Consider the following 137,935-nt stretch of genomic DNA (forward strand, 5'->3'; position numbering starts at 1 on the left):
CTCTGCTCTTCCTCTTTAAGCTCTGGAAAGGACTGCTTTTTTTCCCCCACATATCCATCAGTAATCCAGGTATAGTACGACAAGGTGCTGGGAGAATTCCATAATAGACGTGAAGCCCCAAGAAAAGGAAGCAAGCACATCACATGGGAGCAGTTATTGAAACTGCTACTCTCTCTCCCTTGAAAAACAAAGAATAGGTACAACACTGAAATGTGGAGATGACATATGCACCCCCTTGTCAAGACTTCTTTAGAGTGGCTTTCTAACCGTAGCCAGACCTCGTCTGTGATGACCTAGCAGGGTTCACATAGCAAACCGGACAGTTCTGCCTCTGTAGATAGGTGGCTGATAACGCACATTAAATATGGAGAGTTACTAGTCTAAAAGCCATGGCACTGTACTCTTTTGATAATCTTATCTGCTTGCTTATAAACATCAAGTCCCATCTTTTCACTTTGGTTAGCTTCACCAAACTACAGGATGGGAGGAGAAACCCACAGTTCAGATCAATGGGTGGGAGAGGACCCCTCCCTCACATTGGCCAAATAAGCTCTCTGTAAAAACACTGGATGAGTCAGCAACTACTCAGCGTGTGTGAATGCTTGGTTCTGAAGGTCCCAGGAAAGTACAAAGGCTCGTTCATTGACTTCAGGGTGTTATGGAGAGGGAATCTGGTAAATGCATGAAATTAGAAGTCTGCATCTTCAAACTGTGATTCGAGTTCAGTGGGAGAAGAGACTACTGTTTTCTGGTTAAACTGGGATTCTATCTTGACTTTATTTTATATGTATTTCTCCAATTGCTGCCTCCTACTCTAAGCTAGGGACGGAACTCCTGGCCTCATTTTAGGCAAGCCCTCTACCCTAGAGCAATTTGACATTCGATTTGAGCTTCCAGATTCAAGTGCTACATCCAAACTCTACACAGTTACCCATTAACTACCGACAGTGTGTGATATCGAGCACAAGTGGGAATTTCTGGACGGGGCAAGGACAGTCTGGGGGAGAAGTATACACATCTGGCTCAGACTCTGCGTCACCAGCTCTAGGGTCCTTAGCTTCTTCCCTTGAACTTCAGTTCCCTCATCTCTTTCCTAGAGTCTCTTTAGGTTTGTGGTGAGATTTGAGATGTGTCTTGTAGATGGTGGAAATGGTAATATAGTTGCCTTGTTTTATTGTTAGCTTCAGGAAAAAAAAAAAAAATCCCTGAACTGTCATCTCATTCTCCGAAGTCATAATTAAAGAATCACTTTGTCAGGTGCCCATGCCTTCCTGGAAAATGGATTTCTTCTTTGTGTTCTCACGGTGTTTAGTTTCATGTGTCTGCTTCACCATCAAGTCTAGGAGCTTCTCTGGTGGAGGGACTGTTAATTATTAATCTTCATATCTGTTATCAACACCTAGCCTAGGACCTTCTATTAAATACTAATATTTCAAATTTCAGTTTATATCGATTCCTTCAGTATAACTCATACAATAGGCTCTGAAATCTGAATAGTAAATAATTTATACTTAATAATGAATATGTATAAAAGTGCCACAATGAAACCCAATATTTGTGTATGCTAACTTAAATAATACATTTCAAAACTCTTAATCTCACTTTAAAAGTTATACTAAAATTATGTATTATATACAGGTATGGACATAACACCTGCTTTTTTCAATGCTAGAATTACTCTTTAGGGTGAACCTGCTATTTTGTTTTGTCTTGCTTTTAATGTCTGTTGATCCTGCCTAGTAATAATGAAAGTAAAGTTTAAGTTCTCAAAGCCGCCAGGAGGGAGGGTTTTACTCTGAATCCTCTACCGCTCAATGCATCTGCTACCCAGACCTTTTTTGGTGAGTTGTGGGAAGGAACTGAACGAACAGAAAACACCCTGGTTTTAAGTTTCAGCTGTTACCATTGTTGCAACAATTAGCACTTAGTGAACTCCTGGCTGCATGAGAAAGCTTGAGCTGCGGCTTTGAAATCCATGAATTTACACCATCAAAACCACTAAAATAGAAAACCTTCGCCTGGAAATGGCCCCTGCTCAGGCAGTTCCCTGAGCAATGTGGTGACGGCAGCTGAACGTGCACCAGACAAATGACCTAATATTAATGACCTACAATAAGAGACTTTAAATTTCCAGGGCAGGTGAGCGCTGAGCTGGTAAAAGTGCTGCTAAGCCTGGCAACCTGAGTTGGTTCCCTGGAGCCCAGAGTGGAAGTAGAACCACCCCAAGGCGCGCGTGGAAAATGCTTCTTGATCAAATTCTAAAATCAATCTTGTGGCGGCATTCCTGCTGAGCTGTACCTGGCCTGGCTCCAGAGAGCAGCATCCAGCCCTGATCCGGCCTTTGTTTAGCAGACCCCTTTTGTTACCATGTTGCCCTCTGTGAATCTTGTCTCCAAATCTCCCAAGGATACAAAGGTCTATGCAAAATTTGGTTCAGGCTCATGCCTTTAATCCCAACACTCGGGAGGCAGAGGCAGGCAGATCTCTGTGAGTTCCAGGCCAGCCTGGTCTACAGAGCGAGATCCAGGAAAGGCACAAAGCTACACAGAGAAACCCTGTCTCGAAAAAACAAACAAACAAAGAAAGAAGAATGAATCTAGCCTTTCATGGCTGCAGGGGGGTCCAGCCTGGAAGAACTGAAGCACTTTCCCTTCACCTCGGCCATTTTCATTTCTCTCCATTACAGTTTAGCCAGTTAATTTCCATATGCTCAAAACAACCTGATAGGAGCTCCTAACAATACAATGCCAAGTGCACATTCCTCGATTTCTCAGGTACCACAGTTTTCTGGGTTTCTTGAACCAAGTTTTGTTTTGTTTTGTTTTGTTTTCCCAAACAGGGTTTTTCTGTGTAGCTTTGCGCCTTTCCTGGAACTCACTCTGTAGATCAGGCTGGCCTCGAACTCACAGAGATCTACCTGCCTCTGCCTCCTGAATGCTGGGATTAAAGGCGTACATCACCACTGCCTGGCCAGGGGAGTGTCTTCTGTGATTTATAACAAGCCCCTTTCAACTGAACATGGCCTTCTGTTGGAGAGGTGGGTTTCAGAAGGCCACATCCATGGAGACTGGCTTCCAGGTGGGGCCAAGCCTATGGTTTACTAGGTGGGACTTTCAGTTCCACCCATCAGTAGCGCCAGGAAGTTCATCATTTAAGCCTCCATAATGAAGCCTCTACGGGTCTGGAAAGGTTGTATCGGTTATTTTTCTTATTATTGTACTGTATACCTGACAAAAAGCTACTTAAGGATGGAAAGGCTCTGTTTTAGAGAATACTGTCCATCATGGAAGGGAAGGTATGGTGGTGAGGGTGGCCTTCAGCTGTAGCAGAGAATGTGTGGCAGCTGGTGACAATGCATCATAATTTGGCCATCAGAGCAAGGATGCAGAGCACAGCTCTGATGGGCAGAACCTCACAGAACTTCACAGGACTGAGGCTCCTGTTCTCGGAATCTTCCAGACCCTGCCTTGCTACCTGCTCTCCTTGCTTTCCTTATACTTCTGGCGGCCTCTGGTCTCACTTTCTTAGAGCTACAGATGGAATGGCTATTGCATTAAGAAAACTTCCCCCTGATGACACTCCTCTGGGTGAACCAGAAGGGATGTTGTTAAAAATATACAGTGGATCTGATTCAGCTTCAAAAGCCTTTGATGTTTCAAGTGTGACCGTGAATTCAGGATTCTCAAGAACAGAATGGTGCCTTTCCAACGCACCTTGTGACAAGTCTGAAAGCGTCAGAGTAGCTTGTGACATTACCAATTTGCATAACTGTTCTGGAGAGAATGATTCTAACAACCACAAGAGTCTAGGAAAAATGCAAATAAATAAATGGTATCAGGAGTTAATGGGAACAGTCTAGGAACAGGGAATGAAGTAGAATCATAGGAATCCAAAGTGCCCTCCTTTCTAACAGCTGTGCCAACACTGTAGACAGTTGAGAGGAGGGAGACATGAGAACAAGAGAGCAGCCATGCCAGCTCTTGAGAGCAAGCTCTTTAGTTATGTAGTCTACAGGGTGATAGGAAAAACCCGGTATATTCCATAGGGGACAGAGTAGTTAAGAATGAAGAATGAACTGATTCAGCTTTGGCTGATGCGTTATGTATGAAAACTTAGATTTGACTAGAGGTAAACATTAACCAGTAGAGGCAAAACTCTTTGACTTTGCATGATGGTGTTCTACCTGTAGATGTGCCTAGTTAGAATACGTCCTTTGTTGCTTGCTACACTGCTTATGCTTCTAATATTAAAGCTGTGAATCAAATAGACAATGATTACTGATGGGTGAACTGGGGGACAAAAGGGGAATGAGACAAAAGAACAAACTGGCTATTATTGTAACCATTATTAGAAACCTAAGGAAACAAATCTGATTGTAAAACTGTTCATGCAAACCATTGAAAATGTATAAATAAAAATGGCTCAAGCCATCTAGGTCCACTTGTTTGAAACAGGTGATCCTAGTATCTTCATTGTGCCAACTCCACACATCTGTCCCAGGTCCCTGGGCCCGTTAGGAGCAAGGCTCCCAACAGTGTAGCCCTGAGATCTCAGCTACATGGAAAATGGACATAGAAAGATTACAAGATCGAGGCTGGCCTGGGTTGCAGAGGGAGTGCTAGGTGAGACCAGGCAACCGAAACCCTACTCACAATAGGAAGTAAGAGGATGAAAAGATGGCCCAGAGGTTAAGATGCTTCTCCTGCAGGACCTGAGTTCAATTCCCAGCACCAACATGGTAGCTCACAACCATCTGTAACTCCAGTTCCAGGTATCAGATGCCCTCTTATGGCCTCTGTGTGCCTCAGGTACGCAAGTGATGTACAGACAGCGTTGTGGAATATTTGATCATACTGTCTGAAAGGCACCTTCTGATTGGTTTAATAAAGAGCTGAATGTCCAATAGCAAGAGAGGATGGGCAGGATTTCCGGAGAGAGACAGGAACTCTGGGAGGAGGACAGGTAACAACAAGTCATGTGGCAGAATATAAGCGGACATTGACCACAGCAGAGACACAGCCCATGGTCTCATGTAGGAGACTGGAGACATCTCTGTGTCTTAAGCCCTTGTCACAGTTCTCCAGCTTGTGACATGCTCCACAGGACAGTCAGCTGACACCTCGATCTGGTTCTATTTTACACAGACTTACTCTTTCTATAACAAAGCTGTGATCAGCTGCTTTGAAGGAAATGTTCTGACTGGAAAAATGAGCAGAGAGTTTAGAATGCACAGTACTGCCCCAGGAACAGTTATAAAGTGGCTGCAGTGATGCCCATGGCCACAGGCGGCCAGCCACTATCTGTTGAGGACCTGATCTATGCTAGGCCTTTTAACAAGGTTATAACCATCTCCACTCTAGACAGGGATGCTGAGGCATAGGTAGGAATGCCACCTGCCTGGGATCACGCCGCTACCGAGGGGCAGAACCAGGAGTGCGGGCACACCAGCCAGCTCTAAAGCTCGCTGTCTTATATCTCCTTTTCTTCTTTCTAACATCAGAGTTTTAAGCACTGTCTGAACAGTGACCACCATTCCAGAATGTTAAGAGGAAAGCAGCACCCACCATCAGTCATGCTGCTTAAGAAGATGTTGTATACCTTTTAGTGTTCAACTTAAGATTTGGTATGGTTTTTAGACAAGGTGTTGCAGCCGGACTTGCTACATTCTGTTACTTGTTACAGATAGCCTGCATTCATCTGAGGGAAGAAGCCTCAGCTGAGGAATTGCCTGGTTCAGACTGGACTGTGGTCATGCTTTTTGGGGACTGTTTTCACTATTAATTGATGCAGGATGACACAGTCCACTGTAGGCAGCACCATCCCTAGGAAGGTGATCTTGGGCTCCATAAGAAAGTTTGCTAAACATAATCAAGCCAGTGAGCTAGAGAATGAGTGAGCAATCTTCCTCCGTGGCTCCTGCTTCTGGGTTCCTGCCCTGACTTCCCTCAATGATCCACAATCAAACTGCCACAAGTTTGAATGTAATTTGCTCCCATAAAGCTCATAGGGAGTGGCACTATTAGGAGGTGTGGCCTTGTTGGAGGAAGTGTGTCAATGTGGGGGTGGGCTCTGAGGTCTCTTTTGCTCAAGCTGCACTCAATGTGACACTCAGGTCATTTCCTGTTGCCTGTGGAACAAAATGTAGAATTCTCAGCTCCTTCTCCAACACCATGTCTGCCTGTACACCACCATGCTTCCTGTCAGGATGATAATGAATCTCTGAAACTGTAATGCTTTCCTTTATAAGAGTTGCTGTGGTCTTGGTGTCCCTTTGCAGCAATAGAAACCCTAACTAAGACAATGATGGACTGTGGTCTGGAGATATAAGCCAAATAAACCCTTTTCTCACCTAAACTGACAATTTTGTCAGTGTTTAACCAGAGCAACAGAGAGCATACTAGAGCACAGGGTCTCATGTAATCCAGGCTAACCTCGAATTTACTATGTAGCCAAGGAATATCTTGAACTTCTGACCCTTCCCCCTCCACCTCTCCAGAGCTGGGATTACAGACAGGCCTGTATCAGCATATCTGGTTTATGCAGTACCAAGGACAGAACCCAGGACTTTGCACATGCTACTCAAGTATTCTACCAACTTTGTCTGTATTCCAAACCTCCCAACGTTTAAGATACATCCAAACAAACCTTGAATAACCACAAATAAACATACAAAGATTGTATGATGCCTAATTTGCATTGTCAACTCATTGGCTTAAGGAACATGTAGGAGATTAATAAAGAAGATGAATAAACCAGGTCTCTGAGCATGTCTGTGAAGGTGTTTTCAGAGATGATTGGACATGAGCACTCTGGCATAAGGAATAGTTCTCTCCCTTGATGGATATGTAAATGATGGCATTATTGGGAGGTGGTGAGTAGAAAGTGTAGCCTTGTTGGAGGAAGTATGTCACTGGGGGTACGCTCTGGGAGCTGTGTCTTGCCTGACCTATTCATTTATGGCCCATTCTCTTGCTTCCTGGCTGCCATCAAGTGGACTGCTTTGCTCTACCATACCCCTCACCATGATGGATTGATGCTTTTGAAACTTCAAGAGAAAAAACTCCTTTAATTTTTTCTCACAACTGTGTTAGTCCCAGTGATGAAAACATCTGACCAACACAGAAAACTAGTGCCAGAGAAGTGAGTTCCCTGCTAAGAGTGAGCCTGTTCAGTCTTTTTATTTATTATTTATTTTTATTTTTATTTTTGTTTGCGTGTTCTGTCTGCATGTGTGCCTGCAGGCCAGAAGAGGGCACCAGATCTCATTACAGATGGTTGTGAGCCACCATGTGGTTGCTGGGAATTGAACTCAGGACCTCTGAAGAGCAGTCGGTGCTCTTAACCTCTGAGCCATCTCTCCAGCCCCCCTGTTTATAGTCTTTAGGGGTTTGGTTGTGAGAGGAATTTGGGGAAATGGGCGAGAGATGACCTCAGAATGCTGTAGGCAGATCTTACTGGGTGCTTAGAAGACCACAAGGTGACAGATTGGAGAGCCTTTTCCTCTTAGCCTGGTGGCTCAACCTATAATCCCAGCTCCTTGGGAAGCTGAGATGGAAAGATCACAAGTTCAAAATCTACATGTGTGTTCTAGTCAGGTATCTACTGCTGCAGGGGAACACCATGACCAATAAGCAACCTGGAGAGGAAAGGGTTTATTCAGCTTACACTTCCACATCTTAGTCCATCACTGGAGAAAGTCAGGACAGAACTCACACAGGGCAGGAACCTGGAGGCTGGAGCTGATGCGGAGGCCATGGAGGGATGCTGCTTACTGGCTTGCTCCCCATGGCTTAATCAACTTGCTTTCTTATAGCACCCAGGGTTACCAGCCCAGGGGTGGCACCACCCACTGTGAGCTGGGCCCTCTGTGGGGCATTTACCCCCCAACCCCACATCTCCCCAGAGTTTTCTTGAGTGCGAGCAGCAGGAAATATTAGATAGAAGAATTTATAGTGCGGAGATAAACAGATAGAAAATAAAGGATAGCCCCGAGAGGGCCTGGAACCTTTTCCAACAGGCCCTGACTGTCTCTGCACCAGGGTATTTATAGAGATGCCAAGGGGCGAAGCAAAAGACCTCCTCCCCCAGCACAGCCAAGTGCAGACCATCTCAGACACCTGAACTCAGGCCCGTGGCCCTAATCATCCTCTATGTGGACCTGCTGGGTAAAGCCCGAAAACAGGCTCCCACAGCCCTCCCCATTGATGACTAATTAAGAAGGTGCTTTACAGCTGGATCTTACAGAGGCCTCTTCTCAACTGAGGTTTCTTCTTTCAGATGACTAGCTTGTGCCAAGTTGACATAAAACTACCAGGACAGTGGGGTCTAGAGTGGTTCAAGGGCAGCCTGGGCATCTTAGTGAGACCATGTCTCAAATTGCAAAGTAAGAAGAGGGCTGGGGATATACTAGGACTTGCCTTAGGCTTAATCTTTAAAGTTAAAAAGAAAACAAAAAACAGGGCAAAGACTATTCTCTCGAGGTTCCACTGAGAATAAGGATTCTCTTGGGAAGTGGACTAGAGGCTATTTTCTGGCAAAGAATTTGGTTACATTTCGTCTGTGTGTCACGTCCTGAAACTCTGAATGAATCTGAGTTTAAAGTTGATGGACTAATTCATTAGGCAGAGGAAATTTCTTTTTTCCTTTGAGAAAGGGTTTTGTGTATCCCAGGCTGGCCTTGAACTCACTAAGTGGCTGAGGAGGACCTTGAACTTCTGATCTTCCTACTAATACCTCTCAAGTGCTGGGATTACAAGCAAGAGCCACCACACCTGATTTATGTTATACTTCGGACCAAACCCAGGACTTCATACCTGCAGGCAAGCACTCTGTTAACTGAGCTATGTCCCCTGGCCCGGAAGAAGATATTTGAAGGCAGCAAGCATTCAGCCTTTGGAATTCTTATTGCTGGTGTCTTTTATAATCAGAGCAATGGGCAGAAAGGGATTATAAAAAACGTACCGTCTGGCTAGATAAGGCCTTGTTTTAAATGTGGGCAGGAGGATGTACATGAGGGTAGAGAGTTCAGTGCTGGTACAGAGACCCACGCACTTGCAGTAGGACAGTGGGAAAGGTGTTCTGAGGCTTTTCAGAGAAGATCAAGTAGGTGCTGTCTTGGTAGAGCCATAGACTGGGGGCTTTAGGACTGATTGGACTCAACCCATTTCAGGATCCATGTCATAAAATTGTGCATTCAAAGCCGGGTGGTGGTGGCTCACACCTTTAATCCCAGCACTCTGAGGCAGATCTCTGTGAGTTCAAGGCCAGCCTGGTCTACAGAGCAAGATCCAGGACAGCCAGGGCTACACAGGGAAACCCTGTCTTGAAAAAACAAAAACAAACAAAAGAAGTTGTGTATTTATTTGAAAATCCTTGCTTTGAGAGGAGGGTGCCTTTGAAGCCCACTGCTGCCATAAGCCTGTATAACAAAGTGTTTTCCAGGCCTGAGGCGTCCAGGCTCTCAGAGGCTGCTGTGGTCTGAGGAGTAGGACAGCTGCTGTCTAAGCTGACTGCAGACCTGGTGTTGGCCATAAGATGCACATTTCTAAAGGCATGCAGGATGTAGGAGTCACAGGTCATGGAGGAGTCCACCAAACTTTTAGAGGAAGTCCTGAGAGAGTAGTCGCTATGTAGGAGGGTTGGTTTCCTGTGTGAAGTCTCTGAAAGGGTAAGGTGTGAAGCTGTGAGGGTGAACTCTAAGGTGAAATGTCACATCTGAGAGCCGAGTGCCACCACCTTGACAGCAAACCCTGAGGGTGTCTGGTCTCTGCTGCACAGCTTTGGTAGAGCCTGGTGAATACTTAAGTCCTCCAGAAGAGAACCAGAACATCCTCTCTGTCACCTGGGAAGGGCCTGGAGGGCATGAGAAGCTGTTGTGAATGTGTCTGTTGACCTTTTTTGGACACTGAGCAATTGAGAGTATTGATATTCCCTGCTCGTAAGCATTTGGATTCACCTCCATTTTAACTGGTATGGTGTTTTTACAACTTATGGATGGTAAGTGAATTCCCAGGCTCTATGAGCTTTGGCAAATGTCAACTTCCCACTGTGTTAGTTGCTCTCAGCATTGTGGCAGAATACCCCCCCCCCCCCCAAAAAAAAACCCATTTAAAAAGGACACTTGTTTTGCTCCTGGTCTGAGGGGATTTAAGTCCATCATCTCATGGGGAACTGTGATGACATATTCTATCAATTCCAACCACAACTAATGCAATGAAACACTCTGACAAAAGCCATTTAAAAGAGCAGTGATTTATTTTGACCTGTAGTTCTGGGGGATCCAGTCCGTCATGGTAGGGAAGACATGACAGCGGACAGGGAGGGCATTGGTGGCAGGGTAAGGGAGCTGGCTTGTCATATTATCTCCACACGCAAAGCAGAGAGTGAACACGAAGTAAAGTGGGACTGTAAATCTTGTATGTCTGTCTCCAGGGACTTACTTCTATCAAGGTTCTACCGGGCAAAGGTTCCACAGTTTTCCCAAACAGCGCCACCAGCTGGTGACGAAGTGTTCAAACACATGAGCCTCTGGGGGACATTTCATATTGAAACAACAACAACAACAACAAGCTGAATCACTGCAACTTTCGTGTTTCTCAAGCCCGCCTCTTCCATTTCCACACCTGTTCCCCTTGTCTAGATTTCATCCCTGTATGCCTGCCCCTTATCCATGTACCCCTCTCTGCTTCCTCCAGCCTACCCTCCATGTGATGGCCTGACTTACATTCCAAAATACTATTTCAGAGTGTATAATCCAAAGGGTTGGTCTGTAGTAGCTGCTCAAAAAAATTAATAAGAGTTGAAATTCCCAGTGGTTTTTACATTTTCACAGCGAAGTATGGTATTACAAAGATAATATTGAGTATTTTCTTTAGTTGCTAAGACATTTGGGCTTTTCTGATAAGGGTATTTTTGTTAACTCTCAGATTCTTCAGGGCAGCACATGATCAAAACAAAGACCAACCAGGGATCGAAGTGTTAGAACTCTGGACCAAACTGACCTGAGGTACAAACTCACTAACTAGGCAAGGGATCAGGCTAAGATTTTTAATGTGGCCAATGATTTAATCCATGACCTTTAAGAAAAATCCCAATGAAAAACTTTTTATTGAGGGTCAGTGAAGATCTCTGGCTGATGAACACAGGTTCTGCGGTGCTAGGGATGAGACAAATTAGAATGAATGATCCACCTTTCCTGAGGTACAGGTGCTGATATGGATTCACAACATTTCCCCACAGTAGGGCATGGTTGTGCATGCCCAGCGGAACCTAGTCACTTCTGCCTAGTCATTTCCAGGTCAAAATGTCTCACGTGACCAGGACCCCGTGGCTTTGTGTGGTTGCGTAAAGCACACAGCACAACCATGTGATCTATGTGCATGTGTGGAATAGCCACATGGGCCTGTGCGCCGCAGGCGTGGCCCAGCCTTTATAAGCCGGCGCCATGATTCCCGGCTCCATCTTTATTCTCATGTCTTTCCACAGGCCTGTGCACATCTGTCTCTCTCCCTTATCATTTTTTTTTTTTTTTTTTTTTGGTTTTTTGAGACAGGGGTTTTCTGTAGCTTTGGAGCCTGTCCTAGATCTCACTCTGTAGACCAGGCTGGCCTCGAACTCACAGAGATCCACTTGCCTCTGCCTCCTGAGTGCTGGGATTACAGGCATGCGCCACCACCACCAGGCTTCTCTCCCTTATCTTAATAAAACTCTTGTTAGTGGATTCTGTGGTATTTTATGACGTTTCCTCGCAGGGTAAGAGCGCCTCAATGACCAACAGGCACTATAGTAAGTTAAAACACCAGTCAACACTATTTAATCATTAGTGGCTATTTTATACAATCTCTTATGTTTATTTTCCCCTGTAAATTTGCTAAGACGTTGGGGACGGGAGCTGGGACTCACTAATTTGTCCCTATTAGACTCCTCTTCATCGCCCAGGATGCCTTGAGGAAAGGACTGTCAGCTCAGCAGTCAGCTTGACTCCTGCTCTAGGTGCTTCACACAGTCTGCAGATGTTTGGAGGAAGTTACATGGCAGCAGCAGCAGCTGTCTGCTGCGGTAGCACAGCTACAGTTCCTAAAGCGCAGCCCCAGCACCTTCCAGACATATCCTGGCGCCACTTTACCTAGTCCAGAGGGGGAACACCTCACTGCTCGCGTAGCAGAGGAACTGCTGTAACTAGTGGGAAAGAGACAATGGCTGTGACCAGTGCAAAGACCAACCTTCCCTTGCATGTAGGTCTGCTGTGACTGGATGCTAGACAAGCAGGCTGCCAGGAAACAGTGTTGTCTTAGCATCCGCCACAGAAAGGCTTCTTCTGAGCGGTCTTTCCTTGTCTGTCTCTATTGCTCCCAGAGTCGGGTGGGCTGGTCCCAAGAAGAAGGAAGTAGCAGTGACAGTGGTGGTGGTGGAAGCCATGACAAGTGAGGATCGGTGGCGGCAACACCAGCATGGTGGCGACATGGCAATCCTGGGGGCCACAGCCACGAGGCAGAAGCAGCTGTGGCAGGAGGGGCAGCAGCGACAAACGCTGGCAGCCACGACAGCGTTTGCAGGAAGCAGGGGCAGATAAAAAGCTCCAGAAAGGGGACATAGAAGAATCCAGAGGAATGGCAGACGCAGAGAGAAAACAGAAGAGAGCGGAAGTAGAGCCAGGGATAAAGAAAAATAGAAGCAGAATGGGAAAACTGCAAGCAAGCCCTCCCTGGTCACTAGCAAAGCTCCAGAGAGCTGCCAGCCCATCGGGCCAAGGTACCCAGAGCCTGGCCTGAGCTGAAGCCTTACACTGGGCACTGACTAGCTGGAGGAGCCTCACTTCCTGCGGCTGCACAGCCTGAGGGGCTGAGGGTCCTGGAAGCCCAGGCCAGCACAGGCACACTGACGCCAGTGGGAACTTCCTGCTGCTGTTTGCCTCTGGCAGCCACAGCTGCTCACTGGGTCAGACCCTGAGGGTAAAGATGAGCGGAAGGACTCCAGCCAGCCAGCTGGTGACAGGGGGGCTTTAGTGAGTCAGTTCCCCTGCTGCTCTGCCTGCAGAGACTTGATTGACAGGTTCTGCAAATAACTACCAGCTAACAGACTGACAACTAGTATTCTCTGTGTCTTGTTTTCCACTCCAACTCTGTTCTGACACCAACTACCCAGAGTTGGCACCCACTTGTTGGTGGTTGTTGTTTTTTCGGAGGGAGGGGGACCCACCACCCAGCTCCCAAATAAATCACTCATGGAGGCTTATTCTTAATTATGATTGCCTGGCCTTTGCTTGGCTTGTTTCTTGCCAGCTTTCCTTAACTTTAATTTATCCCATCTACCTTTTTCCTCTGGGCTTTTCCCTTCTCTAACTTCTGTAAATCTTACTCTTACTCCGTGGCTGGCTGTGTAGCTGGGTGGCTGGCCTCTGATGTCCTCCTCCTTCTCTGGCTACTTCTTTCTCAGATTTCTCCCTCTATGTATTCTCTCTGCCTGCCAGCCCCGCCTATCCTTTCTCCTGCCTCACTGCTGGTAGTTCAGACCTTTATTAGACCATCAGGTGTTTTATACAGGCACAGAGTTTTACACAGCTTCACAGAGTTAAACAAATGCAACATGAACAAAAGTAACACACCTGAAAATTTTCTACTACACCCACTCTTGGTTAGGTTCTGTGCATATCTTCTCATCACTAGGGGGCTTTGCTCCCTGAGACCACTGGGGTGCTGAGTGGAGCTCACTGTCCTCTTGCCTTATATGTCTGTTTGGCTCTTATTGAAGTGTGTCCTTTCGTAAAGCTGTGGATTCAGTGAATCACCCCAGTGGGCCGAAGTGGGGCCACCCCAGTGGGTGGCCTAGAGACCTCAAGAGACTTCCTATGGTTTGCCTGAGAGGAGAGGGCAATCTAATGGAGATGTTCTCTCTTCATCCCCATAGGTGTTTGTGCCAACTCTGGGCAGCTAAGTGTCTGAGGCAAGCTGGAAACAGAACAGAGGCAATCAACCCTAAGCCGCAATTACTGGAATCCAAAGAAAGAGAGTGCCCTGGACCATGACGCTGTGCAGCACAGCCGTGGTTATACAATGATGACACCTGACTACCCAAGGCCTCCCTAGGACCACAGAGTGATGCTGCTGTTGCCCTAACATGACTTCCATGGCCTCTTTTAGTGTGGTCTCCTGTGAAGAAATCCTGCCCGGAAGTCATTTACAGACAGGAAGAATCAAAATGTTTTGACTAGGCCAGAGTACAGCATTTCAGATGCTCTGTAATCTATGTTCTTATTTCCATAGAGTCACTTCCACGGTTTATTTTGGCAAAAGGCCACAGGGGTGTCCTCTGCCACTCTGTTTCTCTGAGTATTCTCTCTAGGCCAGGCAAGCAAAGCAGCTGGTGACTTCCATGTAAGCAGGCACACTGTGGAGATTTGGAATTGCAGGCTCTGTTTGCATCCTTGATAGCTATTGTGAGAAAAAAAAAATTATGTTGCCAGCATTGGTGACCATAAGGGGTGTGTGTGTGTGTGTGTGTGTGTGTGTGTGTGTGTGGTGTGTATATGTAGGAGTGTGTGTGTGGTGTGTGTATGTGTGTAGGTGTGTGTGTGTGGTATGCATGTATGTGTCTGTGTGGAGGTGTATGTGTGTATGGTGTGTATGTTGGAGTGTATGTGATGTGGGTGTGGTGTGCATATATGTATGTTGTGTGTGTGTATGGTGTACATGTAGGAGTCTGTATGTGTGGGGTGTGTATGTGGTGTGCATGTGTGTGTGTGAGTGTTGTGTATATAGGGGTGTGTGTGTAGTTGTGCATGTATGTATCTGTGTGGAGGTGTGTGTATGTGTGGTGTGTGTGTGTGTGTGTGTGTGTGTGTGTGTGTTGTTCATTTCTTACTCACTAGACTGTTTCTCATTGGGTACCAACACACTCATACACACACACACACACACACACACACACACACACACACACACGAGAGAGAGAGAGAGAAGAGAGAGAGAGAGAGAGACAGAGACAGAGACAGAGAGACAGAGACAGAGAGAGAGAGAGAGCCATTTAATTGTATTGGCATTACTCTCTTTCTCTGCTTTTAAATTGTGTAGAAATGAAATCCAGTCCTATCTTACCACATGATGAACTCTCCCACCATGAACTCCCCCGATAGACTCTTTTCCCAAGAGGACAGGCGGCGCCCTCTTGAATCTTGAGCCCACGTAGACCCTCTTCCCTTAAGTTGCTTCTCTCAGGCATTTGGTCACAACAGCAAGAAAACCAATCACACAGTCAACTAAAGCCAGCCCTGAAACAGTCTCCAGTGCCACAGATTTCCACTGTCACCTCAACACTGACATCTCCAGCACCCTCTCCTCCCCACACCGCTATCTCTTTAGGCCAATTGGTGCTAGTCCTGGGGGAGGTGTTAGCAGCCTCAGCAGCATCCTAGAAGCAGCGTGGGTACAGTGACCCAGGCCACACTTCGCGGGGTTCGATTAGATGGTCTCCCCACCCCCAAATTAGGTCTGTCTAGTTGTAGGCAGCCAAACAAGACACAGAAAGAATCCTCAGGGGCATGTCCCCTCTGACCCTCCGGCTGGCTGGCGCCAGGGCTCAAGCCTACCGAAGAACCTGATGAGGCTGTGTTCTGCCTCAAAATGTGTCTTCTAGTTTTCAGGCAGGAGCCCTGAACTAGCACAGCTGGCCAGGGTCTGAAGTGGCGGGCCTGGAATACAGTACTCAGTGTCCTGCTCAGGGGAGTTCGCTGACCTCTGACATCTCACCCGGCCACCAGCAGGATGACATCTCACTCGGGTTGAAATGTTGAGCAGCTGTGGACTGGGACCTGCTTGCTGACAGAGTGAAGGCATTAACCAGAGACCACATTTTCCCGAGGGTTCGTGGCAGTTGTTTTCCCATGAAAACAAGCAGAAATCTGTTGCAGTCATCTGGCGTTTTTAGTTTCCCGCTTTGTATGGGAACCTAGAGAGATAGACATATGGTACTTTCATTATCCCAAAAAATTACAGCTGAGAACCAACGCGGAAGCCGGCATGAGATTGAACGCTCGCTCGGGTAGAAGCCTTTGGATCACGGTCCCTGGGGCCCTGATCTCAGGAGCTGTCAGCCACACTGCTGGCCTTGCTGTTTCCACCCCAGCTTAGGACCTCTGTGGAAGGACTTCCATCTGGATCTTGGTAGGGGCCTCCCTGTGGCACATCAGCCTGCCACCTCTTGTCACATCGCAACTGTCCCTTCCTGTACCAGCTGGAGAGTGGAGTGACCAGGATAAAGGAGTCTTCAGGTCCATGTTCTCATCCATGGGCATCTGACATACATGTACATGGTGCACAGACACACAGGCAGGAAAAATCCACACACATAAACTCAAATCCAAGATAAATCCAAGTGGATGAAATGAAATGTTTTCACATGTGAAGTAGAGGAGGCAATCCCCTCCCGGTTACCCTAAGACCAGGGGTGACCGACCGCCCGTGTAGTGTGTCGGTGTGATATGTAGACAGCCGAAAGAGATGCAACTGTCCTGGAATAAAGTCATTCTATGGAGACACTTGTGCCCTGCCTCCAGCTAACAGACCATTGCAACAGTGGACCCAAGAAACTGGAATTTCCCTTGCAATCTCCTGCTGGGCAAGGAGAAGCCTGGAGCACTGGTGTCAGCCAGGAGGGGAACCATGGGAAGGAATTTTATACATTTCCGTCAACTTGTCAGACCACGGTGCAAGAGGGACTGTGCATAAGACAGCCCTCAGTCACTGATGAGTGGGACCACATCTGGACTAGGACTGTTAAGCTATGCACACTACTTGCCCTCCGTTTCAGCCAGTTATCAGGACCTCAGAGACAGAGCTGTGATGTTACCAAGCCCCCTGTTCCTCTTCCCAGTGTTGCCGCAATGAATACATCTCTCTCTTCCCAGTTTGCTAGGACTGCCAGGCTCCTGGCTTTGACCCTGTTGAAGTCAGTAACAATGTGCTTGCCTATGAGGGAGGGGCGTTATCTAACAGACAGCCTCAGTGCGGGAAGGCCTGTCTTCCAGCAAAGCCAGTCTGCTCATACAGACTATCTGTATAGCTTTCATTGCCTCTAGGGGTGTGGCAGGGTCCTATCTGGAACCGTGTTACGTATCCTATAATGAATCCAGGTGGACCAGACACTTAAAAATGCCCATCCCTGAAAGGACAAAGGAAGAAGTTGAAATTAGGGTCATAGTTTTAGATTTCACAGTTACTTTGGAAAAAGGGAAGAATAATTGCTGTGGCTTGCACTGAGGAGGAAAAAGTCTAGAGTTTGCAGCCGGCGTTGGGGAGGATGAGGAAGGAAGGAAGATCCACCAGGAGAAGGCCACAGAAGTTTGTCTGAGCCCTTCGCTTTAGCAAATCATTTTCAGAGTCACAGCACTACCCATCAGACAACGAAACTCATCAAGTACAACCCTTACTTACAAAACTGTTGCCTTTGTCTTCAAGAAAACAAGAACAGTCAGAGCTGAGGCAGGAGAGAAGGGAGCAGAGGGAGGCAGCTCAGTTTTTGACTTCTTAACACACAGCTGTGCCTGCCTGTCAAGAGGTCTGTTCTTTAAAGGGCTTCTCAAGTGCTACACATGTAAAGATCAAGGAAAGTTATGGTACTGCACATACAATATAAAAAGCAAGCTATGTGTGGTTAATCCCAGCACTCAGGAGGCAGAGGCAGGTGGATCGCTGTGAGTCTGAAGCCAGCCTGGTCTACAGAGTGAGTTCAAAGCCAGCCAAGGCTATATAGTGAGGCCTTGTCTTAAAAAAATTATATTACGTATACATCTAAATGCTTTATTATTATTATTATTATTATTATTATTATTATTATTATTACAGATAGAAAATGGGTACTCTTGACTAATGGCATAGAGAAGACCATGTATGTACTTATATTAGTTTGGAGGACCTTTTGGAATTCCAGTGGCAGAGGCTGGGAAGGCCGAAGATGAGTTACTTAGTAGAAACTATCTCAGTGGTACAGGGCTGCCCAGGCAGGCCCTGGCTCACAGAGACCTGGTGAATCTTCCTAAACTGTTACAGTGGTACAGGGCAGCCCAGGCCCTGGCTCACAGAGACCTGGTGGCTTACTTTACTTTCTTGCATTAATAATCTTTATATTCTCAGTAGCTACATAAGCAATGGGATGTGACTAGAATGGAGTGACATTATGTGTGTTTCTAAGGTTCTGAAGATTTAAGTAGTTGGTTTAGGTGAGGGACAGTTTCCAGCAGCACTGCACAAGAGAACTGTAATGGGAGCCAGGTTGACTCCAAGTTTTCTAGTATCTGCATTCTAATGGGTAAAAATAAATGAATGAAATTAATTTTACCAATATATGATGTAGCCCAATGAAGTAAAAGTATAGAAATGGAGGAGGAGTGGATTGGGGGGAGTGGGGCGAGGGACTTGGCAAGAGAGGAGGGAGAGGAAACTGGTCAGGATGTAAAATAAATAAACAAAAACATCCAGCGTTGCCTCATCAATTAAGTCTCAGCTGATTGACTGTTAAAAGGTGAGGTCTAATCAGAGGGAGTGGGCCACTGGACGGGGCCTTTGAGGGGCGCATTTGTCCCTGGACCTTCCTTCTGATTCTCTGTGTCTAGAGTATCAAGGAAAGGAAAGTGAACTGGTAAGAACATGGGGCTCCAGGTGTGAGGAAGAACTTTAAGTATGCTCTCTTAATCCCTCGGCTGCCTGGGAAGGTAGTTCTCGTTCTCGCCCATTTGGAAAACTTTATCTTCTGAAGTTCAAATGTAGTACTTTCCCTTTCTTCCCTTCTACTTCCATGGACCCATCTCTTATTATGAAACACTTGTGGTGGTGTTTTAACTGTTGCCGTGTGCGTGTGTGTGTGTGTGTGTGTGTGTGTGTGTGTGTGTGTGTGCGCGCGTGCGCGCGCGCATCCTGCTCGGTCTTTATGTTACTTGTGTGCATATGTTTTCAAGGCTGACCACTTGGTGTTGGGTAACTCACTGGGGGCTCTTCAGTGGTCTTCCTCTGAGAAAGCTGACCTGCCACATGCTTTTGTGGCTTGCTCAGGGTGACACAGCTGGACAGCTGAGGAGGGAGGATTGGACTTTAGGCCTGGCTGGTGACAAGATCTCAAGAGAGTGCCTCCCACTGTAAGGAAAGGGAGACGTGACCACGCAGGCCGAGAGAGTGGAGTCCTGGTTGAACGCTTTTGGAAGGGAGATGAGTCAGGAGAACCAGCATTTGCAGCCTCAAGTCCAGTTCCTGGAAACCCTGCAGACACACTGGATTTTGACTAGCATGCATTTAGATGGCCACGGAGGCTGCATGGGAGACGAACACACAGTGATGACAGAGTTCTTCTGGGAAGAGGTTGCTCAGTAGGTCCTCAGTCCATCGGTGTGCTGTCTGTCTTCTCTGAGTGGGTAGGAATCAGTCATAATCAGTTGAGCTCCACACAACAATTACTGTAAATGGGAATTCTGGGATAGAAAAAAAAAAAGATGTATTTTTCAGTGACAGTTGTGACTCCATATTCTCAGTTATGGTTTCCTAACAAGAGCTGTGGCCAGGTGGCTTAAAGAACAGACATTTGCTTCCGACCAGTCCAGAGGCTGGGAAGGGCAAGCTTGAGGGCCAGCAGACTCAGTTCCTCCCGTCCGGTGGACAGCTGGCTCCTCTTTGTCTCTTCACTGGACAGAAAGAGAGGGCTGCTAGTCACTGTTTATCAGGGTACTGATTTCCAGCCATGGACTCCTCCTTATGACTCCTCCAAGCTTAACTAACCCCTCTCCAAAGCCCTGCCTTCCTAGTACCTTCACATGTGAGTTAGAATTTCCACATAGGAATTTCCAGGGACACAAACACCTGGTTCTTAACACAGAGGGTAGCCGATAAGACATTCATTGAGTTTAGCATTGGCCAAGGCGATTCCCAGGAACCATCATCCTTGAGCCTCATGATGTTTCCGGAGAGATACTTATTTCCTTGTTTTCCAGCTGAATTGAGAAGCATGTGACTCTCCTAGCATCCTGCACTAAGCGGCAGCAGTGGATGCACACCCCAGGCTTCTGATCGCCAACCTTGTGTTCTTACACCTACACCAGGGACCCGGCCTCCTGCCTCTCATATTAACAGCAGAAACACTAAAAGATGAACAGTGAGAACTTAGTGTTGGTCTTCTAGAGAATACTCTCTTAGGGAAGATACCAGTATTTTCTATGTTTTACAAATCCAAGAATTATCAAGGTTAAATAACTATATGATTGCCCAGATGGTACATGATATACTAAACATTTGACTAGTGTTTGGCTGAATATGGAGCTTATGTTCTCATTAAACCATTCACCTAAAGTGGCCTTTGAGGATGCTCTCTGGAAAACGATATGCAAGATGAAAAGATCCTGTTTGACATTTATCAGGATTTTAGTTAAAAAAAAAAAAAAAGTTTCTTGCTCTTTGCAAGCATTAGTGTCCTACACAACACTGGACTGAAAGTCCTATTTTTCAGGCCCCGCAGATGGAGGACAGATGTTTCTTTATGCTTGGAAAGGTCCACTCTATGTAGCTGACTCAGAAGAGATCATATCTTGTTCTGAATGTTGCAGAGAAATGGCATCAGGCAGATCATTCCAAACAAAAGCCAAATCAAAGGAGTTAGCGTGCAGATTGAATTTTTTAAAAAGCCCAAGACTACAGGATGTTATTCAGTGGCATGGCTAGCAACTCTGCATTTCAGAGTTCATCCTGGACCTAAACGTTTTCAGGTGTTTTCTATCCTGAGTTCTAACTTGAAATCAGAGAGCATCACACATGTGTCTGATTGACAGCTGTCCTGCAAGGCTGGTATTTGGTGACATTTAGAACTGCATGGATCATGAGAACATAGCCACCACTTAAGTAGACTATTCAGATGAATAGAAGCTCACAGTGAGCTCAGAAGAATTACACTGGACTGTGCGGGTGTATTTGAAACACTCACTGGGGAAGAATAATCAGTCCTGTAAGACCATCTCAAAGCTTTTAGAGGCAGGATAGCAACCAATGAAAAGATTCTTCAGGGAAAATACACAAATTCATTGTTATGTGTGTGTGTGTTCACATATGTTACATGATCTATATGTGTGAGCATGCTTGCCACAGCTTGCATGTGGAGTTGATTCTCTCCTTCCACCTTTACATGGGTTTCAGGGATCAAACATATCAGGCTTGCAATTCTCAGGGGGCTAGTGCCTTACCCTCTGAACTATCTCCTCAGTTCAGCTGATTCCCAACTCAGGAAATCCATTTGTATGCTACAGATAATCACAGCATTGCAGGGGCAACACACAGACTCAGGGCTATGTGGTTCAAGCCGCCTGATTTCATAGAAGCAGAAACTGAGGCCCAGGGAGAGTTGGTGACTTACTCTAGTCAAACTTCACACAGATGGATGAACACGTCCTGAATATGAAAAGGGCCTTGTTTAAAGCGGTGCTTGTAGATTCTGTTGGGGGTTTTGTACAGGACTTATGGACATAAATCCAGGCCCTATCTGTGTTCTACACCAGATTCTTGTACTTACGCGCCACAATTCCTCAGAGCTGTGCTGTGCAGTTCCGTGAGGACAGGACCTAGTGTCCTCATTGTCCCTGGCTGTACACTCACTACCTAAAGCAGCTCTGGAGTGGTGGCAGGGACTCAGTCTTTGTAGAAGGGGTGTTTATATCTCCAAAAAGAGGAACCAGGCAGACACAAAGTAACAAGAATAATTGGTAGAAACAGGACTCTAACTCAGCGCAGAGACAGTGTCCTCCAGGCTGCCTAGCTGAGTTTCTTTCCAGGTCGCTGTGATAGAGTTACCCTGACAGACACAACTCAAGGAGGTAGGGGGCTTACCTTGGCTCACACTGTGAGGTGCTATTCATCAGGCAACAGACGCTTGAAGCTGCTGGTCCACAATCATGAAGAAGAAAGCAATGGACACTTGTGTTCGGCACATTTTTCTCTTCTTCTACAGCCAAGGATCTCAGCCCATGGAGTAGCGTCACCTACAGCGAGTGCACCTTCCCACACCTATTACACTAATGAAGAGTATTCCTCATGGGAATGCCCAGACACCCATCTCCCAGGTGGTTCTAGAACTCATTAAGCTGACAATGATTTTAACCATCGCTGGACCACAGGCCCTACTGAAGACAGAGGTCTTAGCTTTCTCTAGGTGCAGTGAGGTTTAGGCCTAGGACTCAAGCAGTCCTGGCATGGACACCAGAGCACAGAGGACATGCACAGTGCCCACTACAGGAAGCCCTCTGCATAGCAGAAAGCCTGGTGGTGCCAGCTTACCTTAGCAGCCAGTCAGGGGAGGGTGTGCACTCCACCCAGGCAGAAGCCAGTCCTTTGCGGTGTTCCCAGCTCACAGTTGCCTTGGCATGTGGTGGCCATCTTGATACTTATGCCCAGAGAGCTTCAGAACAAAACCCCAAGAACTTCAAGCTGCCAGGATCTGCTTCTGGGAGGACTCTGGGCTGGATGCCAGGCATCCACCTTCCATGTTAAAGCCAGCGGAGGCAAAGCAACTCTAAGGTTTCTTGTACTTGCACAAGCTCAGGGCTTCCTGAGAAGGGACACTTGAGTATCAATTGCGGCTGGCCCTGCTTCTATCCATTTTAAATAGCTTCTCTTACCATGTGCCCGGCTCTCTGATGGGACTACCCCACAGAACAGCCTTTTAAGATGATTCTACACTCCCTCACTTGAGACGCTTTGGGTTCTTCAGTGAAAAGTTTTGCTCATGTGTCATGAAAGTGAATCATTTCAAAGGCTGAAAAAAGAAACAAGTGACACGCGAGTTCTTAAGAAAATTACTCAGAAGGGGAACACTCCTCCACTGCTGGTGGGAGTGCAAACTTGTACAGCCACTCTGGAAATCAGTACAGTGGTTTATCAGAAAATCAGGAATCAACCTACCTCAAGACCCAGCAATACTACTATTGGGCATATACCCAAAAGATGCTCCATCATTTCACAAGAACACTTGCTCAACATAGCAGCATTATTTGTAATAGCCAGAACCTGGAAACAACCTAGGTGCCCCTCAACTGAAGAATGGATAAAGAAAATGTGGCATGTTTACATAATGGAGTATTACTCAGCGGTAAAAGACAATGACACATTGAAATTCTAGGCAAATGGATGGAACCAGAAGGAATCATCTTGAGTGAGGTAACAGAGTATGTACTCACTCATAAGTAAATATTAAACATAAACTGAAGGATAACCAGGCTACAATCCATAACCCCAGAGAAATTAGGTAAAAAGGAGGACCCTAAGAGGGACACGCATGGAAGGCCCCAGGAAGACAAAATAGTTAAGATCTCTTAGGTAAACTGGGGGGTGGGGTAGAAGAGAAGAGATAGGGAATGGGAACAAGAGGGACTGAGATGGCTGAGTGGAGGGAGGGACGGAGTGGGAGAGCAATGAACAAGATATCTTGGTAAAGGGAACCATTGGGGGTTAAGGAGAAACCTGGTGCTAGGGAAATCCCCAGGAATCCACAAGGATGACACCAAATAAGACTCTGAGCAATAATGGAGAGGGTGCCTGAACTTAGCTTCCTCTATAATCAGATTATACCCTAATTGATCATAGAACCTATATCCAGTAACGGACGGAAGCAGATGCAGTGATCCACAGCCAGGCACTGGGCTGAGCTCCTAGACTCCAGTGGAAGAGAAGGAGGAGGGATCAGAGAAGCAAGTGAGGTCAAGATCATGATGGGGAGACCACAGACACAGCTGACCCAAGCTGATGGGAGCTTATGAACTCTGGCCTCTCAGCTGTGGAACATGCATGGGACCAAACTAAACCCTCTGAATTTGGGGGTGACAGTTATGTGTCCAGATCTGTTTGGGGAGCTCCTAGCAGTGGACCAGGACTTATGCCAGGTTTATGAAATGGCTTTTTGGAACACATTCCCTTGGGTGGGACACCATGCTCAGTCTTGACACAGAGGGGAGGGACTTGGCCCTGCCTCAACTTAGTATTCCAGACTTTGTTGACTCCCCAAGGGAGGCCTTACCCTCTCTGAGGAGTGGATGGGGGGTGGTGGAATGGGAGGAGTGGGAGGGATAGGAGAAGGGGCAGGAGGGGGAACCGGGATTGGTATGTAAAATGAAAAAAAAAAAGCTTTAAAAATAAAGAAAAAAATTACTCAGTTCTATTCCTCATCAACATGTCCCCACTCATTTCGTGATGATCAAAAGGTGAGAGTCAGCAGACAGCTTAAGCAACAGTGGACCCACCTGCTTCCACGTCTCAGAGGTCAGCAGAACCCCGGGCATGCCTACAGGGCCACACCACCCTGGAAACGATGGGGTTGTGATTCCTCCATCGTCCTCAGCACGGTCAGACTCCCCCAGTCAGGGCTCCCTCCAAGAAGAATGTTGCTGTCTTCCAGGCCCGTCTAGTTGCCGGCTCACCAGAGCCTACCCTGTGTACCTGACACCCATACTCAAGCAGCCGTTCAGCTCATTGCCAGCTTTGCAAAAAGCCTAAACAACTCTCAGACACCGACTGTCACCAAAGAGGGAACAAAGAGAAAGGGCTGGTTTCTTTGTCTCTTGGAGGAAGACAGTTCGTAGGGTTGAGCCACAGTAAATCATCTTTTCATTAGCAGATCTTAGTGCAGGTGGGTTGGGGCCCAAGCACTGCAGTCCATCCTTGTGAGCGAGCCTTGGAGGCAGCTGAGCTACTTGATTTGTGTGGAGGTTCCCTGTGCCTCATGTCTCAGAGTGAGCAATTTGAAGAACTGAGGACAATCAAGAGAGCCAGGCATGCAAAGCAGTGGGTGGGAGAGCTCGGGCCCTGCCTTTCTCTGTGCTCAGCAGTGCAGTCAGGACCAGGGGCAGAGCTGGGGTCACAGCAGCAGGTCTGCTCGCTGGGAACACAGCTTCTTCTTCTTTTTTTTTTTTTTTAAACATTTTTAAAAAATTATTTATTTATTATGTACACAGAAGAGGTTGCCAGATCTCATTACAGATGGTTATGAGCCACCATGTGGGTGCTGGGAATTGAACTCAGGACCTCTTGAAGAACAGTCGGTGCTCTTAACCTCTTGAGCCATCTCTCCAGCCTGGAACACAGCTTCTTATCTGGAACAAGGAATGAATTCAATAAGGACGCTGCAGCTTGTCTCGTCCCTCCTCCTCATGCTCCGAGGAGCTAAGTCCACAGCAGAGGGGTAGTGTAGCAGAACTGTGTGAGGAATTCATTTTGCAAGTCTGAGATGCCTGCCAGCATTTTCCTATAATAAATCAGAGCTTGCAGGGACTAAATCTGTAACTTTGTCTCCAATAAAACCCAAACTTGGAGCTCCCTTAGCAACTGGAAGCAAGACCACAGTGGTAACAACTGTTCAACAGACAGGGGCCCTAGGCTACACTGCCCAGTGGGACTCACTGTCCCTCTTATGAGAATGGGTATGCACAAAGCTTTGGGTTAAACCACTGAAATAAAAGTTATGCATGCTTAAATATACGCAATTTAAAAATAGTCACTCGGATGACATATTTATCCTAAAACGTGTTTAAAACTGTGTGTGTATGCTGGCATGCGCTTGCATACTATGTCCCAGGATATTAATTTAGAGCTCTCAAATTAGAAAGGGCATATTAGTACTCAAAACCCCAATACTCCTTAGACATTCGACCTTGGCAGTGCTAGTGTAACAGGTAGAGATCTGGTGCAAGTTTTGGCCTCTAGCTCAAAACCCAGCTGTGTTATGGACTTTCTGTATAATCTTACAATCCAGTATGGCAGGCAAGTTGCCCGAACCTATTTTTCACCCACAAAATGCTGCCTACTTACACTTTAAACATCAATGACATGTATAAAGCCCACAGGATGCACTCTGGACATTTTTCAGTAATGGTTCCCATCAGAGGTCTCTTTGATAGCTGAGTTGCTTGTGTGAAATGGGAACAAGAACCTACAGTCAGCAATGCCCTGTGCACAGGAAGAGCTTCTCATCAAAGTGGGTTCCCAACGGGAAAGCTGCAGCTTGTTAGGGAGTATGGTGGACCCGCTAGGCAGCAAACGTGGCTGCTAATCTGGGCTCTTCCAAACAGGAGGCTCTGTGCTGCCCAGAGCCAGTGGAGCAGAGCAGGAGGCTGTGGACACAGGGGTAGGCATGACATTGCTCTCTCCATCAGCAGGTGCTGTGATCTCCATCCAGGGCTGTGACCTTTTCTCAGGAATCTCTCCATGGTGCTTTCTCACGGCAAGTTCTATCTGCAGGGCTAGATTAGAGGATAAGGAAGGAGGGCATGGCATGGAAGAGACCTCTGAGCTTTTCCTTCGCACGGGGCAGCTGCCCAGGAAAGGTTGTGAACAGGCCAGCTTGATTGACTCAGAGAATTGAGAGGCACTGCCGTCTTTCAAAGGGTCTGAGCACTCTATGCACTACTATGGCCATAGCAAGGCAGGGGCGTGAAGCCACTGCATTTTTGGGAGGGAAGGTAAGAACTCCTTTCGTACAGGTGGTGTTTGATCCCCCCTAGTGGTGCAAGTGAGTAACTCGAGGAGGAAAGCCTTCTGCTTTACTTAACACCCGGGAGGCATTTCAAGAGCAAAATCGCCTTTTAATTTGTTGCTTGCTAATTCCTGTTGAGAAGGAAGTAGTTGTGGCCAGGAACCAGGTACCGTGTGCCAGGCCAAGCTGAAATAGACATTAGTGCATTTGGACAGGTGCCTAGGGTTGCTAATCTGCAAGAGGGCTAAATGTCATTTGAATAATTGGGAATATGGGGCCAGTTAACTCCATCTTCTGCCTGATTGAAAAAAAAAAATGGAAAAAAATGTCTCTGATTCCATTCGACCTATTGAGGAAATCCTATTCTTTCAGTTTTAAAAATATGGCAAGAAACTACCTTCTAGGAAGAGAGAATGTTGAAAATATTAATTTTGCTGAGCATAAACCAAAGTGTCCTCTTGGGAGCACTATCTACTTAATATTCTTGGCGATGAGATTCAGTGATGGTAAGGACATGTAAGCTTGGGACATGAGCAGGATGAGGGTGGTGAGGGGGAGGGGAATGTGATCTGGGAAGGGACATGAAGTGGGTCAAGAAGGTGAAGCGCTTGCAGGGAAGGCCTGGCCACTGGCGGCCTACCCACGAGGCCTGGGAGATGCTAACTGGACTGTTGAGAACGGATGACGGGTTTCTTCCTCCTTAGACCTCTAAATCCCCACCAGTCTTTTGGTTTCTCTTGCAGAATCATATTTGAAAGGACAGTTGACATCAAAGCCCATGATTTATGAACAGAAAACCCGTTTCTCCATCTTTACCAAATCTGTTGGCTAGTCAAACCGTGTTTGTCTTTTTTTTTTCTTTTTTTAAATTGGGCATCAAGTTCTTAAGGAGCCGCAGGGGTCACACCTAGTGTGGTCCTGGTGCCTGGAGGCGCCGCAAGGAGCCGCCTTGGTGAATTTCATTTGAGATGGAGTCACCGAGTGAGGCCAAGGCAAGGCGAAACTAAGTCTGAGGCAGAAACTGGTTAAAAGACCACACCAGGAAAGAAATTAGATTCTAACACAGCTGCTCTCTAGCTTGGGCTGCTTTATAACCTTATAGGTGTTTTACCCATGAGGCCCTCACTCCAAGGGTGAGAAGCCTGGCTGAAATAACTGCAGATTGAAAAATCATAGGAGGGCGTAGAGAGGCTAAGTCTGAGATGCCACTTTAGTTGGCAGCTTCTAGAAGAGAAATTACCAGGGGGGTTTAGAACATGGCACAAGCTGGACAGAAGAGGCTTTTGAAGTGAAAAGTTAGTGAGGAACTGGGGCTGTCTCAGGAGATTTGGGGTTCACAGAAAACATGGAGTCTCTTTTCTCTGGTAGTTAAGGTCAGCACGAATCACACAGTCCCCCAATAAAGAACCTGGAGCCACCTTGACTATAGAGAGCTTCTGGGTTACAATCCTCTCAGCAGCAGGGGGAGGTAGAGAGTAAAAAATGCATGTGTAATTTGAGTATAAATACTTAGAAAATTTCAGTGTAGGCTTTACAGAATTTGTTCCAAGAGACGGAAAAGCTTATGTATCAAGTGTCAAGTTGGAAGCAACACATTGAGGATGGGGTTGAACTTTTAAAGACTACACATCAAAATGGCTGTTCTTCTGACCCTCCCCCCCTTTTGTTTGTTGTTTGTGGCTATTTGTAGGAGCCACAGAGTGGGAACAGAGTCCAGGGAAGGAAGCAAAAGCTGAACAGAGGCTACAGCTCCAGAGATGCAAATCCAGGCCCAGAGTAGCCCACACAGCCCCCCTTCCCCAGTCAAGCCCCTCACCACGTTCTTGAGGAGCCTCTTGACATGAAGCAGCCCCGGGGACTGCCAGGCTCCTCCGGGCTGCGGTCCCTGTTTCATCCAAGCACTTCCCAGAAGGCTGGCAAAGGCGAAGCCTGTGGCAACTGAGGCTGCAGCTGTAAAATGTGTTTCTCCTTCCTACACACTCAGGGCAGCCCATGGCCAGAGGCAGCAGGCCACCCCGGCTCCTTTCCTTCCTGGTTCAGGATTCACGTATTACCTCAGTGGTGAGTTCCATTGCCAGCTTCCTGTTGTCAGTGGCCTCAGGGAACAGAGTAAGAAAAGGTTGTGTGTGTGTGTGTGTGTGTGTGTGTGTGTGTGTGTGTGTGTTCGTGTGTGCGTATGTCTGCAGGTGCACTCACAGGACAGCTTGAGTGGGAAGGTCAGAGGACCTTAGGTATCAGTGTCCCCCCAGCTTCTGGGCAATCTCCTGCCGCCACCTCCCATTAACTGTTAAGAGCACAGGATTACAGATGCGGCTTTACTTGGATGCCGAACTGACACTCAGGTCCTGGCCCTTGGAGGGCCAGTGTTTACCTGCTCAGCCTTTTCCCAGCCCCATGATTCCAAACATCAGATTATCACACACGTATTTCGTCTAGTAACTCAGTTTTCTCTCCCTTCACTAAGCCTGCTGAGAGGTGTTCTACAGTTACTTAGATTTCATTTATCTGGTACACTGTTCAGCACTGGTGTTAACAGCACACGAAGGAACCAGTGCCAACAAGAAGGGTCGGGAGCAGAGCTGGGTTTTGGACATCTACACCTGAAACTTTCTGAGGAAAAGTGGGGATCAGCATGGTTTGAATAGTCATCCTAGATGGGCAAGGACCTTCCTGACTCCCATCTCCTGCATATGCCAGTGCAAATCCACGCCTCACTCCGAGGCTGGCTATGTGCGGCCATTGCTGCACACTCGGAAAACCCAAAGACTGAGATTTACCTGTCAATGTGAAAATCCATCATGCTATTAAATAACATGAGAAGTGTGAGAGATGGCAGTTGCTGCTGGTCGCTGAGCACCCACAGAAAGAACAAGGCAAAAACCAAACAAAACAAGACCGGCTAGTTTCCACTGATCCATTTTATTCACCATTTATTACAAAAATCTGATCTTTTTACACAAAAGATACTTTAAAAACAGCAAATTTTACCCAAATCTACAGAATGTAGGCATTTAAATCCAGGGGCCAAAAACACTGAACGCAATTTTACATTTGCTAGTAATTCATTCCAGAAGCAAAACCCAGATACACATTTCCAAAATATGGTATTTTAAGATAAAGTAACAAATGCTAGCCTTCATTGGAAGCCAAGAGAAGAGTGTCTCCACTCGAGTGGCCCATGATATGACTTAGAATGAAACTTAGAATTTTGTCTTACTGTACAATGTTGATATTAAGACTGACACACAGTAGATGAGCACAGCCATTCTAACGCTACACCCTTTTGTATTTTTAAAGTTGCACCATGTCTGTTAGAAATAGTGAACATGCAGAAGGCATTCATAATTGGTTTTTTTTTCCAGCTATGGTATATTTTGTGTTAAATTCAAAACTTAAGTATGTGATTAAGTTCAACTAGAGGCCATCTCAACTCAGTACTCTGGCTCATATAATCTGTGTTAATACTTCCATGTTGATGAAATTGTGCATATTTTTTTTTAAAAAGCTGAAGAGAGTATAGTTCATGAAGTCCATTGCAGAGGCTACACAGCAGACAGCGGTCACTGGATGTAGAAGCTGTGGGCAAAGAGACTGGAAGGGAGCCATTCTGTAGCTCCCCAGCTTCAGCACATCACACAGGTACAGATGAGAAACCACCACACCCAGGACATTCTACAGTATTGCTTCTTTACACTGTCTAAATATATGCATTTCTTCCAAGATGCAAAATGTCTTCCTTTCTCTCTCTCATTATTGTCTTTTATCTTCCAGAAAGTAATCAGACTAATGCAATATGTAGTCAATGAAAACAAAGTGCGCAGAAGCTGGATTCCTGGAGCAGCCATGAAGGCTGAGCACACGTCCCTGCAAATGCTATAGCACAAGGACACCGCTTCCATACGGCGTGGGTCAGACTCAGGGAGGTGGGTGAGGACAAAGACACCGGATGTGGATGGACCAGTGTGACATGAATATAAAGATGGACAGGTAATTTTACTGAAAATATAAGGAAATAATGTCAAGTCTATAGAGTAAGTGTTTGGCTGTTTTACCGAACCCATCAATATTAATGTAATATTTTAATTAAGCATGATATCTGAATTCTAAAACACGAGAACCATTTCACTATCAAGGGATAATGTTATATACATAAGCCACATTAGCATACTACAGCAGATAAATTAGAGCTTGCCTGATCACTGAGACCCCAAGCATTCCAGGTACCCTGAATCAACCTGTTTATTAGTAACAGAGAAATATGGTGATACACAGGAGATTAAAATGAAAATGCATCATCAATATGCTACAGAGATCCACCCTGATATAGACAAGGAAAAAAAAAACCCTCCACTTTTGTGGGAACACATGGCACCTTCTCAAACTAGTGTTTGATTTTAAATATCATGATAAAGGAAATCAAATACTTCATGATTAAAAGTAATGAATTAAAAAAGTTACTGTCCTTAGACTAACCTAAACAAAATTTGCAAATATGAGACACATATCTCTCTCTGTATTTGTGTGTGGATGCAAATAAAATGAACCCATACCATTGTAGCATAAGCCAAAATTTTGCTTTTGATTATTTATGTTTGGTTTTTGGAAAGTCTCATGATAATTAGGATGATTTCATTTTCTTCATTTAGGATTCTGTTAGGTACTAGGTGACTATTGACACAGGCCAGTGAAGCCAATGCTAACACAGACCTCCATCAGTTGGGCAGTAGTGTATTGTTCATTAGTGTTGGTTAGCTTGAAAAGCTACCTCAACATTGTTGCATAAGCATTAAATTCAAAAGACATCTCAGAACTGTGGTATCAAGAGCTATATGGTTCCCAGCAGCAAAAACAGCCTAGTGTGGGGAAAGTGGCTTACACCTCACAATTGATCATCCTTCCAGAGAATTGCTTTGAGGAGGTAGGAGAGTTATCCAATGATGCTTGCACTGGGGAACAAGGTATGGGGAAGTTCTCTTTTGTTAGGTCCTAGGGTTAGAAAATCTGAACTGTGTTTTCAATTTCTTTCCTATAAAAAGGGTGGGATTTTTTTTTTCCATAAGAAGTATGGTTGACAATATTGAAACCTCTCTCACATAAAGCATTTATTCAAAACTTCAGAAAATTCCAGCCAACTTTGGAGTTGGTCCACATGATGATTCTACTGGAAAACATTTATCATCAACTCACATTTTTAAAAAAGTAAAAATAAGAAAAACCTAGCTATACCAGGACCTGTCTGTGAGGTCCCAGAGAGAGCTGCCCTGGTCATCCCTGGTTCCCTGAGAACTTGGACGTTCTAATGAAGGCAAGCTCTGTTAATTTTCAGTCTATTTCTTGCCATTCACAGTGCGTTAGGCAGCTTTTTGGGCCTTCTATATATATCCTTTGTAACTAACTCTGTTCCAGTTTCTTCTGCTAATTCTTTTCTCTGAACGTCAGGCATATGTGGTAGCTAAGAAAAGAGGCATTTCTTATACTTAAGACTCACTTTCATCTTTCTAGAACAAATCAAGAGAAAAACTACACACCACAGTTCTGTGTTTAGAAGATTCTTGACCCATAGTGTTTTCCAGTTTTGTGTAGATGCAGTTAAAGGATTACTTGACAGTTAATGTCCAAAAAGAGGTGAGTTCATAAATGCCTAGATCCAATAGAGAAGAAAAAAAACTACAATGTTCATTTCCCCAGAGTGAGCCGGTCCATTTTATTTATTCAATGATATGCATGATAATAAAGAACCAAACACAAAGCTTTCTGTCAAAAGAAGCAAGATATATCCCAGGAGTTAAACGGCGTGAGATGGACGTCAGCTGAGTGGTGAATAGACAGCTTCCATCGAACCATACTGAGAGATCATGTAGATGGAGGTACGCCCTACATTTTTATCTAATGCTTACTAAGTATTTTCTAGTCAACTTTCCAAACTTTCCAATCTAGATCTTGTCCTCTCCCGTCCACCAGTTTGTAAGTAGTTGAGGATTGTACCTGTACGGTCGCACTAGCAGAGGTAGATGGTGCAGCTGTCCTCTCACACAGAAACCCTCAAAGACTTTGGGGGAAAAAAACAACAAAACACAAGGCTTTTGTCATCCAAAAGTAATTAGCTGCAGAGTACAAAACTTTTTGGAGCAGAATGCATACAAACATGAGAATCACAATCAGCCCAAACTGAGAACCAGTAAATTCTTGTAGAGATGCACATGTTCACTGTACCTTACAAAAAGTATTCTCACAGATGTAGAGTCTACGACCATACTGTAGAAAATATTGTATGTCTCATATAAAAACTCTTAACATATTTTAAAAAGGCTTTGATGCCAGACAAGAAGACAAATCTGAGAAAACATCAACATTTAGGATGCTCGGAGGACCACATGTCCTAGGAACCCTGGCTCCCGTTCTAGGCGAATGCCAAGAGTTAGCAATTCTCCCAGGGATGTGCACTGTTGTGCAGAGAGAACCAGATGAGGATTCCAGCAGGATGAGAGAGGAAGGAAGTGGGGAGGAAGCCGAGCCCAACACGGCCTGCTTAAAAAAAAAAAAAAAAAGGAAGACTATAAATCAAACCAATGGGGAGCACACATCAAGGACATTGGTGCTGATGAGTCTTTATGGGTTTGGTGACAAGAAAGTCAGGAAAACAAGAATGCACATAAGTAATGGGCTAAAAGAAGAGGAAAAACACACAGTCCTGGAGATAAGACTTGAAAGGTAAAGTTTCCATAACTGCACGTCTCTCAGGCCACCTCAATGTATACTTTCATTTATTTTTTTTTACAACATCTCAATAATTTAAAGATCAGTTATTTATTCACAAAACCGCAACGCTGACATCTTCCTCCTACTTGCTTTCATACTGGGTTATTTGGGAAGGATTCTGGTTATGGTGTGTCATATCCACCAGTCATTTTTCATCTCCGTAACTCAGGAAAGTTCATTCTCCTTTAAGCCCCGGGGCCTCACTTTAAAACTGCTTTGGCTGTGAGTCTGAGCCTCAGGTCAACATTTGTCTAAGCACGTCTGCAAGCGCTCTGTCACGGGAGGCGGGAGCGTGTTGAGCAAGCTGTCCTCGACAATCAGGCAGCTCCGCTTCAGGGACTGACACCCTTCCAGCTCGGGAGGCAGTGTCTCCAGGTAATTCCCTGCGAGTTCCAGGTAGGTGAGGTTTGACAACTCACCCACCAGAGGGGACAGATCTGTCAGGCTGTTTTTCCCCAGGAGCAGACACTGAAGCTTCTTGCATTGGAAGAGCCCATCTGGTAGAATCTCAATCTACAAGGAGAAAAGAAGCAAGTGAAACCGGTTTTGACTGGTTCCGATAGCACATGCATGTACTTCCAATCCAGTTACCTTTCTTCAGAAACATGCCTGCAGGTCCACAGGGAAAGATACCACATTAGTGGTAAATTTGAGGTGCAGACAAAAGAGAAAGGAGTAGCCAGTGAAGCCATGGCCACTGAACAGCTACACATTCTTGAGTTTGGGTGGACAACCAACGTGCTTCTGAATGCTCAACGTGATTCTCAAAGAGAAAGTACTTATACAGTCAGTGTTTCTAAGATTAAAGAAAATGAGCCTGTAAACCTGGCAGAATCATAGTTACTCAGTCCTGGATCAGAAATAAATTACTCTCCAGAGCCCTCATAAAGATCTTACGGTGCTAATCAGTGAGCAACGCCCCAGAGCCTCCTGAGAGCAGGCAAGGCTATTTCCTAAACTGCTTATCTTAAGAGAATGAACCTTAAAATTTTATAGTCAGTAGTTACAGAAACAGATGAAACAAAAAAGGGCTTGCTTATATCTACACATACACTTCCCATCTCCACAGACACACTTCCAAGTACCTGCCCTCTTCCTATGCCCTCACACCCATTAGAAGATTCACGTGACACTGTGAGGTAATTTTAAATATGGCAAATAACCCGCAGCTGGGCTAACTTGAGAGCAGCCGCAGCTGAATGCTCCCCTCCATGACGAACAGGGTGTTTGAGTGTGTAATGAAATGGATTCACCATGAGACCCCCAAGGAAGAAGCTGAGCGTGTACCATCCCTTCAACTCATGGCTCCATTGGGGGCCTCGGGAGGGAGAGGCATCTGTGGACTAGAAAGCCCACCTGTAATGGTTTGTGACACCATGAAACTGTTAGCTCCCTAGTTCAGGAAGTGGCTTTGTTGCGCCTGGATGAAGGGCACTAAAGGGCTGTAATGGCATCCTCTGATGGCCTAATGCAACCCCACTGAGCCAGCTCTGAGGGGCACAGGGCTCACTCCTCAAAAGGATTCTTTCCATATAAATTCAAAATCGCAAAATTGCATTAAAAATGCTCAACATTGATCACTTCTACACCAAAAAAAAGACATAAGCAAAGGAAAATTTGCATGCCTATTGCGTTTCCTCTCAGGCACAGATGTAAACCATTACCTACGTGGATTCAATATTGAAAAGGCAGGCAGAGCAGAAAGGCACACAGGGAGCCGCTCTGAAAGCCACCCTCTCTAGCTCAGAAGTTGGGTCCCACATAGACGTGCTCAGCTGGCACTTGGGAGACACTCTGGAAAGAGGGAAGGCAGGGCTCCCTGGCATTCAGTAAACATGTGCTGAATGGCTTCCAGGTGCTGGGAGAAGGTGCGGAGCGCCACACAAGGCTCTAAGATTTGTCTGGAGCGGGCTGCATGAAAACCCAGCCTCCAAGCTGTGGACATCTTAGGTGGGACAATTGTGGCTGCGGGGCTGCACTGTACCTTGTAATGTTTAGTAGCCTTCCTCCCCTCTACCCCTAGCTGCCAGGAACACTCTCATTCCCGGTTATACCAGCCTCAAATTATCTTCAGCCAGCGTCTCTTGAGGGGGCAAAATGACCTCCAGTGGAGTAGCCCTGTCCGGAGAATCGCACTGACTGGTACGATTGCACCAAGGATGCACGCGTCCCAGGTAGGTAGTCAGGAGAGCACCCCAGCCCCCACCACACCCGGGAGTTCCACAGTCCCCTTCCTCCAGCTCCACATGGCCACAAACTACGCAAGGAGACTTCTTCCCACAGTGCTCATCCTGAAGCAATGCCCTCACCACTCTCCCGTCCCTGCCACCGGATTCCCATCTTCTCCCACAGTTCTGACTTTGTGGGGTTGGTGACTTCTGAGGCCCTCAATGGAGACAGGGACTGCACGGGGAGGCGGACAGTCTCTCTGGGGCTGGGCCAATGCCAGGGGCTACCAGGTCCTCTGACTCTGCGCCACTTTGACTAGAGGTGGTGGCATCTATTCTTGTGAGCTGAGGGGTCATCTAAGGGGTTCTCTGTCCAGACCAGTGCTTAGCTGAGGTGCAGGGGTCCTACCTTAACTACTTAATCTAAATTTCCTAAGTTAGGAAGGGGAGCTTTTCCTTCAGTTAACTAACTGTATCCTGAACTAAGTTATTTACATTTAAAAAGTAGCTTACCTTCAAGTTCATAACACCAAACAAATTTGGCTTAGAACAGTACTCATTATAAAAATGATTCTGGGGCTGGGAGTGTAACTCGGGTTTTGGGGTGCTTGTCTAACATGTATGAAGCTCTGGGTATGATCTCTAGATGGGCATAAACTGGGTGTGTCGGAGTGTGCCTGTATCCTGGCATTGCAGAGGCAGGAAGGCTTCAAGTCATCCTTGGTGGTGTAAATTTAGAGCACATGAGATCCTATTTTCAAAACCAGTTCCATAAAATTATGTGTCATTCTCTGAACATGTCGCTTTAGACCGAATCATACACGATTTCTAGATTTTTACATTAGTTATTAAGGTGTGTTTCATCTTCCCACAAATTCCTAAGAAAAAGATACCTTGCTCAAACACATGGCAAATCCAACCTCCTCTTGGAGAAACAAGTGTGCATTCACACGTTAAAGGCACTGAGGAGTCTGGGGTGAAAACATGATTCAAAGAGAAACAATGGATGTTTTCTATGAGAAACCTATTACCCTCCTGTGCTAGGGGCTCTGGGGACTCTGCCATGGACACTTGTCCCCTGAGGACTGCCCTGACTTGGGGACTCTCTGTTCATGGCTTTGCAGGAAGCAGAACTCACCACTAGCAGATTCTCTGTCCCTAGGTCCCCTGTATCGAGAGAATGGGGCATTCAGGAAGAGAGAACCAGATGCTCACATGTGAGCTTGGAATTGAGCATGCCACAGGGAAAGGACAATGACAGGGAGCCTCTGCAGCAGGGAGCAGAGGCAGAACGGTGTCCGGCCCAGCATGCATGTGACAGTGCGTGAGCTGTGCCCCTCTGCGCTTGATCTCGGCTCTGGTCTCTTCCCTGGAGTCTGCTGACTTTCTTCTTGACTGTTCCCAGGTTTGGTTTTGCAGACTTAACTTTCCAGTGCCACTATGACAAGCTTGTTATCTTCTTAGTAAATGGTATCTTATTTATATTACAATACATATTTATGTAGCCATTATGAATGCTTAGAATTTTCATAAATATTTTAGTTTCCCCCTTAGAACCATGAGATCTTCAAGATTAGATGGTTCCTAGGTATCTGCATCTCCACATGAAACATGAATCCCCACCTTTCTTCAACAATGACCTCACCGGGTGGCTGATATAAGTCTGGACAGTTGCGGCCATACATCAGCTCCTTTTTCATGTCAAATGCACACTCAGTCTCCCAGGGACTGTGTAGCTAGACGAGAAATCTTATCCTGACTGTTCTATTCTCACACTTGTGGCTGTCACCAACAAGGTTTGTTTAAATACTTCAACACTCATACTGAAGAATATTCTCTCTGCCTCCCCCCAACTTTCCACTGTTAGGCCACACGGTTCTATCAGTGGCTAATTTCTTTTTTAAATATGTATTTTTAAAAGTATTTATTCTTTCATGATTTCTAGCACACACTCTGCTCTTTGAAGAAGGTCCCTCCCATTATCCTCTTTTATCTCCTCCCCCTCAGTCCAGGCATGGCGGCAAGCACCTTTACCAGCTGAGCCATCTTTTGTGACCCATTAATTAGGGCTGTCTGCATGCACACACATGACATGGCAGTGTGGTGGAGGCACAGGGGAGCCACCTTCCCGGGACTTCCACTGGCTACCTCCGTCTCCTTACTCTTCTCTGACTCTGCACTCTGGGGAGAGCATTCCTGACCCATTGACAGGTATCATGTTCACCCTGAGATCTGCAGCAACAGACCCCTGCTCAGGTTTCGGAGTCAAGGCACACAAGGATCCACCATTCTACTCTGGCCATGGCATGCATTTGGCCTAAGACTTTCTTACGCTGTCAAGTAACTTCCTTTACTCATGGGAGCACCTGTCCGACATCAAGAGTCTGACGTTCTCCGTCCCTTTCAGACACAGCCAACCAGTCAAGACACTTGTCATCACAGGTACTAATGGTCTTAATTTGCCTAATTATGTCCTGAAAAACATAACCAGACACCAGCTGTTTAAAACCTGTAACTTCTTTAATTTGAAAAAAAAAAATTGAAGTGTGGAGAGTCTATACCCAACTTATATGCCATCTGATTATAAAAGACAATACAATATTGATTCTTGTGGAGTATTTGTTTAACTAGGCCAAGATGTGTTATGTTTGTTTTACTTTGCCTTCTTAAGTATCTGATTGGTCTACTAAAAAGCTGAACGGCCAATAGCTAGGTAGTAGAGGGGTAGATGGGGCTGGCAAGCAGAGAGACTAGGTAGGAGGAAGAATCTAGGCTTGGAAGAGAGAAGGAAGGAGATAGAGAGGGAGACACCAGGGGCCAGCCAGCCAGCCATGGGGTAGGACATACAGAAGGAAAGAAAGGTAGAAAGCCCTGAGGCAAAATGTAGATGAAGAGAAACAGGTTAAAATAAGTTATAAGTGCTAGTGGGACAAACCTAAACTAAGGCTGAGCATTCATAACTAGTAACCCTCTGTGTCATGATTTGGGGGCTGGTGGTCCAAGAAAGCCTGCTACAAATTCTACCCCTAAAAAAAGCACCAATGGTCTTAAGGCTTCTCTAAGCTTACCTGCCAAAGGGTTTGACGTGTTCATACAAGTAAGGCATGGCCAGCTAAGTATTCGTGTGGCGACTTCACCGTATCACAAATAGAATCAGTGCTTTCCCAAACAATTATTCATACTTTTGACTCTAGCTATAACAATGGAGCAATGAAATCTAAACTAGTTTATCAACTCAACCTCACTGCCATTTTCTGCTGATCAGCAAGCAGGTTAGCATCAGCATCCAGAGACTTCAGAGATGCAAACCAGGGTGTCTTCCACCAGACCTACTCAACCAGAAGCTTTATATGTGTGTGTGTGTGTGTGTGTGTGTGTGTGTGTGTGTATCTGTGGATGCATCTCTGTGTGTATTTACTGGCATAGGGCTGTCCTGAAACGTGTATTTTAATAGGCTCTTCAGGTAATTCTCATGTATACTGCCAGTCCAAATTGGTCTATTGGAATTTTATTGGAATTTTAAAACCTCAGGCTGAGGGATTTCTCATTTACCATGGGCTGGGGCACACTTCTTTTATGTATGAATCTCAGCATTCTAAAAAAGCAACATGAGCTTCTTTCTCATCTCAGTTTTCTGGCATCTTTTTAATACCCATGCTGTCAAATCTAAGCGCAGAAGATATATATTTTGGGCTGTGTTGGAAGAAAGCAGCAGTGCCCACTCCTCACGTGGAGAGACCAGGATGCTCTTGCCTGGATTTCAGGGCTCCCTCTCACACGTCACCCTCATTCTTTGGCCCGTCAGACCAGCAAGATAGTTTCCCTTTGTCCTCCTACTTCACATTTTAACCTAGGAAATGACTCATTTCTTCCCCTTGTTTCTGTGAAGTTACATTTTCCTTAACTAATGTAAATTATGGTTCATTTTCAAGTATGGATGCTGGAAAGAGACTCCAAGAAGCCCTACTGTTGCATGATTGAGCCAGGCCTTTCATTCTGAATTGTCTCTTTAGAGACATGTGCAGATTGCAAGGTTTTTTTTTCTTACTGTATAACAAAAGGAATTTATGAATAATTCATAATTCCATCAGTTTAAAAAGGTTATTCTTGGTAAATTTTACCAAGCTTTCTAAGTGCTCAAGACCTTCCCAAACAAAAGTCAGCTCTACCATCACTAATTAATGAATTTAAATGCTTTAACTGTGATATTTGTGCAGGAAATGGGGAAAGAGAATCATGAGAAAATTTGTTGAACAACTATTATGGGTTAGGACCCGTACTGATGCCTCCACGATAATGTGTGAGATAAGAATCTGATAGTCAGGGCTTTGGTATTGGATCAGGATCACAGGGGATGAGGCTTAGCGTGCCCTGCCCCCACCAGTCCCCCACGTTCCACCCCGCAAGCTCAGCGTGAGCAAGCACAGGTTTACTCACGTTATTGTTGGTCACATCGAAGGACTGCAGATTGGTCAGGTACTGGATTTCCTCTGGAATGAAGGTCAGGTGGTTATAGCTCAGATCCAGGTAGTGTAGTTTGGTGCATAGAAAGAGTTGTAAGGGCAGGCTCTCAATGTTATTGTGACCCAGGAAGAGCTGTTCCAGGTTGGACAGCGCTCCGATCTGGGCGGGGATGTAAGCAATGTTGTTGTGCCAGAGCTTCAGGCAGGAAAGGCGCGGAAGGTGCTGGAAGCTGATGATCTCCTCCACGGTCTTTAGGTTATTCTCCTTGAGGTCCAGCTCCTGAAGGTTGTTCAGACTGAAAATGGAGTGGGGAATGCGCTCCAGGTCACAGCTGAGGAGCTCCAGGCTTTTCAGGTTGATCATCTTTTTCAAGTTGTTCAGCACAACCAGTTTGCTACCCTCATTGTCGAGGGACAGCTTCTGTAAGGAGGGCATCAGGTCCGTCACCACCTGGGGGATCCGGGACAGGCTGCTTCTCAAGTAGAGGGTCCTCAGGCTCTTCAAGTCCTGAAAGCCCTCCAGCTGCATGGTGCTCAGCTGCTCGGGGAGAACACAGCCTGACAGGTACAGTTCCTTGAGGTTCTTCAGGTGGAACACCCAGCGTGGGATCTTTCCCATTTCAGTAAATTTCAGGCGGAGGATTTTTAAGTTCTCCTCTAGGAAGGTCAGGGCAGGATGGTCGACCACCAGAGACGAATGGTATACGTGAAGCTCCCTGAGGTTAACAAGTTGAGAGACAGCGGCTGGCAGCTTGACCTCAGGGATGAGCTCCAGGCTCAGCACTTCCATCTCCGTTAACTCAAAGACGTTATCCGGAAGACCGCTGAGCATGAAGAGATGCAGCTCGACCTTGTCCTGGGAATTTTTCACAAGCTTGCTTTTCAGTTTCTCCACCGTCCACTCATTATTGAGGTTGATCTGTTTCAGTTTGTTCTCACTGACCTCTGACAGGAAGATGGAGAAGCGTTTGGAGTACAGGGGATCGTACTGGTCGGCCAGGTGGAGGATAAAGGCAAAATCATTCCTGACATCAGGGATATCACTGTAGTTGCTTTGCTCTCTGAGCGCCTCAAAGGAATACTGCTTCAAGGAACTCCTCAACATCCACCACAAGCTATAGGAGGAGGTGAGGCCATAAAGTATCACCAAAATGACATAAAATGAAGCCAGGACTTTAAAGATTTCTGCCAAGGAGTAGACACACTGGTAGCGCTTATAGCCCGTGAATGCCTGCATATCAATCAAACAGTCAATTTCAAGAGTGATGCAGCTTAAAAAATATGGAACGTAGGATACAATGAGGACAAACAAGATGACTTTGACTATTATCTGCTTCAGGTACACCCGATAAATGATGTCCCTTTGCTCCACATGCAGGCGGAACCTTTTCACTTTTTCAAAGATGGCTTTGGCCTGTTCACCTTCCTTCTTGTCCAGGACACTAGAACTGGGACTTTCTATGCCAGGTGACTCCAAGCCCGCCTGTGGGTAGGGCGATGACTGCTTGCTGGCATCATTGTCGGCAGGACCCCCGGGGTTTACGAGCAAGGTTTTGGATTTGCAGTGTTTCAGGGGCCTCACTGACTGTTCGGCCACTGTTTCCGACAGGGCGCGCGTAGTCCACGGAGAATCGAAGCACTTGTGAAGGATGGCCACAAAGTGCTCCAGCCGGGAGCTGGTGCTGGGGTAGTGAAGCCAGAAGTTGCTGCAGGCGGCAAAGATGAGCGTGTGCAGAAGCACCAAGTAGGGGAAAAACTTGGCAAACCAGTGGAGCTGCTTCTCGTAACAGACAGCGTCGATGTAGGAGTACTGCTGCCGGTGGAGGTCATTCTGGATCCGCAGCGGCGACGGGAGTAGCATGCCCGAGTTAGAGGACATGTTCTCGCTGGCTTTCAGCAGGTCCCAAGGCACAGCGCAGTGATTGCCAAACTCCACCTTGCATGGAAGACAGCACAGAACCCTGCTCTGGGTGAGCTGCAGGGCTCCGGCCAGCACAGCCACCAACAGCATGATGAGGGTGATGTAATACCAGAAGACGTCCCACCATGGCTTTAGTATTTGATAGGACGACTGGGCGTCTGCTAGGTATTTTAACTCTGTTAGTGTAATCATGACTCCCTTGTAGAGAACAGAAACTGGAGAGGGAAAGAAAAGAAACCCTGCTTGAAACCATTCCAATGTACCTTTCTGTTGGTTTGTGTTTGTGTTCTGAGATAGGGTCTAAGGTAGCCCAGGCTGGCCTCAAACTCACTATGTAGCTGAGGCTTTGCCTTAAGTGCCCACTCTTCCTGTTTCTCTCTTCCAATTGCTGGGATTACATGTATGCACCAGCACCCAGGGTGCATTTCATGCGAATGCCTGTACTCACTCGTTCTACCTACCTGGCAGAATTTTAGCAGAGAGGTCAAACTCAGGAAGGAGAACCAATCAATGGGCAGGTAAGGCTTCTAGTTTCATTTCCAACCTACACCACACTAAACTATAAAGTCTGGGGACCACTTGATGACACTCCTGTAAAGGGCCTTGGGGACAGCGTTGAAGCAGGTCTTCAGTTGCCTCCTGGATTTTAACTCCACTGCGGGCGGGCGGGGTTAATTATTGTTACACTACATGCTCTATCCTCTAAAACCCAAATAAGCTCCTTCCCAGACAGACCCCCGTCTGGAATGTTGTTTACCACCAAAGAGTTATTTCAACCACCACCAAGAGCCTTTCTGAGCAAGCGCTGCCTCACAGAAGTATCCCCCAGGCTTGGAGGACTCCCCCCAGTCCTCACAAAGCAAATGGCAACACGAATCTCCCCTTTTTCTCCAGGCCTCCACGGCTGTGTGCATACTTTAGAGCATTTAAACATGGAGAAACGGCAGTATTGGTTTAAAAAGGAACGGAGGAGAGGAGCCTCCGGACTTCATGTTTAAACTGACAGCCCAGGGCTACAGGGACACATGTCTCTTTGTTGGTTATTCTTACCCTCAAAACCAAGGTGTATAAAACGCAGACCCTTTAAAACAAATTATCAGTAATGTTTCCTAAGAACCCCCTTCCAATGTGTTCATGATATTGTGGGGCTTAAAACGAGAATTTTCTGTTTGGCTCACATAATCCTTTTGGGATTAGGAGGACAGGCAAGGTTATCTCGCCTTGACAAAAATTATGGTGGGCGGCAGTGAGGGTATAAGGTAGGAAGAAGAGTAAGGGCCTGATCCCTAAAGGGCCAAATTCTCAAAAACAAATCTAGTTAGCAAAACCCAGACTGCCTGTAAGATGGCAAAGCGTCACACACAGGGAGACGTTGAATCGTACAAAGTGTTTGTAGGACAGCAACTGTGGTAGTTTGAATGTCATTGGCCCCATGATCTCACAGGGAGGGCCACTACTAGGTGTGGCCTTGTTGGAGGAAGTGTGTCACTGTGGGGTGGGCTTTGAGGTTTCCTATGCTCAGGATACCACCCAGCATCTGTTGACTTCCTGTTGCCTGTAAAGTATAGGACTCTTAGCCCTTACTCCAGGACCACGTCTGCCTGCAGGCCACCTGAACTGTAAGCCAGCCCCAATTAAACGTTTTCCTTTATAAGAGTTGCTGAGGTCATGGTGTCTCCTCATAGCAATAAAAACCCTAACCAAGACAGCAACAAAAAAAATCACAGTAGCTGGCAGGGCAGACCTACCCCATGTCCAAGGGCTTCTTCTTGACTTCTTCCACCCGTTAACACACCCCCTGATCCCTTATTTTACCTCCTGGGACGCAGGTTCACTCTTTTTATTTAAATTCTCCCTTGGAATAGAATCTTAAATGTATCCAGTTTCCTCCAGAGATGCAGGGCTAGACTCTAAAATCCACCAGGTCTTTCCTCCTTTACTCTGTTAGTAGACATGATCCTTAACTCTTCTCATTCTGACTTACTCTCACTGCAGTTAACCACAATTTTGTGTCAAAGCAAAATAAGCTTGCCCTCCATCCCAATCTCAAGAATTACATGAGATTCACAGAATTGTTCTGGTTAAAAAAAAAAAAAATACCCAAAACACAATAGAAAAGGGTTCATAGAAAACATCACTGGATGAAATAACATTAAGAAAAAGAAAACTTCATGGATTTTAACCAAGTGTGCATACTTTCAGCCAACCGTGTGATAATGTTTATGCTCAATAGTGACCCAACCTTTGGCCAGATTAACAGTGATCCCAGATAACAAGGCAGCAGTTTTGTTCCTATTTAGTGAGATCGTGCTTGGGACTTAACACTCAGTTAAAGACAAAACAGGCAACAGCTTGATCAGGAGTGGCTACCTCAAACCCCCACGATGGAGGAACACAAGGCGGGCACAACAGCAGGGATGGAAAGGAACACTGTGTGCACGCTGGAACCTGATACCACCCAAGGCCACCATGGATCAGACTGCTCTGGTGACCAACAGAACACACTGACTGTGCAGTCATGGCAATGAAACACACAACATGGTACGGTGATGGCTAGGCCTGTGATTAGGTAATGGGGACGTTAACATTGCCTCCTGGGAGGCTAAGGAATATTACCAGGCCCCTAGTTGAGAGTTTATCTCCCACTGGAGCTGCACCCAGTGTTTGGGGGTGCTGGCACAAGGAATGGAAGGATGATGGGGGAGATGGAATTGGGGGAGAATGGAGAATTAGGGGGCTAGAGGAATGTTTTTATTATTTTATTTTATTTTATTTTTATAGTATTGCAGCTTTTGTGGTCTGTTGCCCCTCCTCCTGGCAGTAACCCCTATGAACTCACTGTTGAAGCAAGACTGGATGGAATTAGTTTCTTCGTTCTGTTGGTACCTCATCTGTGGTGAATAGACAGTTTCTGTCTCCTTTAAAAAGTGGCAAAATGTTCCTCATAAATGAAAGAATGTGTGGATTTGTTTCAGAGGCAGAACTAGCTGAGTAGAAGGTTGATAAAGACATATTTTAGGGAGAAAGGTCTCATGTAGCCCAGGCTGGCTTAAACATGATATGTAGCCAAGGCTGGCTTTGAATTTCTGGTAGAATTATTGGTATGTGCTACCATGTGAGGCCAGTCATCTGATTTTGTGTGTTGGTGGAACATCATTTAAGTGGATCTGTCCTAGCCGGGTCTTGATGGAGAAAATGACTGTCCACCAGGAATTTCTTGTAATGGAAAATATTCCTTTGTAATGGAAAATAAGAGTGAATCGTATCATCTCCAGAGATTTTTCCAGCCTGAGCTTATGAACTTACTCATTCCCTACAGTTCTTGAGAGTTATAGTCATTTAATATCTCAAGCTGATATTGGGAGGAAATAACAGCTCAAATAATGAAGAAAGTATTGACAGGGAGTAACAATTGCTCAACCAAGACTACAGGCCAGCATTGACCTAAACAACATTGTATGTATTTATACTTACTATCATGAAGAAATGAATCAAAGCCACCACACTTCAATCAGGAGGTCTACACCTTTTGAAGTTTCTTAGACACACCATCTCGGAGTTTGTTTTCATCCTATGAGGAAGCAGAAATACCTTGGAGATACTGTTTTCAGAGACCCTCTCCATCAACTGTTACAAAGATGTATTTTCATAGGTCAGTTCACTCCCGCCTAAGGCGCATCTTGGCAAAGCTCTGTTGGCAGGACCCTACCCACATGCCTCAGACTACACCCATTCCTGGACTTCCTTTTGATTATGGAGAAATTTCAGTGTGCTATATGCAAACATCCTCTATAACACTTTTCCCAAGCATCTTACATATGTCAATCTCTCTTGTCCCGCCTCCTATGCAATTCATCTTACTTAGACTTGTCAGGTGGCTTACTGACCCGTGAAGTTTCTATTCCAACTTAAAACCACCTATCTGCTCAAATAACAATTCAGTGTTCAAAAAAATCCGGCCTACTAAGTCCATCAGCTATGAGATAAAAAACATTACTGTTACACAAGACACACAGGTCCCCTCCCTGAAGTGCTGTCACTGGACACAGTCAGCCTTCGTGTCAATACTATTTTAGCCTGCGGTTGCTAAGAGCCGATCTCAGAATCTCCTTTAATGGCATATGGCAGTTAACTGCATAGACACGGACGACCTTGAACTCTAAGAAGATTTCCAAATGCTAACACTGCTTTTAGAATGCTAGGGATTGAGTACAGCATCTTTGGACAAGCTAAGCACACAGTCTAAAATTGAGCTACATCCACAACTTTTAATAATTTAATTTTATTTAATTTAAATAATTTAATATAGAAATGATTTTTAGTGTTCGAGGATCCTTTTTGAGAAGGTTGGGAAGATTTATATTTGCTCTGAAGGTATCAGCCTTTAACAAATGATTAAGTACTTAGGAACCAGCAAAAGATACAAACCTCAAACTATAGTCATACTTTCTTTTAGTAGTAATCTTGTGCTGGTATTACTGGGTATGTTTAGAATTTCCTTTGGGCTTATGAAGCCACATATGGCACCTGCTAAGCAGAAAGTCAGATTAAAGTTGCCACAGAAATCCGACTACTGGAATGTATCACTACATAACTACGTTTACATGCAGTGAGCAGGATAAAGGTGCCAGGGGAGTGTGCAGCAGCTTAGTGGTAGATCATGGATGCTTAGCATGTGTGAGGTTCTGGTTCAACCCCTAGCACTGGAAATTTAAAAAGATATCTGAAGCTGGGCATTGTGGCAGAAGCAGGTGGATCTCTGTGAGATGGAGGCCAACCTGTCTACACAGCAAGTTCCATGACAGCTAGACACACACACACACACACACACACACACACACACACACACACACACACGCACACAGGGGTGGGATGGGGAGGGAAAGATAGTCTATCTCAAAACAATAAGCAAAAACAAACAAAGTGATCTGATGTATGAAATGTATTTTCATAGTCTTCCATTACTTTGCAGAAAAGACTTCCTTGGGAAGTTCCACTATCCTAGGTAACTGTCATGTTCAGCATGTTTATCATCATGATATTTCGTAGACAACAGATTCTCTTAACTATTACAAATACATTTTCTACATCACAGAAGAGGTAGAAACCCACAACTGAAGGTAACTGTGTAAAATAATCTTAAGGAGAAACTATGAGCAGCGAACTGTCCAGGGGATTTCAGGAGCGAAGGTTTGGCTCTACTGATACCATTACAAGTTAACTGGAAACTTTTCCACTTGCCTTTTAAAACATGACCAGGCATGACTAAGCTGCTGCGCATGCATGCCAGGATATGGGAATATATGATATATGAATGTGGCCAACACACTTGTAGGTGATGCCATGCATGTCTCAATGTCTGAAGTTTGGACATTCGCTGGTAAGACTTTCCTCAATTCACCTCATCTCCCATAGCATCAGATTCCTTTGATGAAGTTCTTATTAATGAGATCAAATAAAAACATTACAACTAATATCTTAATTGGCTATCTGCATTCAAAGAACATTTTATTTATCTGAAACTGTTTCACACTTAAACAATCCAGTGAGATAAACACTACATCTTCATGTGTTATAAACATGGGAAAGAAAAATTGGCCCAAAGAACTCCCCTTGCTCAATGTAACAAAACTGTCAGGAAAAAACCATTACAACTGGAACTCTAACTATAAGCCTTGTCCACAGATCACATGACCTCAGTAGAGCTAATTCATTTTGCCATGTCTGTTTTCTCAAAAGCTAGAGAAAAGGCTTTTGAGCTCTTTGCCCAGCATCTGCATCAGAACTGAGTTCTATTGTAGTCCAGAAACAAGGGTTCAAGTGTCGTTTTTCTGTAACTTTTCTAGTTACACAGTCACATACCATCTAATACCCATTCATAGCTAATCCCACTAAATGTTTTCTACTGAACTGACTCCATCTTTAAGTCCTGCACCAGGGTTTACAGATATATAAGAAGTCTGAAGCCTTCCTGACCTAACGCCGGTTTTCCTAATTGACGCGCTTTAGAGTTAGAGCCATTATGCCAGTGAACGCTGTGCCCTAAACCTTTTCCAGACCACATATTAGCAAACAATGAGGAGAATTCAGTCCAAATGAGATCTCCAGTTCTAACACACAAATGCACTAAATCACTTCAAAGAAATAATGTGAAGAGTAATGGATTTTATGGTCCCAATCCCATTCCTTCAGCTTTTAAATCTCATTAAAAAGTCATCAAAGCTCTTCAAAGCATATGAATTCATCCGACAACCCCATCCCAATGTCTCCAAGACTGGAACAACAACACTCAAGTTAGACATCTAGATTTCCCAGCGGTCCTTCTTTTACTTTGAAATCATTTCCAAAATAACTAGTGAAAATAAACAAGCAATGATCAGATGGTATTCAGCCATTATGCACTGAGAACTTGATTCTGCTTCAAAGATCTGGGCTTCTGATCTCAGACACATAACTAAAGCAAGGGTTTCCTCCATAGAATTCTCCTACCATAGCATGCCAGGTCATCACAGGCCCAAAGCAGTGGGGCCACCGACCAGGAACATGACCCCGCATTTTGTTGATGATGATCCTAAGTATTTTGTCATAGTAGCAGAAAGTTAATGAACACATCAACTGAGGTAAAATTAATGACCACCCAGGAAGATCAGACAGACGTTCAGAAAGAAATGGATCAAATGAACTTAGATTTCAACTTTCTGACATTATAGGATCTTACAGTTTCAACACATTAAGATACGACACATATTTACATGAGAAACTGAACATGCAGAAATGCAAAATGCAGCAAAAACCCTTCAGATGTTTGTGTAGGGCACATTCACAGGGATAGAACCTGTGAGATGGCCTGAGCAGGCAGCAGGGCCAGAACCCAGGAGCATTTGGGAGGAAGGGTTCTGGCTAACTGTTCCCTACTCGGTACCCACAAAGGTTTATTCATCGAGATTTTATGGGTCTTTTCTGTCACAGTGTTGGCCAGCCCCAGACGTCCTCATACTGGTAAGGTAGCTGGTACTAACACGGGAACCTACACAGTTCTCTGTTCAAACAAACTACTTATCAAGGAAGTCTCAGGCTAGTCCAGGAGAAAGGCAGAGACAACAGGCTGTACTTTTCTATGCCCCAACAGTCTCCTGGTCATAAATGACTTACATGTTTCCTATGTGTAAAGCACACTACCCCTCCTGCAAAAGTTTCACCCCGCCATGAAACTGAGTTGAGACTTGAGACCAGGATGCTATGGGACTTCACCTCAGGGTGAGCGGATGGAGGGAGTACTGCCCTAACTTACTCGCAAGTTTCTATTGCGGGTCTTACACATGTGCCCTGACTTTTATTTTTACTGTGAAATCAAGAGCTTCTGACAGCGCTGCCCTGAATCCAGTGCTTGCATCTGAGGCCATTTCTGTTTTAAGCCCTTTTGTGAGGTGCCGAATCAAGGAATAAAAAACAAAAAAAAAAACCCACTTTATTTGGGATCCTAGACAGTTTTAGACAGGAAATATTTCCTCTAAATCCTGCTTGAAACCTGCACATTCCTTAATCCATTTCTCCGGCAACACTTGGATTACTGTGTCTAGAAAAGGAGACTCCAGTGTTCCTCTGAGTGTTCCGTGTAGGTGATGGTTTGCTGAACTTCTGTCCATACAAAACAAGGGCATAATTCTACTAAGTAACAGCTTCCTCTCTGGCCCTCGATCGCCATGAAGACTATTTTCACGAGCTCACAGGCCTTCTCCACCGGCTTCGCCCTGTGCTGGAGCCATACATTTCATTATGGTAGCACCGCACTTCAAGATACCACTTTCTCTTTTTTTGGTTTTCCAAGACAGGGTTTCTCTGTGTAGCTTTGGAGCTTTTCCTAGAACTCACTCTGTAGCCCAGGCTGGCCTCGAACTCACAGATATCTGCCTGCCTCTGCCTCCCTGAGTGCTGGGATTAAAGGCGTGGGCCACCACTGCCCAGCTTCAAGATACCACTTTCTGCCATTGTTACTTGGTCTGTCAGAAAACACACCAAATCTCAGTATCTAAAATAAACGTCATTATTTCCCATGATTCTGTCGAATGATGGCTATTCCATATGGTGTCTGCTGGGATGCTGGGATGCCTGCAAAGTCCAGCATGCCCCAGCCACAGGGCTGTACTTGGGCCATTGTTGAGACCCAGAGCCCAGCCTGGGCTTTTGGCTGAGGCCCTCCCAAGGTCCAACAGGTTCTTTAGGCTGACCATCAATGGAGTTGATTTCGGGAGGAAATCTCAGGCCACAGATTCAGAAGGTCTATGTCACTCTACCTCAGAGATCATGTCAGCACAAAAACCAGTAACAGAGTCTTAATCCACAGTGGAATGCCGTGACCACTCAGGGACGGAACAGAGCCTCAGAAAAGAATTCTTTGAGAGGAATCATTTTACTCTGGTGAATGCAGAACAGAATTGCTGCAGAGGTGTGGAGGGATGGTCAGATCAGGAAAGGCAGGGAAGAAAATATTCTGTGGGCACAGGGGTCAGAGTTTCTGTCAATAGAAAAAGCATATGGACATAGGTAATGGTCATTAGGTAATTCCCTGATGAGTTTGTTAAGCAATCATAAATAAGAATAAATAACCTAGATAAAAATTACTTTATTCACTGGAAGCCCCAGGAGAAAAGTACTGAACAAATAAAATTAAATTAAATATGAAAGACATAAGCTAAAATTACTGAATGAACTACAATCCTGAAATCCCAAAGAACCTGACTTGGTTTGTTTTTTGTTTCTTTGACAGCAAGGTCTCACTGTGTATCTCTGGCTGGCCTTGATCTCAGAGATCCACCTGCCTCTGCCTCCCAAGAATTGAGATTAAAGTGTTCCACTGCGTTCAGCTCTAAGTTGTTTTGAAGGCTAAGGAACGCTGCTTTACTCTATCTATGAGCCACGAAATACATCATATATTACCTTTAGACGATGGTCGGTCTTGGAAATACCACAAATTGGCAACGCTTTTAGTAAGGAAACTATGTCATCTACTTTGAGTCTAAAACAAACATTGGTTTGGCTTTGGAGTTTTTATTGAGACAGGCCTTGTTATGCAGCCCGGGTTAACCTGGGTCTCATGGTCCTTCTGCCTCAGTTTCCTGAATGCTGGCATGATAGTCATGTGTGATCACATGGACTCTAAAACACGTTTTAAATTACAGAAGCTGGAGCTATAGTACTGGAAGTGTAATTTACTGATGGGTGGGTAATTCTCACAGAGATGGTGTAAGAAGGCAATCTTGAATCCTTCATTATTTCTCATTATTTTTAAAAATACTTTACTGGCTAACTCCCCAAAACCCTAGAGTAAGGAAAATCATAATAAAGTGGGGCCACACCCAGGCTCTCCACAGTCTCTTATGAGTCACACACTCTCCTTTCAGGTTACCATGCAGAGAACAGAGGCCATCACATCAGTCAGGAACTTCTCACCCGTCTACACCCTTCACAGAGCAGTCACGTGGCCTACAGAAACCAGAGTCCACTCTTTACTGGATAAATAAGAAACAGTTCAGAGCAGTTAGGTAGCTTCTCCACAGACACAGGTAACAGAACCTGGGTTATGGCCTAGGGCTGAGTTGGAAAACATTGATAATAGTCTTCCTTAGAAACACGAAGCTGCAAATATACTCAAGAAAACATTTGTTATGATCCCGTTTAAAGTGCAAACAATGAGAGATTTTAGATCAGGGATAGACAAACTAATACACTTGGAAAATACTTAAAAGCCTGATGTCGTCACTCCTTTAAATCCTTTCTCTGGGTTTACATTTCTTTATTCAATTATAGAGAGCAGGCATGCCAGAATGAGGCAGAGCAAGAGCAGCCTTACCTCTGCTCCCCTGGGACCGCAACCCTGCTGTAGAGAGGACACGGAGAGTGGACAGCGGGACACCATCTTCTGCAGACTTTGTAGTGACCGAATGAGTGGGACATTGGGATAAACCTAGAAGGTTCTATGAGTGGCTCTTATGTAAACAACATGCACAAAGGGAATGCCTGGAACATTCCTGAACAGCAGCACCAGTCAAGGGAAGCTCAGAGTTTCGAGGCTCAGGCTCCAAATACTGATAACGCCTGTTAGGTACCAACGGATCTAAGTCTTGGGGAAATATAGGCATGCAAGACAGATGATGAGCCATGAAGGAATCTCGGTGGGAGAATGCTTGCCCAGCTTGTGTACGTGGCCCTGGGTGCAATCCTCAGTTGATAACGTCTCTGCTCTTAGGTATTTTACTGAGTAGGGAAAGAAGGACCAATAACCAAGCATACAGGCGCGGCAAGATCAAAAGCACTGCAAAGACTATGAACCTCAAGAAGCGCGGCTTGCTCGGAGGAGGAGCCTTAGAAGAGAGATGAAAGCAAAGTCACTCAGCCCCACCGAGAAGACCATCCCAGGCAGAGAGCGCCGTCAGGGTTGGGAGGGTCAGACAGCTAAAGCCAGGAGCCTGGGACGAGAGGAGAATGGCAGCAGGTCTGCAGCCAAGGCAAGCAGTCTGGATATGAAGCGACCGAGAAGTGATGGGGAGGCCTCCAAACGGCCGGGAGCAGCAGAGCATCGAAACCTGCTCTAAGCTTTTAACGACCCAGGCAGCTCAACAGGTCGGTGTGGAAGCACATGCCCACAACACGGATTTTTATCTTCGTGCAAAAAAAAAAAAAAAAAAAAAAAAAAAAAAAAAAAAAAAAAAAGAGTTTCCAAAATGGAATGATGACAATCTCACTGCCTTACCACCGAGCCTCTTGAACCCTGCCTGTGTTCAGAGATGGGTGACAAAGTGCTGTATTCGTGACTCTAGAGTCCTGCTGCTGAAGTCAGTGAGTGACTTCACCTCCCGTCATTAATGTCGAAAGCTCCGCCACAGAGCTAACTTAAGGCAAATCTTCCAGAATTATGAAAGAGGCGCACCAGAAGCAAACATGTGCCGGTCTTGCACTTCAGACTTGCTCACTCAAGACAGGTGCACTTATCTTATAGAATCATGGCAAATGGGCTGACTGAATTTAAACTTGGGAGCCAAGTATGCAGCTCACTTGGTACAGTGTCTACCCAGAATGCACAGGGCTAGGTTCAATTTCCAACAGGGCACAGAGGCATGGTGGTACATGGCTGAAATCCCAGCACTTGGAAGGTGGAGTCAGGAGAGTCAGAAGTTCAAGGTCTTTCTTGGCTACACAGTGAGTTTGGGATCAGCCTGCCTTACAAGAGGCTGTCTCAATCAATTAACCAATAAAACAACAAAAAGGATAACATGCCCAAATAAGACATGTATGCATGGAGTCTAAATCTGTTCACAGATCATTATATTCCTTCAATCTTTAGTGGTTAAAAAAAAAACTTACCAATTGAACATACACATTTCTGCTTACAAAAACCCACAAAGGGTAGGCAGATGACATTTTAATTAAAATAACACAGATTTAAATTTCTGCTTAACCAGTTTAAAAATATCAAAGTGACTTTACTCAAAACATCTGTAACTATGGCAAACTTTTCCTGTATTCTTTTTTGCCCCAAGCTACCGACTAAATCATAATAATCCTTGCCATGTGTTTACAACTGGAAATGTTCATCTTACCCTATGAATGCTGGTCAACCGGAAACTCTGCAATTAGTTTTGATCTGAGGAATTCCTGAAGAGAAATCATAAGCACATTGTTATATTTTATGGATCCTAGGACTACAAGACCATTTTCCACATACATGGTTCTCAAATTTTGTGAAAACACACAAAAAGCCAACTTTTAAAAAGCATGAGTCAGAGACGGCCTCTGACCTTCCTGCAAAAGGTCAGCTGACACTCGGGCCATCAAATCATGGTCTCCTTACGCAGAATTCACAAAGCACAAAATGTGGACACAGTTCATTTTCACAGAGAATGAAACATTATATCCAAGGCATATACCCTTGTTACATTTGTCTTTTATAAGTAAAAGTATCTTTGAGACAGTTTTCTCAGTTGGGTTTGCTATTTTGTTGTTCTGAGCCTGCAGGGTACAGAGATGCCACCATACAGCCCATGGCGTAATTTCCAGGTTCCCTTTTAGATGCTTATGGGCCTTTTCATGTTAAGTTTCCAGGAATCATGTCTGATAAAAAGCCCTTACAAACGTGTCATGGTTTTAAAAGCCATTCCCCATTTATTAGTAATAATGCCACAAACATCCCTGAACTAGGCTCATGACACTCCCTCCCCTTTGGGAATTGAACCTAGAACCTTGTGCCTGGTAAGCAAGCACTCTACCATGGAGCTACATCCTTTTCTTCAGCCCTGTTAGTGTGATTCTTCTGTACAGAATCCTCAAATGAGAGCATTGGCCCAAAACCAAACATTTAGTCTCTTATACGTAATGTCAATCGATGCGCCCTGCACCCCCTCACCCCCCAATGTTACACCAAGATTTTTTTCTGGTAGAAAGTATATCCTCAGTTGACTTCTGAACAGATTAGGAGTCATCAATGAAACTGTATAAAAAAAAACAAACCAAAAAGACAAACAAACACCTTAACTAATTCAACACTTGAAAAAGAATCTTGCTGTTGCTACCTGTGCCTGCTTTTAAAGGTAGGCTGTGCAACCCATCCTATTTAGTAACTACCGCGCCCCTTTCCTCTTCTCTATTCAGATTCTCCAAACCCAGAAATGTCTCTTTGTCTCCTGTCAGTGAAGGCTCTCATAATGACTATTTGTCATCTCGGGGTAAGGCCATCGTCGTCAACTAAAAGCAACAATGCAGCGTGGCTCAGTTTCTTTATCCAGGCTGAGCGAATCATTCAGACTAATTTTAGAAACTGTAGCCAAAGTTATCCTTTTTCTTCCTCCTCAGCAGAACACAAAAGTACTGAGCTGGGAGATTGAAATGTGAAAATCCTAAATGGCACTGCTGTTCAGAATAGAATAAATCATGCACTTCAGGCAGGATAAAACGGGACAAAGACAGTCACAGCAATTCTGACAGGCCAGCTGCTCGGAGAGGAGACCGACCGGCAGCTCTGCTCTCCAGCTCACTATGCTAATGAGTTACCAAACTAGCTTCACGGATACCCCTGGGGCAGAGGCAGCACACGTGTACGCACTTGAAAACTCAGCCCTGAGACAGACAGCCTAAGCATGGACTCTGGCAGCTAGAGAGGCCAGGCGGCTGAGACTCTTCCCTCCTGCCTTCTAAAAGCCCCGTTCAGAAATTCCTTCTAAGGGATGTAGAAGAAAATGACTAAAGATTAAGGATCAGTTTTCTGGTAGAGCAAGGGAAGCCCCAAGGCTATCCTGCCTGCCCAGGGGAGGAGTCCAGATGCTCTTGCTCTCTTCTGGTCAGTAGGGATGGCAGACTGACAGCACGCTCCTGCGCAGTAGAGCCAAGGGCAGCCACACAGTCCTGGAATCCAAACACAGCCTTTCACATGTTTGAACCTGTCTTGTAGTGACAGGTGCAAAAGAAAACTGTAAGACAAGATGGAGGGAAAATCAAGAACCTTTCTTTTGCCTTTTTTTGTAATGGTGGGGGTCGAACTCAAGGCTTGACCCAGGCTAGGCAGGTGTTCTATCACTGAGATACATTCCCAGCCCAGAGCTCAGAATCTCCATGGATCTGAAACACAATCCTATGACATCACTATGCACACTGCACTCCCGAAATGGCAGGAGCTGCCGCACAATACTCTATCTTGTGCAATCTCTATTTTAGGCACTGATTATGTAAAATCAGGCTCTCACACAACACTGAGTGGAAAAGTTCCGAAACTGGGCATGGTGATGCAGCCTTCAATCCCCTGCACTCAGGAAGCAGAGGCAGGCAAATCTCTGAGTTTGAGGCCAGCCTGGCCTACATTCCATTGCCTAACCTGCCTCGAGGTCCCATGACACCATCTCTGTGAGCTGCACTGCCCTCACTGGCCGAGTCCCTGGCTCTGTTTCTCTCACACTGCTTCATGGTACATGCTAAACTAATGTCTCAAGTCCCTGAGGACTAATGCAGTCTCTAGTTTATCCGGATCTCAGGAATCCATCCCAGAGGATTTTCATGGCTAGATGAAAGGGTGTCCAGAGAACCTGCAAGAAGATACGGACTATGGCTGTGACTTCTTTCTGGTCAGTTGAGATTCTGAGACCTGACAGAAGGGGGCGTTAAAGGGGCTTTTTCCTAGATTGTTCCCATCCAGCTCTTGGCTACTCCTCTTAAAATGCTGTGATGGGGTTGGAGTGAAGATTCAGTGGTTAAAAGCACCAATGGCTTTTCCAGAGAACCTGGGTTCAATTCCCAGCACACACCAAGATTCCTAACTGTAGGTCCAGTTCCAAGAAGATCTGATGCCCTCTTCTGGCCTCTGCTCACATGTGGTGTACAGACAAAAATGTAGGCCAAACACTCAGACATACAAAATAATAAAATACTTTTTTCTAAATGCGAAGAAATGGAGAAGAATGGTCTGAGGTGTCACTGAAGTTGGTCTACCCCAGTGATAAGTGCTCAGACAACCTCGTGGGGCCCCGTGTCTGGTCTGACTGCACAAGAGTATTTAGAGTCATTTCCGTGACTGCATGGCACCAGACCACAATGGATTTCATTACCCAGTTAGGGACCCAGAGTATGTAGACAGCTTGGCTCTCAGAAGGACACATGAGCAGAGACAGGCCACACATACAGTATGTCAGGAGAGAAAGGAAGGGGTAGGCCATGACAGAGCCGGGGGCATTTGCATCACCCAGAGCAGGCACAGAGAACAGAGGCAGAGTTGACCCTCCAGGAAGCATACTGGCCAAGTACCCACTAAATGTGACAGCTCACAAATCTGAGCACAGAGTGTCGTCAAACTCAGCGTGGCCAGTGCGTTATACTGACTGCATGTCATTCTGAATCAACGATGGGCTACTGGATAAGTGCCATGGCACTCCTAAACGACCTTAACATCTTACAAATTGGGATTTCATAATTATTCTTTTGCATGAGTTGGCCTTATAATACAAGAAGGAAAACGCTGAGTGCATGTTATTATCCAAGTCAGAATACTGTCTGTCATGCTAAGCTGTGCTTAATTCTTAGCCTGTCTTCTTCCTCCAAGACCATACATGGGGGGAGGGGGGACAGGAACTTTGCTTGTTATCTCAGGGCCTGCCAAACACTATTTGCTCCTAAACATTGTAATTTCACAACTCTATGAGCTAAGACAAAGCTGACAATGCTGCATGTCCTCAGGATAATTTTAGTCTCTTACAGCAAATCACTTCCTGTGTGATTACTGCGAGGAAGGCTGTGTCTGCTACAATATACTCTTGAAACAATACCAATCATCAGCTGTCATAAGTTGCAATAAGCCTAGCATTGAGTTTAAGGTAATAATGCAAAAGTTCAATGTTCACCTATGAATAAATGACTACAAAACATAAAAGTCACACACTTCTTTTTGGTTTTGAGACAGGGTCTCATATAGTCCACAATGGCCTCAACCTCAATACAAGGCTGATCTTGGACACCCAATGTCCCTGCCTCCACCTGTGAGGGTTAGGATTAAAGGTGTATATCATCTTACCTGATGCTGAGGTGGTGGTGCTAAGGACTCAGGGTGTCTTGGATGCTGCCGACTGGGCTATTATTTCCAGCCCACAAGATATTTATAATGAGCACCAATACCCGACTCCCCCAAATCAGTACTTATACCACACTTCATGCTTCTTACTTTTAGGAATCTGATATTGCACTGCTGTTAAACTACATCACAGATATCTGGTGATGTGCTTAATTGCCTCAGCCTTTGAGCTGTTAGAACTAAGAGTTCAGGGTGCAGGACAAGGTCTAACATATAACAGTCTCAACAATTACTAGCTGAGTGGAGAGGGCTGCCAGGGTTATCAAGGTAACCATTTAGTGTGTACTTGGTCAAGAATGACATCTCGATTCCATGGGTAATAAAGCTGAGTAAGTTAGTCACTTTTCTATGATAAAATACCATGGCAGAGGCAACTTAAGGAAGAATGAGTTTATTTGGGCTTACGGTTCTAGATGATATGGGTAAGACTCCACGGCAGCAGGGAAGTGCAGAAGCATCAGAGAAGGCAGAGTCAGACGCAAGAGCTCACATGCTTTAGGGCAAGCAGGAAGCAGAGTAGGCGAAGCCTTAGCTCTGAACACCAACCCCAGTGACAAACTTTCTCCAGCAAGGCTGCACCTCCTAAACTTCCTCTGATAGCACCACCTACTGGGGGCCAAGTGTCCAAATGCTTGAGACCAGAGAGGACATTTCTCATTCAAACAACCAGAGTAAAGGTCAGAGAAACTCAGAAACTTGTTTAGTCAAGTTCAAAAGCAAACTCAGAATTCACAGGGCCTCCGAGGACATCTACTGCATAACCTCTTCAAAAGTGCTGTATGAGAGTTCCACATAGAATGTGACCTCTCTGTCTTGCCTCTCTTCTCTCTTTCTCTGAAATCTACAACAAGCCTTTTCTCTTTCTTTCTTTTTTTCTTTTTTCTTTTTTTCTTTTCTTTTTTTTTTTTTAAAGAAAATCAAGAGATCCTTTACTACCCAGAGCTCCCTGGGAAGGGGAGATAGAAGAAATTTTGTAAGTGAACTGAGGGCAGGTAGGGATGGAAACATGAGCAATCAGGTTGGTGGGGCATGGAGGGAGAGAGTGCTGAGGAGGACTGCTGGGGAGGGGGAGCATTTCTGTTTGGGCAGAAACCTGGTGCAAGGGAAACACCCATGCATCTTTAAGGAGGGCCCTAGCTTCGATGCCAAGCAATAGTTAGTGGATAAGTAACCTGAACTGGATGTCTCCACATTGGTGCCTGGCCCAGCTGTCATCAAAGAAGTATCGTCTCACAACTGATGGAGACGGATACAGAGACCCACAGCCAAACTTAGACTTGGAGATTGGGAATCCCACAGAGGAGGAAAAAGGAGTGGAGGAGCCAGGAGTCAAGGACACCATGGGAAGGTTCACACAATCAACTAACCTGGCCTCATAGGTGTGCTTGATATATTGTGCACCCCAATAAACTTATCTGGGGGTCAGAGAACAGAACAGCCACTATATTAAGCATAGAGGTCAGGCAGTGGTAGCACACCCCTTTAATCCTAGCACTTGGGAGGCAGAGATCCAGCTGAGTTTTTTATTAATAAGACCATTTAAGATTCGTGTTACACACAGGAGCTCACAGAGACTGAACTGACAACCGGGGAGCCTGCATGGGACTGACCTAGGCCCTCTGCATACATGTGACAGCTGTGTAGCTTGGTCCTCCTGTGGGACTCCTAACAGTGAGAACAGGGGCTGTCTCTGACTCTTTTATTGGTCTTTGGGACCCTACTTCTCATACTGGGCTGCCTTACACATAACTCAAAATGCTAAATGGTCTTATTAATACAAAAAAAAAAAACAAAAAAACAAAAAAAACAAACTCAGAGCCAGATATTGGGGTGAAAGCTGAAAGATCAGAGAAACAGAACAAGCCACAGCTGACCTCACCTCAACAACTCCTCAGCCAATCCTGTTTCCACAAATCCTCAGACTGAAAGCTTCTGAGTCCTCACCTGAATGGATCTTGGCTGAACTGCTGCTAAAAGCCTAAAAGCTTAAAAGCCTCTAGTTCCTGGTCCTCATGCCTTATTACACCTTTCTCCCTCCTGCCATCACTTCCTGGGATTAAAGGCATGTGTCTTTCCCAAGCAAGACATGAGATCTCAAATGCTGGGATTAAAGTTGTCTGTCACCATGCCTGGCTCTGTTCCCCAGTGTGGCCTTGAACTCACAGAGATCTGGATGGATTTCTGCCTCCCGAGTGCTAGGATTAAAGGTGTGTGCTACCACTGCCTAACTTCTATGTTTATTATAGTGGCTGTTCTGTTCTCTGACCCCCAGATAAGTTTACTGGGGTATACAATATATTGGGGGACACAATATATCACCAATTTCCCCTTTTTGTCTAAAACAATAAAAGAAGTTTTATTAGTTTTTGTCTAAACTAATATAAGAAAAAAACTATATACAATAGGTACAATAAGTGTATACAATATATGCAGTCAAGAATTAGAGTAAAAATGTCCAGTCCATTAACATTTGACAAATTCAGACAAAAATTTCATTATTTATCCTATTTGGTGAGTCCAATACAAAATTTGTATACAATATACAAAATACCAATCCAATGTAAAATGTTTAAAACTAGTAGTTGCCTTTTAAAAGTAGATTCAATAATTTACCTTTTTAATCTTATCATATCTATGTCCTTTTTTTTTTTTTCTTTTCAGAGTAGACTCAATAATCTACCCTTTTATCCTATTATACACAGCCTCAACACATGGGGAGGTGCTTAGTCTTACTGCAACTTGTATTCTGTGCTTTACTGATACTCATGGGAGACCTGCCCTTTTCTGGATTGAGACAGAAGAGGCGGGGTTTGGGGGATGGGAGGGGGAATGGGGGAGAGGGACTGGGAGAGGAAGACAGGGAGAAAGGTCATGGCCAGGATGTAAAATAAATGGATGAATAAAAAAAAAATAAGATGGAGATGAGCATGGTATCACATGCCTCTAATCCCAGCATTAGGAAAGCAAAGACAGGTAGGTAGATCTCTGTGAGTTTAAGGCCAGCCAAGGTTACACAGTGAGACCATCTCTCCCTCCCTCTCTCTCTCTCTGTCTCTCCCTCCCTCTCCCCACCTTCTCTCATCACCCTTATGATGAGGAAAGAGCAGTGTCCCACCTGTCTACCCCTATGTTAGTACTGCTTGCTCATGTTATAAATGCTTGTCCATATATATTAGAGTGATTAAGGAGATACCTAGCACTGACTTCTGGTCTTCACACACATGCACACTTACATGCACCTGCACACAAATGCACACACATGAATATGTATATATACATGCACACAAAGTAGTGATGAGGATGAAATAAAGTAGTTTCATGTGATGACAAAACAATCATTGTATGGTATATAATATCATTCATAATTATTAAATATATAATAACTACCTTACATGAAAATTCAATAAACTAATTTCCATCAGAGATAAAACTTTAACATTTTTTTAAAATTTAAAATGTGCATAGACATGGACAATGATGTAGCTTGAAATATCACATGCTTAGTAAAACCCTGAGTTTTTACGGAAGAAAATGTCACAGATATTGCATTCAATAATTACAATAGTATGATTGGAGACATGCAACTGGCCTTACATTTACCAATACAGCATCAAACCGAGAAAAAGGCAATGTCCCTGTGGATGGAGAGGCAAGGCATTGCTAACCCTCTCCCTCCTTCAGGTTCTTCTCTCGTTTTTTTTCCTTCCAAAGAGATTCAGATACCAGAGTTCTTCCTCCCCTCCCCCACCAAGGCAGATCAGATACCAGAGTTCTTCCTGCTCACCCTCACCAAGGTGGATGATAGAAACTCAATCCCCCTGATGATCACCTTCTCTGCAGGGCTTCTGTGCCATGGCTGGGAGGAAGGGATGCTACATTTGAGACTGAGAACCACAGGTTTTACTGAGCTGCGCTCACTGTTACCAGAGGTGCACATGTTGATTTTATTCAGTCATAATTCTACCCAGCTGTCTGTCCTGACAGTTTTTATTGGGCCTCTGGTCTCATTCTGGAAGTTCTCACATATGTAAAACTGATTACATAGACCAGTTAACAATCACCCTTATGATGAGTAAGGATCAGTGTCCCACCTGTCTACTATGTTAGTACTGCTTGTTCAGAGACTTTCCCCAATTCCCATTCTCCAGGATGAGAAGTCCAGCATTGTCTTCAGTGGTTAACCTTTGTTAACATGGTAGGAAGGTAGGCAGGGCACCTCTCACCTCTGTAGGCTTGTCTTGCTTTAACCAAAGAGAGGGAAGGCAGGGAACTTAGTTCCCTTTGTCTTTAGCTCAACAATCCTTCATATGTCAGGGAAGCATTTTCTGGTGTCCACAAGCCAGAGGAATTGCCCCAGAAGGAAGCAAAGTGACATCATGTTTTTTATTGTTAACAAAAAAAAAAAGAGATATGCTTCACAAATGAAATATACATGGTTCATCCTGGCCCACGGTTCAGTATTTCCTCTAGCAAAAAAACAAAACCAAAAACAAAACAAGCAGGAGCTTCTTTGTCCATCCTGCCTGTCTATTAAGTAATTAAGACTGACATGATAGATTGCCAGAGCAAGGATGCATCCTGCTTACACAGCCTCATACGGAGAAACACCTACTTGCTACTCTAACAACGACAAGGCGGAAAAACCCACCTTTAACTGTCATTTAAATGGCAATATACACATGGCTTTGCTTCCTGGTATATCTAGTAAGATGTGGGTAAGATAACTTCATACCATGCATTTAGATACAGACTTTCTTCCTGAATGGCTTGATAAAGGAGCACTGCCTGCTGCAGAGAATTTGGGGCAGCTGGATGGGCGGTGGCAGAATGGTGAAGGTGACGTTCTCACATCTATTCTCATTGGCTGGATCTCTAGTAAGCTGAGAGTCTAATCTATAAAACAGTTTATTACTGTTTATACAACAGAGAGACGGCTCTTTACCTAATGGAACTGTATGAACAGTTAAGCAAGGCAACCATCACTCAAATGCTTAGCACGGGAACAGATACAGAGTAACATGCAGCGTAGTAATTTATTAACACAATAGTAGCTTTACAACAAACTAGTCTTTTAAAAGGTTGGCTTTGTGTATGGTCCTGCAAACAGATCTGCCTTGGCACTGGGGAGTCAGCTTTTCCAGCTAAGTCAGAGACTCCAAAGACAGACTTGCAATATGACCCCAGTCATCCAAAAAAATGTGAATTATAAATATACCTTTTCTCAACTATTTATTACATGGACCAGGGAAGACTAGATGTTATGAAGCAAAAACAAAAACAATAAACTGTGCTGTAATGTTTAGAGACTTAACTGGTCCAAGTCATTTGTCCATCTTAACAGCCAGAATTCTTGATACTGACAAGCCAGACTCAGCCAGTGTCACCCAGGCGAAGGGGTGTATTAAAAGTCTGTCATCAGCCGGGCGGTGGTGGCGCACGCCTTTAGTCCCAGCACTTGGGAGGCAGAGGCAGGCGGATCTCTGTGAGTTCGAGGCCAACCTGGGCTACCAAGTGAGTTCCAGGACAGGCGCAAAGCTACACAGAGAAACCCTGTCTCAAAAAAAAAAAAAAAAGTCTGTCATCAAGAAAAACAAAAAAAAAAAACAACCAGCAACACTATCATCAGGGTCTGCAGAGATGGTCGGTTGGTAAAAATGCATGGATGAGCACCCCTGAGTTCAGATTCCTAGCACACACCTATAATCCAGTGCCAGGCAGCAGAGAAAGGGGGCTGCTCAGGACTTGATGGCCAGCGAGGCTAGCTGATTGCTAACTAAGTTCTAAGTTCAATTATAACCACTTATCTCAAAAAATAAGAATCTGATGGAAGAAGACACCCGACACTGGCCTCCGACCGCCCACATGCACATATAAATGTACACATCTTCACACAAAGATATCTCATCACAATGGCATGCTCAACAATCACTGAAGTTTACACTTGCAAATAGCTAAAGGAAGTTTTACATTTTGTATGTTTTTACCAAAAAGAGTCATGCAGAATAAGAAAACCATTCTTATTGTAGCAAACACAAAAGGATTACATAAATCAAATATTATCAGCCTCAATGTTCCAAAAAACATCATAACAATACATGGAAATACTATGTTAAATCCATCAAACTTGCTTTATATATACACCATTCTATAATAAACACTGAATTTTCAATCATCACTTTAATTCATAACCTTAAGTTAGATGAATTTGCATGAGCAAGACAGGTGATTCCACAGTTTATCCAGAAGACACCTGAGACTTCTTCCTTTTTTTTCAGTATGTGGGTGTTTTGCTTACATGTATGCCTGTGCACCATGTGGGTGGTTAGTACCTGTGGAGGTCTAAAGAGAGCGTCAGATCCCCCAGAAGTGGAGTTACAGATGGTTGTGAGCCACCAGGTGGGTGCTTGGAATTGAACCTGGGTCCTGTGAAAGAGCAGCCAGTGCTCTTAACTGCTGAGCCATCTCTCCAGCCCTGCTTGGGATCCTGAATGGCCACGCCCATGTCAATACAAGGCTTCTAATGTGCCACACAGAGAGTCAGCGTCAGGGGACTGCAACAAGGTAACCAGACGATACCTCTTTAACTTTGCAGCTCAGACTTGACAAGCTGGTGGGATCTACTTCCTAGGCATGAGGTACTCTCTGATCACAGTGATTTTGGATCACTCAAAAAGAGCCTGAATAGGTCCTCTGGGCCACTCAGACCTTCTCATCAGTTAGGTTACGGCGGTCTCCACTTCGTCATGGCCTGGAATACGCACTGTGATACATCTTGGACCAAAGGTGTGACGGGTAGAACCAGAATATTTAAAGCCTGCTTTGTTTCCAGAGTCTACAAGAAGAACAAGGCTCCTTTCACAAGTTTTTTTTCCCCACTGGGTCACTGCTATACAGCCATTTCTGGGTAACACAGGAAGGTCACATACTCCTGCCTGAAACACATTTTGGAGCCACTAAAGGCAAAAGCAGACTGACCAATTTTTGGTTATAAATTTTCATTTTTTTTTTTTTTTTTTTCCCTGAGACAGGGTTTCTCTGTGTAGTTTTGGTGCCTTTGCTGGATCTTGCTTTGTAGACCAGGCTGGCCTCGAACTCACAGAGATCTGCCTGCCTCTGCCTCCCGAGTGCTGGAATTAAAGGCGTGTGCCGCCGCCACCACCGCCCGGCTAATTTTCATATTTTTAATCCCCAAGTTCTAGGGGCCAAGTACTGATTCTGTTGGTCTTCCTTCACACGCCTGCTTCTCCACTAGAGGCCAGTTTCCCGTTCGGAAGTGTGGAATGTGTGCACCAGAGCACACCCCAGGCCCGCCTCCACAGCCATCTGCACAGGCTCCACTCTGGTCCTCTGTCTTATCAGCTTTCTCTCCTGTCTCACTGGCCTCAGAGCTGATACCAAAGGTAAAACATCTCTGAAGTCGCTCCAGCGACAGATGTAAAAGGATCTCCTGGTGGCGAGCCAGCTCTGGCTGGTGACTGTAAGGAGAAGATGGCCTGGAACAATGGATGGAAGCAACGCAACTCAGGCCTCAGCTTTGCTTCCACAGTTTGGTTCCCAGGAAACAAAACAACAAATGTTGCCACTGTCTCCCTGTATCATTTAAGCCCTTCTACAGAGCCTGTGGGAGCCTTTGAAAAAGGCCCTGGGGGAGGGGCGGTGTGTGTGTGTGTGTGTGTGTGTGTGTGTGTGTGTGAAGATTCCAGGCAGAGGAGAAAAAAATTCCGTGTGGAAAAATAGGAGCCCAATAGGAGCCCAAGCAGAACGTTCTTTGTTAGATCTGCCTTGTAATGGCGGGTGGACAGCATCAATAGATGGAGAAGTGGGTGGGCTGCAGAGGCAAGAATGAACAACACCCAGCTGGCGGTCCAGCTTGCCACCTCCTGAATCCAGATGAGACCTTTCACGACACACACTGATTTCATCAGCTCGTCTTCTCCCAGGAAGGAGGTGGGAAGTGAAGCATTGGGCAAGAGCCGCAAGAGAGAAACAGGTAAGTCCCTTCTGAAAGCGCAGGCTGTTAGGTCACCTACCCATGCTTCGGATTCAATGTCCACTTTCCTCTGGAGGTTGAATCAGTCCTCATGTTTCCTATCTGGTGAGTGGGGCATCTAGTGGCCCAAACCTGTTGCCATTAATTCCTCTGCTGGCACACTGAAAATGTTTGGTGTACATTTAGGGTAAACATGACACACCCTTTCTCTGTCAACTGCAACAATCCAGCCCTAATCTATCTACACTGCCCTCCCAGTCAACATTCCCTTCCACAGATTCTGCTTCTGTCCATGCTTCTGACAGTGTTCCTGCTACTTAGGTGCATGGCTGTCTTGTCTGACCCCTTCTCAAGTTCAATAATTCTGTAATGTGGTTCCCAGAACTCAGGACAATCCAATTACTAGTATCACTTCCTTAAAGAGGATACAGCCCAGGAGCAGGCAAAGTACTGGGGCTGCGTGCGCGCGCGCGCGCGCGCGCGCGTGTGTGTGTGTGTGTGTGTGTGTGTGTGTGTGTGTGTGTGTGTGAGAGAGAGAGAGAGAGAAACTGGGTCCAAGACCAAACACATATTGATCACACATAGCTGCATAGGAAGCCTCCCTTTGAACAAGGGTTACTCTTGTTCAAAATGGCTGCCTCTCAAAGCAGTGCCAACAAGTTCTCTTGGAAGGTCAAAGTCACCTTCCAGGATCTGACGAGGCTGTCAGTTAAGTCCTCACGCTCTGAGTCAATGACTTACACAGTTCTATCACCACAAGATCTTGTAGCTCTTGGTCCCTTCCTTTCGTAGCCCCTATTATCCCATAAGTAGTCACTCCATGAAGGGATTTCCCCCCACTATTATAAGCTCTCAGGTCTGGTCAGTATATATTATGCTGATTAATGTATCCCAGGCTTACCATGCAGACGCAGCTATTGCATATTAATGCACAGATAAAAGGGTTCAAATTAGACCTCCTGCCCCTAACAGAAACCACAACTTATCTGTCCATCATGTCACCTTCAATTTACCAAATTCTACTCGACATGCAAAAGTCCCTTCCCATGGAGACTGAAGCCGTGCTGAACCTCCCATCAACAGGGAAGAGGGGGGTGGGCAGGCAGGTGCTCAGCAACATCAGAAAGACTCTGGGGCATGTGAGAACACATGGAAGCTTCTCCTAAATCCACGCAGGACTCGGAATCAGAAGGTCAAGCTGCAAAGCCAGTGACAGACAGCCTTCTGCACAGGCCTGCTTTCTGCTCCAGAACTCCTCAGGACCTCGAGGCTTCACCAGGGAAGAAGCCATGTTCTCTCTGGGGATTTTACCTTTGAAGGTTTTCCATGAGACAGATGTCACAATCTGCATTTGGAAGTTTAACACACGATTTTTAAATGAGGGTGGGGCTTTCTCATGGCAGAGAGGCACACTCAGCTAGACTCCCAGGGTCTGCTGGAGTTTCTCCTCTGTACATAGCAGGCGAATCTCTGCTAAGATGGCACTTTCTTAGCAGGCAAAGTGAAAAGGTGGAAAGACAGTGTGGAGAAAGTGAACGTTTTCTTCCCCCACCCCCCGTAAGAAATACTTTCCTATTTGTACTGACAGCACCATCCGCTTTTATTGTGGAGCATTAGCCATTCAGGAAATGCTGCCACAGAGTCAATGCTGGCTGAAAGACAGGCAGGTAGACATGAGAGTCCTATCTGCCATCAACTTGCGTCATGTCCCGGAAATGGCCACCAAGAGAAACTGAAAGAATGTCACATCTTGCATGGACTCCGACACTGTGTGAGAGTCTTGTCCCAGGTGATGAGGGGATGGGAGAGCCTAAGCTCAGACTTGGCCCTCAGAAGGAGTTTGTGCTTTGGTGAAAGAAGACATAAATATAAGAGAGTGCAGAAATCGGCACACAAGTGTCTTAAATCCCTCAAGGAAGGCATAATGATCACTGTAAGGTACACAGAGTTGCACAATTGGGGACGAAGGGATAAGGAACAGAGAAGCAGGGGACTCAATCAGGGCACACCATGAAGGACTGGGGGTACACCATGAAGGACTGGGGTACACCATGAAGGACTGGGGTACACCATGAAGGACTGGAGGCACACCATGAAGGACTGGAGGTACACCATGAAGGATTGGGGTACATCATGAAGGACTGGGGTACATCATGAAGGACTGGGGGCACACCATGAAGGACTGGGGTACACCATTAAGGACTGGGGTACATCATGAAGGACTGGGGTACACCATGAAGGACTGGGGTACACCATGAAGGACTGGAGGCACACCATGAAGGACTGGGAGTATATCATGAAGGACTGGGGTACACCATTAAGGACTGGGGTACATCATGAAGGACTGGGGTATACCATGAAGGACTGGGGTACACCATGAAGGACTGGGGGCACACCATGAAGGACTGGGGGTACATCATGAAGGACTGGGGTACACCATTAAGGACTGGGGTACATCATGAAGGACTGGGGTATACCATGAACCACCCAAGGTCAGAATAGAAACTCAAAGTGAGCTCAGGGGTTAACAGGTAGGGTGCACTGGAATTCTTCATACAGACACGATAAAGATAATGGAAAAAGAGATTAAGGTCAAATATTAAATAAAGTCTCAAATGTCAAGATAATAATTTTTCAGGATGAAATCTAAGGCCCAAGCCTAACAGATATCTGAGTAATTATTGTTTAGGGGAACAGAAATAACTTTGGGAATTAACAAAGATTTTCACAAGAAGAAAAGAATTTAGACTTGATCTTACACACAGTAAAATATCACTGAGCAATGGAATTGTGGGAAACTATCTCAGGGACACATTACATTTCAGGGATGTTAATCTGAAAACATCAGGTAAAAGCCTGACACTGAGAGCAGGAAGTCTAATTTCATATTAGAATATATATCTGAAAACCTCAAAAAGCAAAATCATAAACGGGCTTCACAATTAAAATTCCAAGTAGAGAAAATCATAGTGCTAAAAAAATAAAATAAAATAAAATAAAAATCAAATATCCAGACTAGCCTGGCATATGACGCCACTAGACGAGGAAGCAGGATTTTCCTGAAAGTCTTAACTTGGCGTTTTTTTCAAAGAGAAATGAATTTGGTAAGTGGTATTTTAGACTAGAAGATGCCTGAATACTTTAGTAGATTAAATATTTTACCATACAAATATCACTTTAGAACAAACAGCCAAAGATTTCGCGAAAGGCTTTAATGTGCATGAACGGTCATTTAAACACACACACAAAGGGAGCCAGATCTAGCATGGCCTGTTAACCGTACAATAAACAAGTCATCGCCTTAATATACAGGGCTGTTAGGCACTGGAAATTAGGCATCATGTCACTCACCCTACAATCAAATCTGCTGAAAATCAAATTACAATGACTCTAATTAAGGGCCAACATTTCATTTGTTTCACTAGTGCCTAATCAATAATCAAACAGTCCTGTGGAAGGGATGACTTCATCCCAAGGTAACCTAATTAATTTCATTGCCGACTAAGTTTTTCTTTCTTTTTTTTAAGTTTAAACAACGCTGGTTGGGGCCTGACTCTGTCAGTAAAGAACCCACCAGGCAAGCACAAAGACCTGAGTTTGACTCCTCTGTGAGTGGCCTGAAATCCCAGTGCTGGGAGGGTGGACACAGGACGGGGGGACACAGGAGGGAGCTTGGCCAGTCAGTGTGGTTCTAGGTTCAGTAAGGGAGCCTATCTCAAAAAATAAGGTGGGGAGCAACTGAAGAAAACACCAGATGTTAACCTCGTGGGAGTGTGTGCGCGCGCGCACACACACACACACACACACACACACACACAATCTCTCTCACACACACACTCTCTCTCTCCGTCTCCCCTTACATACACTCTCTCTCACACACATACTCACACACATTCCGTCTCCCCCCCCCACTCTTACATACACACACACACTCTCTCACACACACTCACACACTCTCTTCCCCCCCTCACACACACACTCACACACTCTCTTCCCCCCCTCACACATACACTCACACATGCACACTCTCTCTCTCTTTCACACACACACACACACACACACACTCTCACGCATGCATGCACGCACAAGCACGGATTTTAAACAATTGACTTAGCAGTTTAAGCATTAGGAAATTTCATTTTATAAAAATCACCGAATGGGGACGAAGGACCATTAAGAAGAGGTGTCACAGAAGAGCAAAGCACCATGGGAGGGGAATGAACCAGAACAACTGTAATAGCATACATGCATGACAACGCTATAATAAACCCTCTACTTTATTTGCAACATTTGAAAACTATCTTAAATAAAGAATAACACTATGAACTAAATCTGTGCCTCCACTTGGCAGCAACATTTTTCTCTCCTAACCACGTTATTTAAATATTTCCCAGGAATAGGCTGCGTGGGCAAACCAGGAAGTGAAACCAGATATGATCACACTGTAAGAACTGAGGGCAATGAAAGACACGTTGGAATTAGTTGGAGTGCTATTAAAATTTCATTTAAAAGTCCATTCCCTTGGCAACATCAATGTAATCAGAGCAACACTAAGCGGGACTTCAAGAGGTAAGTCTTCAATTTGTTGTCCAGCAACTGACATAATCTTTTATGCAAATGTATTTTCCTGTCGTGGGGCTGGCCAATATGAAATACAAGTGACTCACCCAGCCCTGCTGAGTAGAGAGCAGGGGGAAGCTATGCTTTCCATGCTGGTAAATATGCTCATAAAACCATGGCAATCCGTAATGACTGGCTTTGCTTCTTAGCTAACAGGTTCTATTTCCCTGAGCTGTTCTGCTGGGATCCTATTGGATTTTTTATTCTACTGTAAAGTCTAAACTTCTATGCAATCACCCAGGCACAGTAAGAAAGTACAGAGGTTCCATTGTGCAAGGTATTGTTGAACAAAACTCTCTTCCATAGGCTTTCCTGACAGGAATATGAAAAAGCACCATCATTTCTTGATCTCTGCAATCACGATACTTATTCTAGGAGATTGGGCATGCATGAAAGAGGGCCTAGGAAAACCAGAGGAATTCTCACTCACTGATTTGTTTTCTTCTGGCTTTAAGCAGGGTTGAGTAAGTTTAAATACATGAAGTGCAACATTTTTTGAACATTCCTTAGCAACCTAAGTAAGTTAGATCCTCAGTGACCCACACCCATAGCCTCTGTCAGTCACTGCAAAAGACCAAAGGAAATATGAGTACCCGCCTCCCCACACACAAAGCAAGCCCATCACTGTTACAAAAATGGATACAATCTAAGAGAGAGGGATACCTGAATAAAGCAAGCAGTGACTAACGAATCAATCTGAGTGTGCATGTCTATGAGAGCACGCATGTGAAATATGCAAATCACATGGGAGTGTGTGTTCAGTAAACACCTGGTAGCCTACTCTGCCAGGGCACAGCCACTCCTAAGAAGCTGAGCCTGGTCTACTGCTGTTGTGTTAAAAGAGACTGAAGAGCCTGAGCCAAGCTTTGATTGAATGTTTTATCTGTAGACATATGGGAAGAATGAGTGCTGAAGCAGGCCAGTGGCATGTGACATGGCTTAGTGTGCAAAGGGGCTTGCTGCCAGGCCTGAGGACTTGAGTTCAAGCCCTGGGTCCCACATGGTAGGAGGAGAAAAACAATTCCTGAAAGTTGTCCTCTGCCCCCACATGTGTACCATGGCACACACCCACACCCACACACGTGCATGCACACGCACACACATTTTTTTAAAGAGACGCAGACCAGCCTCTTAGATGACCTTTCTTCTAGACACCTTCTCCTGTCTCTGTTACTCCCTCTATCAAATATTATACTTCCATTTTAGACCCTCATATTCTAGAGTTGTTTTGTTTTAATTCTTTTGACAAGAGAATTTGTTGAGCATTTGCTGAATTACGGGCTAAAGGTGACAAGGAAGCAAATTGATCTTATGTCTCTCCATACAACACCCCAAAAGGTCAGGGCAGATGGGAAACGCAAGTGGGAAAGGAAAAGGGAAATAGATGAGGCACAGATGATTAATTTTGAACCCAGAATACTCCTAAGTACATAGAGTACTCTTTTCTTGAGTAGTTATGTAAAACATGCCCTTGACTTTAAGAATATCATCTCAGAGAGAAAATGCAATTTCAGCTGGAGCTTGGGGGTAGAGTTTGCATGCATAAGGTCCTGAGTTTGATTCCCAGCCATGATGGAAGACACGTGGCTAGGGAAAAATGTGAGCCCACTCCAGACACCGAGTACGGAATACAGATTTGTCCTGAGTTTTGTTTTTGTTCTCATACAGGGTCTCAAGTGGCCCAGCCTAGATTGACACTCACTTGGTAGCCAAAGCTGACCCTGAATTTCTGACCCTCCTGCATCCATCTCTCAATAGCTTTACATATTTAAGCCACCATGCCAATTCTAAGCACAATGTTTTCCCAACCATCCGGAGCAGAGTCATGGTGGATGATGTACCCCTAGTCTTTAGGGGTGTACAGGAGCTGGAGGAGAAGATGCTCCGGGTGAGAGGCAGCATGGTCCTAAGTAAGGAAATGTGTGACCCGGGGTGATAATATCCCTGTAATAAATGCGGCACTGAGGACATTTGGGGTTTCAGATTCCAGAATAAAGCACACGACTGACTTGGCTTTAAAAGGATAACCATAGAATCTAGAAGAATGGAGCAATATTTTAAGAAATACTGAAAGTACAAGAAGTGCTTTGGTCAGAGGTGAAGTGAGGAGAGCAAGGGGGTCAGGGAAAGACAATATAAATGAAAAGGTATGAGGGTCTGGACAGGGAGGGGTGAGAAAGAACAGAAATGATGGATTTAGGATAGCTGGTTATGGCTATCTAAAGTGGGAGTCGCTGAGTTCTGCTGTTTCACGTCAGATCAAGAGTAATTAACACAACTGAGGGTTCTGCCTTAGGGTGTGGCTACCTAGCTTTTAACTGAAAAGTGCTAACAGAATATTGCTGGCAAAAGGGAAGTGCACACAGGAACGCAGTAGCCGGCCAGTGGTCCACGGGGTAACTAAGGAAGGATGAGAAGCGGGGATATAGCAAACCTACTAGCCACACATTTACAAGTGTTCCATCAGATTTTCCCTGATGAGAACGGGCTCTGCAGTTTTTCAGGATTCAACACAAGGTCTTGGTGTCACTCTAGCTATGAAGAGAGCCAGGCTGCAAGGACAGATGACAAGCCTGATCTGGGCCACAGGGCCAGCAGTGGAGGAGACTGAGGGCTACGTATGCATGAGTTATAAAAGGCAAAGTTTGCACAGCTTGTGGACTTTCAAGATACAAGGGATTAACAGGCAGATAGAAAAGACAATCAGAGTCCAGGGCAGGGGTGTGTAGGGAGGATGCATTTGTTAGGCTGTTCACTTCTACTAAAGGCTCTGGGATGTTGAGATATAAAATCCTGAACTTGGTAATGTGTAAAAAGTACATTAAAAAACCAGCTGGGCGGTGGTGGCGCACGCCTGTAATCCCAGCACTTGGGAGGCAGAGGCAGATGGATCTCTGTGAGTTTGAGGCCAGCCTGGTCTACAAAGTGAGTTCCAGGACAGCCTCCAAAGCTACAGAGAAATCCTGTCTCGATAAACAAAAACAAACAAACAAACAAAATAAACAAAAAACCAAACATAGCCTCCACCATAAAACAACCCATTTACAAGAGTGCTCTCTACAGAATCCCATTTAAAGACAGTCAACTTAATTGTATTTATGACAACTTAGTAGAATAAAACATAAAGTTGGCTTACTGCTTATACAGTGGTACACATATGTAATTATAGCAGGTGGAAAATAGATACCAGGAAATTATAGGCTCCAGGCTAGCCTGGGCTACATAGTAAGACCCTGTCTGAATAAAAAACAACTCCAAACATATGTTATAAAATACACACGCGCACACACACACACAGAGAGAGAGAGAGAGAGAGAGAGAGAGAGAGAGAGAGAGAGAAAGAGGGAGGGAGAGACAGAGACAGAGACAGAGATTGTTCTACAAAGCACCTCTCAGAAAAAATTTCTGCCTGGCTGCCCGGCTGGAGGCAAGCAGGAGGACTGGACTAATCAAGACTTACTTGCTTCTGAGTGACTCCCAGCATCCCGCTGCAGGTGCTCACTGCCTCCCTGACTGTGAACTGCAAGGGCCGGGTGGTGGTGGCGCATGCCTTTAATTCCAGCACTTGGGAGAACCCCAGCACTCGGGAGGCAGAGCCAGGCTGAGTTCGAGGCCAGCCTGGGCTACCAAGTGAGTTCCAGGAAAGGCGCAAAGCTACACAGAGAAACCCTGTCTTGGAAAAACAAAACAAAACAAAACAAAACAAAACAAAACAAAAACCCAAAAAAACCAAAAAACAGAAAAAACAAAAAAACCCAAACAAACTAACAAACAAAAACCCAAAACAACAACAACAAAAAACTGCAAGGATACACTTTTCACTTTACTTCAGCATAAAAAATTGGCTTCTCTCAAACCACACTGACTAGCATGTTCTAAATTACTGGTCATAGAAATAGTGAACATATTTAGTTCCTTGACATCAATAGTAACAAGAATTTTAGAAGTGGTGTTTTCTGTTTTTATAAGTATCAACATCCTTTGACCGCTCTGAGTTGGAGACCATATCCTTGGACAATAGAGTTTTGAAGGCTTGTTTCCTTCTGCTGCACAAAATTTATCTGTGATTTGCACACTTGACGCTTATTTATTCTGTCTGCTGTCTCCATCTGCTAGAGGGTGTGCCCCAGGAGCATGGATTCTCTCTGTGGAAATCACTGAGAGTTTCTCACCACCAAGCCCAGACAATAAATATCTGGTGAGATAAATCACAACCCTGTGCACGTTTCACTTTAAGAACTGATCATGTGTTTTCTTTGAGCAATCATGTCATAATCTTACAAACTTAATTTTGAACTATGACTTCCATCTATCTATCCCAAGGAAACTCCTGGGACCAAGGCTGCCAGGGTCTCCAGGTGACTTCTCTGCCACCTGTCTGAGCGAGGTCAGAGGCTCCTCACCTGCTGCCCTATTCTGGTTTCTGGGTTTCCCCTCTCACATCCTGTTGGCAGCGTGTGCCCCAGTTCACATTTCCTTTTGGTATTTTGACCCCAAGTACCTGAGTTTAATATCTGCTGTTTTCATTGTTTGGAACTTGTTTTGATGATTAAACCTGGTGAATGATCTAAGCCGGTCTTTCTCCACAGACAGAGCAGCCAGTGCATGACATTAAAAGTAGACATTCTAGCTGCCCTTTCCTGTCAAGGCCATTGCTATTCTTTGTCAAAGAAACAACAAACCCCGGGTTGATGTGATAATCAATGACCAACTCAGTGTAATCTTTTTCTGGTCAACTAGATTAAGCTTGTATGAACTATTGCAGAATCAAATCCAGGAAGAAAGTATTAGACTCCAAACTTATACTGAGAATGATAGGAAAACTCCATTGTACTTAAGTAACTGATGTTACAACTTTTCCATTTGATACTGCAACACAGGTTAGAAAAAGCATTGTGACGCTGCTTTATGACATGTGTAGACAGGCAGAATGTGGGCTGCAACTTTTTAAGACATTAAATTACGATTATTGTAATTCATGGCCAGTAATTCCAAGCCCATCTAGCATATGAGTGAGGTAGCATGGAGGGAGGGGCCGAAGACTGGGCAGTTGACAGCTCTCCTTTTATGAGTGATGACTCAAAGCTGCTAGCCTGAAAGGAATCGAAAGGGCACACAGCTGGCATATAGCTGTAAGCAGCCTACTGAGTAATAACGTGACTCCTTCCCCTATTGGTATGAATGGCTTTGCAAGCAGGATTGCAATCCAGTGAGAGCGTCTCTCCTCTGCAATGACAGGCTTTTACGTCCTGGGGACACCTCCACTGGGCTCCTTTACTTTCAGGGGTACCATAAACTGCAAAGTGACTTCTTGATTTTACTTAATGAGAAACAGATGTTTAAAGTCAATGATCTGTACGAACCACTTACAAAATAAGGGCTCTAAAATTCGAGAAAAGTTTACTAAAGGAACTTCACTAGCAAGACTTAGGGGCCAGACAAGTGGAGGGCCAGAACTGGGTGCCTGACCACTGATGTCAGGAAGCTTGTTTGCTTTCAGGGGAACATACCTTAATTAATGTTTTAACTTTTTATTATGGGAAATTCTAACCACACACCAAAGCAGAGTGAGCCCACACCAGAGCCCATGGGCCCATCAGTGATGTAATAATCACAACACCTACCCTCTTTGGGTCACCCTAATAACAGTCTACACACAGTACCTTAAGTAGACTCTTAAAAATATAGCTCAAATATCATAAACACACCCAGTGGTTTGCTATAGATAACTAATCTGAAACAAACAAAAGGCCTGACTTTGGAATCCTTACCATATTACTCGGTGTAAAATATTCCCAGTAAGGTTAGTTTCAAACCACTAATGAAAGTGCAGTTGAGATGTACATACAAATGTGTCAACCTTATATAATACTTCAACTTTGCAGAAACACTGGGCATAAGATCATGTGTGTGTGTGTGTGTGTGTGTGTGTGTGTGTGTGTTATGCATGCTTATCTGTTCATGTGTGCCTGCCTATGTGTGTACATGCATCTCATGGAGGCAAGAGGTCCATGTCAGATGTGTCCTATCACTTTCCATCTTAGATAAGCTCTCCCACTAAACCTGGAGCTTGCTCACTCATCTGGAATAGCTGGCCAATAAGGCCCTCAGATCCTGTCTCCACCTCCTTAGCGCTGGGATCACAGGCATGCACAGTGCACAGCGTTTACATGGTGCTGGGATCTGACTCAGGTTTTTGTGCTAAAACGTGACACAGTTATGTCCTCAGCCTCAGACATAAAGATTCTCCAGAGCACAGGTAGTTGCAAATTATAGTAAAACTGGGAAGTGATGAATGTGTACTACTTGTAATACTTTATAAATTTTTATAACATAGTTTTCCTATTTTTTTAAAAAAATTATGTGTGTGCGTGTTTTGTCTGCATACATGTCTGTGCACCATGTGCACAAGGTCAGAAGAAGGCAGTGGATCCCCTGGAACTGGAGTTACAGATGGTTGTGAACTGCCATGTGGGTGCTGGGAATCGAACCTGGGTCCTCTGGAAGATCAGCCAGGGTTCTTAACCACTGAGCCATCTCTCTAGCCCTATAACTTAGTGTTTTAATGATCAACAAGTGGCTTGCAAAATTCCTAACAACTTAGGAAATTAGTGTTATAAGCCGGTGCATGTTGGCAATAACATGCCCGACTCACAGAGAAATAACTAGTAATCTGTGTCTGGATTCCTCTGCTGTCTCCATACTCTCCCCCTCTGCGGTGAAGGATTTTAGCAGGAAAGGGAAATCTGCTTCGGGAATCTGCACCAAGGTGGGGGCGTTCTACCTGGCTGGGTGGCGCTTCCTGTTATAACAGCCTGCTTTTCCCTGCTTCTGGGGGGCGAAATGAGATGCCCTCCTGAATGCTCGCCTTCACATCACCAGGGAATTACAGCCATGCCTTTATCTTTTGTTGTCCATTCTCAAGTCTCCAAGAAAAACCATTTGCAGAGGAGGAGGAGGAGGAGGAGGAAGGCCTTGGAAAAGGGAAAAATACATGCATTCTGAGCCCATGAGTACAAGCCATTAATGGGTTCTAAGCTGAAGAGGACGGGCGGTGATGTGACTTTGCAAAAGTCAGTCATTGTGTTTGCCTTTCAGAACCACCAGTGCGTCATGCGTGGTAGGGCAGATGCAGGTGGTAAAGCTGAAATGACCTCCAGCTCCAAGGTCCAACCAACCAACCAACATTTTTATTTTTTTTTTTTCATTTAAAAACTGTACTAGGAAGGTTTATAACAACAACAACAACAACAAAACAAAACAAACAAAACAACAACAACAACAACAACAACAACAACAAACTAGAAGGATCCTTCATGTGCTTTTCACGTAGTGATCAGGTCCTGCCAACGCCCATGCCTACTTCACTTTCCAGCAAATGCTGAGCAGATGAACTTCATCCACAATCACTCTAGCTCTGCACACCTTGTCTCCATCTTTCAAAACCCTACGGTGCTCCTTCCTCAGCATTTCCATTGACCTTGTGCTGAGGGCTCTTTGGGACATCTACTTGATCGCTGGCCTGCTGTTCTTAAGTTGGACATTCGCAATGTCACTGACTTAAAAGGTAGGAAACCTCCCTGATTATACATGTACTGCAAGACTTAATTATTAGTTAGGGAAGAGACCAATGGACAATTAGTTTTTTACAAAGTTTGCTGACATTTGGCATATTTTTACTGACTGAATTCCTTGTGTGAGCACTGCATTGGGAAACCACACACCAAACAGTATGTTGGAGAGGAAAGGGGGCTAGCGAGCTCATGGCCTGTACTTACGTCTTTCTCTTCTGGGTATGTACTGTGCAGGGTATACTGGGTGGGTCCTCTGAGCCTACCCATAAAAACAGGAGAGTAGCTGCCATTCTCCTTCCTGAAACTGTCATAACCCACTGTGACTGTGCCTCTAAGGGTGGCTTTGAAATGGAGGCATACCACTCCCTGTAAATGCAGAAATGATTGGCTGTATCACTATGCAACAAGAAATCTATTGCTTTGGCCCTGAACTCAGGAAGAGAATAAATTAAAACTCTCAAAGGAGAAAAAAAAAAAAAAGGGAAAGAGAGAAACGGTGCCGAGAGTGGCTGGGAGTCACAGCTAACAAAACAGATCAGGGGAATGTAAGGGTCATGCCATGCTTCCCATCATGTTAGACTGGACAGACTGAAGGACGGCTGACAGGGTTGCTATCATGGCAAAGGAGCTCTGAAACATTCCTGCTGTATTAAATAATGAAATTAAAAGGCAAGACTCGACACGTGATATCCTCTTCCAATAAAGCTGCGGAACAATTTCATGAAATGGTTATTATCCTGAGTTTACACTCCCCCAAGACACTCTCGAAGATTCCACCTTCTCAATGTTGATTCTGCTTTACCAAAGCCAAAGGATCACTTAAGATCAAACGACAAAACATCTATCACATCACACCAGATACCACCGACATCACAAAGGAACTGAGGTCTCTTCCTGCTCCAGGAGAAAGGAGGACAGCTGGATTTACCCGGAAAATACCATTCTATCTACAAACCACACTACTGTTCTATGGGAGAGCAGCAAAGAGTCTTAGCCTATGTAGCACGTGTTCTGCGATATTATTAACATTATTGTAAGTTTCATTACAAGAACATGACAATTACAGTGGACAAGGTTTGTATTTTTTTTTTGAAATCTCTGAATAATCTAGGACAACCCTGGGAAGGATTTTTATCAATTTGAGACCTTAATACGACTTTGCAATAGTCGATGAAACAACAGCTGTTGAGCCTGGTAAATCCAAATGAGATTATCAGGTCAAATCACAGAAACACACAGAGAACATTTCAGATCCCAGCACAGGGGCAACACAACACCAAAACAAAAATCTTACCAGGGAAGGAAGCATTTTGTTTAAAAAGATTTTTTAAAGATCTGACCATAGTACGTCACAACCCTGAGAATTTACTGGAGAGGAAAGACATAAAAGATGTACCAAGAACTTAACTTCCTTTCTTCACATTTCCAGAGGAACTCTACAGCACACCGTCCCTGCATAACCTAACATCTAATTCTCCACACGCACACAGAGATTTTTAAACAACTTGCTTGCTTTCTCAAAAGTAAGGTCATCATAGAATCAACTTTCTTTGCAGAGACTGTTAAGTAACAAGACCGGCAAAGTTATGAACTTGCTACCTCTCAAGTACACTGTGAAAAGGCCAAAGTTTAAGACCTCTAACAAGTAAAACGATTGTTTTTTAACCTTCCAGATGTATGATTCTTTGAATATCTTGAGTACTGACACCCATGGAGACCAACTAGCACCAATTCTCAAGGCTATTTATAAATCTCCATATCTCAATGTATGCACTGACAATAAATGACCAATAAACAGAAAATATTCTAATTTTTCATCTGTGGGACAATGTTGAAATTCACGGGCTATTCTGCTCTGATCCTGGGACCTACTGATAATGTTTTCTATGATTGGAGAGATGGCTCAGCAGTTAAGAACACTTGTCACTCTTGTAAATTACCCAGGTTTGGTTCCTAGAATCCACAGGGTGGCTCACAACCATCCACAACTCTAGTTCCGGAGGATCTAACACCCGATTCTGATTTCTGCAGGCACCAGGGCATGTACGCAGTACATTCACAGGCAAAACACATAAAATAAAATCAACAAGTCTAAAAATCTTTAAAAAGAACCCATAAATCCGATGCATCTGTATTCTTCCTTTCCAGCCAACAACTACACAATTCTAATTTCACAGCAGGAACTTGGCTCTACCTTCACAACAACACATAAGTCAACCGAAGCCTAGTTACTGAACTGACACATGTCCATCAAAAGACAGAGAGTTCCCTACGAGCTGTTCCCAGGAAGACAGATGACAGACGTCCCGTGTGAGGATCCAGCCCTCGGAAGCTGTGGAGGGGAGGCAGAAATCATGGGTAAACTTGGTGCAGTCAAAGCATCAGAACATTTCATGGGAAGACGATAAAATGTGAGAATCCCAGTGGTTCCTACCAGTTAATGTAATGCTGACAACAGCCCCATGGGGGTTTCTTACAGATCAGACAAAACATGACACTGTGACTCACTTAAACCTTCAGAACCAGTAAACATGACAGAGCATAACTAACACCCATGTGACTGCTGACAAGACCAGAATCCGCACAAGACACGTCAAGTTCCAGACAGCGGATGATGGCAGAGGGGCTGTTCTGTGACCCTGACCGTCACAGGAGCAACAGAGGAGAGCACTGAGCCACTGTGACGACCTTGCCCAAGAGCTCACAAGCTTGCCCAAGCAGAGGACTCTCCTCTCTAGAACCTGGCCTAAAGGTGAGCATGGGTTCAGGGACGAGACTCAACCTGGAAGCCATGAAAGCAAGGCATGTTCAAAGCTAGTATCTTTGTTCAGTCCCTCTCTCTGGTATACATCGGTGTCTGGCTTTATACCCAAGTTTCAAATGTCCCTGAAATGTTATTATAACAATTAAGGTTACTGTTAGACTGCATACCACAAATTTAGATGATTATCAGTATCAGGAAAGTAGTTACTGAAATTATCCATGGTCACCTCTCTATCATTTAGGTACCTATCCCTGGCTGCCTTCCAAGTCCCCAAGTAGCCGAAGACAACACTGAACTTTGCTTCCTACTCTACTTCCAAGAGCGGTGGGCACATGCCAAACCACAGCTTACCAAGAGAGAGAGAGAGAGAGAGATCCAGGGCTCTGTAAAACTGACCTATATTCTCAACCTGTCTTTGAGACGGGGTCTCATGTAGCCCAGACAGGCCTCGAATTCCATATGTGGCTGAAGACAACACCTTGAACCTATAATCCTTCTGCCTCTACTTCTCATGTGTTGGAATTACAGGCATGCCCTACTATACCAACTTCAAAGTATCAGTGAAAGAGTTCCACCAACCCTTTTTACTCAAGTCAAGATCCAAATCAGCTACTTTAGACACACAGTCCAGTTGATGCCCACAAGGAGGCCGAAAATGAACTGGCATCTATCCTACCACCGTCGACCTTAACGTTAGCCAAGATAGGCAGCCTCTCAGGATGCCAGCTTCATCATTAATCAGAACAGAAATAATTCCTGCTGGCCTAGTTTCTGCTTCCACACAGATGATAACATCAAAGCCACGGCCTCTCCCTCCACCCACAAGGTATCGGGGAATGGTGGCCTATGACAGAGGAGACTCCTCACAAAGAGAACCATAAAGTCCTCGCTCCTGGAAGACAATGAGCCATGGGGACCGCAGAGCTTCCTCGTTGCAGCAAACCTCACCCACGCAGGAGTATTTCTCCCCATGGAACTAACCTTCACTCACTTCCTTCAGACCTCTCCCATTGACGGGGAGAAGACGTTCACTTAGAGACTAGCATGACATTTGAGGACTTGGTGGAGAACTTGATCCATGCCACCTCTGAAAGATGATGAAATGTGGGAGTTATACTAACAACGGTAAATGTCAGCAAGCACAGCTGACCAGTAATCACAACAGGGTCCTTCTGATAAAAGCCAACAGTCAATCTTAGTCATGTCACCCCCCCTCTCTACTCCCCCCCCCTCAGATTTCTTTGATATTAGTCTCTTCTGTTCCACCTCATCTGGGTCTCTCAAGATGACTTCCCCTACCTCCAGTACAGCCACATGGCTGCCAGTGTCGCTTGCCTAAACAAACCTGGTGTCATCTTTTGCTTCTTTTTTGTCCTTGGACCATTCTTTGGAAAGCCATGTGCTGGGTACAGAATTAAAAAGGAGTTTCCAGTAGGGAGGTGGTGCACGCCTTTAATCCCAGCACTCGAGAGGCAGGTGGATCTCTATGAGTTCGAGGCCAGCCTGGTCTACAGAGAGAGTTCCAGGACAGCCAGGGAGTGCAGAGAAACCGTATCTCAACCCCCCCCCCCCCCCAAAAGGAGTTTCCAAGCCCAGCTCAGGCTGAGCCTGGGCTAGAGTCAGCATGGACACCCAGATCCTTTTCCTGTGCCCTCTCTCCTCCCCTTCAAGCTACAAAGGGGGAAGGCTGGATGCACTGTAAGGTGTGTTAGAAATGCAGTGTGCCACTGACTCCAGACACACCTTTGGGTCATTGTTAGAACCATCACAGCAGCTAGTGAAGTCGGCGAATACAAGGTCACTGGGTGAAGAGAAGAGCCCGACAGGCAAGGACGCAAGAATGGAAGGAGTTCGAGTCCCCTTGTCACAGAGCAGCAGGCCCTTACAGCGATTCCTGCGCCCGAGGGTTAAGTGTGGCTCTGGAGCAATTGTGTTCCTGTGTCATTCCAGGCTTAGCATTCCTAACACTCTTGCTTCTGGCAGGGTTCCTGGTTGTTAATTTTTGTTACACAGAAGCATTTCCATTGCCATTTCACTTCCATTTTCCCATAACCAGCTAGTAAAATGTATCTGTGGTTTGGTCTGCAATGGAGGAACCATGACTTTAGAATCTAAAACACAACATTAAATTACTTCATGTTGTACACACCACCTAAACAAACAAAAACATAAGCGATGCAAAATTTAAAACAACAAGATAAATTTAAAAACAGTTGTTTAGAATTGAGCAACTATGCCATTTTGCTCAATATTTGGGTAGTTTATGAGCACCCTGGGAATACCATCCTTAAAGATGCAATCAATGTATAAAGAACAAATATGAATGTAGGTTAAAAATGAAGTGTGGGCAGCTACTGAGTCTTACAGAAATCACAAAGTTTCACAAAATCTAGAGACTATTTCATCGTAATTTTAAAACAAGCATAAATTTAGCATGAATTAATAGACTGCATTTAAAAATTTCAGGGGTAAGGAGCAAAATACCATAAACTATTAGTCTTTGATGAAAGCCAAGTACCTTGAACAGGGGACATCCTAAGCAGGCAGATCTCCATTCAAAGATTAGGTTGAGGAAAATGTCAAGTTTCTGACTGGTATGCATTAAAAACTCCCAATACGGACGTCTGTACTGTAGACTCTTCACAGACTTCCGTGGGTCATTCTCCAACCTCGTTAATCCTGGGGAGGGAAAGGACAAAGGGCATCAGTCCACAGCCCAGTGTCTCTTCCAGTGGGTTGCTCCAGTCTGCCCCCGTGACGACGCCTATTACATATGCCATGATCTCCATTCTGACTGTGCTCATCACCATGGCAACAAGGCACCCAGATGAAAAAGTAGGCTAGAGATTCCGAACTCTCTGGGTAGAAGTGAGGATGGGAAAGGGGCCTCTGGTTCATTACAAGAGAAAAGGCTAGAGCTTCTTCTATCAGAGTGGTCTATTCATTGAAGGTGAGTCCAATGGGAAAAGTAGGCTTTGTCGCCATTAAATCAACAGCAGAAAATCATAAAATTCAGTAAACGCAGGCCAGGTGTAGTGGCGCATGCCTTTAGCACTCTGGTGGCAGAGGCAGGTGGATCTCTGAAGCCAGCCTGGTTTACATAGGGATTCCAAGACATCCCTGGGGCTATGTAGAGACCCTGTCTGAGAGAGAGAGAGAGAGAGAGAGAGAAGAGAGAGAGAGAGAGAGAGAGAGAGAGAGAGAGAGAGAGAGAGAAAGTTCAGCAAATGCCACTGTTTATAGGAGGTAGAATGGTAAACATCTTGGATTATAAAGCTAACTGAGTTTTACTAAAAAATTTGAATATGTAAATTAAAATGTTTAACTGCTACCTACTTTTGGAAATCCCACACTGATCCAAGGGTGTGGACAATGACAACTTCTAACTTTTGGTTACGTTGTAGATCTGAAAGAGCAGAGTCATCTGCTAAGGAAGTGTGGCTGAGGCGATAAGCCACATGATGAGTACTTTCTAGACAAGCTTATCTTCCAAGCACCTCTATAAAATGTGCCCAGAGGAAATTCCTGGGTGGGGGTGGCATTTGTGTCTCTGGGTGGAAGGAAGCCACTGTGTCTGCTAAAAGAAGGGAGGTGGCTTTCCTCACTGCCTGCTCCTCTTTTGTCTACACATTCAGATCTTCTGTTCCTTTAAAATCTGAAGAAGCTCCTTGTCCTTAAAAAATACTCTTAGGGTGGTGGTGGTCCACTCCATTAATCCCAGCACTCAGGAGGCAGAGGCAGGTGGGTCTCTGTGAGTTTGAGGCCAGCCTGATCTACAGAATGAGTTCCAGGACAGCCAAGACTACACAGAAAAACTGTCTTGAAAAACTAAAACAAAATAACTACAACACTCTCTTCAAGATTTCCATCTCCCTGAGGTGTTTTTTTTGGTTTGTTTTTTTCCTTTCTGACCATCATCTTGAGTTCTTGTTCATCCTTTTCTGGGACATATGAATACTTGTGATTTATTTATATTTCTCCAAGAAAGCACTGGCAGGCTGAAGGTCTGACGAGGGCCTGTTGCCGAGACTGGTGTTTCACTGTAACCTTACACAGTGGGAAGCATAGACTTACTCCTCTGGGTGGATATTCATCTCACCCTGTTCACGATGACTCCACCCTTGTGAATTCTGGGGGCCAAAGATCTTAGACATTTCTAATCCAATCAAGGTGACACTAAAAAAACAAGCCATTACAAGATCACCATGATCAATGTCAATGTAAATGCTTTAAAATTTTTTTTTGAGACAGGCTTTCTCTGTGTTCTGGCTGTCCTGGAACTCGCTGTGCAAATAAGGCTGGCCTTGAACTCACAGTGATCTACCTGCCTCTGCCTCCTGGGATTAAAGGCGTGCACTACCATGCCCAAGTTGTAAATTTAAGTGATAGAAATCTAATCAGTGATTCGCTGAAATCCAGGGCAGATTTGCTGGAAGGAGCTGAAAGGAGGAGTTGGGGTCAGGTGCCAAGTGTCTTGCCCAGAGGCTGGAGGAGTTGGGGTCAGGTGCCAAGTGTCTCTCCCAGAGGCTAGAGCGTCCAGGAGCCCAGACAAGCCCAAGACAGGCCCCACTCACAAATTACACTCTGTCCTTGTGGTATTTTGAATGTAACTGCCCCCATAATCTCATAAACAGTGGCACTATTAGGAGGTGTGGCTTTGTTGGAGAAAGTGTTGGAGAAACTGTGGGGGTGGGCTTTGAGGTTTCCTATGCTCAGGATATCACTCAGTGTCTAGGTCGACTTCCTGTTGCCTGCAAGATGTAGGACTCTTAGCTCTTACCCCAGCACCATGTCTGCCTGCATGCCACCTGAACTGTAAGCCAGCCCCAATTAAATGTTTTCTTTTTAAGAGTTGCTGTGGGGGGCTGGAGAGATGGCTTAGAGGTTAAGGGCACCGACCGCTCTTCCAGAGGTCCTGAGTTCAATTCCCAGCACCCACATGGTGGCTCACAACCATCTGTAATGAGATCTGGCGCCCTCTTCTGTATACATAGTAAAAAATAAATCTTTAAAAAAAGAGTTGCTGTGGTCATATGTCTCCTCACAGCAACAGAAACCCTAACTAAAGACAGTTCTATATGCTTACATTACTCCATAAAGGAAATGCCCTGGGTCTCTGCAGGGCCCATACACTTTCACAGGTTGTAGCTAATAACTTCTTTCTGAGAACAAATTTAACATTCTTGATAAAATGTTAAACTTTTGTGCTGGAGAGATGGCTCATTGGTTAAGAGCACTGGCTGTTCTTCCAGAGGTTCAGAGTTCAATTCCCAGCAACCACATGGTGGCTTACAACCATCTGTAATGAGATCTGGTGCCCTCTTCTGGCCTGCAAGCATGCATGTAGGCAGAACACTGTATACATAATAAATAAATAAATCTTTAAAAAAAAATGTTAAACTTTCCCCCTTTATATAGGATTAAGATATACTCTTAGAGACCTGGCCTGGAGACACAGGCCTTTAGTCCTAGCACTCAGGAGACAGAGGTAGACACATCTCTTAAGTTCAAGGCAAGCCTGATCTACATAGTGAGTTCCAGGGCCAACTATTATAGAAACCAATCAACTGTCGACCCAGCTGACTGCCAGCTAAGCATCTGGCGATTTTTAGCCAAAGTTCTGTTCTGGGAGTTTGTTCCTATGTTTTAAATGGGTGTAGCAATACTTTGGTATCCAATTCTTAGCTCCAGTGGGGATATTCCAAGGAATGACAGTCTCAACTACATTCGCCCCTAATGAAAGTGCCAACTTTTAAGTCATCCCTTCAGCTGACCCTGAGAGCTGAGAGCTGATTTGATTAAGAAGGTTTTTGTTTTTAAGTATCCAAACCACTGCTCTTCAAAGCGGGTATAAGGTCGGGGAGTCACTTTTGTAGGGAGAGGTATTCTGACAGGATCCATCTCCAGAGAGTTAACCTTTGCCTGAAATTATCTCTGTCACTGGTAGCCTAGTGTGGGGTGCCCCCCACCCCTAAACTATTTTATTTATTTCTCTTTTCAGATCCACCATTTCCCCACATTACAAAAGACGGGCAAACCTCGTTCTCAGCAGTCAGCTCGTGGTGCCTTGCCTTGGAGGTACAGTTTTCAGGTCACTGAGCAAAGCATCATTTTGGAATCCCCTAGGGTTACAGGTATTGAGGAAATGAAAGGACTCGGTGCCCAAGAAGCGAGTACTCTGACTCTGGGGGAGCACTGCCATTTCTTGGCCTGGAGCAGGCGTGAAGGAGGACCACTCTATTAGCTCAGGAAGACAAGGCTGGACCCCACCCCCACCAGTCACTAGATAACCTGTGACAAGGACTAAGCAGTTTAAGAGAGAGTGGATTATATTACTCTGCTCCCTTCTCTCAGTTATGTGGCAAGGTTTCTTAAGCAGTTGGCTAGATATCCTTATTTTGGTAGTGAGTAGTATTTATCCACATGCAAATAAGCTTTGAAGTCCCCATATCTTATGAAGGGATGGTTTTCTAACAAAAATTTCATCTGTGCTGTGTGTGAGAGTGAGTGTGAGTGTATGAGTGTGTGAGTGTGTGTGCTAGTGTGAGTGTATGAGTGTGTGAGTGTGTGAGTATGTTTGTGACCATGCACCAGGGCGCATATGAAGAAGTCAGAGGATAACTTAGGAGTCTCTCCTTCCACCAGGTTGGTTCTGGGTATCAAACTCGGTTCTTCAGGCTTGGTGGTAGATACGTTTATCCACTGAGCCATCCTGCCAGCTCAATCATCAAAGTTTTAATAGGCTTGATGTTGTTAGTTGTATACAAGCAAAATAACTCAACTTTTAAATGCTCTATAGTATTTAAATATCAAGCCATTTTGGTATTTAATTTAGCTTCTATTGGGAATATTTAAGTTATTCTTTTTAAAAAATCAATGTATCATCTGAAATGAACTATTTTTACTTATAAACTAAAGATGAAAAATGTTAGATTCCGACAGGTGAACGCCTTTAATCCCAGTACTCGGGAGGCAGAAACAGGCGGATCTCTGTGAGTTTGAGGCCAGCCTGGGCTACAAAGTGAGTTCCAGGAAAGGCACCAAAACTACACAGAGAAACCCTGTCCCCCCCAAAAAGAAAAAAAGAAAAAAAAAAAAAACCTGTTAGCTTCTATCTTCACACATGTGACAAAGACAGGCAGGCCACCAAAAAAAAACTGACTTCTAATAGAAAGAAAAGATTACGGCAGAAAAGAACAAAAGCCATCTCTGGTATGCCTGTCACCAGACCTGGAACTCCAAATTAGGTTCATGGTCAGTAACCACAAGCTCACGGACACTCCAACCCATACCAGGTTGCCATTTTGGCAACTTGACACAGATTTAAGTCACCCGGGAGGAGGACCTCTCAATTGAAGAATTGCCTCCATCAGACTGGACTGTGGGCATTTTCTTGATTAAAGATTGACGGAGGAGGGCCAAGTCCACTGTGGGTGGTTCCACCCCTGGGCCAGTGGTCCTGGGTTCTATAAGAAAGCAGGCTGAGCCGGGCGGTGGTGGCACACACCTTTAATCCCAGCACTCAGGAGGCAGAGGCAGGTGGATCTCTGTGAGTTCGAGGCCAGCCTGGTCTACAGAGCTAGTCCAGGACAGGCTCCAAAGCTACACAGAGAAACCCTGTCTCGGAAAAAACAAAAAACAAAAACAAATAAAGAAAACAAAAAAAGAAAAAGCAAGCAAGCAAGCAAGCAAGCAAGCAAGCAAGCAAGCAGGCTGAGCAAGCAAGCAAGCAGGCTGAGCAAGCAAGCAAGCAGGCTGAGCAAGCCAGTAAGCAGAGCCCCTCCACGGCCTCTGCATCAGCTCCTGCCTCCAGGTTCCTGCCCTGTCTTCTCTCAAGAAGAACTGTAGCTCTAACCCAAACAAATGCTTTCCTCCTCTGAGTTGCTTTTGATCAATATTTTATCACAGCCACAGAAACCTAATTAGGACACCTCTGAACAGCATTTACAGTGTGTCTTATAACTTCTAACCTTTAAAGGGATTTCTTCCAAAACACCAGTCGAAAGCCTGTCTGTGAACTCAATCTCTGGAATGGGGAGTGTGCAAGCTGCACTCCTTCCCTGGCTCGCCCCCAATATGCATGTTTATTGAACGTTCACAGTGAGTCATGCTGAGGCCTGGTCCAAGAAGCCCAGATGAGTAAAACACAGTGGTCACCTCGAAGGAACACCAGATGGGAGACTCTTCTCCGGCATCAGTCCTGTATTAGGACCAGGGGCAGCATGGAGGACAGGGTGGGGGAAGGGATGATGGAAGAAAAATGCCAGCCAAGCTCTTCAGAAGGACCGGGCTTGAATGCTGAGCATTGGTTTATCGAGAGCGCTCAGGTAACAGGAAGAAACATCACCAGAGTGCCGCCATCTTGTCTCGACAACCTCCACATATGTATTACAAGCGGCTTAAGATGGGGTGTGAGTGCGCATACCATGTCCACTGAGCAAACACCGGGGACACAGAAACTGCTGAGTGAAGAGTTAACTGCAAAGGCCGGACATAGGGAAACTTTGATGCTGCACACCTGCTCACTGCAGCCAAAGGAGCCACCCTGCTACGGTGAGATGTGGCTTTAAGAGAGAGCCCTGCAGTGGGCAAAAATGATAAGGCACCTCCAGGAAGATGGGGGAGACGGAAAAGTAAGTATCAGTCAGAGATGAGCACTGGCGTTCCTAGCACAGACTCACCCAGCAAGGAAGGGTGCGGAGGGAGGAAGTGCGGGAAATGGCCTCTGCACAAACTACAGTAGCTGCCAACGACGCAAGCAGAAGTATCAGGAGAAAACAGCGGGAGAAACAGAGGGTGGATTCCAGTAAATGTTTGGCTATTTTGAAGAAAAGGGGTGGGGGGGAGATCTAAAAGTAAACACATTTTGTGAGGGAAAAGACAAATCATTAGTGCACTAACTCCAGGCCTGCTTATTCTGTGAAGCAGGTACCACACGTCAATTCAGTGACCAAAAGGATCGAATTATTTGTCCACTAGTACATGTGCTAGTTCTGGAAGCTCACTACTTGGCATGTTAAAGAGCCGATTGAGAACAGAGGCAAAGTCTGCTTTCACAGAATGTACATCCTGCTGTCAGTATGGGGAAGAGAAACGCAAGCAAACCAACCATAAAGCAAGGTATGAAAGACCGACAGAGACTGGGAGGGCAGGGCAAGGATGCCTCACTTGAGGTGATCTGAGAAGGGTCCATTGAGGTCACAACTGAGAGGACCCTTCACTGAGGAAGAGATGTCATTCGTTACATTTGTCAGGAAAGGCTGACCACTGTATCTGACAGGTTCCCACAGAACAAAGATCTCAGATTACTGCAGAGAGGAATTCCAGGTACCAGGAGAAGTGCAAAGCAAGAAGCCCCAGTCACAAGGGTACTTGAGGGTGAGAGAAAGTTCTGGTACCTGGGGACAGAAAGGGCACAGCATCAATTGCCTGGGAGGTATCTCCTGGGAGCCCGAGCCACACATCCACCCCGAAATCTGGTACCTTCAGAAACTGCATCATGACTCACAGACTCAGCTGGGAGACAAGTCATGGCTCGCCTGAGGATACCATCTCAGCCCTGAAACTGGGCCAGCAACACACTCATCTAATTTTGCCTAGAGAGATAAACTTTAGAAATCTTCAGATTAATAGAATGCACCTTAAATGCATCCAGTAGTAGAAAAAAAAATTAACCTGCAGTCCACTGGCTGACAGTCTCCCACAAGACTCAGTCACGCTCCTACCATGGTGGCAGACACATGAAAAAAGGCCTTCCTTCAAGCCCCTTGCAGAGATAAAAGAGGAAACATTTCCTCAATCGCCCTCTCTTGGCTCTGCTAGACAGGACAAGGACAAACGGCATTCCCCGCCAATGTACCTGCCAATCTCATCCCCTGCCAAGCTTGCTTCCTGCCTACACAAACCTGAAAGCCACAGAGGGACTGGACATTGGGACAACCCACTGGCCCTGAGGTAGGGCATCCCAGCCAGCCCTCTGGAATACTGCCCATGCTTGCCACTCTCTGGTCATTTTCAGTGCAGCTCTGGAGGCTGACTCTTTACAAATGGCCTCCGAATGGTCCATGTCCTTTAAATTCTATTTGCTAAGGATGATGCAGACCAGCTCCCGACTCTCTGCAAAGATCTTTCTTTATTATCCTTGTCCTGTCCAGCAGAGTCAAAAAAGGAACAGACAAGTGGGGAAATACTTTCTATCCAATCTCTGTACCCGGCATGGAGGAAGCCCTCTTTCCATGTGTCCCCCACCATGGTGGGAGCATGACTGGGCCTTGCAGGGACCTGTTGGTCACTGGACTGTAGGCTTTTTAGGAATGGATGGCTAAAGGTGAATTTTCAGATGCTTCTGCTTGATGTGTCAAAAACTCACCTGTGCTGGGGCGGTGGTGGCGCACGCCTGTAATCCCAGCACTCGGGAGGCAGAGGCAGGTGGATCTCTGTGAGTTCGAGGCCAGCCTGGTTTACAAAGTGAGTTCCAGGACAGCCTCCAAAGCTACAGAGAAACCCTGTCTTGAAAAAACAAAACAAACAAAACAAAACAAAAACTCACCTGTGTTTAGAATTTGCTAGTGCGGCACAAATAAACAGTAAAAGATTTTAAACTACTCCTGAACTTTGTGGTTCCCTTTCCAGAATCACACAGTGAAGCTGTGCATTACACACACTCATTTTACACTCTGTGTGTGAGAGAGGGGATGAGGAGTGGGTATGTGAGAGTCAAGCACCCTGTTATCACTCAACTACTTCTCCATCTCTACACTGATTGGAATGATAGCTCCAAACAGAACACAATACCGCCTTTGGATGGAGCCAGGAATCCCCAGGTCCATGCCTAAACTGCTCACACCTGAGCTAAATTCAAGCCACCACCCCGGCGGCCCCCTTTAGCTACTGCAGCTTGGGGGTCAGCTTTTGCCTCTCAAGTCACCATTCAGTCTCTGAGCGCAGCACATCTGTATCACACATCTGTACTTGCGCTCACAGCCTTCTCTGTGTCCTTCCTAACAATGACCACCATGGAGGATCCCCCTTGTCTTCAGCAGCTGCTTGTCTGATTCTTCAGTATCTTCAGTAACCCACCACCTCCATGAACACTGAGACCAGACAGGTTTGGCTTACCATTGCTTACCCACCTGGCACAGCACCTGGCACGCAGTAGGTGATTAATAGTTGCTTTAAAAATACCATGAAATTTTATTGAGAGTGGAAAGATTTAGCAACATCACTGGTTCATTAGTGGATCATCTGAAAAAAAAATTATTCACCTCAAGACTGAGGAATAGAAAGGCTTGGCTTTTTTTTTTTTTTTAATCAAATGATCCAGGCATAATTCTGTTGTTCTTTGGGTTATAAATTGACTTTGGAGACAATTTCATTAAGTTTGACTTAGAAGTTAAGGGCATTCACTTGGATACCTACAATAATGATCAGTATAAAAAAATACTACTATTAAGCCGGTGGTGGCAAACGCCTTTGATCCCAGCACTCTGGGAGGCAGAAGCTGGCAGATCTCTGAGTTCAAGGCCAGCCTGGTCTACAGAGTGAGTTCCAGGACAGCCAAGATTACACAGAGAAACCTTGTCTTCAAAAAACAAAACAAAACAAAAAATAACTTTTAAAATAGAGTAACAGTTCATTGTAGGAAGGGTTTGTGGAAAAAGCTAGGCCAAATTAAAATGGGAATGGTACCACTTCCTTTGTCAGACACAGTAATACACATTTTATATAAAAATCTTTCCCCTTATTCTCCATGTGTCCTTAATACCCCAGTTTACAGGTAAAGAAGCTATGAGTGAGAGGCTGCATATACCCAGTGATAAGCTGTACACACAGTGAGAGGCTGTATACACAGTGAGAGACTGTATACACAGTGGGAGGCTGCATACACAGTGAGAGACTGTACACACAGTGAGAGGCTGTATACACAGTGAGAGGCTGTATACACAGTGAGAGGCTGTATACACAGTGAGAGACTGTACACACAGTGAGTGAGAGGCTGTATACACAGTAGGAGACTGTATACACAGTGAGAGATTATATACACAGTGAGAGGCTGTATACACAGTAAGTGAGAGGCTGTATACACAGTGAGAGGCTGTATACACAGTGAGAGACTGTACACACAGTGAGTGAGAGGCTGTATACACAGTGAGAGACTGTATACACAGTGAGAGGCTGTATACACAGTAGGAGACTGTATACACAGTGAGTGAGAGGCTGTACACACAGTGAATGAGAGACTGTATACACAGTGAGTGAGAGGCTGTATACACAGTGAGAGACTGTATACACAGTGAGTGAGAGGCTGTATACACAGTGAGAGACTGTATACACAGTGAGAGGCTGTATACACAGTGAGTGAGAGGCTGTATACACAGTAGGAGACTGTATACACAGTGAGTGAGAGACTGTATACACAGTGAGAGACTGTATACACAGTGAGTGAGAGGCTGTATACCCAGGGAGTGGCAGATTCAGAATTCCTGTGTAGGTCCTTCTGATTTTATGAGCCATCATTTAATCTATGCTGTGTTTTTAATGTAAGAAATACATGCTGACATTGAGGAAATAATACATTGTTAAGCTTGGTGCAGTGGCATATGCCTTTAATCTGAGTATTCAGAAGACAGAGGCAGGCAGATCTGTGAGTTCAAGGCCAGCTTTGTCTACAGAGAGTTCTAAGACAGCCAGGGCTACAAAAGAGACCCTGTCTCAACAAAACAAAAACAAACAAACAAACATTGCTTCTGCCACTCAAACACTCGTCTCCCTTCCATGACAAGGTATTATCCAACACTATGATAACCACCAACTGGGGCAAATGCTCACATATTTAAAATAAGATTTGACTGAGTTGGGGATTTGGCTCAGTGGTAGAGCGCTTGCCTCGCAAGCACAGGCCCTGGGTTCGATCCTCAACTCAAAAAAAAATAAAATTAAGATTTGAAACCAATGATGGATCATCTTGGGACTAGTTCACAGAGAAGAAATACGTAGGACTATAAGACATTTATTGAAAACATGTTGACACATACGTACTTTGTTAACGTGTTTGTTTGTTTTGAGACTATGTATTTATCCCTGACTGGCCTGGAATAGAGATCTGCATAGTGCTGAGTGATTAAAGGCATATGCCACCACACCCAGCAGATCTTAAAATGTTTATAGAATTTTTAAGATCGAAAGAATACATTAAACATGTTTAGGCCAGGTATGATAGCACATGGGAGGCAGAGGCAAACCAATCTCTGTGAGTTCAAGGCCAGCCTGGTTGACGTAGTGAGTTCCAGACCAATCAGGGTTACACAGTAAGATAATGTCTTTAAAAAACAATCTAAGATCCTTAAGAATTTGTAAAATGAATTGCTAGACGATCTTATTAATTTAAAAAAATACAAACAAAAAAACAAAAAAAAAACCCTGGAGCCAGATATTGGGGTAGAAGCTGAGCGATGAGAGACAGAACAGCCACAGCCAACCTCACCTCAACAACTCCTCTGCCCATCCTGTTTCCAGGAATCCTCAGACTGAAAGCCTGAGTCTTCACCCCTGAGGGTCTTAGTTGAACTGCTGCTAAAAGCCTAAAAGCTTAAAAATCTCTAGTTCCTGGTCCTCAGGCCTTACATACCTTTCTGCTTCCTGGCATCAATTCCTGGGATTAAAGGTGTATGTCCTTCCCAAGCAAAGACATGAGATCTCAAGTGCTGGAATTAAAGGCCTGTGTCACCATGCCTGGCTCTGTTCCCCAGTGTGGCCTTGAACTCACAGAGATCCACATGGATCTCTGCCTCCTGAAGGTGTGTGTGCCATCATTTTCTGGCCTCTATATCTAATCTTGTGGCTGTTCTGTTCTCTGACCCCAAGTTAAGTTTTATTAGGGTACACGATATGTTGAGGAACACAATATCACCACAGAATCTCTTATTAAGAAACAAGATGGACAGAAACAGTGGTCAATAGCCTTAGCTGAATAACCTGGTAGCCTGAGTTAGACCCCTTGCAGATGCAGCTGCCCTGCCTCTGTGTTCCCCACCCCAGACATCCTACTGCAGTGGGAGGCAAGACAAGAGTACAGGCCTGCAGAGCAGCAGACATAACAAGAGACTATCTCAAAAACTATGGAAGAAGAAAACATGGCTCTTGGAAGCTGTCCTCTGACCCTTGTAGTGGATAGCTGTTCTATGACCTTGAAGCACCACCCCTAGAGACGTAGTAGGCAGCTGTCCTACCTACCTATGACCTTGAAGTACTTGCCCCTGGGATGTGGCTCAGGTGACCCTTAAGACCTGAGGTGCATGTACTCAGGCCCCTTCACGAGCTCATGGGCTTGGATGCTAAGGTGGACTCAGATGGAAGAACAGCGTGGGACTGTGTATCGGCCTTCCAGGACCCGACCATAAATCTCCTGTTCTGTAGTGAGTTTTCTTCCCTAATACATTCTTTTTACCCCTTAAGCAGACTCCTGGGGTTTTCTCGAATTAGACCCCCCCCACATCCCTCCCTTACACAAATAAAAATGAAAAAAAAAAAAGAAACATAAGGTGCACAATGATTACAGTGTTCAAATACTCAGATACTTGCCATCCCCATTTTTCCTAAGCGAGTGAAACATCCTGCACTCTGTGCCTGGGACTAACTCTGGCCAGAAGTGGCAATGATGGGCACTACGTTCTAGGCAATGAGTTGTATTTGGAAGCTCCTAACACGTTTTCTCGTGAGACTGCAAGCTGATGCCTTCCCCCTCCTCTTCCAACCCTTCCTTCTGCCACTTGGAAGTAGGTTGTGGCAACGCAAGATTCACCCTCGACCACAAGGATGAAGCCGTACACTATGTGGTAGAGCCAATAAATGGAACCGATCTTCCCAGAAGACAACAGAGCCATCGTCTTCCTCTTGCTTGTCTATCCATAACTTTTTTGTGGGTGGTGGCTGGTCAGGGATGAGACAAGGTCTTACTATGTAGCCCAGGCTGGATCAGCATTCACTAAGTAGCCCAGGCTGCCTTGGATTGTAGCAATCCTCCTGTGCTGCTGTCCCAAATCCTGGGATTGCAAGCATTGCCATCGTGCCTAGCTGTCTATTAACTCTTTTTCTTGGATGTGAAAGGGGAACAAACATCACTTTGTTTAGGTCATTGTTTTGTGATCTCTGCCTGGGAGATAATCTTAACTAAGCCAGCAACTCATCCAAAGCGATGATGGCAAAGGTCAGATCAAGTCCACTGGCACACAAGGTTCACACCTAAGAGTGAGGGAATGTTGCACAAAGCTGAGAAAACATTCGAAGAGAGAAAGGAAGGAAGGTTCAGATGGGCTCTTAAGCTTGCACACTCAGAATTAAGGATGCAAAGAACTCAGTCTCCACCAGAGATCCGCAAAGCAGATCTCAGTTAACCTGTGTGGAGCTGGAAATGAGAAAAATAACTATGCATGAGCAGCTCCGCAGAGAGGCGCCCCGGAAAGGTGGATCAGTCAGGAAAGAACTGTAAACTGGTCTGAATTCAAAGAAGCAATAGATGCAGTTCAAATAAGCAGCCTGGAAAGGGGCAAGGAGAGTCATGTGACCCACATCAAAGGCAGTTATGAAGGTCAAAAGTGAAAAGGTCAAGGTTGAAGCTGGACACCCATTTTTATTCCCTTTTTCCTTTTCTTTCACAACAGCACTGAAGGCGTAAACTTAAATGTGTTGCAAGTGAGGAGAAGTCTAAAGAAAGGGAGATCTCAGAAGAGGGAGTTCACTGTTACCTTGTTGTGCAATTTCTGAATGAATAGTGAAGATTTGAGCGATGTCAGTGGATTAAGTCCAACCTTATTTAAGATCAATCTTAATGATCCAGAGAAAGAAAAACAGGTTATTAAGTCTGGCAAAGGTATTGTTTTGTAGAGAAAACTGTATCAATGCAGGTGTGAAGGGCACTTCGACAATGCAGTTGAGGGCCGGGAGATATATAGCCCAGCAGGTCAACACAGCTGCAGTAGCAGCCTGACACTGGAGTTCAATCCTTGGAACACACATAGGTAGAAGATACTCCCCAATGATGTCCTCTGACCTCCATATGTGTGTTGCAGCACACAGGAACCTGCGCACACACACACACGAACAGTAATACTATATAACTTTTTAAAAAAAGAAAATACAGTTGTAACATAGGTCCAAAGTAGGAAACTGTAAGAAGGCTGCAAATATGAAAACGGTCAGGACATGTATCGGGAGGCAATTCACAACTGCTTTAGGAAATTCTACACCGCACTGGGGTTTCCTTGGTTCCTCTAGGTGACCACAGAACCAAGCTGCTTGCTGGCACACCAGTGGGGAACATGCTCTATAACAAGCCAAGCAACCATCCACCAGTGTTGAGAAACACAACAGAATCAGAACACATCTGGGGGCAACAGAGGGATGCTGGGAGACAGAAGGAAATGGAAATTCAACTTGAGAGGCTCTAAACAAAAATCAGGCATCGGATTTTGCATGGGTGGTTAAAAGTGACACAAAATATTCCTACATGAAAATTTCAAGGAAAGTTTACAAGTTAAAATTTTCTAAAGACCTTTCCCCTTTCAAATTCAGAAAACAAACGCTAAAAAGAAAAGTGCCAGGTCACTAAGGGCAAATACCCACATGGTCACCTAAAACACTTTAGGTCACCTGGTGTCCTTTCCAAATTTTATTGCTTAGAGCTTTGTTTATTTTAATTCATGTTGATGTTTTCATTCTGAGGATTTTGGAAATTAAAGCAGCAGTGGGGAATAGTGGTGGGGATGGCCAGAGGGCTTAGAAACAAATCTCAACATGTCAAATGCAATCGCTTGCATTGTGAACACGTGTATTTGAGGTTCATGTCGGAACAACCTTCTGATCAGAAAAGTTTCAAAGAACACTCAGCCTAATTCTAACACGAAGATTACGTTCCTCCTGCTTTGGAAACTCGGCATAAGAAAATCAGCATGACTCAAGGTGTGCTCATTGACAACTCTGCTTCCCCGATGCCCAATTTTTAGCTCACAGTAGCAGTATCAGACATGTTAGGGCTTAAGGTTTTAAATTTCACAGGCCTGATTACCTGGGGGATTAACAGTCATTTCTTATTCAAGAGTGGACCTGCTCACTTAGGAAAGCTCCCGGCAAAAGAAAGTGACTTGGCATCCAAGACTCAACATTTTGGGTTCTTAGGAGGCAGGGTTTGTGCATGGACGTACTGGAGCTGTTATATTGCACTTTCCCATACATACTCCAGCCCTAGATTTAGGCTTAGAACATAGCTGTCCAGTAAAATCACGCACTGTTATTGTTACTATTATCATGACTATATGCAACAGTAGTAGTACTTTGGGGGGCGCTGAACCCTCAGCCCTGACCCTGCTAAGCCCCTCAGAGCCACACTCCCAGTCTCTAATTTCTTCTTGATATACACCGAACAAATTACCTAAATTGGTCTTACATTTTTAAAACTTTCACTCTTACCTTTATAAAGCAGATTTTTTTTTTCTGTTAAGTTTTCAGGCAAGGTAGAATGTATTCAAGGAAATCCATGCATTGGTATTGACCTTTAAATTTTGGTTTGTTCTCTGAGGTGGGGGCAGCAAGGGGTCCCCGTGGTGGTGGTTTTCATGACCACGCACCAAAGTCTTTCCCAAACGTCATATGACTACAGGCAACCTATGGACTTTGGGAAGTCAGTCGAGGACACGGATTAACGAGCCTCTTCCCTTCTGACCGGTCAGCACCTGCAGCCCAGGAGGAGGAACCTCCAGTCTTTAAATGGAAGTGAGTTGACCCCCTCCAAGCTCAAACACTAAAATCACAGCTGTAGGCCGGTAAATACCCAAGAGCAATAAAACATCGGTCGGCAGGAGGCGCCAGGGCAGGGGGCAAACGCCGGCGACCCCACGTGGACCCCCTCGGGTGAGCCGCACTCACCTGCGGCGAGACCCCAGGTGGAGGAGGAGAGTCCTCTCCTTGCAGTCCCGGGGACACACGCAGGTGCGCGCTCAGCCGCGGGGACAGCGAAGGGACCGCCTGGGCGCGGCCGCCCCCTCCTCTCGCCCCGAATGACCCCAGCATCCAGGAGACGCTGGAGCGTGGGGACCGCGCCCTCCCTCTCCCGGGGGCGTGGGAGCCGCGCGGCCGCCGCTCAGCTGGTGACTGTGCCACCTGCCCGCAGCGGGACTCCCAGGTGAGGCGCGGCCAGGTAACCGCACCTGCCCTGCGCCCCCACCTGCTGCTGCCGCCGCGTCCCCTTCCCCCGCCTGGCCCCGCCGTCCCCACCTACCTTGGCGCCTGGAGCACCCCCCCAACCCCGGGGCCCGCGCTGCCCGGCCCGGGCGCGCCGAGCCGCCGGCGCTCGCACTCCGCCGGCGACTGCGTCTCAGTGGGAAGCCCCGGCGCTGCCCGGCTCGCCGCCCCGGAGCCGCTCCATTGTGACGCGGCGCGCGCAGCCGGCCAATGGGCGAGCGGCGGCGCGAACCGCTGACTACGTTCCCGGGCGGAGGAGGAGCGGAGCGCGCGGGCGGCGGCGCGGGCGGGCGGGAGTCGGGGACGCGCAGCGCCGCCTCCGAGCCGCCCCTGCCCGGATCCCTACGCCGCCGCCGCCTGGCCCGAGCGTCCGCCCGGCTTTGGGACGGACCGTGGGGCCCGGTGACTCACCCTTCTGCTGCAGACAAAGCGCCTCCCCGAGCAAGCGCCATGCGGCCGCCCGCGTGCCCTGGCCCAGCCTGGCATCCGCGGTGCATGGCAGCCACACGCGTTGCCTGGAGCTGGGCCTGCATTCCAGAAACCCAGGAACCCGGGCTTAGGGCTGTTCCCCTGGCACGCCGCCCCAGCCAAGGACCCCGGCCTTCTCACGTGTGCACCCCTGAGAAACTTGTTTCTGGCATAACTTGGGCCACCAGGAAGGGTGGGGTGTGCGGTGCAGGGCCTGTCTTACTGAAGTCCTTTACTGCTCTTTACCTCGAGTGACTGGGAAGGTTGCAGGGCTCCTGGGACGGAGGTTCCCCCTAGTGCCAAACTAGGCAGCCACTTGAGCTGGCTTCTAGGCCTCCAATCCCGTCCTGTTCTTTCCAGTGTCCTTATCTTCGGCATGAGGTGACAATATGGTAGAGAGACTACACCTAGTAATATAATAGTATGATGGCCACCTGCCCCACCCGCTTCTCCAATTGAAGAGTAACAGAGTGACTTACAAGTCAAGCAAAACTGTAATCCAAATTCAGAAGTTTGGGGGATTTGATACTTTTATCATCTTCCTCGAATCCTTAACTCCCACACCCTCCTTGTTCCTTTTTTTTTTTTAAAAAACTCGGTCTTTGTCCAGGTCATTTCTAGCACAATGATTCAATTCAGCGAGATTTGTATCTCTGAGTTGCTATGGCATTCACATCCCTATTTTAACAAAACGGGGTAACAAAACACTCCCAGAGGAATAAAATGAAGACAGCGTTCGAGTCACCTGATCAGTTGGGCACCAGATACCCCTGCACACTGCTGAGTTGTGAAGACTGCGCTGTGTCCAGTAGAGACCGGTCAGATCAGAACTCCAGCCCTGCCCTGTCCTTCCTTGTCCAGTCTGTGCTGGGTGGCAGTTGTATTGAGTCTGGAAGTAAAAGTTGGAAACCTCGTGAGGGCAGACGGCTCAGCTGTTAAGAGCATAGTCTGCTCTTGCAGAGGACCAGAGTTCTGTTGTGGCTCACAACTGCCTTCCAGCTCCAAGTGATCTGACACCCTCTTCTGGCCCCTGAAGGCACCCCCACACGTGTCACCACCCACACGTGTGGTCCCTCACACATGGTGCCCTCACACGTGATACACAATGTGGCACATACACAAATCTTTTTAAAAATTTCTTCATTTGAACACAACATACTGTTACGAAATTGTGTATGTGTGGCCCTTGTGCACACATCTGTCATTCTAGGCTAAAGTACGGCACTCAAATGGCTTGCTACCTGCACAAAGTTGTTTTTTTTTTTTTTTTTTAAGTATAATTTTGAAAAAAAATTAAGTGCTGTAAGGGAATCAGGGTGTAAGATCTGAACCTTTTAGGTTGGAAGTTTCTGGTTTCACAACCTTGTCTGAATGTTTGACAAGTGTTGTTTCCTCTTCCATGACTATGAACACATAATGTCTTTCTGTCTCAGCAACATGGTGGCTTGTGTGACTTGGGGCAGTGCCTTAACCCCTTAGTGTCCTTATAGCTACAGCCAGAAAGCATAGGCTTGATGGTCAGTTCGAATCCCAGCCCAACAGTGACACATATTAAAGTCGACTTGCTTGTCTGGTAGCCCAACTGATTAGCAGGAAGGCCAAGTTCATGACAAATGCTGGCAAGTCCACAGATGTCACTGTTAATATGATTACTATTATTACACCCTCATTTCCATCAGCAAAGTCACCCCCTGTGATGGCAGTCCTTAGTACTTACAGCGGAGGAACACCATTAGTGATGTCACACCACGCTTTGGAAGCCTCTGACGCACGGGTGTGTGTGTGTGTGTGTGTGTGTGTGTGTGTGTGTGTGTGTGTGTGAGACCTGGGTCTCCTTTCTCCACTTTATGCCCCGGGTGCATCATGGGGAAGAGAAAGATGGATGGCCTCAACTGCTGTTCTCAGAGAACATTTAAACACTGTGCACTTCCACATCATCTGGGCCCACAAAAAAAGAGCACATTTGGTGTCTGGAGATTTTTGATGTCCTAGGGTAGGTTTGCCATGATAAGTATAAATACTGGTTGGTTTTTGTGCTTTTGACGATAACTCAGCAACCCCCCCCCCCAAAAAAAAAAAACCAGAAACTATGGAGCTTGGAATATGTATTTGTGATTCTCTCAGGGATTCTCTGATCATTTTATTTCAGTAGGAGAAAACTCAAAACATCCAGCCATGATTTCCACATAAAAATTGTTTTATGGATACGAAGCCCTTGCTATGTGCCTAGCTCTATGGTAGATAACAAGGGAGATATCAAAAGAGCTAAAATGTGGTCTGTGACCATAGCAGGCCACAGCTTAGATGAAACACAGAAAACAACATCCTGTGTATATTTAGCTGAAGAGAAGCTGAAACCAAGTTCTGAGCAGTAGGATGGAGGAGGACTCCAGGCTCTCTTCCTTTTGTCTTATCTGCTCCAAACATTGTCTTAAAGTGGTGGTTCATCTTCACGGCTCTCTCTGGCAATTAGCTGTAGATTAGAGAAGCCAAAATTATCTAGCTTTCTACCCCACCTCAAGTCCTGCTGGTGTTCGGGTCTTTACATTTGTCTGACAAAGGGAAGATGTCCTGGGAGTGTGGTCAGTTCCTCTGTACAAATGCCACAAGAAAAGTCACACATGTTAGAATATAAGTAATCGCTGTAAATTTGTTATCTCATAGGTGAACTCTGTGACCCCATGAAGGAATTTCCTAACTTGTGGGATTATGGGTCTCTATGGTGATATTTTATTTGTACTGAAATGTGATTTAATTTATATGTTAATAAATAAAGTTGCATGGGGGTCAGAGCTAAAAGCAAGCCACACCAGAAGCTGGGCGGTGGTGGCACACGCCTTTAATCCAGATCACATGACAGGCAGATCTCTGTGTTCAAGGACACAGCCAGCAAAAACACACACACGCCTTTAATCTCAATACCAACCATAGAAGACCTGGAGGTCCGTATAGACAAGCAGTGGTGAGGAGGTCATGTGGTTGGGTTTACAACCAATAAGAAGGCAGAACAGAAAGTCAATAAAAAGACAGGACACAGGAAGTAGGTCGGTCCTTGAGGGGAAGGACGGCAGCAGCAGTGAAGGGTAAGAAGGCAGTTTTAAGTCTCAGCTCTCAGCTACTGCTCTGACCTCTTGGGCTTTTAACTCTGCATTTGGCTCTGTGTTTCTTATTTAATAAGACTGTTACATCTACAGGTTTCTTGCGTTAATTTCCTGAAATGAAACAGAAAGCTCTCTGAGTGCCATATTAAACTCCAATGCATGTGGCTGCTTTGGTGAGGCTAGGTTTCTCTGCTCTTGGAGGAACTTCCTGTGGTCTATAGGAGACAGAATAACATCCAATAGTAATAGTTCTCTTTCAAGAGACTGGAGAGATGGCTCAGTGGTCAAGAGCATGTACTGCTCTGGTGCCTTCTCTACCACCTGCACTCATGTGCACCCTGCCTTACATACACACAATTTAAAATAAATAAATACATCTTAAGAAAACAGTTCTTTTTCATTTCAGTAATTCTTCAAATTCTTCATGATAACACAAAATCTTTTTCTAATTAAATATAGATCTGGTGGAGTGAGGATAGAACACCAAGATAACTATAATAATTAATTTTCTTAAAGCTGTAGACCCTCTCCTGTAGAGAAGGCATATTCAGAAAGCACACCATTTCATCATTTCTCTCTGTCATCTGCCACCCCCCTCTTCCAGACAGGCTCTCCCTGTGCAGCCGTGGGTGGCCTATAACTCAGTATATATACTAGAATGGCCTTGAACTCACAGAGCTGCACCTGCTTCTGCCTCCTGAGTGCTGGGATTAAAAGCGTACACCACCATGCCCAGCTAGCCTAGTTCCTCCTAAAATAGACAGGAGCTGCATTGCACACATACACACGTTTGGCTGTGCAAACTGTGCAAGGCCATCTGTGAACATACATGCCAGTGGAGCCCCCAGTCTGTCTGTCACAGTCCTTGTTATCTGTCTACCACAATTGGCACTGTAGGGCTCAATGGGTCTACTGTTGGCCATGCCGATGGAGGAGAGTGCTGGAGGAGAGTCATGAACCATAGTTACCGTTTTAGAGCTTTATTGGGAGAGAGGGGGAAGGAGGGAGAGAGAGGGAGGACCAGAGAACCAGAGGGAAGAGAGTGGAAAGAGAAAAGGGAGACACACAGAGGGCCCGCCCACTCTTTAGGCTGGGCCGTCCCAGGCTGATGACGCAGTTAAGGACAGACTCCTTACATCTACTGCTTGCTTTTCTCACCACACAGTAAGTAACCGAACAGAAGATTTACTTTGTCTCACGGCGGCTTGAGAGCATGGGCAGGCCAGCTTAAAAGGCTGTGCAGCAGAGTGTGCAGTTACTTATACCTAGGCAGATGAAGGAAAAAGAGAAATACTCAGTTATTCAGTGGCTTTTTCCTTTCCTCATTTTATTCAGGTCAGACCCCAGCACAGTCCTTCTGGACTGATCTCTTTCTCCCTAGTTAATCTTCTCTGGAAAAGCCTCCCAGACAAACCCAAAGGTGTGTCCCATTCAAATGCCTTCAGTGTTCTTATCTAATCAAGTTAACTGTGGAAATTATCATAGCGAGGGGCCTACTGAACACAGCCCTGAAAAGGTCCATTGAGCTCATGGGTTCCCATGTAGAACAGTACTCTGATGTGACACCCTACTTTCGAATCTTGGCTCAGAACCTTTAGTATGCTTTCAGGTCACAGATGCTGGCCCTGGAGGTGTGTGTGTGTGTGTGTGTGTGTGTGTGTGTGTGTGTGTGTGTATCAGCTGCAGCTATATTCTATCTAGTACCTCCTTAAGCTGCTAAACTCATAGCCTGTAGCACCTCCAAGGTGGGTGGGAAATGGGACCAAACAAAGTCACAAACTTAGAGTCCCTCTACAGGGCAGCATCTTGGATCTCACAGTTGGTAGCTGCATCTTTTTGTTGTGGCTGAAGTTGGCTGTGTCCCCCAGGTTAACTGCATGGAATTGAGCATGTTGCCACTGTCAAAGGGTCACTGTGACCTCTTCAGGCTCTTGGTGATGGTGGTGTAGAGATGAACTTTCCCAGAGCCTGGGACACATTCTGGGAATGGCCTTGAGAGGGAGCTCGGGGTGGGGATGGGGTGACTCCCAGCCAGGCAGGAAGAATGGGTTACTGTACATGTGCCTGCAATAAGGTAGCTTGACCTAGAAAGCTGGACTACCATTGTGTGAGGCCCGGCTGGGCGCCTCTGGGTGAGTCCCGCCAACTTGTGTAGTCCCAGCCATTCTGTGTCCTCACCACCCACAGTGCTGTGCACCCGGCTGCCTTAGCCGGACACTGTGCTCATTACAACAGTGCTCTCCTCCGAGTCCTTTCCCCAGGAGAAAACACATTTCCTGCGGGAAGAAGCCTGACATCCTCCGTTGATCTATCTTCTGGGAATTTGTCCAAATATTCCTTTGAAAGTTTCGCATGCCTTCCATTTAAAGAAAAGATGCTGTCATCTAGGTCACATATTGAGTCCACCAGAGCAGCCAGGCCCTTGTTGACTCTTGTCCGTAAAATGGAGGTGTGCCTAAGGAAACACGGGTGAGTGGAGGCAGGCAGAAAGCCCATAGATAATGAAGTGGCAGTCCTCTGCTCCCGTGAGTGTGCTGCAAAGCACGTAAATGGGTCCTCTTTATGTGGGAGACCAGCGGTTCTTGCTAGGAGCCCTGTGAGGATTCATTCCCCATTCCACTAATGTTGAAATCTGGACAAGAGGTTTCCTGGTGCTGGGAAAGTGGCCTCACATTAGACTCTTGGCCTCCGCTGGACTTTGGTATCACCGCCCCTCCCCCCCCCCCCCCCCCCCCACTGCCTCAGTAGCTATGTTTTGGTTTTATACCCTAATAAAAGACCACCTGCTATTTTTTTTTTTGTTTGTTTGTTTGTTTTGGAGACAGGGTTTCATGTTTAGCCCTGGCTGTCCTGGAACTCACTTTGTAGCCCAGGTTGGTCTCAAACTCAGAGATTCTGCCTCTGCTTTCTAAGTGCTGGGATCGAAGCTATGCACCACCACCTCTATGTGACAGAGAAGCTAGCTAACATGGAAGACCCAAAGAGGGACACATGGATTGCCCTGGGAAGGGGAAATAGATGAGATCTCCATGAGTAAACTAGGGGTGAGTTGTGGGCAATGGAGGGTAGGGGATGGGGGATGAGAACACAAGGGAATGGGATGGTCAAGCTGGAACAGGGATGGAGTAGGAACACAATGAGAGAGATGTGTGCTCATTTTAATACATGCTGAACGCTGGCCTTCCTTCTCAACTGACATGAGTCTTTCTGGGCATGGAGACTACATCCCGCTATTTATTCGGGGCTTGGGAAAGAGTTCCAGAGAAGTTGTAGAAGAACCAGAGTTGGAACATGTGGGGCTAGAGGAGAAAGGGTTGTGTGCTTCCAGAAAGCATCATACTTATCCCTGCTCCCACTGATAGACAATTACACGGTTGGGCTTGGCTGGCGGACCGCCTAACTATTTCCGGTGTAGAATAGCCATCTCCGGGTCAGACATCTCGCGGGACCGGGACTCTGTGGCCTTACGTGGTTGCGTAAAGCGCGCGCGCAGCCATGTAATCTACACACATGCGTGGAGTACCCACAGGAGTCCCTGTACGTGCGGCTCAACCTTTAAAATGCGCCATCTTGCTCGCTCTCAGTCCTCGTCTCTCTCTCTCCTCACTGTGTTTCCACAGGCTTCACCTCTGTCCTCTTTAATAAAACTCCCAGTGGTTCTTGTGTTCGCGGACATGTTCCTAGCGCTGCTTAACTACTAACACCCACCCCCGGTGGCTCTATGGGTCGCCAGACTCAGGACAAGTCACTGGCATTGTAAGTGGGTGTTTCTCTTTTCCATTGTGTTTTATCTGTCCCAGACATGCTCTGTATTGTAGAATTATCAAACATCATTTCATTTGACTCACTTGTTTATCAACAACAAACGGCTATCATGAGCCTAGGCTCTTTTTTTTCTTCCAGACAGGATTTCTCTATGTAATTTTGGTGCCTGTCCTGGATCTCACTCTGTAGCCCAGGCTGGCCTCAAACTCACAGAGATCCGCCTGGCTCTGCCTCCCCAGTGCTGGGATTACAGGTGTGCACCACCACCGCCCGGCCTGGAAACTCTTAAGATTGTCTTGGGTATTCTAGTCCACACGGTGAGGATGACTTTTGCCCACCAAAAGCTCAGATTCTTGGTGTTGTTCCAGACGGTATTAGACAGACTTATTAAACAATAAGCACTACAATTAACTAAGCTTCTAGACCGTTCCACAGTACTGTTTGTTCTCTCGGGCCTTGGCTTCTGGATTCTGCATGTTTAATTCTGAACCATATGGTGGCCCTTCTCTGGTTTGTGTATCTGAGTGGTAGGATCCATTAGCCACCCCCAGCCTTGCTGAGTCAGGCTCTCTAACCTCCTGCAGCTCAACAGATCATCCAGAGGCCTGTGAGGACGTGAGCTTCTCAGCTGCAGATCACTGACATCCTCCAGAGGAATGCTGGGTAACTGTGCTTCAGGAGGCCAAAAGCCACAGCTGTCAAGTGGACAGGTCTGTCTTGAGATTCATGTTTTGTTCCCAGGAGGCAATGAATGAATGAACGGGCGGATGAATGAAGCCAGACTTGAGACCGGGGACTCACACCTCCATCTTCTGTCCCTGAGAGTTGTCATAGTTTAACTTGTGAGAGCTGATAAAGAATGAGCACACTGATCAGGGTTTGCAGGCTGGAGAGATGGTCCAGTGGTTAGAGCACACTTCTTCCAAGAGGACTCAAGGTCAACTCCCAGCATCCACGTTGGATGGTTCACAGCCACCTAGTACAACATTAGCTTCCCAGGACCCGACACAGACACATAAATAAACATAAAAATAAAAAACAACCCAAACAGATCTTTAAAAAAAGACTTGAGGTTTTGAAGGGGGAAGGAGTTGCCGAGTGGGGGTGGGGCTAGTGAGTGATGATAAGCAGTAACATTGCCTAAAGGGAGCTAAAAACGTGACTTACTACAGCATTACTACGTGTGCGACGACTGTGATGTCATTTTTCGTCGCCCTGGCTGTCATGTGACCTTGACCTCCAGCTCTCTATGATTGTTTGAGGAAACTGGATTTGGAATTCCAATCTGGAAGCTTAAGTGATTAACCTGAGGTAAGCCACGATAAGATAGGAGACAAAACGTCACTTCCCTTTACAGACCGTGTGCAAAGGTGACTTGGACTCCAGAACGAGGTCATCAAAGTCTGGACTTTTGCCCAAAGAGCTGTGTGGTCTTTGTCAAGTTACTCACCCATCCTGCGTTACTTCTTGAAGAATGGGTTTGGGGGAGGACTCAATGAGGGGCCTTGTAAGGGAAATTCTGGGTATGAGGTAAGTCCTGTGTTAGCATCGATTGTGACTGCCTTCCTGAATAAGGCACTCAGTCATCCTGGGTCATCCTGGGCTTGTACAATTAGAGAGAGCAGAGCGGCGAGGTTATCTCTGAGCTGGAGACAGGGAGACCTTGGCTCCTGGGTGCTTCTATGGATAAGGAGGAGGGCTATCAGGAGATGAGGTAACTGTAAAGTCCTGAGTACTTCCTTCTCCCCCTATGTGCTATGTGGAAGCAGTGGATGCCCCCACACTGCAGCAGAATAAACGCTACTCCACCATCTGTGTGTGTTGTGTGTGTGTGTGTGTTGGGGGGGGGGGGGGGCGCTGCATCGCATTCTTAACCTTTTCCAGCTTTGCCTTGGGCAACACAAACTATGTGAAGGGCATTAGCGCCCTCTGGTGGAGACAGTTATACTGCAGCAGTTCTGTGCTTTTCAGATGTTAGAGTTTGACCTGTGTTCAGAAATTCTGTATTTCAGGAGATAGTCATGACGAATAGACACATTGTTCCACATTGCCAGTGTGGCTGCAGCTCACATTGCCAGTGTGGCTGCAGCTCCCCGTCATTTCATATGACAAAGTGGCTCATATGCCAGGGGTCATTGCCATGTCTCATATTTCTGTCCTTCGTTCAAAATGTTTGCTTCTACATAGTTGTACGACGGTGGCTTCCTCTATTATTCTTTGTAAGTAAATACAGGGCGACAGTACTGAGATGTCTGTGTCAAGACTAAAAAAGACAAGGCTAAAAATAAAGTGGCAGGAAACACTACAGGGCCTCTAATGAGGAGTCATATCCAGAATGTGTAAGAACATTTTGACTGAGTGCTAAATTTGGGTCAAATTTCCTTTTATTTTTGCTTTTTGGTATTGTTATGGTTCGAATGTGGAATGTTCCCCCTTGGGCTCCTGTGTTTGAACACTCGTTCCCTGTCTGGTGGTTACAGAACCCTCAGGAAGGCTCTGTTCTTCGGTGGATAGCCGAGTCCCACTTCCTGTCTGTCCTCTCCTGGACTGTAGAGGCAATCGACCTGCGCTCATCCTCCTGCTCCCTGCCTGTCCTGCCATGCCGGACTGTCTCTCCTCACCTGTCCCTCCTCACCTGTGCGTTGGAGCATCCCTTCCTGCATGAAGTTGTTTCTCCACTGCATTGGGGAAAACAACTCCTCCAAGTGCTGAACTCAGTCAGGGCTTTGCTGGTACCCAGCTTGTGCTCTATTGCTCCACTGCATCCCCCACCCATCAACATTTCCCTTTGAAAAGCCTGAGAGCACTGCATTTGATTCTCTCCGGGGTGTTAAAGGCAAGAGGCAAGGTGGCACAGGTATTAACATTTATTTAGTATTTGATCGTCTGGATTTTCTGCTAAATGTCCTTTCTCAGTGTCCCATTTGGCCTCAGCATAACTTGTGGCTAGTTATGATTGGCTTTCAAGTCAGGAACAGTGGCTCACAGGAGACCAGTGAAAGGATCAAGTCCACATCTTCTTGACATTTTAGTTTCTTTTTTTTCAAGAAAGTGTGTGTGTGTGTGTGTGTGTGTGTGTGTGTGTGTGTATGCCGTTGCACACATGCCGTGGAACTTGCGTGGAGGTCAGAGGACTTCTAGTTGTTTCTCTTTCCATCTTGTTGATGTGAGCTGCCCAGAGTGACACCATTTTGTTCTAGTGTTAGCTAATGCCCCTCATGTTTTAACCCAGCTGCTCTTCAGCCCCGGAAACCATATCCTGATGGCAGGACATCCTCATGTAGTCACACCTGCAGCCTCCGGAGGTCCATTGTTTTACCACACAGAACTAAACTGTTTTAATCAGCTGAACCCCTGAGACTTCTGCCCCCTGGCCTGTGTCTGGGGCGCTGTGGTTGTGGTTTTTGGCTTTGTAAGCCCTGACCTGCCTCTGAGAGTCCTTTATGTCTCGAGCCTGCTCGTGCCAATGGCAAATAAAGAACTCTTAATCTAACCTTCATTGAGGAGAGTTTTCCCTGGTCTTTGTGGGCATTGCAGAGGCAGGTTCCGTCTCTGCTGCTATCACAAACAGCAAGATCAAAAGCAAACTGTGGAGAGAGTTGATGGCTGCTCACAGGTCACAGTTCATCATCTAGGGAAGTCAGGAGCCCGGAGTCAGGAACTGAAGCAGAAATCACAGAGGGGTGCTGCTTACTGGCTTGCTCGTTGTGGCTTGTTCAGCCTGCTTTCTTATAGAACCCGGGACCACCTTCCCGGGGGTAGCAGAGTGGGCTGGGCCCTCCCACATCAATAGTTAGTCAAGAAAATGCCTCACACACTTGCCCACAGGTCAGTCAGATGGAGGCAATTCCTCGGTTGAGGTTGGCCTTTCCCAGGTGACTTCCAGCTTGTGTCAACAGGAACTGACCTGTATAGTCTTTTTTATTGTTTTGCACTGTGCAGCGTATTCCAGGCTAGCTGGCCTCTGGTCCTCCTGGCCATTCTCCTGCCTCCACCTCACTGCGAGGCTCCAGGACAGGTTGTCAAGCTCCTGTGGCAAGCATCTCACCCACTGAGGCAGCTCCACAGCCCTCTCCACATCGCTTATAATAAAAACTGATTTCTGGCAACTGTAAAAATGAAACCAACTAAAAAAAAAATACATAAATAAATAAAAATGAAACCAAGAAAAGCACATCATTTTAGAAGGAAAGCGTGACTGTTGTTCTGAGAACAATAGGCCGGCTTGTTACACTGCAGCTGTTTGTGGTGAAGTTCTGTCTCTGCTTATCCGGCTTTAAGATAAAAACAATCCAGACCCGTTAAAATTATGGATTTAGTCTTCTGGAAAACTAAAAATTTACTGGGCACGAAGAAAATAATTTACTGTATCAATTATAGCCTACTTGGCCTATGAAATGCTCGGTTTTTATGAGCAACCCCGCCAAATGTCCGATCATTCAGTCACTGAAGTCGATCTTGATGGAAATAGAAGTCCGTTCTCATTGGTGCCGCCCCTGGCTGTGCAGACCGGCGATTTGTCTCTCTGTTCCAGCTTGTGGAAAGAATGTTTGAGTTGGATCTGAACCAACTAGCGTGTGATGGATGTGGGCATCTGTGTGATCCTCCATAGTGCCCATCCACACTCACTTCTGCTCCAACATCAGCCCGCGCACAGGCCTGAGAACACAAGGCTTCCCGTCATGGCCAGGGGCGTCTTATTAACTGCTCTGTGAGCTCTCATGGTTCACTGTTTTCAAACGCTCCCTAAAGGTCATCAGGATAAATCATCTTTTGTCTCTTATTTAGGAATGGATCACAGAGTTCAAAATCAGAGGTCCATTATGACGCAGAGTTTATGTCATTTTCTGATATGTATGAATGTAGCCATTCTCTCAGGGTGGGGAGGAGGAATTTTTGGAGACATTTTTCTGAAATGATTTCGTTCTACACTAGCTTTTCTCTTGATCTAAGAACTGAACTCTCTCGCTTCAGCTTCCGTTGTTTCTATAAAGCGCCCTCTTGTGGTGGTTTGAAAGAGAACCACGCCCCATCTTCACCCCAGGCTTGTAGGTTTGAATACTTGGTCTCTAGTTGGTGGCTGTAAACAACTTTATACTGGGCCTCGAGACAGCATCACTAAGATTCATTTGTTCTTTGTTGTCCTTTTTTAAAAAAATTACTTATTTTTAATTTATGCCCGTGAGTGTTTTGCTTGCATCCATCTATGCACACCATGCCTGTGCTGTGCCAGAAGATGCCAAAAGAGGCGTCAGAGCCTCTGCATCTGGAGTTACAGGTGGTTGTGATCTACTGTGTGCGAGAACAGCAAATGCTCTTATCCACGGAACCATTTTTTCCTAGCCCTATTTCTTCCTTTCCTTATTTATCCAGTCTGCTGCCTGCCTGCCATGTGTAAGGGTCTGCCAGGAGCTAGGAACAGGGCAGTTAATTTTTTTTTTGAATGCTGAATGCCGTTTATTGAAGGAGGGAGGCCGCCTTAAATACAGGCTTACAGTACAATGGGAGAACCCCGGAGGGCAGAAGTTCACTACCGATGTTTTACAAAGGGCAGTTAAATTTAAGCTTCGTATACAGCACACGTTCCTTTTCCTTGGGGTCACATGATGGCCCCCTCATGTCTCCATCGTAATGGTACTGCTGTGGAATACTTGCCAAGCCTTCACACAGTGCTAGGCACTGAGATACCAATAGTTATTTGACTATGTGCTTCTCATTATGCTACTTATGGGTAAAGGCACCGATATGTAAGTACTCCAATAAGAAATCCACATACATATAGCTAGCTAACTTGCATTGTTTACAAATCTAATATAGCTGAATAAGATTTTAAATTTCCAAAGGGCCTTGCCTTGGTGGGGCTTAGCCTGGTTCCTCTAGAGAAAATAGTTGCATTTCTCAAAGTGAATACAGAGCCAAGCTTCTGGGGACCTTTGTTTGTTTGGACTCAGCATGCTATACTCTGGCTTCTCAGCAGATCATGGAAAACCCTCCTGCAGAGAGTTGAGCTATTCACCAGGCAGATCTGGACTCTCTGGAGCAGTTCTAGCTCTTGCCCGTCTAGGACACAGCCCCCCCCCCCCCCCCCCCCCGGTCTTTGTCTCTCTCTGTCTACTGTCTACTTCTGCTTACCAAGTCATCACAGCCCTCGACTCTTGTTCTCACGGCCGCTCTTCAGGCTGGTGTTCCAGCAGATGTGAGATCTCTGTGGATCTCTTCTGTCTTCACCTCTCACCTTTACGGTTTAAGTTTCTTGGTGTCATTTCTGGATAAGTCCGATCTTTTCCCTTTAGTGAATGTGCCATGTATTAAATCAGTGGTTGTCCCCAAGCTGCTACATGGCTTTGTCAAGCTTTTCTATGTTCTCTATCACTTTTAATATTAATATTGGGAATGTTGTATCAGCTGTGTGTGCTGTAATTTCCAAATCTAGCTTACAGGGATGCTGTGAGAACTCCACAAAATAATACAACACTTCACACAGGGACTGGAACACGATAAATGTTAATAAAGGTTGGCTTACTATTCCTGGGATTTGGTGGAGAATGTTAGTCCATCAGAATGTGTTTGTAAGGGGTGGTGGGACCCGGCATGACCCCCAGGGGAGAACTGGAGGGGGATGAAGGATACAGGTCCAGGCTGGTAGGTGAGTTTATATCTGAGGGCTCCAGTCAGGCCCAACCTGGACGTTTTGGAAACAAAACTGTTGTTGAGTTCTGGCATTTTGTTAAAATAAAACAGAGAAGAATTGAGAAAGCTCTGTCAAAGGATAAGAAGGCTCCTTTTCCTAGGCTGGTGTCTGGTGGTGGCCTCCCACCCTTCAGGATCAACCTACAAACTGTCCTGAGAAGGAACTTCCAAGAACTGAAGGATGAGGAGAAGCCACAGGAAACAGATGCCATAATCAGGTCATGTGGCGAAGGTCCAGATACAGCACTGGGATGGGAGATCAGACTGAGAGCAAAGAATGCTGGGCCTTGGGATGTGGGGCTGTGCTGTGTCACTGAGGCCATAGGGGCAGATGCAGTGGCCCTGGGCAGGGCAGCTATGGGGAACCAGGTAATCTGCAAGGCCCTTTAGAAGTTGAATCTTACGTCTGTGTTAGATTTATAAACAATGAAAACTTGGCTGTGTGTAAGCAGATCTTTTTTTGGGGGTGAGGACTGCTTAATGCATATTGTATTCTGCAAATACTGTGAGTGTGGTGCAGATAATGAGAACTAGATCTTTAGATGAAAGGCTGTGTGGCTATAAGTTATTGTCATATTCTTTCACGAGAGCAACAGAATGTGTCATTTACAATCTTGTTTTCTTCACATGAATAACCTGAATAATATTTCCATTGACAAAATTATGCAGGGTATGTTAAATAAGTTAAATAAGGGTATGGTTTGAGAAGTGTGATAAGAAAGAAAAAGCAATTTAAGTTTTGCATCTTTCTGTCACTTTAAATTGCATTTAGCAGGATGAATGTGGGATTAAACTCTAAGGGAACTTTGCCTTAGAAGACCCTATGGTTGTTTCAAGTTGCAAAGTAGTGTTGATTTAGTAACTAGTGTTTCATCTAAATTTTAATTTTTTCCTAAGATAGGACTTCCCCTCTCTCTCCCCTTCTTTCCTTCCCTAGCCCTGCCCCTTAGTCCTCCAGGCAGGGAGGGCTGTGCGCTACTTCTACCAACAATTCATCTCTCCCCAAAACTTGTAAGTGACTGGCACGTCATGTTTTTGCTGGGCCTGGCTGATGTTCAAGGCTGAGCGGTGTCTGGCCACGCTAAACTCTGGATGCTCACTGGCTGGCCCTCTTACCCCTTCTCCTGCAGCTGGGGCATGCTCCTCACTCTTGACTGTTGCTATACCCTTTGCCCTCTGGATTCCTGGACTCTGTTAGGATCTTTTCACCCTCTCACCAAAAGTCCAACTGATCTGGTAGGACCTCTGTACACATCATCCCAGGCACAGGTCTGGAAATATCTCTGTATACATCATCCCAGGAGCAGATCTGGAAAAATCTCTGTACACATCATCCCAGGTGCAGATCTGGAAGGATCTCTGAGCACATCATCCCAGGTGCAGATTCTCACACTCCTTAGACCCCACCGAAGAGTCTTCACAGTGCGGAGTCTGAGGAGATTCTGGTCGGATCCTTGGCCAACTGTTGCAGTGTCTCCAGCATCATCCTTAGCCTGTGCCTCACAGCAGCCCCCAGTGTGCTTGGTGAATGCTGGGGCACCTAGAGTCTCCAAGCCTTCCCAGGAGATGGCCTCAGCCATCTTGAAGACAAAGCTTTCATACCTGAGAGTTTTCTTATCATCCCATCTACGAAATGCACTCAATGGTTTACTCCCTCCAACTGGGTGAGGGGTTTTAAAGGTCCCCAGACTGGTTCTCATGATTTGTAGATGTTCTTATAGTTTGGAGTTACATATCCATTGAGGTCTATTGTTTGATATCACACCACATAACACAATGCATTAATAAAGTAGGCTCTCATAAATGAGAATTAGTAGATATATAGAGTTCAGTGAGATATAGAATCAATAAGAAAATATTTTTATTGATTATTAGAAATTCAAGCTGGGTGTAGTAGTGCACATCTTTAATCCCAGCACTTGGGAGGCACAGGCAAGCAGATCTCTGTGAATTCAAGCCCAACCTGGTCTACATAGTGAGTTCCAGGACAGCCAGGGTTATATGGAGAGTCCTTGTCCTCTCCCTCCCACAAAGAAAATAAATTAAAGCCCGAGTGTCATGCATGACACTAATCATAAGACAATCATTTCATTTCCCCTTTGCTTCTGTTGTCCTTAATACCTCATCACTATCATATTTTGTACCACTGTCTATCTCTATCTATCTATCTATCTATCTATCTATCTATCTATCTATAATCTATCAATCATCTCCTTATCTATCTCTATAATCTATGCATATATGTATGTATGTATCTATCATTACCTTATCTATTTCTATAATCTATGTATATATGTATGCATGTATGCATGTATGCATGTATGTATGTATGTATCTACCTATCTATCAATTATCTCCTTATCTATCTCTATAATCTATGTATGTATGTATGTATCTATCTATCTATCTATCATTGCCTTATCTATTTCTATAATCTATGTATATATGTATGCATGCATGTATGTATGTATCTATCTATCTATCTATCTACCTATCTTCTATCTATCTATAATCTATAATCTGTCTATCTATCAATCATCGCCTTATCTATCTCTATAATCTATGTATCTATGTATGCATGTATGCATGTATGTATGTATCTATCTATAATCTATAATCTATCTATCAATCATCGCCTTATCTATCTCTATAATCTATGTATCTATGTATGTATGTATGTATGTATGTATGTATCTATCTATCTTCTATCTATAATCTATAATCTATCTATCAATCATCTTATCTATCTTTATAATCTATGTATGTATATATGTATGTATGTATCTATCTATCATCGCCTTATCTATTTCTATAATCTATGTATGTATGTATGTATGTATGTATGTATGTATGTATCTATCTATCTATCTATCTATCTATCACCTATCAATTGGCAGGGTGTCTTTATGTAGCTCAGGCTAGCCTTAGGCTTGTGATCCTCCTGACTCATTTTCCTCAGTGCTGAGACCACCAGTGTGGGCCACTATGCTTAGCAACAACTTTCCATTGAAAATGTCTGGATTTGGGGCTGGTGAGATGGCCTCGTGGTGAAGGCCTTGCTGGAAAGCCTGACAGCCTGAGTTGACTCCATGGGCCCTGCATAGGAGGGAGAGAACAAGCGGCATGGTGGATGGAGAACCGACTTTGCCGTATTGTTCTCTGATTCCATGTACACTCTGGTGTGCACATAGATGCAAATAAAAGAGCGAAATACTTACCGGGTCTTTATTTTGGAGAATAAGGACACACAACATAATTTTCTTTGTGTTTTTGTGTCTAGCATGTTGTGTTGAATTCTCTGGCGGTGGAACAAGGGTTTGTGAAACTAAATTATAGATATATAGAATTCTTAGACTCTGACAGGAAAGGCTTAGGAATATGGCCTTTCTGTTTCCTGGCTTGTTATTACTAAAATGATAAAAATACTTCACTGTAACTATTTTTAAAAAGCCAAAAACTAGTGAACATGACTTAAGAACAATTCCAGGAATAAAGTTGTTTATACTCAAGTCATTTACCCTATCATGCCAGCTTCTGGAAATATTATCTGATAATTAAGAACAACCTAGAACTGTATTTGTCCCCAGAGTGCTCAGGGGTGACATCTGTATCCCTCTGTAGGGTTTACCCACATTATAGCTCTTAAAAAGTTTTAGCCGGGCAGTGGTGGCGCACGCCTGTAGTCCCAGCATTTGGGAGGCAGAGGCAGGTGGATCTCTGTGAGTTTGAGGCCAGCCTGGGCTACCAAGTGAGTTCCAGGAAAGGTGGGAAGCTACACAGAGAAAACCTGTCTCAAAAAACCAAATAAATAAATAAATAAATAAAAAGAAAAAAAAGTCTTCATTTAATATATGTATATACAAAGTAAACATTGCCAGACATGGTTTATGTGCATGTTCTTAATCCCAGGATTTAGAGGTGGAGGCAGGAGGATTGCCAGCTCACAGTCAGCCTGGGCTACATAGTGGGAGTCTGATCCAAAAATAACAAAGTAAAACATCAGGCTAATGAAATGAAAAGAATTTTAAACATTATCTTCTTACACGTATGGGCATTTTGGCAACATGTATATTTGTATACCACATGTGTGCCTGATGCTGTGGAAGCCAGAAGTCAGTTTTGGATTCCCTGGATCTGGAATTACAAACGGTTGTGAACCCCTGGGTGGGTGCTGAGAATTGAACCCAGGTCCTCTGGAAAATGAGCCAGCGCTCTAAACCACGGAGCCACATCTCTAGCCCTCCACTAAGAGAACCTTAGAATGACACCTTTTGCTTTGTCAGCTTAAAAGGTCATAGTGTGACAGAAAGGGTGTTGGGAAAAGCGGGTGGTCTGGTCTGTTTTGGCGACAGTTTTTTGTTAAACAGAAGAGCTGAGAGTGGCCCCATCTGTTGTGCTTTCGTGCATCTGTAAACACGCTCATTTACTTCAGCACACACCAGTGTACTGCTCATCTGCGGCTGGTGTGTAAACATCTCATGACTTACAGGCTTTCATTGTTTCAAGTCCTCCGAGGGTCAGGAATCCAGGAGCTGCTTAGCGGGACGGTTGTAGCTCAAGGTTGCTCTTGTGGCTTCAGCTGAGGTGTCTGACAGGGGCTGGAGTTACCAGGGTGGCTATGGCTGCAGACAGGAGGCTCCACTTCCTCTTTAGGGCACTCAGGGTGTGACTTTCGGCTTTCCCCAGAGGCAGGGATCCAGGACAGAGGCAGCATGTTCCCAGGGCAAAAGGTTGATGTAGTTTTTCGTCAGAAGTGAATTCTCTTGTATCTATTGCATTTAAATCATTTAAACAGGTTCTTCAAAACTTATACCCACTAGGAGAGGAACTAAGAGTTTCCTCCTGAAGAGAGGAAACGCAAGGCCTTGTGGGCATTCTTTCAAACTGACCACAGGCAACAACATGCCGCCTGCAGAAGACAGTCCGCTTTCCAGCTGTGTGACTTTGAGAAATTGAAGTATTATTATAGGCAAGTTGTATCTGTATGCTCAGCATATAAAGTAGCTTTGCTCCCCAATGAGGGAAAGCTTAGGCAACGTTAACTACATTTCACAATGTGGCTCAGATGAACAGGGAGAGGAGGGGGAACAGTGCATCTGCAGCTACATTACAAATGGTTGATAGCAATGAGCTTGCTTATGCATTACCAGTGAAGACAGACATCTCCGTAGATGGTTGTAGCTGGAGACCTTCTCTCCAGCCCCCGCCAAGCCCTGTTAGTCCGACAACCCACTTATAAAATAAACACAGACACTTATATTATTTAAACTGCTTGGCCATTAGCTCAGGCCTACCATTGTCTAGCTCTTCCTCTTATATTTAGCCCATTACTATTAATCTATACTTTGCCACGTGGCTCGTGGCTTACCAGTACCTTACATCTTGCTTTTCATGGCCGTGGCTGGCAGCGTCTCTCTCCCCTGCCTTCCTCTTTTCCCAATGCTCCTCTCTCTTAGTCCCACCTATACTTCCTGCCAAGCTACTGACCAATCAGTGTTTGATTTATACAGAGTGATATACACAGCAGATGGTTCACCTTGTGGCTTCTTCAGATTTGTGGTCGAATAATATGTGGTCACGAGGTTTTCGTCACTTACCTTATTAACTACAAACATTTCCCCTTTGTTGACTTCTGTTAATTTTGAGTAGTACAAAGTATTCCAAACTAACTCTTTTCTAGAGAAAATTCATGAATTCTAAAGGTAAGATATATAATGATATAAATCCCACAGTTAGAAACAATTACCTATATGGTATATAGATGCAGTAGGCATAATTATTATAGAACCTACTGTTCTGGCTAATTTTATGTCAACTTGACACAAGCCGGAGTCATCTGAGAGGAGGGAGCCTCAACTGAGAAAATGCCTTCATAAGATTGGGCTGTAGGCAAGCCTGTAGAGCATTTTCTTAATTACTGATTGATGGGGGGGGCAGCCCACTGTGGGTGAGGCCATGCCTGGGGTGGTGGTCCTGGGTTCTACAAGAAAGCAGGCTGAGCAAGCCATGGGGAGCAAGTCATGTAAGCAGCACTGCTCCATGACTTCTGCGTCAGCTCCTGCCTCCAGGTTCCTGCCCTGTGTGAGTTCCTGATTTCCTTTGATGGACTATGGATGTGGAAGTGTAAGTCAAATAAGCTTTCTTCCTCAGCTTGCTTTTGGTCTTGGTGTTTCATCATGATAGTAACCCAAACTAAGACAACTGCCAAGCACAATTTTCACTTCAAAAGTTTAAAGATGTAAATAATTTTTTCATGTCTAATGGGTACATCATAATGTAGTATTGTTTAATAAGTGTACAAATATTGGAATAGTTCTAGAAAAATTCTGTTGTCATACATTGTTCTATTAGGAATTAGGGTTCATCTGAATAACTGGGAGAGGACAAAGACATGTATTCTAGCTTTCCTTAATATATCCACATTGACTGATTAGAACTGATCACTCAGCATCAATCAAAAGAATATTTTATTAGTATTTAACACACAAAAAGTGATCTATTTATTGAGTCAACAGACAGGAAAAACATGTAATGGGAAATTTTCCCAATTTGAGCCCTGTGATGCCAGGCAGAAAGTTGTTGAGAATTCAGAATGGATGCAGTTCGAGATGAAGCAGCCTAGGGATTTTCCTGAGAGAGCTCTGGACGAGCCTGTTCATGGCTCACATCACCCTCCTGTGGCCAGGATACAGTCTTCCGTCTTCAGACACTATTGGAGTCCAAATCAGCTTTCAATCTACCCACTGAGGTCTAAACTCCAATGCCTTTATTCTGAGATCACAGAACTTCAGCGTGCCTCTTTTTCTCTATATAATGATTTTCTTTGTAGTAAAAAACATATGGCATGGGATTTACCATGTTAAACATTTAAAATGGCTAATTCAGGGATGCTCGGTCTATTCACATGTTGGTGCACTCTCAAGAATTTGTCTCTACCCAAACAGAAACTTCACACCCATTAGCCTGTGATTCCTATTCCTCCTTTTTATGATTTTTGACTACTCCGGTTATTGCATATAAGTGGAATCACTCACTAGTGGTCTCTGACTTCTGAGTGCTGGGATTAAAGGCATGCACCACCACTGCCTGGCTTTGCCTACCTTCTTAATCTTTAAGCAATTCCTCAATATTATTATTAAAAGATAAAGTATGTATTTGACAGCTCTGTTATATCTCCTTTTCTTTTGTATTATAGTTTACTTGCTTTGTATGTGCATGTGTGTGTGCACATATGTGGGTGTGTACACATTCCATGACACATGGAGATAGAAGACAATTTGCAGGAGTTAGCTCCCTCTGTCCATGTGTGGATCCTAGGGGTTGAACTCAGGTCCCCAGGCTTGGCAGCTTAGCCACTTAGGCATCTTGTTGACCCATTATCTTCATATTTGTGTGTCTTGCCTCATCCTATTGATGTAGAAGAACTCAAAGAATAACATTGATGTTATAAAGCATTTACTAGTAGGTTTGCTTATGAGACATGAAGTCACACAAGCAGAATTCAGCTCAGGAGCACTGTCTCCAACATACCCCGAAGGTAAGTAATGTGCCAAAGAGGTCTGTTAGAGATAAGTCATGGAGGATGCTAGAATGTAATTGTTTATTCATTGGCATTGGCCAGCCGTTAGCTGGCATTCCCATGACAAAGGACCCAGGATTGATTCAAGACCAGTCATCAGACCCTGGTTCAAGGGGGCAGTGCAGGGTCACAAACATCATAAAGTCCTCGTCAGACATTAAGTCCCTTGTGCTCTTTTCAGGAAAAACGTAATTCTGCTGCCTGGGCAAGATGACCCTGGGTGACAACTATTCAAAAATGAGCAAGACTGGCGTATTTAAAATAACCTGGGAATATCTTTGCTGTTCATGTCTCCTATCTGCCTGAGTGGCCAGACTTGCAGTTTCTTGTCTTGCAGCCTGATATGGGTGCTGGGAATTGAACCCGGGTCCTCTGTAAGAGCAGAATGTACTCTTAACCACTGGACCATCTCTCCAGCCCCTGAAAATCTCCACGATCTTAAGTCCTAGGCATGCACTCTTTGTCCATGATCATAAATGAATCTGATATGACTAGAAGGCGATGTAACAAACTGTTAACTACAGTTGTCTTTTTGAGACATAGCGCTGGAGAGGGGAAAGTCAGTATATTTTATACTGTTAGATTTGAGCCTGTCCCTTGTTAAACAAAACAAAACAAAAATATTTTAAAAAGTGGCACACACTTTTAATCCTAGCACTTGGGAGGCAGAGGTGGATAGATCTCTGTGAGTTCAAGGTCATTCTGATCTACATAGTAAGTTCCATACCAGTCAGAGCTACATAGTGAGACCCTGTCTTAAACTAGCCCCAAAACAGAACTCCCAAAACAAAAAAGCAACAACCCCCACTCCATACACACGAAACAAAACCCATATGTATTTGAAAAATGTGCACTTTGGGATCTGGGGAAATGGCTCAGTGGGCAAATATTTGTTGTGCAAGTGTGAGGACTGTTTTTGGGTCCCCAGCACACATAAAAAGCCAGGTGTGGGGCTGGAGAGATGGTTCAGAGGTTAAGAGCACTGGCTGCTCTTCCAGAGGTTCAATTCCCACCATCCACATGGTGGCTCACAACCATCCGTAACCATAAGATCTGGTGCCCTCTTCTGGCGGGCAGGCATACATGCAGGCAGAACACTATACATAATAAATAAATAAATCTTAACAAAAACAAAACAAAACAAAACAACAACAACAAAAATAAAAACAAGCCAGGTGAGACAGCATGCTTCTGTGATACCAATGAGGGGGAAGAAGAAATGGACAGATCCAGGGAGCTTGCTGGTCAGGTGGTCTAGCCAACTGGTGAGCTCCAGGGTCAATGGAAGAACCAGTCTCAAAAATAAGTTGGAGAGCAATGGAGGAAGACACATCCAGCTATTCTGAGGGTGCAGAGGATCTGAACTCAGTCCCTCCTGCTTGTGTGGCAAACACTTTACAGAGCGAGAGCCTTTTCAGTCTCCCCTTGAACTTCTGAAAAGGTGGAGATAAGGTCCTGTCTCTTTGTTCTTTATTGTTTATCACATTGTACAACACACAGCAAACGCATAATATGTTCAGTGATGGGATACTATCAGCAGGCTAATGTATGTGTTTTTCTTCTTAAATTTTTGGAGGTCCACCTACCTCCCAAATAAACACAGAGAGACTTATTCTTACTTATAAATGCCTGACCTTAGCTTGGCTTGTTTCTGTGCAGCTTTTCTTAAATTATTTCGTCTACCTTTTGCCTCTGGGCTTTTATCTTTCTCTATTCTATATACCTTTCTTTACTTGCTCTGTGGCTGGCTGGGTGGCTGGGCCCTGGCAACCTCCTCTCTTTCTCCTTTTCCTGCTCCCTCCTCTCCTTCACTAGATTTTTTCCTAATTATTTTCTCTGCCTGGCAGGCCTGCCTATCCCTCTCCTGACTAGCTATTGGCTGTTCAGCTCTTTATTAGACCATCGGGTGTTTTAGACAGGCACAGTAGCACAGCTTTACAGAGTTAGACAAGTGCAATGTAAAAGAATGCAACATATCTTTGCTTCATTAAACAAATGTTCCACAGCACAAACAAATGTAACACACCTTAAAACAATATTCTACAACAAGCTAATGACAGGAACAGCTTCATCATCTGCTTTGCTGTGAGGCCCCTCATGCTGAAAGACTGGGCCTATGAAATTCATTGAGAAAAAAAAAGAGTTTTTTATTTTTTTTATTTTTTATTGTTGTTTCTTTGAGACAGGGTTTCTCTGTGTAGCTTTGCGCCTTTCCTGGAACTCACTTGGTAGCCCAGGCTGGCCTCGAACTCACAGAGATCCACCTGGCTCTGCCTCCTGAGTGCTGGGATTAAAGGCGTGCACCACCACCGCCTGGCGAAAAAAAGAGTTTTAACTAGTAGTTATTATTAAGATTAAAAATCAGAGGAGAGTACAGCACACACACACACACACACACACACACACACACACACACACACACACCACAGACATAAAAACTTTAGATCAGTTTATTGGACAAAGTAGTTGTAACCAGCAATGATTCCACAGAATCACATTATAAAGGGGAGTGGGCTGTGAGTTCGAGGCCAGCCTGGTCTACAGAGCGAGAGCCAGGACAGGCACCAAAACTACACAGAGAAACCCTGTCTTGACAAAAACCAAAATAAATAAAAACAGACAAATAAATAAAAATAAAGGGGAGTGGAATTTGGAGGAGAAATCTGACCCAGCTGAAGGACAGAGGAAAAGGGAGGCAGTCTTTAAAGGAGAATGGGATGGCCACATTAAAGAGAACACGGAAGAGAGTTGGCCTTTGGATATCAACACTCCAGAGCCTGCTAGACTAGGAGAGAACATCTCCTTTGCTTTGGCATTCCACAAACAATAAGCCGATGATCTAGGCTTGTGTGATACTTTTTATTTCCTATAACAGTCACACCACACACACACACACACAAATGAGCACAAAGTACTAAGCTACTTCAAACACAGTGTCCCACATAAATATAGCCTCCTCACTGTGCATCCTGTCACTGGAGTGGTCACATGACACAGTTGATAAACTTCATGGACACATCATGATTACTCATGGCCCTTGGTTTACATTAGGAGTCACTCTTGGTTGACCATTACACAGCAGAATCGTACAAAATGTCTTCACAGCCCTAAAAATCTCCTTAATTTCCCATCATCTGAAGCATTATGTTCTTACTGCAGCCAGAATTTTACCATTTCCAGAATGCCACAAAGCTGGATTCACACAGTGTGTCATTTTCTCAGATCGGCTTCATTCACTGAGCAGTAGGCAGAGCTCAGTGGACTCACACATCCTAACTCTTCTGCTAGCTTTGGCTTCCCATCCCTGTATCCCTTCCTTTGAACCTGTGTTTTTGTGTTAGTTTATTCTCCGTGCAAGGGCTCTCACAACTTTTGCTTCTGGAAGCTTGGCACGTTGATTATTGGAAATCCAATTTTGTCTCACAAAAGAGCTGAAGAATCTAAATATAACTGGCTTTGTTGTTTATGTCCCAACAGGTTCTTCCAAGGTTGAGCCTTGGAACTCTCTAAGAAAACCCTATACCCCGTCTTGTGTCTCTCTGCTCATAAATGGGGGATGCTCATTCAAATAAAGAGACTAACCAAAACGGTAATGAATTTCACAATTGTGAGGTTATCACTTGATTCCCACCCCTGAGCTTCTGGGAGATTGTCTCAGTCTCTTGGCAGCCAGGACACTCTTGATTGAATTAGAAGGAATGCTTGCTTTCTCCCTGAAATTTCCTGAATTTCCTTATCTTAGTCTCCAGGTTTGGAGTCAAAGTAGACAGCAAGAGCTTTTTCTGGGCTTTCCAGTCTGAAGCTGCTCCCAGGGAGTGCTGGCTTGCTCTGTGGACAGATGGCTTGCTGTGTGTGGTTGGTGTCAAGTTGGGTCTGAGAGGTCCTCCTTTGCTGTTCAGATCCACCTGGCAGTTGCAGCAGGCTACTTCTGCCCTTCCACTCAAGGACTGCATAAACTTTTTTTGTTAATTATAAAAAGCTTATTTACAATACTGCAGGAGAAAGCAAGTAGTGAAGGACAGTGGAAGCCATGCGAGCATCTCAGCATGCAGTCACACAGTTAATGGTTCCCATGGTATCAGTCCATCTGGATCTGCATCCCTGGAAGAGCTTCCTATTACAGAAGCTCTGTATCATCCTTCACACAACAGCCCATGCCAACACTTCCTTTGTGCTATGATGTTTAACTTGTCATCTTTCTATACTGTGTATCTCCCATTAGCACTTCTGCACTCCAGGGTCTCTGTCTGAGGACAGAGGTTCAAGAGTCCTTCCCCCAGTGACTCCTGTTGCCATTCATGTCTCTCCTCACACAACATCATCTTGGGATTGACTTCCACAACACCTCAATCCAAAGGACACTGCTGTTTATCATTTCTTTCATGCCTCAAGTGACTCTCTCAAATTGATCTTAATAAATTAATTTTTTTGTTTGTTTTTGGTTCTCCTCTGAAATGATTTCCAGGGCCCCAAACATTGGGGCTTTCACTCTTTACCACTCTACCCTCAGAAGTTTGGAATAGAATTCGATACAGATAATTAATTATTTAGTTGTTGAGTGAATACATTCATGGCTTGGCCCATGTACTACTTGTGTGAAAATGATTTTGTAGTGAGGATCTCATTTGTGCCAGAAATATATGATGTCTGAGTGTTATTCTGCATGTATGTGTGTGCACCACTTGCATGTCTGGTTCCTACAGAGATCAGAAGAGGACATTGGATTCCCTGGAACTGGAGTTATGGATAACTGTGTACCAACCTGTGGGTGCTAGCTCTTAACCACTGAGCCAACTCTCTAGCCCTTTCTTCTTTTTCATAACCCATTGAGTCTGTTTAGTGTCACCCATATGCACATGGGTGAAGTGCATTAGAATTAATCTTATTATCTTTATCAATAAAAAATCAGGAGTCAAAATATCAGGGTAAGAACCTGAAAGGTCAGAGAAGCAAGGAGCAGCCACCAGTGGCCTCATACCTTTCCTGTTCCTCCATCCAAAAGGGCTGAGATCCGCTCTCAGCCCCATCTTACTACATCCTGTCTCCTCTGTCTACAGTCCTCCAAACCTCTATGGTTAATTTTGGTCAGCTAGTGGCTGGCTCTGCCTTCTGACTTCAAGCAGGCTTTATTTGTCAGAACATAATCAAAATATCACTCAACATTTCTCCCTTGTTGTCTAAATAAAAAGGGAAGGTTTTAACTAACAGAGTAAAACTATTTGCAATAAGTATAATAATGACAAATATATACAGGCAAGAATTACATCAACAATGTCCAGTCCATTTGCATTTGACAAATTCAGAGAACATACTCCATTATCTATCCTATCTTGGTGAGTCCAAAGTGTTGTACCCAATTCACTTTCTATCCTAACTTGTACTACCAACCAAAAACTATCTTTTTATGTCTCTCAGCCTTATACCTTTACACCTCTTTTGTGAGTTTCTTTTCTGAATTTTATAACAAGGAAAACTATAACTGTCTAGTCTTCAACTTCATCAAAGATCTGAGAAGGATATAAAAATTACCCGAGTAAATAGGAACTTCAGAGCAAACAACTTCCAAAATTAAGACACAACAGAAACAGCTGGCTGCCAAGGTTCTTCTGTAATGTTGGGGCATCCATCTTTGGCCTGCAGGCCTAGAATAGCTGACAGACTTTTCTGGGAAGCAGGGTTTTTGAAGAACTGTTCTGCCCTTGCCTTGTTTGCCAGTCACTTTCTTTGTGTTCTGCTTGTTCAATTTGGACAGCACACTGTCAGTAGTTGAGGCAAGGACACTTTCTTGCCCAGTGGCTAACTTTTGCCACAGAGAAAGTAAACTCTATATAGAGTTTCTTTGTAGATTGGTATTGCTAGGAGCAGATATGTCTCACTGTCATAAAAAAGAATCTTATATTATTAAAATATCTTAAATGGCATATTCTGTAGATCTCTGAAGTGTTTGAAGACCACCTGTCTATCTAAAATACATCTGTTTGACCTTGAAAACATACCTAACATGACTACAAATTTGACTATAACAGATGACTATTAACCTGCATTCCTTTATTATCCTAGTTTGCAATAATAACTTTCAAGGACTAGAAATTTACTTTACATTGCTAAATGAGCTGTAGCGGTACAATACCTTAAACAAGAGTAGAAACATATGTACAGTAGGTTCTAGTAAAAGTAACCTTACATTTGTATCAATATACAAAAATATCTTAAACAAGAGTAGAAACATACAGTATAACAAACATAGTCTCAAATTTTATCAATATACAAAAATCCATACCAATATAACATATTTAAAACTAGTAGTTGCTTTTTTGGCTTAAAAGTAGGTTCAATAATCTATCCTTTTCCCTATCATTTCTATATCCCCCATTTTTCTTTTCAGAACAAGATTCCTGAATCTAATCTCCTTTGTTCAGCTTTTTTCCTGACCATTACCAATAACAACTTGTAACCAGCCTCCCTAAACAATGACAAATATCCATAACCCACTGAATGACCAAAAGCCACTTCCTCACCTCTTGGGGATGTGGACGTTGTGTTCTTAAAAATACTTCCTGTTGTCTGGGGGTGATGGCATCTTTAAGGGACCATGAAAAAAACTAGGTTAATTGTCCAGTCCTGGGAGAGGTAGCTGTGTCATTTGTTGTCCAGTCTCTGTGTGATGGGAAAGTGCAGGGCTTATATCAAGTCTTGGCTAGAGTAGTCTGTGAGGCTGGGCCATCTGAGCCAGCCATCTTGAAATTGTCCTGAGCAGTTTGTAGTCCAAAGCCAATCTTTGGATGGTGTTTGTTATCTTAGTGACATTACCACAATCCAGATGGAATTGTCATTGTGGGTCCCCATCCTCCGTTTGGAAACTTCAAAGGTCACTGTTAGGTATGGTCATGGTTCACTGCAGAAAACTTAAACATTTTAAATGTCATATGCAGCAGATCTTGGCGAGGTTAAAGGACCATAATTTTTTATATACATCCAGAGTACAAAAACTTAATTCCTAGTTATCTGAGAAAGACTCAAACCCAAAATCATGTACAGGGAGCTAGATGAAGTCTTTTTTTCTAAAATTAGTACCCTATATGACCATTAATTTCATGACAAAAAGTTTAAAATATGTATATGTATATATATATATATATATATATATATATATATATATATATATATGTTACTTTTATAAATTTTGAGATAATATTTATACTTTAAGTTTTAAAGAGACAAAATAAAACCAAGGAATTATGAGATTAGTGGCAATAGAATAGTCCCTTAATTTTAGTTTTTCTTCTGTCCCATATCAGCTAGTTCTTTTTTTTTAATTTTTAAAAAATTTTAAAATTTTATTATTACTGTTTAGCAATGGGAAAATACAATTTATTTACACCAGCAGCCACACGGGCAGGGGAACACAGAGTTAATTAGCTATTTGTATAGGATGGATTACTTATTAAAAAATAAGAATCTCCAAAACAAAGGACAGTGGTAAATTTCACACTACCCTACCCCAATGATCCCAGCATGCAATAATGCCAGACAGTGGCCCTGGGCATGTGGTGACGGGAACTAATTTATGGAAGAAAAAACCACAAACCACAGAAAATTTAAAGAACCCATTTCCCCCATACATACACACTCAGATACATAGTAGGATTACAGAGTGGTCAATATAATTAATCGAAGAGGAAGGATAGGATTTTGCTGTTACAAGAAAAGCAGGGAAACAGGTAGTTCTTTTGACATGAGACAGAAATTTTGGATTTTCCTTTAGCAAGCATGCTGGGGTTTAGAGAACAGGAGAGCCACACTCCAACTTCAAAGGCAGCTTTAATTTTTAATTGAACTGTGACTACAAAAATACCATTTGCATATGTGTCTGTAGAGAACAGCAGAAACAAACATTTGAGAAGACGTATGAAATTTTATCCTGTTAGAAATGTGATATTACTAATAGACCAATTTACTCTTTTTCTTAGGACATTATTTTCTGAATGATTTGTCCTTTTTCTACAGCTATCTCATTTGTGCAGGGGTCTTCAGATACTTTAGCTGGATGCCTTCATTCTCCTGAAAAGATAAAAACAAAGCCCTGCCCCAACCCTAACTTGGTGGAGTTTCCTTTTTGGCATGTTATATCTGATCAAATGAAAAGTATTTGTTATTCTTAAAGTTAGTTTAGATGGAATGATCATGCTGTTTGATGAACTATCACCTCTTTTAATTAAGAGGTCTCTCTTGTTCAAATCTAGTCTTTATCAATTTTGATAATATCCATAGCTTTTCTTCTTCTTTGTTTTGGAAACAAAAGCAAAACCTCTTCCTCAACATAATACATATCCTGATTTCCATTCTGAGGTCAACACATCTTTAATGTGTTGTATACAGGATGATCTAATTTAGCAGTTTTTCTGTTACTCAGTGTCTTTCCACATCTGTCATTCCTTTCTCATTAGCATTTAGAGATTTTAAAGTTAATAAAGCATTGTGCAATCTATCTCTGGGTGTCTTTGTCACCCCTTTCTGTTTATTTAGCGTATCTGTTAGAGTTCAATTAGATCTTTTTAAAACTGCTTGCCCTGTAGGATTGTGTGGGATACTTGTAATATGCTTTATGCTGTAATCTGCAAAAAAACTGTTTCACTTTACTAAGAGACATATGCTGGAGCATTGTCAGTCTTAATTTGAACAAGTATACCCATAGTAACTATAACTTCTAATAGACATGTAATTACAGAATCAGCCTTTTCAGAACTCAAAGCAGTTGCCTATTGAAATCATGAATATGTATCTATGGTATGGTGTATATATTTCAATTTTCCAAACTCTGCAAAATGAAACACATCCATTTGCTAAATTTCATTTCTTTAGTACCCTTTGGCTTACTTACTGTAGGTAGTGGAGTTTGGTTATACAAAGAACAAGTAGGATATTTCCTTATAATTTCCTTGGCTTGTTCCCAAGTGATGGAAAAATCTTTTTTCAGACCCTTGTTATTAACATGGTGTTTCTTATGAAATTCTGAGGATTCTAGCACATTCCCTATTGATAGTTGATAAATTTCATCATTACCTTGTGCCAGAGGGCCTGGTAGACCTGTATGGGATATGATATGTTATATAGAGGAATAATACCTATTTCTGATTATTTCTTGTAACTGAATAAATAACAAAGTCAATTCTGAATCATCTGGAATAAATTCAGCAGTTTCAATGTGTAAAACAACTCTTTCTGCATATTGAGAGTCAGTAACTATATTAAGAGGTTCTGGCAAATCTAATAATACCATGAGAATAGCATATAATTCTGACTTTTGAACAGAACCATAAGGGCTTTGAGTCACTTTACTTAAATTTCCTGACTTATATCTTACCTTTGTCTGCATCAGTATATAATGTAGAGCCTCCAGAAATTGGTGTTCGCTACACAATGTGAGGAAGGATCCAGTTAGTTGTCTTTATAAACTGAATTCTCTTGCTTTTGGGATATTTGTTGCTAATCTCTCCCAAAAATTACTGCCAGCTCTTTGCCAATATTCATTTTATGTCCATAAGGAGGAAATTTTAGCATTAGTAAAAGGTACCTCAATTTCTGTTGGATCTATTTCTGCTAATTGACAAAGTTTTAATTTTCCTTTCAGAATCAACTTAGAAACCTTTTCTACATAAGCCTTTAATTTTTTACTCTGGTAGTGTGGTAAATATATCCATTCTAAGATATTACCTTCTCTGTGCACTAGAATTCCTAGGGGGATGTGTAGAAGGTAAAATAACCAGAATACAATCAAGCTCTTGATCCAAATGATAAACATGTGCATCCTGTAATTTCTTTTCTACCAAAGCCAATTTTCTCTCAGCCTCAGCTAATAATTTTCTTGGACTATTAAAATCCTTGTCACCTTGTAAGGTTTGAAATAAATTATTTAGTTCTTGAGTTGTTAATCCAATTGTGGCTCATAGCCAGTTAATGTCTCCCAGCAATTTTTGACAGTCATTAGGAGTCTGTAATCAACTTCTCCTGATTTGTATTTTTTTTTGGGTCATTTTTTTTTGTAAACCTATTTAAATCCTAGGCAATTAATAGAATCTCCTCTTTGTATTTTTCAGGAGCACTTTGCAATCCCCCAAAAGGCAAAATTTTTCTTCACTTCTTCAAATGTTTTTTTCTAAGGTATCTACATTTGAATCAGCTAGTAAGAAACCATCCATATAGTGGTAAATTATAGACTGAGGAAACTACTTATGAATTATTTCCAATAGTGGTTGTATAAAATATTGGCATATTGTGGGGGCTGTTTAACATCCCTTGTGGGAGAACTTCCTACTGATAGCTTTTAATGGGCTGAGAATTATTATAAGTAGGCACCATGAAGGCAAATTTTTCTCTATCCTGTTCTTGGAAAGGTATAGTGAAGAAACAGTATTTTAAATAAATCACTGCAATAGATCATCCTTTAGGACCAAAAAGGCAGGAGAATTCCAGGCTGTAGAGAGCCCATTAACTGAATTACTTTATTTTTGGCTCTCAAATCTGTTAACACTCCACTTTTCCACATTTCTTTTTAGTCACAAATATAGGAGGATTCCAAGGACTAGTCAATTCTTCAATATGTTCAACATTTAGCTATTCCTATACCAGCTGTTCTAAGGTCCATAATTTCTCTGATGTCAAAGACCATTGTTCCATCCAGACAGGTTTATCATTTAACCATTTTAAAGGTAGGGCTGTTGGTACCTTTGAAAGATCAGCAGTTGCTGTGCCCTGTTTATATGCAACCTGAATGGTCAGTGACTGTTCTTTAATATTTTTCCTAGAAACATATGTTAGCTTATGGTTTGTTTCTGAGATTGGAGGAATGTTTATCTGGGTATTTCATTCCTATAACAAAATCACACCCCTGTAAATTCATTGCTATCTTAGCCACATATGGCTTTAATTTCCAATCTGTCCTTCTGGCCTTATACATTCAACCCATCTTGCACTTTGTCTTATCTGAGATAAAGTTCCAATCCCTAAAAGTTGAACATTTACCTCCTGAAGAGGCCAATTTGAATGCCAAGATTCTGATGCAATTATTGTTACATCTGCCCCTGTGCTTACTAGACCCTCAATTACAATGTCATTCATTTATATTTTAAGTTTGGTCTTTGATCATTTGTAGAAGTTTGCCAAAATATTTACTTTATGATTTCTCTTGAAATTTTTGTTTTATTTCTAAAGGTGTTCTATTATCCAGAGCAGTATGGTTTTTTTTACAATAGGCATTAGGTCCTCTAATTGCTCTGTGGAGGAGTTTCCCCCATGGTGACAGGGAATGATTGAACCAAATTTGATGTGGGGACCTGTGGTAGGTCCCCCAAGGTATTTCCCAATGGCAAAGGGTTACCCTGTTTGTCCCTTGTTGATCTGCATTCATTGGTCCAATGTCAGCCTTTGCTGCCCCTTCTGCATACTCCAGAAGGCAGGGACCATCTGTTTGGATTATTCCTAAAACAAACAAACAAACAAACAAACAAACAACAAACAACAAAAAACAAACAAACAAACAAACAAAGAAAAAAGATATTTCTAGGAATTCCCTGCCTACAATCCCTTTTTAGGAGATATTGTTTACCACAATCAAAACAGCTGATTCTTTTATTTTTCTTCAAGCCTTTGGAAATCACTTCTCCTATGCAATTATCATCATGGTTATGAAATTCAGTATCATCTGTATCTTACATCTATTCCTCTGTGGGTGCTGATCTTGCCTTTAAAGGCCTAATTACCCTTTTGCATAGTAAATTATCATTTTCTTTATTATTATTATTATTATTATTATTATTATTATTAAGAAATTTTCTATTCATTTTACATACCAACCAGAGATCCCCCTTTCCTCCCTCCTCCCAACCTCCACCTTTCCCCCCAACCCACCTCCCATTTCTGCATCCTCCAAGGTAAGGTCTCCTTTGTTGAGTCATCAGAGCCTGGCAATTCAGTTGAGGCAGGTCTAAGCCCCTCCTCCCTGCACCAAGGCTGTACAAGGTGTCCTACCATAGGCACTGGACTCCAAAAAGCCTGCTCATGCACCAGGGACAGATCCCACTGTCTGGGAGCTCCCTAACCAGTTCAAGCTAAACAACTGTCTTGCCTGCCCAGAAGGCCTAGTCCAGTACCATGGGGGCTCCATAGCTATTGGTCCACAGTTCATGAGTTGCCACTAGTTTGGCTGGCCATCTTTGTGTGTTTCCCCATCATGATCTTGAGGTCCTCTGCCCACAGAATCCCTGCTCTCTCTCATTGATTGGATTCCTGGAGCTAGGCCTGGTGCAGTGCTGTGGACCTCTGCATCTACTTCCATCAGTAACTGCATGAGGGCTCTATGATGACAGTTAGGGTATTCACTAATCTGATTACTGGAGTAGGCCAGTTCAGGTACCCTCTTGACTATTGCTAGTAGTCTAAGGTGGGGTCATCATTGTGAATTCCTGGGAACTTCCCTAGCACCTTGTTTCTTCCTATTCCCATGATGTCTTCATTTATCATGGTATCTCTTTCCTTGCTTTCCCACTCTGTCCATGTTCCAGCTCAAACCTTCCATTCCCTTATGTTCTCATCCCCCATCCCTTGCCCTCCATTACCCTCCTTCATCCCCAGTTTGCTCATGTAGATCTTATCTATTTCTCCTTCACTGGGTGATCCATGCCTCCCTCCTAGGACCCTCCTTGTTAGTTAGCTTCTCTGGAACTGTGGATTGTAGTCTGGTTATCCTTTGCTTTACATCTAGTATTCATTCATTCATGAGTACATACCATGTTTGTCCTTCTGAGTCTGGGTTACCTCACTCAGCATGATATTTTCTAGTTCCATTCATTTGCTTGCAAATTTCATGATATCATTGTTTTTTATTGCTGAGTAGTACTCCATTGTGCATATATGGCACATTTTCTTTATGCTTTCTTCACTTGAGGGTCATCTAGGTTGTTTCCAGGTTCTTGCTACTATGAATAATGCTGTTACAAACATAGTTGAGCATGTGTCCTTGTGGTATGATTGATTATTCTTTGAGTATATGCCCAAGAGTGGTATAGCTGGGTCTTAAGGTAGACTGATTCTCAATTTTCTGAGAAACTGCCATACTGATTTCCAAAGTGGCTTTACAAGTTTGCACTCTCATCAAATGTGGACAAGTGTTCCCCTTGCTCCACATCCTCTCCAACATAAGCTGTCATCAGTGTTTTTGATCTTAGCCTTTCTGACAGGTGTAAGGTGGTATCTCAGGGTTGTTTTGATGTGCATTTCCATGATGACCAAGGATGTTGAGCAATTCCTTAAATGTCTTTCAGCCATTTGAGATTCTTCTGTTGAGAATTCTCTGTTTAGCTCTGTAGCCCATTTTTTAATTGGATTGTTTGGTATTTTGATGTCTAGTTTCTTGAATTCTTTATATATTTTGGAGATTAACCCTCTGTCAGATGTGGGGTTGGTGAAGATCTTTTCCTATTCTGTTGGTTGTTGTTTTGTCTTATTTACCATGTCCTTTGCCCTATAAAAGCTTCTCAGTTTCAGGAGGTCCCATTTATTAATTATTGTTCTCAGTGTCTGTGCTACTGGTGTTATATTTAGGAAGTGGTCTCCTGTGCCAATTTGTTCAAGACTATTTCCTACTTTCTTTTCTATGAAGTTCAATGTAACTGAGTTTATGTTGAGATCTTTGATCCACTTGGACTTGAGTTTTGTGCATGGCAACAGATATAGATCTATTTGTAATCTTCTACATATTGATATACAGTTATGCCAGCACTATTTATTGAAGAAGCTTTCTTTTCTTATGAGACTCAATATTGTCTATATCTCAGATTCATTCCTCTATGGGTGCTGGTCTTGCCTTTAAAGGCCTAATTGTCCTTTTGCATTGTGAAATAGCATTTTCAAAAGTTAAAGATTCAGTTAGTATTTGTCTAGCTTCTGGGTTTGATATCATTCTATTTATAGTTGAAGTCAATCTTTGTAAAAAAGCAGTGAAGGTTTCTTTTGGGCCCTGTATAACTTTGGTAAATGACACAGTTTTCTTTTCAACTTCTTAAATTCTGTCCCAAGCATTCAAAGCTGCTGCACAGCATAGAGCCAGGGTATGGTCATCATATATAGACAGTCTTTGTACCTCTAAATAATTGCCCTCTATAAGAAGTTGGTCTTAGGAAATTTTAATACCTCTAACCCTACTTCATTGTTTAATGGTCATCTTTCCACTAGGTCCTCCATTGTAATTGAGTGCCAGGTTCCAATACTGCTGTAACCAAGTCTTCCCAGTCTTGTGGGATAATCCTGTTACTAGTTGACTAAGAATTTAACATCTGCCTCACAAAAGGTGAATGTATACCATATGAAACTATTGCTTCCTTGAATATTCTCAAATCTAACATTTTCAGAGGAATCCAGTCAGCTCTTCCATAGCCTTGGGGATACTCATCATTTGGCGGTTGTTCTTGTATGGTGACTGGATAAATTAAGGCTGTTTTTTTTTTATAACCTTGGGCTGTTCCTCTCTAATTTTATAATGTAATAGTGAGGTTAGTTCTCCTTTAAATTCCCTTGTCTTTGTCTGAATATTTCTATTATCTGTTTCAATGATTTTTTTCTAAGGCTTGCAATTTATCAGTCAAAATTGCATTCTTTTCTTTAGTAACCTTTTCTAAGGCCTGTATCTTGGCACTGATATCAACCAACTTTTTAGGGATAGAACAAGAATTACCAACCTGATAATAATTATGATTGACATTACAAAAATCCCAGCTAAGTTAATTATCCCCTCACTAATTGTGCCACTTTCAAACTGTCCTCCACAATAACAGCAATTAGTGAGACAATTCCACATAGTTTTTATCTGGTAATTAAAAGAGGTTTATTTCAGTGGTAACTTATAGCCACTAAGGGGTCAGTTACAGGATCTGGAAGAGATGAAGTACAGTCTAGTGTAGTTCTCTGGAGAACTCTGACTTGGTTTGCAATCCAGTCTACAGGTCCATGAAGAGCCAAGAGAGCAAGCACATATGTATCTCGGGTTCTTTTTAAAAAAAGTAATTAATTAATTAATTAATTAATTAATTAATTAATTATTTTTGAGACAGGGGTTCTCTATGTAGTTTTGTGCCTTTCCTGGAACTCGCTTTGTAGACCAGGCTAGCCTTGAACTCACAGAGATCCACCTGTCTGTGCCTCCCGAGTGCTGGGATTAAAGGCATGCACCACCGCTACCAACACCTGGCTATGTATCTCGGGTCTTAAGGAGTCTAATGGTAGGTAGGAATGAGAAGCTGGGGGAAGGAAAGCCCATGAGCTGGAGAAGTTTAGGTAGGGACAGGGTGAGAAGAGCTGAGAAGATCCACAGATACTAAATGAGACTGGAGACCAGCAGACACTTTGGTATGCTAGTAGACACCATAGCCATTTGTATCTTTCATACCTGACACTTTCTGTATTCTGTCTTTGGTGAACTGTTTAAAAAGAAATTTAAGATGTCATGGTGCCTCACTCTTAAATACTTCAACCCATATCACCTCAGAATAAATGTGTCTTCCTAAACAGGTACACACTCTTTGCATACTGGGGAAGTTATGGTGATTAATAAATCTTGTAGGAAGTAGGGCTCACTCCCAGTATGGCTTTGGGGCATACCGGTCACCTAGGGCCCTACACTCAGAATGACTGAGCATCTGTCCTTATCAGAAGATATCCAGATCCATTTCCCAGGCCCTTGCTATTGCTCATACCACATCACTCATCCCCCTTCTCGCCCCTGTTCTGCGTGCTGTGTAAAAATTGTCAGAGTTGATGGTGGGTTCCAGGACTTGCCATGTCTGCCTAGTATCTCTCCTCTTCTTGATCAGTCTTCTCTCCAAGCTATGCAGCATGACCATCTTCACTAGCCCAGCCTGTAAGCAAGAGACATTTAAAGACCCCTGAGGCAGTTCTCAGCCCAGAGGACTGCAGGGTTCTGGAGAAACACTCTTACTTGTTTGTGTATCGAGACAGGGAGTATTCTGTAGCTCTGGCTGTCTTCCTGCCTCTACCTTCAGAGTGTTGGGATTAGAGGTGTGTGCTGACATTCCCAGCTCTAATTATTTTATTTAAAAATGGTTTCTTGATAAACTTCCTCTGTATTAGAAAATACTTATTCCAAATACTTTAAGCTCTTTACAAATAAAACATTCAGAAATTTCCATTAAGGAAAAACGTCTTACTACAGTGTTGAGCCACATAATTCTGCCTATGTTTGTGCATGGATTTCTGTTTGTCTTGTGTGTCTAGGAAACTCTAGCCAGATGGGGGGATGTATGTGGAAGAGTCCTCAGAATTCTTGCATGATGGGAAAAAAGGGTGTTGGTGGGACCGCGTTTCCGGAGTTGAGACCTGGAGTTACTGTTGTTCATCCCGTCCCTGAAGGTTGTAGAATCGCCACTGTTCATTGTTCACAGTCTCTTGAGTGACTTCACTTTCAATTTCAGTGTTGCCGCAGTTGTGATCTTACATAAAGGAGGAGTGAAAAGCAGAAGGAAGAGAAGAACAAGGGGCAAGCAGCAGGCTGGTGAGAACTGCACTGGGACCTGCAGGGAAAGGATCTGGTGAGTTTGCTTTGCGAGCAACTGAGTGTTGACCTTGACTGAATCTGACTCACAGTCTGACTCACAGTGGCAACAGAGGCAGCAAGGGCAGTTAGTTGCCTGTTGTCTGGTCTTCAGGAGTCTGTAGCTGGCTTTCATTCTGGGGTAGTTCAGTTTGTCCCCTTTGGCCAGTGACAGATGCAAAGTGGCAGCCAGACACTCCGAGGTCTCTGGATGCAATGTCCCAGCATCCTCAACTCAGCGCACCAGCAAGTGCAGTGGGGAGAGGCCTGGGTGGGAGACGGCCTGCATTGCCAGGCCCTGCTGTAACTCTGGCCTACAGAAAAACACCATTCTTGCCAAGGAGCTAACAGGCAATTGTAATCTAAAGAGAACAGTTTTGTCTGTCTCTAAATTATACCCTACTCAGAGTAAGGTTGTAAAAATATCTATTCAGAAATAAATTTAGTTCATATACCCCTGAGTTTCACTAAGCAAAGTACATAGTCAAAATAGTCTTTGATGATGTATAGGATGTGATTACACACATACACTTACACACACAATGATGTATGCATTTTTCATGCTCTTTATCTTATTCTCATATTGAAGTAAGCTGCAGAGAAGTTGATCGTTCCTCTCAAGTGACTTTGCCTGTATTTGAATTCTCAGGATTCTGAACATTCTCCTGCCTTGGCATAATGTCCTTATAAAGGTCGTCAATGTTGTAGCATGGAGTAGAATTTCATCCCCTCCTCTGACTGGATTATATTCAATTGTGTGGGCTATCACATTATGATAAGTCATCTATCTATTGGTGGGAGATTGAGTTGTCTCCACATTTTGGGTATTGTGAATACAGCTGCCATGATCATTGGTGTTTAATGTCTATCCAAGTCCTGGTTTGCAATTTTTTATGTACTGTGCATAAACAGAAGTGGAATTGGATCCCATTGACTATGGTTAATGGTATAAAGATAATGATACTATTTTCCACAGTGGCATTATTACTTCATGCTCCTATTAATAACACTGTAAAAGTCTACCTTTTCATATCCTGGTTCACATTCATTTATTCTTGGTTTTGTCTTATGTGGTAGCCATCCTAGTGGGTACAAAGTGAAGCCTGTGGTTTCCAGTGGCACTTCCTGAAAACTGGGCTTGACAGACTATTGAG

The 137,935-nt window shown here is 44.5% G+C and overlaps 1 protein-coding gene across 4 annotated transcripts; it reads right to left on the reverse strand.

Moving 5' to 3' along the window:
* Nucleotides 1-29,380: 29,380 nt before the first annotated feature.
* Nucleotides 29,381-98,833, reverse strand: Lrrc8b (leucine rich repeat containing 8 VRAC subunit B). Of its 4 annotated transcripts, XM_036200633.1 has the most exons (7): nt 98,616-98,833; nt 82,863-83,023; nt 53,390-53,444; nt 50,087-50,307; nt 45,267-45,363; nt 39,846-42,007; nt 29,381-33,753 (listed from the first exon to the last, which is right to left on the reverse strand). In XM_036200633.1, the coding sequence occupies exons 6-7, from the start codon at nt 41,982-41,984 to the stop codon at nt 33,481-33,483; spliced, it is 2,412 nt and encodes an 803-aa protein (XP_036056526.1). In that variant the 5' UTR covers nt 41,985-42,007; nt 45,267-45,363; nt 50,087-50,307; nt 53,390-53,444; nt 82,863-83,023; nt 98,616-98,833; the 3' UTR covers nt 29,381-33,480. The 4 variants fall into 4 exon arrangements, with proteins under 4 accessions (XP_036056526.1, XP_036056525.1, XP_036056527.1 ...); XM_036200632.1 differs by lacking the exon at nt 50,087-50,307; XM_036200634.1 differs by lacking the exons at nt 50,087-50,307; nt 82,863-83,023.
* Nucleotides 98,834-137,935: the final 39,102 nt, after the last annotated feature.

The sequence above is a fragment of the Onychomys torridus genome, chromosome 10, assembly GCF_903995425.1.
Source record: "Onychomys torridus chromosome 10, mOncTor1.1, whole genome shotgun sequence".
NCBI lineage: Eukaryota > Metazoa > Chordata > Mammalia > Rodentia > Cricetidae > Onychomys > Onychomys torridus.

What these genes read in the sequence shown, in the direction of transcription:
- Lrrc8b (XM_036200634.1), bottom strand. Translation starts at nt 41,984, where the DNA reads ATGATTACACTAACAGAGTTAAAATACCTAGCAGACGCCCAGTCGTCC. An exon ending in TCGATGTGACCAACAATAAC is followed by an intron (nt 33,754 to 39,845) that starts GTGAGTAAACCT and finishes TTCTCCTTGTAG; the next exon opens with ATTGAGATTCTACCAGATGG.